This window comes from Pezoporus wallicus, unplaced genomic scaffold (genome assembly GCF_028554395.1).
Source record: "Pezoporus wallicus isolate ANWC-B61680 ecotype Strahan unplaced genomic scaffold, APGP_CSIRO_Pwel_v1 contig_4901, whole genome shotgun sequence".
Taxonomy (NCBI): domain Eukaryota; kingdom Metazoa; phylum Chordata; class Aves; order Psittaciformes; family Psittacidae; genus Pezoporus; species Pezoporus wallicus.
The window spans coordinates 4,410,035-4,554,213 of NW_026640354.1; positions in this window are offsets into that span (position 1 = coordinate 4,410,035).

A 144,179-nucleotide genomic window follows, 5' to 3' on the forward strand; every position below is an offset into this window, starting at 1 on the left:
AAGAATCAAGAGGTTAGAGAAAGTAATCATAAAGAATGTGAAGCCTATCCATAGGACTCTTTGTCAAGATAAGAGGGTCTTGTTTTCTATTGCCCAGATTATTTACATATTTGTATTAAACAATCACCATAGAAAAGTTAGAAATAATTGCAGACCTGAGTCGCCTACTCACAGATGGTGTGACCTAGCCATTGCCATCATTCATTTCTGTTTTTTTTTCATCTTGCTCTTGGAAACTCATTTTCTTCTGTACAGATGAACAGATCACACAAAGCAGCTTTAGTCTTTCATCATGAAAGCTGTAGCTTTGAATACTGTGAGATCAAACCTGGATTTCCTACTTGATATAGAACACTAGCAACTAGCTCTGTACAAAGAAGGAGTGAGAAACCTCCCAATAGGTAATTCTGTAAGCACTTCTATATGCTTGTCTTTTACTGAAAGTGGTACCAAGCAAACAAAACAGGCCTTGGACAGAACTGGAAGACTAAGCAAAAAACCAAAGCCATAAGCCAAGAACAACCCGTTACATCTGGAGCTACTAGATACTCCCCTGACCTTATGAATGGGATTGATATAATTTTATTTTAATCTTTAAACAGTTACACATTTTTCTCAGCTAGTCACCAAGTCACCTTCTTCAAAGACAGGTATCTAAGACTCTAAGGGAAGTCTAGATGATTTCTTTTAAGACTCCTTGTCTAAATTTTAGGTGACTGAAGTTAGATCAAAGAGATTTACTTTATGGAATTAGTATTTCATGCCTTTCGTATTCTGGGATTTTTCTGCATAGCTTAAGGCCATCCAAATTGCATGCAGTCTAGTACCTACCTTACAATTGCTTGTGATTTGGGTTGAAGCACAAAGGGATTTGAAGTGCTCTATTTGCTGTGTGTGTGCTCAAAGCATGCCTAATGAAAGTAATAGTATACATTTTCTTACAATAGAAGCTTCTTTTTAGAAAACAAGGCAGGCAGAAGAAAAGCTGTGGCTTCTATTGTGTATTATTTCAAATAAAGCAGATTAGAGGCTAAAACACCCAGGCAGTAAAAGATTTAGATTTAATTCCCTCTCGGGCCTGAAGGGGAGCTTTAGAGTGCCAAAATGAATAATAGTATTATGACCTAATTTCTAGTTTATAAGAACAGGATCAGAAAGTAGAAGAAAATGGTAGTGGAGTGCTATAGAAAATGTTGAAAAATAAAATTGTAATAATACATATGTCCTGGGTTCAGCAGTAGCAGTCATATTTCTCCTTCTTGGTAGCTGGTGCAGTGCTTTTGGCTTGGGAAGAAAGCTGATAACAATGATGTTTTGGTTTGGCCAAGGACTTTCTGAGCCTCATGCTCTGCCAGGGAGGAGGGGAAGCTGGGAGGAAGCAGAGACAGGACACCTGACTGTCCTGGGTTCAGCAGTAGCAGTCATGTTTCTCCTTCGTGGTAGCTGGTGCAGTGCTGTGTTTTGACTTCCAGCCGGGGAACAGTGTTCGTGAAACCGATGTTTTCAGTTGTTGCTAAGTGATGTTTACCCTGACCAAGGACTTTGTGAGGCTCATGCTCACCGGGAGTGAGTGAACAAGTTGCCTGACTGGGTTTAAACCATGACAGTTCTTTTTGGCACCCAACGTGGCGCATGAGGGGTTGAGATAAAGATGGATCTGTCTGGTTTAATAGTGACTCGTCACAATGCTGATTTATTGGCTCTCAGGGTTGTTCCTCTTGATCTCACAGTTTCAGTATATCGTATCTTACTTCCATCCGGTATTTGCTGTGTTCGTGTTTTTCAAGTGTGGGGCTTGGGCTAAGGTTTTTGTCTCATTGTACTTTATGGTAATGACTTGTAATACAATAGAATCATTGATCATGAAACTGATCTGGCTTATGTTCCCAGTGTGGTCACCACCTTTATACTTTGGGAGGTATATAATAGAAGTTCTTAGCAATTACACACCTTTTTTCTCCTTCTCAGGTGCTCAACCTGTGAAGGAGACATCCTTTTACCCTCCCAGTCCTCCCCCAGACCATTTACATTTGAGAGTTTTGAAGTTTTTGAATGGCCTTTTAATGCTGTTGAGACTTGTTTGCTGATCGTGATGGGGATCACCATGTTGGCAGGCATACAGAGTGTGTTTTGCCCACGACTGATTTCAGGAGTTAAGCAGAGTCAGGTTTGGGTCTTGTCTGGGGTCAAACGATGATATAGGAGGACCAAGAGATTTTCCCTGAGGCTGGAGAGCCATGAGTGGCAGGGTGTGTGGGATAGTATGGGTAAGTATCTAGGTCAGTGGGCCCCTCCAGTACTTTGGAATTTCACTACTGAACAACTGCAAAATCCAGAAGAATTAGTAAAACACTGAAATGAGGTGTGTGGTTATTCTGGCCATACCAGGGATGGACAAATCATGGCAACGTGCTGGGGCTTGGTCTATGCTTACAGGGCCTTGTTCAACACTATCCAGCACCTTCAAAAGGAAAAGAATGTCAGTGGATCTGAGGGCAAAGCAACAGTCAGCGCAGCTACTCCAGCTCCAGGCACAGCAGCTTCACCACCCCCAGCAACAAGTACAGTCGCTACTCAAACCACAGTGATAGTCACTGCAGCCAAACCAGAGGACCAATTCGTACCAATATCGGTTGCCCCTGTACGCAAGAGGACAAGCAAAAAAGAGGCAAAAAGGGTGAAGCGAGATGAAGAAAGAATGTATTCACCACCCATTCTAGCATCTGATCAGGAGTCATTATCACATGACGAAGAAGAAGGAGAAGAGGTAACTTCTCAACCTCGGACCTTAACCAAGCTACGGAGTATGCAAAAAGATTTTACCCATCAACCAGGGGAGCACATCATCAGATGAAGTTGAACGTACATGACCCATGTGGCGAAAACTTACACGGAATGCTTCGTCATCATGTGCCCATTCATTGGCGACAGTAACCTGGAATGACATAGTACCACTAACAGTGGATGAAATGGTTCCTAAACTCCGAGTGTTCGAAGACAATCTCACCCCTTCCATCATCTCAGCTGTGGAAAAACTGTCCCAGGACCTCAAACAATTGAGGGATGATCTATCTGATTTATCCAGCTCCTCACGTGTACCAACACACGTCTCAGCTATTAACAAAAGGAGTCCTATTGTTCCAGAGAGGAGATAGAGGAGGTGTACGCCACAGGGTACCCTATGGTTTTACCTGAGGGATCACGGAGAAGACATGACAAAGTGGGATGGAAAACCTCCTTCAGCTGTGGAGGAACGGGTGAGTGAACTGAAGAGGGGAGCAAGGGCCAAGACTGATCGTCCCATGAGAGCTACGGCTTCAGTCTCTGGTGATCAGTTTCCCAGATGGAGTGGAAGAGGTGATTTTACTCCAGTTCCTGTGATAAAGAATAATCCCTTTTACCACAACTTAAGTGTCCAACGCTGCGATGACCATTAGAGGGGCCCTGCCTCCAGCCAGGTGGGGGTAGAGGACAATCGGATTTACTGGACTGTGTGGATCAGATGGCCTGGCACAGAAGTATAAGGCTCTAGTAGATACCGGTGCACAGTGTACCCTGATGCCATCAAGCTGTCAAGGGGTGGAACCCATTTCTGGAGTGACAGGAGAATCCCAAGAGTTGACTGTGCTGGAGGCTGAAATCAGCCTGACTGGGAGAGAATGGCAAAAGCACCCTATTGTGACTGGTCCAGAGGCTCCATGCATCCTTGGCGTAGACTACCTCAAGAGAGGGTACTTCAAAGACCCAAAAGGGTACCGGTGGGATTTTGGTATTGCTGCTTTGGAGACTGAGGAAATTGAGTAGCTGTCCACCTTGCCTGGTCTCTCAGAAGATCCTTCTGCTGTGGGGTTGCTGAAAGTCGAAGAACAGGAAGTGCCAATTGCGACCACAACAGTGCACCGTTGGCACCGGGTGGGACTCGTTTCTTGGCTGGTGGTATTGTATTCTCTTCACTTGTTATTTTCTCTTATCATTGTTGTCGTTGGTAGTAGCGGTGGTGATTTGTGTTGTACATTGGTTGCTGGACTGTTCTTGTCTCAACCCGTGGGAGTTGCACTCCTTCGATCCTCCTCCCCCTTCCTCTGGGAGTGGGGAAGGGGAGAGCCTTGGGGGGGGAGGGGGTGGTGGTGGTGGTGGTGTTTAAACCACGACAACAACTAATAACCAGTGATACAGAACAGTGTTGTTGAATGGAAAATTTAAAATTTTCCATTATTTCCTTTAGTGATTTATCCACCTGTTAAGAGAAAAAATGTATACTGTCCATGATTTTTTTTGGTGAATGTGACAGGTTCCTTGCCAAGTACAGAAAAAATTCTAAAATGAAATTGTCTCTCTTATAGTCTTCTTCCTCTACTCTGTATCATATGTTTTATACCCTGTATGCTTTCTATATGCCATTCACTATCTCACTTACTGATGCTATATTCACACCAACTGAAGCAGTTAAAGAACGGACACACAAAAATATAGAGAATTGGAAAGTAGTCTAAAAAATGCTTTGTGCGCTGTACTTTCCTTAGTAATCACAGAAAAATCTCTGTTCCTAAATTAGGGCAATACTTTTCCCAGTCTTCCTTTATTGCCCCTGAAGAGACACTTAATCCTCCAGAAAGACTTCTGGGGCATCTACATTACATTTCTCTTAAGCCCTCCAGAGATAGCTGCTTTTCAAGACACTCTACAGTGAAGCTGTTTTCCTAATTTAGACATCTAAGTTGATGCTTCTCAGAATTACAGAATCATTTAGAAAGAATTTCTGGAAGTCATCTAGTTCAAGACCTGACTTCAAGCAGCACTTACTAGATCAAGTTACTAGAAGGCTTGGCCAGTAGATTTTAAAATCTCTTCAGGGATAGAGAGCACACCCCAATCTCTCAGGAAGCCTGTGACAGTTTTTTAACATTTTAGTGGTAGAAAACTGTATCCTATCTATCATATCAAGTTTAGTTGCCCTAGTATCAGAGTTTCTCTTGTGGTTTGCATCCAGAGCTTATTGTCCACAACTGTTCACCTCCAAGAAGAGTCTGTCTCTGTTCTCTGCATAAAACTTCATTAATATCTCTCCTAAGCCTTATCTTCTTAACACTGAATAAACTCAGGTTTCTCAGTCTCTTAAACATTTTGTGATCCATCCTTCTAATCATTGTGGTGTTTTCCTGATATACTTATTTCAGTACATCAATGTCTTTCTTGCACCGGGAAAAAAAACTGGACACAGTACTCCAAATGCACCCTCACAGCCACTGAATAGCAGGGAATAATCACTTCCCTTGACCAACTGGCAGTGCTTTTGCTGGCACAGACCAGAATGAATTTAACCACCTTTACCACAAGGCCATAACATTTGCTGTGCACCAACTTTCAGGTCCCTTTCTGACATTGTACATAGTGCCTAGTATCATTAGACGATATAAATACAACCTTAAATGAGCACAAGGAGACATCTTGAAGACAATGTATGAAAATGGGGAGTGGCAATTAGTGTTTATCTGCAGGAAGGTGACAGTAGGTGATCTCAGTTATAGCATGTGGTATTTAAAATTAATAACACATACTGGTATTAACATCGCCAGTATGCTTTTAATTATTTCATCTCCAAGTTATCTCTATTATTTCATTAGAGCACATATCACCAGCTTGCTTTGGTTTAGTATTTTATCTTCAGTTATTCAAGAAAAGTGCTTGACTGTAGGCTATTTCTATGATAAACAGAGGGTTTGTCAGCTGCAGCGCTCACTTTGGGAAAGTATTCAAGTAGAACAAATTTCTCACTAATTTATTGAATTATAGGGTATGTTGAGTACTGGCTTTGTGTACCTGTTCAATGCTCCTAAATATGACATATTTAACTCTGTTTCACAGATTTCAATGTTTCTACAAATTATTTTTTTTTTTAAGTTAGATGAGAAGGTGTCCTGGGTTCAGCAGTAGCAGTCATTTTTCTCCTTCTTGGTAGCTGGTGCAGTGCTGTGTTTTGACTTTCGGTCTGGGAACAGAACTGATAGCGATGTTTTGGTTTGGCCAAGGACTTTGTGAGCCTCATGCTCTGCCAGGGAAGAGGGGAAGCCAGGAGGAAGCAGAGACAGGACACCTGACCCAAACTAACCAAAGAGGTATTCCATACCACGGCACGTCATGCCCAGGAGGTAACTGGGAGTTAGCCGGAAGGGCTGGGAGACTGCAGGGTTGGAGGAGGTATCGGTCGGAGCTTGGTCGGGCTTGGGGGCCGAGTTATTGGTCAGCTGGTGCTGAGGTGTTGTATTCTCTTCCCTTGTTATTTCCTTTATCATTATTATCATTGGTGGTAGCAGTAGTGATTTGTGTTATACCTTAGTTACTAAACTGTTCTTATCTCAACCCGTGGGAGTTGCATTCTTTTCGATTCTCCTCTCCGTCCCTCTGGGAGTAGGGGGAGGGAAAGAAGGGGGGGGGGGGGGGGGGGTGAGTGAACGAGTTACCTGACTGGGTTTAAACCACGACAGTTCGTTTTGGCGCCCAACGTGGGGCCCGAAGAGTTGAGATAACGACAGATCTGACTGGATTAATAGTCACTCGTCACAATGCTGATTTATTGGCTCTCAGAGTTGTTGATCTCACAGCTTCAGAATGTTGAAACTTACTTAGAGCCGGTATTCGCTGTGTTAGTGTTTATCAAGTGTGGGGCCTGGGCTAAGGTTCTTGTCTCACTGTGCTTTATGGCAATGGCTTGTAATACGGGCGGGCTCCAGCAGCAGGGCGGGACGGACGTGGCCGTGGACTTGTACCTGGCCGTCCGGCTGCTCTTCACCGTCCTGGCCCTGACCCTACTCTCCATCTTCGTGAGGCTGCGGGGAGCTGAGGGGGAGCGGCCCCGGGAGCCGGCGGCGGCTGAAGCGGCCCAGGAGAGCGGCCCCGGGGACGAAGCGGCGGCGGGAGCGGGGCCGGAGGCCGCGAGGGGACGGCTGCTGTGGGAGGAGGTCGGGGCGGTCGAGGAGCAGAAGGAGGCGGCTGCCGAGCAGAGGGAGAAGGCGGCGGAGGAGCCGAGCCCCGCGGCCGAGCCCAGCCCCGCGGAGAAGCCCAGCTCCGCGACGGCCGAGAGCATTCCCCAGCAGCCGCCCGCCGAGCCCCAGGAGGATGCAGGAGACCCCGCAGCATTTCCCAGCAAGGCAGAGGAGGAAGAGCTGGACTCAGGAAAAGAGAAGGTCGTTGTGGGAGAGCCGGCAAGCACAGCAGCTACACCAGCCCCAGTGACAAGTACAGCAGCATCAACTGAGAGTTCTGAAGGCTCTGAATGGCCTTTGGGTATCCTTGGGACCTGCCTGCTGATTGTCATGGGGATCAGCATGTTGGCACACACACAGACTGTGTTCTACCCACCACCATTTTGTCTGATCTCAAAAGTTTAGCAGAGTCAGGTTTGGGTCTTGTCTGGGGTTAGACGAGGATATAGGGGGACCAAGAGGTTTTCCCCAAGGCTGGACAGTCATGAGTGGCAGGGTGTGTGGGACAGTATGGGCAAGTATCTAGTCCACTGGGCCCCTCCAGTGCTTTGGAAGCATCGGAGATGGAAGGCAGCTGCATGGAGTCCCCAACAACAAGCTGCAGAAATTGTTTAAGGGGACAGTGAATTATTTTAAGCCTGGTGGGCCCATGGCACTTCAGGCCATCAGAGCAGAGATGCAACATACAGATGGACTCATGATCAAGGGGTGGACTTGGCAATGGACACTATTGCCCAGGTTATTCACAAGTGTGAACACTGCACACAGTCTCTCCTGCTCTGGAAGACTGTTACAAGAGATGGAGCCTGACATGGACCAGATGGATGCAGCAGCTTTATAGCTACTGGTCCATGCACTTAGATAAGACTGCACCGAGATAAGAGTGATGGTATATTGAAAATGTGGGATCTGAGCATGACGTGAATGGTATGGAATAAGGGGTGGATAATGTCCTGGGTTCAGCAGTAGCAGTCATTTTTCTCCTTCTTGGTAGCTGGTGCAGTGCTGTGTTTTGACTTTCGGTCTGGGAACAGAACTGATAGCGATGTTTTGGTTTGGCCAAGGACTTTGTGAGCCTCATGCTCTGCCAGGGAGGAGGGGAAGCTGGGAGGAAGCAGAGACAGGACACCTGACCCAAACTAACCAAAGAGGTATTCCATACCACGGCACGTCATGCCCAGGAGGTAACTGGGAGTTAGCCGGAAGGGCTGGGAGACTGCAGGGTTGGAGGAGGTATCGGTCGGAGCTTGGTCGGGCTTGGGGGCTGAGTTATCGGTCAGCTGGTGCTGAGGTGTTGTATTCTCTTCCCTTGTTATTTCCTTTATCATTATTATCATTGGTGGTAGCAGTAGTGATTTGTGTTATACCTTAGTTACTAAACTGTTCTTATCTCAACCCGTGGGAGTTGCATTCTTTTCGATTCTCCTCTCCGTCCCTCCGGGAGTAGGGGGAGGGAAAGAAGGGGGGGGGGGGTGAGTGAACGAGTTACCTGACTGGGTTTAAACCACGACAGAAGGAATCTGTACTTTAGAAGCAATAAAACTCAAACTGGTCTTCTGATGTAATTTTTAAAGTTTATATTGAAAATGTGAAGCATATTCTCTTTTTAAACCACTTGTCTCCTATGAGTTTCACTTTTATATGTGTATATATACAAATATATCAAAGAAGCATAGAATCATAGAATGGTTCTATGGTCCCATGGAAGGGACCCTAAAGATCATCTAGTTCCAATCTCCCTGCCACTAGACGAGGTTGCGCAAAGACCCATCTAAAGTGGCCAAGATTGCATCGGATTACATATGTGGATCAGATTATAGAGATTCTGATATAGTGAGGAATTTATATAAACCATTCAGGATTATCACAGGTTTTTTCATCAAGTGCAAAGAAATCAGAGAACTAAATATACTAGTGTGGCATTCTTTTTTTACCTATGTCTCTTCATTTTTTTCATCCCCCCAAAATTTTTTTTTTTGTAAGATGAATTCAGAGGGTATACAAAAAGGTAGTGATGTGCTGCCAATATTTTTGAAAGGGTTTTCCTCAAAAATTCCCTCTTATCCTGTGGTTACACATCTACCTCAATGTTATAGTAATTTTCAGATAAACAAGAAATAAGAAAATTCTTTCTGAAAACTCTAAAAAAAGAAATGCATTTTTAAAAAGAGGAAAATAAAGGCGCTTATTTTAAATGTTTTCTTTTTTTATTTGCTTTTTTTCCCAGAAATTATACTCTATGGTAACAATAATTTCCTGTTGGCAATTCTGTTTTTTTGAACAGCAACTTGGAGAGTTTTTATGCCTTTGAGTGGCATGTGTTATATAATTTATGTTGAAGGATAAAAAATGGATTTGCGGTAAAAATGCACTTAATTTTAAATCTTCTGTTCTTCTGAGAAGCGACTTTCTTTATTAGAAGAAAACATAGTGAAGGAGCAAATATATAAAGAGCAATACATTTTATCTACTCTATTTTTTCCATCACTCTTATTTCCAAGCCCCTCCTTTGTATGCTCTCCTGCTAGCTATTTCAAAACTATTTCTCCTGAAAAAAAAAAATAAATGGGTCAGCGCTTGTTTTACACAGAAGCTGTAACCATGCTTTAGGTTGCCTATAGTCATCAAACCATACTATAAAAATACCTGCAAGCATAGGTTCCTTCATTGTAGCGGAGGTCAATTTTTGTGTGCCTTGAAGGTCATCATATTTGACATTTTCTCCACAATTAAACATTCCCAGTAAAATGCCATGCAGGACTAGTATGTCAGAAACAAACACAAACATCTGGTGCATAACTGTCTTAATAACCTTGCTATTATATCCAATAAGAAAGGTAAGGCTGCCAGATAAAGTCAGATCTAGCTGATCCATCAAGGTCTGAAACTTTAGGACATTTTCACATAGAACTGCCAAACTCTTTTTCTTACTGCCTTTGATTGCCTTCTTACTTTTCATACCTTTTCACAGGCTCTCAACAGAAGAAGCTAAGAGGGTCAGGCAGGAGAAAGAAACTAATACAGTGAAGCAGTACCCTGCCCTGCCAAGGGCTTCTTTCCCAGAGCAGCAGGTTTTCCATTCACTATGCCAATATGGCCAGAACAGACAATTAAATCTTTTATCTTTGATAGGCCAGCAGACTGACTGGGGCTTTATTAATTTCTATGGGAAAAAAAATCAGTCTTGGAAAGAAAGCAAGTCTCCTGTCATGAAAATCTCATTCATTATTGTTCTTCTTCAGTCAATGAAATATTAATAAAATGAAAACATTCCTATTCCTATAGCATGAAGTGTACAGAAATTGCTTTAACTTCCAATTATTTCACTGCTGGCTTAAGCAGCCTGTGGACAATTTATTGCCTATTAAGTCTTCATGAGTCCTTAGTGGTGTCTACTTCATGTTTTGAAAAAAGTGCTTAGAATCATAGAATGGTTTGGGTTGGAAGGGACCTTCAAAGGTCATCTAGTCCAATGCCCTTGCAGTAAGCAGAGACATCTTTAACTAGATCAGGTGCCCAGAACCACATCCAGCCTGGCCTTGAATGTCTCCAGGGATGGCACATCTACCACCTCACTGGGCAACGTTCCAGTTTTTTACCATCCTCATAGTAATAAATCTTTTCCTCACATCAGGACTGAATCTCCCCTCTTTTAGTTTTAAAATCATTACCCCTCATAGCAAAAAACTCAGTTGATACAACCAAGTTGCTACAAATCAACTTACATTACATATTTAAAACTAATTTATTGTGGAAATAAACTGTAGTCCATAATGTAACCTAAGCATTTTAATCTGATCATTTCAGCCTCTTTTTATAGTGAATAGAGAATTAAACAACTCTCACATAGTATTTTGAAGGAATTGTTTATTTTAAGTATAGATATTAGTTAACCAAACAACGTTTAGTGAAACAATTCTAAAGCATAATATAGAATTAAGTCTTCATAAGATTGTTCAATCATCTTCAGAGTCTTCTCTGTATACTGAGAAAACACTGGTTTTGTATTTCTTCATACAGTAATTTTGGTTGGTTCAAGTTTCAACTTCACTTGAAAGATTTGAGTTCATTATTTCATCCCTGAGGAAGAAAGGGAAGTGAAATGATCAGAATCACAGAATCCTGAGGGTTGGAAGGGACCTCAAAAGATCATCTAGTCCAACCCTCCTGCAAGAGCAGGGTAACCTAAAGTACATCACACAGGAACTTGTCCAGGCAGGCCTTGAATATCTCCAACGTAGGAGACTCCACAACCCCCCTGGGCAACCTGTTCCAGTGTTCCGTCACTCTCACAGTAAAGAAATTTTTCCCGATGTTCACATGGAACCTCCTATGCTCCAGTTTACACCCATTGCCGCTTGTCCCACCACTGGACATCACTGAAAAAAACCTAGCTCCATCATCCTGACACCCACCCTTTACATATTTGTAAACATTGATGAGGTCACCCCTCAGTCTCCTCCAAGCTAAAGAGTCCCAGCTCCCTCAGCCTCTCCTCATAAGAGAGATGTTCCATTCCCTTAATCATCTTTGTAGCTCTGCGCTGGACTCTTTCAAGCAATTCCCTGTCCTTCTTGAACTGTGGGGCCCAGAACTGGACACAATATTCCAGATGCGGCCTCACCAAGGCAGAGTACAGGGGGAGGAGAACCACTCTTGACCTACTAACCACACCCTTTCTAATGCACCCTAGGATGCCATTGGCCTTGTTGGCCACAAGGGCACATTGTTGGCTCATGGTCATCCTCCTATCCACCAGGACCCCCAGGTCCCTTTCCCCTTCACTACTGTCCAGCAGGTCAGCCCCCAACCTGCACTCATACATGGGGTTGTTCTTCCCCAGATGCAAGACTCTACACTTGACCTTGTTGAATTTCATCAAGTTCCTCTCCGTCCAACTCTCCAGCCTGTCCAGGTCTCGCTGAATGGCAACACAGCCCTCTGGTGTGTCAGCCACTCCTTCCAGTTTAGTATCATCAGCAAACTTGCTGAGGGTACATTCAGTTCCCTCATCCAGGTCGTTGATGAAAATATTAAACAGCACTGGTCCCAGCACCCACCCCTGAGGGACTCCACTAGTCACAGGCCTCCAGCTAGATTCTGCCCTATTGACCACAACTCTCTGCCTTCTTCCTTCCAACCAGTTCTTGATCCACCTCACTACCTGATCATCAAGCCCACACTTCCTTAGCTTATCTATGAGGATGCTGTGGGAGACAGTATCAAATACTTTACTGAAATCAAGAAAAAACACATCTACTGCTCTACCATCATCCATCCACATAGTTACTTGCTCATAGAAGGCTATAAGGTTGGTCAAACATGACTTCCCCTTGGTAAAGCCATGTTGGCTGCTCTTAATGACCCCCCTCATCCTTGATATGCCTAGAGATGGTGTCAAGAATAAGTTGTTCTATCACCTTTCCAGGGATGAAGGTAAGGCTGACCAGTCTATAATTACCCGGGTCCTCCTTCTTGCCCTTCTTATAGACTGGCATGACATTTGCCATCCTCCAATCCTCAGGCACCTCACCTGTTTCCCACGACTTACCAAAGATGATGGAGAGTGACTCAACAATGACCTCTGCCAGATCCCTCAGCACCCGCGGGTGTATTCCATCCCGACCCATCGATTTATAGATGTCCAGATCACTTAACTGATCCCTAACCCAATCCTCATCTACTAGAGCACACTCCTCCTTTATCCTGACTCCTTCTGGGGCTATAGGAATCTGGGTCCCCCGGGGAGAGTCTGCAGGAGTAAAGACAGAGGCAAAGAAGGCATTCAACACCTCTGCCTTCTTTATATCCTCTGTCTCCAGGGCACCCACTTCATTCAGCAGTGGGCCTATACTGCTTCTTGTGTTAGTTTTATTCGCTATGTATTTGAAGAAGCCCTTTCTATTGTCCTTGACCCAACTTGCCAGATTACGTTCCAAGGAGGCCTTAGCTTCCCTACATCCTCTAACAGCTGTCCTGTATTCCTCCTAAGTGGCCAGCAGCTCCTTCCATAATCCATAGATTCTCTTTTTCCATACGAGTTTGCCCAGCAGTTCCTTGTTTAACCATGCTGGTCTCCTGGCTCCCCTACTTTGACTTCCTACTCATTGGGACACTGATCCTGAGCTTTGAAGAAGTGGTTCTTGAATGCTGACCAACTATCTTGAGCCCCTTTACCACCTAGTACCCTTTGCCATGATACTTCCCTTAGCAATTGATTGAAGAGGCCAAAGTTTGCCCTTCGGAAATCCAGAAATGCGGCCTTGCTAGGTATTCTATTCCTCCCACACAAGATCCTAAACTCCACCATTTCATGGTCACTGCAGCCCAGGCTGCCATTGACCGTCACTACTTCAACCAGACCCTCCTTGTTGCTGAGTACCAGATCCAGCAGCGCTCCTCTCCTGGTTGGTTTGTCCACCATTTGCATTAAGAAGTTATCATCAATGCACTGGAGGAACCTCCTAGACTGTGAATGACTGGCTGTCCCAGACACTAACTGTAATTAATTACTATTTTGAAAACCATACTTCATCTTTAATGAAATAGTTCATGTATAGTAAATTTTCTTCTTATTATTTACATTGGAACAATTTAGCATTTATAGGGCAGACAGCATGAAAGCACTCATTAAAAAAGAGCAAACACAGTGTGTAAAGCATGTTTTGCCTAGGATCATTACAGTATAGTCAGTGATAAGAGAACTGCCAGCAGACTCTGTGATGGCAGTCAGAAATCCACACAGTCAGACTTGGCAGCAAGAAAACAGCTAAACACAGAGACCCTTCAGGAGGAAATCATCAGTGACAGGAAAACTTTGTAAAAAAACTATCAGAGGGAAAAAAAAGAAAAAAAAAAGAAAAAAAAAGTGAATTCAACAGGAAAAAAACACATAAACTGGATTGTTATTAATTCTGTAGAGGGAGAAATAAGCATGAGTGTGTACATGTTTGAACATAGAGTGTACATAGAAAATATATTTAAAGCATCAAAGAAACAAGTGAGCTTTACAATAGATTTGGGTATGGCATGGATGTATGGCATCAAAAGTCTATATAACTGAAAACATTGCTTGCAATTTTTCATAAAGATTTTTTGTAAAAATTTGGTTTGAAGAAACCAGTGTATTAGAGATTTCAGGATACGTACATGGAATTTGAATTTGAAAGAACAGCTGGCAATTATATTCATTTCATTTGAACTAGAAGAAAAATACTCTCATGACAGGCAGATCTAATTTTGTTATTTCACTTGAATTAAAGAAAAGGAATAATTATGAAAACAATGGAATTATTGGGCTGAGTGTGTTTTTTGACTATTTAACATGAAATAGAATGCCAAGCTGTCCTGGGTTCAGCAGTAGCAGTCATTTTTTCTCCTTCTTGGTAGCTGGTGCAGTGCAGTGTTTTGACTTTCAGCTCGGGAACAGAGCTGATAACAAGGATGTTTTGGTTTGGCCAAGGACTTTGTGAGCCTCATGCTCTGCCAGGGAGGAGGGGAAGCCAGGAGGAAGCAGAGACAGGACACCTGACCCAAACTGACCAAAGAGCTATTCCATACCACAGCACGTCATGCCCAGGATGTAACTGGGAGTTAGCCGGAAGGGCTGGGAGACTGCAGGGTTGGAGGAGGTATCGGTCGGTGCTTGGTCGGGGCTGGGGGGGCAAGTTATCGGTCGGCTGGTGCTGAGGTGTTGTATTCTCTTCCCTTGTTATTTCCTTTATCATTATTATCATTGGTGGTAGCAGTAGTGATTTCTGTTATACCTTAGTTACTAAACTGTTCTTATCTCAACCCGTGGGAGTTGCATTCTTTTCAATTCTCCTCTCTGTCCCTCCGGGAGCAGGGGGAGGGCAAGAAAGGGGGGGAAGTGAGTGAACGAGTTACCTGACTGGGTTTAAACCACAACAGTTCTTTTTGGTGCCCAACGTGGGGCACGAAGGGTTGAGATAACGACAGATTTGACTGGATTAATAGTCACTCGTCACAATGCTGATTTATTGGCTCTCAGAGTTGTTCTTGTTGATCTCACAGCTTCAGACCGTTGTAACTTACTTAGAGCCGGTATTCGCTGTGTTAGTGTTTATCAAGTGTGGGGTCTGGGCTAAGGTTCTTGTCTCACTGTGCTTTATGGGAATGGGTTGTAATACGGGTGGGCTCCAGCAGCAGGGCGGGACGGACGTGGCCGTGGACTTGTACCTGGCCGTCCGGCTGCTCTTCACCGTCCTGGCCCTCACCCTACTCTCCATCTTCGTGAGGCTGCGGGGAGCCGAGGGGGAGCGGCCCCGGGAGCCGGCGGCAGCCGAAGCGGCCCGGGAGAGCGGCCCCGGGGACCAAGCGGTGGCGGGAGCGGGGCCGGAGGCCGCGGGGGGACGGCTGCCGGTGGAGGAGGCCGGGGCGGTCGAGGAGCGGAAGGAGGCGGCTCCCGAGCAGCGGGAGAAGGCGGCGGAGGAGCCGAGCCCCGCGGAGGAGCCGAGCCCCACGGCCGAGCCGAGCCCCGCGGAGGAGCCCAGCTCCGCGACGGCCGAGAGCATTCCCCGGAAGCCGCCCGCCGAGCCCCAGGAGGATGCAGGAGACCCCGCAGCATTTCCCAGCAAGGCAGAGGAGGAAGAGCTGGACTCAGGAAAAGAGAAGCTGGCGGTGGGAGAGCCGGCAAGCACAGCAGCTACACCAGCCCCAGTGACAAGTACAGCAGCATCAACTGAGAGTTCTGAAGGTTTTGAATGGCCTTTGGGTACCCTTGGGACCTGCCTGCTGATTGTGATGGGGATCGGCATGTTGGCACACACACAGACTGTGTTCTACCCACATCCATTTTGTCTGATCTCAAAAGTTAAGCAGAGTCAGGTTTGGGTCTTGTCTGGGGTTAGACGACAATATAGGGAGACCAAGAGATTTTCCCCAAGGCTGGAGAGTCATGAGTGGCAGGGTGTGTGGGACAGTATGGGCAAGTATCTAGTCCACTGGGCCCCTCCAGTGCTTTGGAAGTGTCAGAGATGGAAGGCAGCTGTACGGAGTCCCCAGCCACAAGCTGCAGAAACTGCTGAAGAGAACAGTGAATTATTTTAAGCCTGGTGGGCCCATGGCACTTCAGGCCATCAGAGCAGAGATGCAACACAGGGATGGACTCATGATCGAGGGGTGGACTTAACAATGGACACTATTGCCCAGGTTATTCACAAGTGTGAACACTGCACACAGTCTCTCCTGCTCTGGAAGACTGTTACAAGAGATGGAGCCTGACATGGACCAGATGGACGCAGCAGCTTTATAGGGACTGGTCCATGCACTAAGATAAGAGTGCACCGAGATAAGAGTGATGGTATATTGAAAATGTGGGAACTGAGCATGACGTGAATGGTATGGAATAAGGGGTGGATAATGTCCTGGGTTCAGCAGTAGCAGTCATTTTTCCTCCTTCTTGGTAGCTGGTGCAGTGCAGTGTTTTGACTTTCAGCTCGGGAACAGAGCTGATAACAAGGATGTTTTGGTTTGGCCAAGGACTTTGTGAGCCTCATGCTCTGCCAGGGAGGAGGGGAAGCCGGGAGGAAGCAGAGACAGGACACCTGACCCAAACTGACCAAAGAGCTATTCCATACCACAGCACGTCATGCCCAGGATGTAACTGGGAGTTAGCCGGAAGGGCTGGGAGACTGCAGGGTTGGAGGAGGTATCAGTCGGTGCTTGGTCGGGGCTGGGGGGGGCAAGTTATCGGTCGGCTGGTGCTGAGGTGTTGTATTCTCTTCCCTTGTTATTTCCTTTATCATTATTATCATTGGTGGTAGCAGTAGTGATTTGTGTTATACCTTAGTTACTAAACTGTTCTTATCTCAACCCGTGGGAGTTGCATTCTTTTCGATTCTCCTCTCTGTCCCTCCGGGAGCAGGGGGAGGGCAAGAAAGGGGGGGAAGTGAGTGAACGAGTTACCTGACTGGGTTTAAACCACAACACAAGCAAAGCTTAAATCAGCTGCATTACAAATTTCAAGACAGGTAAATGAGATGAATTACATTGAAAATGAGTGGGGGCACAGAATGTTAGAGATATTAATATGCAGCCAAAATAGGAAGTCTTGATAGTGAGCCTTCACATCCCTGCAACCTGACAAACTAAGATACACCTTGCTTGCTCTTTTCTCATTGTCGTGGTTTAAACCCAGCCAGACAGCTTGTTCACTCACTCCTCCCCTTCTTTCCCTCCCCCTACTCCCAGAGGGATGGAGAATCGAAAAGAATGCAACTCCTACGGGTTGAGATAAGAACAGTTTAGTAACTAAGGTAATAACAATGATAAAGGAAATAACAAGGGAAGAGAATATGACATCTCACCACCAGCCAACCGATAACTCGCCCCCCCCCCCCGCCCCAGCCCGACCAAGCTCTGACCGATATCTCCTCCAACCCCGCAGTCTCACCAGCCCTTCCGGGTAACTCAGTTACATCCTGGGCATGAGGTGCTGTGGTATGGAATACTTCTTTGGCTAGCTTGGGTCAGGTGTCCTGTCTCTGCTTCCTCCCAGCTTCCCCTCCTCCCTGGCAGAGCATGAGGCTCAGAAAGTCCTTGGCCAAACCAAAACATCAGTGTTATCAGCTCTGTTCCCAAGCTGAAAGTCAAAACACAGCACTGCACCAGCTACCAAGAAGGAGAAAAATGACTGCTACTGCTGAACCTAGGACACTCATGAGTTAGTAATTTAGCTGCCATGGTCCTGCAGCCTTTTATCATATCTATGGAATACTCCATGAAATATACCAACTATTCAACTAGGCTCAGCAACAGCAAGCTAGGCTAGGTTTTAAAAGAATCTAACTCTCAATGGAATTTTATAAAAAAATAGCTGCATTTTCAGGCAAACTTATCATACTGGATGTAATAAACTCAATTTTTCTGTATAAAGCCTGTTCTAAGCCACTTAGAAAACTTAATAGCAAATGTTAACCTTTCTACAGGGTCCCACAGAACAGCTAAAGATTTCCTATATGATGGTGCCATCAGCGAAAGTGAGCCCTGATGTATTTAAAATGGAAGAGTAAACATTTTCTGTTTACCTAATAGTGGTTACAATCACTTCTTTCACCACTTTTCCTTAGAAATCAATACATCTGTAAACCCACTCTGTATTTTTAACAGATCCAGTTTGATTTCTGTGTAACTTTTTCATGTCTTGCATCAGGAAATTCCTGTCTGAAATGAATGCATTTATTTCCTCTTAAGGAAGAGCTAGAGGAAGCAGTCATGGCCTACACTACTTCGACAAAAATGGATTGAAAACTGTTTACTGTTGAGATGTGGTTTTAATTTTCTTATTTAAAACCAAATTTATCAGTCTTGCCAGTAGATAAGTAGGTCACAATTCCTGTAAATACATAGAGTATTTCTTTTATTCTTCCCTCTGCTTTTTACCCCTGCTGAAGCTACTGCTTAAGGGTGTCATGGTTTAAACCCAGTCAGGTAACTTGTTCACTCACTCCCAGTGAGTGGTGCCGAGCTGACAACAATCGAGGTCCGTCCCCCCCCCCCCCACACCGGGGCTCTCCCCTTCCCCGCTCCCGGAGGAATGGGGAGGAGGATCGAAAGAGTGCAACTCCTACGGGTTGAGACAAGAACAGTCCAGCAACCAGTCCAGCAACCAGTGTACAACACAAATCACCACCGCTACTATCAACTGCAACAATGATAAGGGAAAATAACAAGGGAAGAGAATACCATACCACCGGCCAAGAAAACGAGTCCCACCCGGAAGCCCGTGTCCTTCCGGGTAACTCCCAGTTACCCCCCACCCCGGCCATGACGTGCTGTGGTATGGAATACCTCCCTGGCTAGCCCGGGTCAGGCGCCCCATCTCTGCTTCCTCACAGCTTCCCCTCCTCCCTGGCAGAGCATGAGCCTCACAAAGTCCTTGGTCAGGGTAAACATCACTTAGCAACAACTGAAAACATCGGCTTCACCAACACTGTTCTCAGGCTGGAAGTCAAAACACAGCACTGCACCAGCTACCACAAAGGAAAAAACATGACTGCTACTGCTGAACCCAGGACAAAGGGCCATGTTCCTTTTCAGCTAAGGCCCATGTTTTGCGAAATAAAACTATGTCATGAAAGGTCTTCTAACACCTAGCATAAACATACATCACAACAATAGAAGAGATAACCAAAATGGCAAACAGATTAAAAAGAGTAGATGTCAGTACACTGCCATCCTTGTCTATCTTGTGCTACTCTGTGTACTTGCAGCTTTCCTTTACTTCCAAGGTCACTTGAGCATGTAATAAGTAGATTTTTCAATGCATTAGTTGACGTTTTGCATTAGCTGATGTTTTGACATGTTTTTCTACAGCAGTGCAATAGGGGATTTTCTGCCTTTTCAAAGTGGGCTACAGTGATAAAGTAAAAGCAGATTATTTCTGCAAGTACAAAAATATCTTCTGGGCTTGTTCATCCTGTACTTTCATATGTTTTCACATATCATCTGGTATTTCCAAACATACCTGTTTTATGCTTCTGAACTGCCAGAACATGCCATCAATTACACTATAACACTAAAACATGTTATAATTATCGAGTTTTAATCACTGGTTGATTTTATCAGTGTAAGAGGCAGTTCAAAAGCAGTAAAAGAATATCACCAATTCTATCAAAATTTTGCTCTACAGTTGTTTCTCAAGAGGGAATTTCTCATAACTGTAAGGCTCTAACATAACTCAAGAAACCTCATAACTGTGGTATCCCAAGCCTAGATTCACAACAGGCCTAAGAAATAGCAGTACTACTCCAGTTGCAACCTAAAGCACAAGTGATTAAAGTATATGTACAACATATGAAGATTGAGTACTAAAACCTTCTTCAGTCTTTTGGATTTCAAGCCTTCATCTTTAATTTCTGAAAACACTAGCGGAATTAAATTCTATGCTGTTACGAGGTTGGGACTAATATTTCCTATTCTCTGTCTAAATCATTTTCCCTTGGCAAAATAAGAATAAGAAAATCTGAATAAAAAATAAGAATAAAAAATAATAAGGAAAAGGAATAAAAAAAATAGGCAAAAGAAGAGGATGTGAAGCAACTAAGGCATTCACTCGAGAGAGGAGACCTTGGTTCCATTAAGTGCTTAAGGGGTTATTTTATATTAAAAGTTAGTGAACAAAACACATGAATGGCTCTTGTGAACAAGGTTCAGAACTTAGTTTTGGCCTATTCCAATAATTTGTTTCATCAACCACCTATTTCCTTTGAGCTGGAGACAGTGAGTGATCATTCATGTAGACAATCTGCATCTGAGGGCAAATCAAAATTGCAGTCATAATGTCTATGGATCTTTTTATTTACCAGGGAAGAAAGCCCTATTAGGGACAGTTCTAGTAAATGACAAAGTGGACAGTATTGTAGAAGAATATATAATCAAAAGTAGAAGTGTGGTAAAAATGAATGCTTTAAGACTCTTATTGTTAGTAATAGGTCAAACAGCTAATAAGAATGATCTCTAAGAAGCCAGAAAATGATTAAGGCTCAGGAATTTTCTGGCAAATCAGCTAATCTAGGAGAGAGACACCTGGTCCTCTTACCATTAGGCTCCATGTGGTCTCAGTATAAATCTAAACTGGAGGGAGAATCAGTATTCCAGATGGATATATTAAAAAAAAAAATAAAAAATCACAGTTGCAAATCACCAAACATAGTTGCCCGAAATAAACTGTTATTTCCTATAGATACTGTTCTATCAAAGACACTCAGGTCCTTCTGATGTAATAGTTTAATTAGGGAAATAGAACTTATACTGATAGAAATATCTTTTGAATATAGAAGACAAATAATGTCAGGGAGAGGGATTTTCTGAAGCTTTCCAGGATGCGTAAAGCCTATATGCCAGTATTTACTAGCTATTCTAATAAACAGAAACAAATGTCCCCCCCCCAAAATCAAACCAGAACCGGAAAGCTATTATTCTAGTCAGTATAAATAAGGAGACTAGACTACATCTTACATTTTGCTGTTTTCACAATTCAATCATTCAATTATCCTAGCATCAGAACAAAAAGGCATAGGCAAAGAAGGGTATTATTAAGGAATAATAACCATTGGTATGTCCCTCCAGGAATCCCAAGAAGGGAGTATGTACTGGTAGAAAGTGCTTAAAATCAGCTTTCCCTTCAGTATATCTTATCTTTACCCCTTCCTAGAGGCCAGTAGGAAAAGTGAGCCAAAATCAGCAGGAATCTGTACTCCTTTCAGTCTATTTGAAGCTCTTTTCTCCTCTCTTTTCCCTGCTGTGGTAGAAGTGGGTTGCCACACAGAACCTCTAGCATCTCTTAACAGCAACATGGAATTTTGCCTCTGCTGCTGCTATCAGTGCTATAAACTAGCTCCAACTGGCATTATGTAGCATTTCATACTGACTTAGAACTCTTTTTAATGGAAATTCCACTGCATTTTTGAATCCTCTCTGATTATTAGGAGTTAAGTGTTATGCCAGCATTCTATTACTTCTTGAGGATTTTTTTTTTAACTAAAGAAGTCAAAATGTAATAAAACTCTGAATAAGAATAAAAGAAATTTCCATCTGTCAGCTAAATAGTTCTTTTTGTCTGAAGCAACACAGAGGACTGGAAGAGCCAGCCAGCTTAAGGGCATGCTTTTGGAGGCTTACATTCACAGATACTTCAGACTTCATTTTAAAAGTAAACATCCTGTTCCTACACTTTTTATAAGCAGGTATCACACTAAGCTTCACAAAGGCTAGTTTCACTTTCCTGAAAGTGAGCATGACAAAAGGCACTGAATAGTTTCCAGACTCCTAATCAAGGTGTTTTTAGAGCACAATCTGATAACTATAGATGAGTAATTTCTCCCCCTCCCTAAGAAAGACTCAGGACTGCTCCTTGAGATGACTTAAATGAAAATGTTTCTAAGCACTGAATATTTGCTTCATTTCCTTAAACTAGAATTCCTTCTTCTGAAACAAATTCATAATTCTAATTTCTATTTTGTTTTTATATTTTTACAATGTGATTCACAGTTTGTAAGTCACATCTTCCTCCGTATCTTTTGCTTCTTAATTATTTTCAAGAAGACTATCTATTCTTTCTCTGAATGCCTATTTCCATGGCTTTTCACTTCATATTATCATGTTTTAAACTAATTCTACTATTTTAACCTTAAAATCATCACATAATGTCCTGGGTTCAGCAGTAGCAGTCATTTTTCTCCTTCTTGGTAGCTGGCGCGGTGCTATGTTTTGACTTTCAGCTTGGGAACAGAGCTGATAACAATGATGTTTTGGTTTGGCCAAGGACTTTCTGAGCCTTATGCTCTGCCAGGGAGGAGGGGAAGCTGGGAGGAAGCAGAGACAGGACACCTGACCCAAGCTAGCCAAAGAAGTATTCCATACCACAGCACCTCATGCCCAGGATGTAACTGAGTTACCCGGAAGGGCTGGTGAGACTGCGGGGTTGGAGGAGATAAGATATCAGTCAGAGCTTGGTCGGGGCTGGGGCGGGGGGGGGGGGGGGGCGAGTTATCGGTTGGCTGGTGGTGAGATGTCATATTCTCTTCCCTTGTTATTTCCTTTATCATTGTTATTATTGGTGGTAGCAGTAGTGATTTGTGTTATACCTTAGTTACTAAACTGTTCTTATCTCAACCCGTAGGAGTTGCATTCTTTTCGATTCTCCATCCCTCTGGGAGTAGGGGGAGGGAAAGAAGGGGAGGAGTGAGTGAACGAGTTGCCTGACTGGGTTTAAACCAGTCTACATGTTCTACATTATAACAGAGGGAGTTGGCATTGATAACACTTTGTCTTTAAATTTCATTCATTCATTCTTCATTAAATTAGTGAAAATGTCTAACGAAATTTGTTCTTAAATATTTCTTGAAGCATTGCTGTGTTAACTTCCTTCCATTCTGATGGCTTCCTAGGCAAAATTCAGTAATGAATATGGATTTATTATGCTTCTGAGGTTCACTAAGCAATAATACTTTCCATGTCTCATTCTTATTCTGCTTATGCTACTCTATGGTCTATAACATGCTCCTGTCCTTTTAGCCCTTACTAACTTCATGCATAGCAGCTACACTACTTTTCCCACTGTATGTGTATTACTAACCATATTAATTTTATTTCTATTGCTTTTATTTTCATCTTCAAAAAAAAAAAAATAATTCAGTTTGACTTTTAAGAGTTTTATGAAATCTTCCTGATTTTCCTTGTGCTTATTACAGGTTTCTGACTACTCTTAGTATTCAAGTAGTTCTAATGTTCAAGTTTTATTTCTTGAAGACACAAACAGTTCAAATTTCAGTTTAAAAGAAAAACCTTAAGTCTTTGTATTTATTTGACTAAGATTTTAGTACAGCTGACCTCATTTATTAGTTCATTTAATCTATCAATTTTCTCTATTTAAAAACAGAAGCTCAGCCACAACCCTCACTTCTGCAGAAATTTGTGGAATGAGTTTCTTCATGCTTGTGAAGTACTCTGTTGCTATAGTGATGACTGTGATAGAAAAAGCTATGAGAAAAGCAGTAGCACTGTCTCGAGGACATGGTTTCAATAAAGTCTAATAAATGAAATATACGGCTGTAGAGTAAAAATAAAAAGATAAGACAAAATATTGAATACTGTTTTTTTTTTCCGTCTTATACACTTCATGAGATAGTCCTGGAGGGAGGACAGCATACAATTGCACAATTTATATATAGCTGCAAATTTACAAGGAGGTGCAGCCTTGAAAAACAACCTTACTTCAAGAATTTCCTAGATTATTAGGTTTACAGATATTTTAATTCAACAAAGTGTCACTGTCCTTCAGGCCCTTCCCTGGATATGCAGGGGACATAACCTCAGTTCTGTGATAATTGAAATACTGCTCTGTAATTTTCTGTATAGAAGATCAGTGCTTTTTCTGCTACACCCTTTTTCTCTTTTGTCTTCAGTCAGAAAAAAAAAATCCTACCTCTACTGTACACAATCCAGGAAGCCCTGCCTGATTTACAATACACACTTTAATAGCCCCAACTATTTTTGGGTTATCTGTCTCCACTATCACACATACAACACTGCTTACATCACTGTCAGATGGAGCCCAGAGGTGGCTATCTTAAATTGTTTATGATGATTTAAAACTGATAAAGTCCAATGCAAGTTTCAAAAAAAAAATAAACAGGCAAAGTTTGTTGGAACAAAACATAAGGTGAAATCTAAAGCAAAATGTCTCTCAGGTAAAATGCCACTGTTTTCTGAAGGTATTAGTGATATGATCCCTAGCTATATTCTTGGATTAGGCAATGTAAGTATCTGAATACACATAACACTGTTTTTAAATACACATAGAAAATGTGGTGACTTTTTTCTGCACACAGGTCATGGGCAGAGTATAGAATGTTTAATACCTTTTTAAAATACAGCATATTTACTAAAATGAGGACTTTTTCTAATTCCAAATGAAATGAAATGAAATGAAGTGAGGTAACTGAGCTGGAGCAATCATATTCTGGAACAATTTCTGCTGTCCAGGTTGCTGAATCATTCTTATCAATCATGCGTACTTAATTTATGCATGTACTTATATATAGATATTGCTTAGCTTATTTAAATTTTTTAAAAATAAAACTGAGTTATTTTTCATACCAACATTCCATTCTTGACCTAGATGTGATTTTCTCCAAACATTATAGAAAGTAAAGAATTAGTATGACAGTAGGGCAATATGAGAGATTACACCAACCTGAAAAATTACATTTTTTTTTAATTTTGTAAAGTAACCAGTGTGGATCCAAGAATATGATAAAACAGCATAATAACAATTAAATAAGCTGCACTATCATTTAACTGGGTAAATTTTTTTTTAGATAAAAATTATTTTGTAATATTTAAAGAATTTGTCAGTAAAGAAATGCAATTCTTCAACTATGTAAGTATCACAAATGTAGTACTGTTACACACTAGAAAATGTATTGAATGAAAAAAAAATAATTATTTTATCTGCTTCCTACCTGAAAAAGGAGAATTCCAGAGGAAATTTATAGACTCAGGTGAGGTAGATGTCATAGCTGACCATTCTGAGTTTTCCTTTAGGAAAAGATACATGAATGGCAGAAATGTCTGATTTCAGCCTGGAGAAGAGAAGGCTCTGGTGAGACCACATAACAGTCCTCCAGTACCTAAAGGGGACTTACAAGAAAGCTGGAGAGGGACTTTTTACAAGGGGAAATGGCTTTAACTGAAAGAGGGTAGATTTTGATTAGATTTTAGAAAGAAATTCTTTACTGTGAGGGTGTGTCCTGGGTTCAGCAGTAGCAGTCATGTTTTTTCCTTTGTGGTAGCTGGTGCAGTGCTGTGTTTTGACTTCCAGCCTGAGAACAGTGTTGGTGAAGCCGATGTTTTCAGTTGTTGCTAAGTGATGTTTACCCTGACCAAGGACTCTGTGAGGCTCATGCTCTGCCAGGGAGGAGGGGAAGCTGTGAGGAAGCAGAGATGGGGCACCTGACCCGGGCTAGCCAGGGAGGTATTCCATACCACAGCACGTCATGCCCGGGGTGGGGGGTAACTGGGAGTTACCCGGAAGGACACGGGCTTCCGGGTGGAACTCGTTTCTTGGCTGGTGGTATGGTATTCTCTTCCCTTGTTATTTTCCCTTATCATTGTTGCAGTTGATAGTAGCGGTGGTGATTTGTGTTGTACACTGGTTGCTGGACTGGTTGCTGGACTGTTCTTGTCTCAACCCGTAGGAGTTGCACTCTTTCGATCCTCCTCCCCATTCCTCCGGGAGTGGGGAAGGGGAGAGCCCCGGTGCGGGGGGGGGGGGGAACGGACCTCGATTGTTGTCAGCTCGGCACCACTCACTGGGAGTGAGTGAACAAGTTACCTGACTGGGTTTAAACCACGACAGGGTGGTCCCTGGAAGTGTTTAAGGCCAGGTTGGATGGGGTTTTGAGCAACCTAATCTCGTGGAAGTTTCCAACTATGTGACACAAGTGCTAAAATAAGTAGTAGCTGGCAGACTTGGTTTTATTTCAGACATTTTAAGAAAATTCAGTAAAATCCATGAAGGTGGGACCTCTTACTTCCTTGAAGCTTCCTAAAGAAAAACTTTCTTACATGTTCCTGTCTTCACTTTTATCATTCACATTTCAGACTAATGATGTACACATTTTCTTTTATGAGAAATTTTATATTCATTTAAAGTAAAAAACTATCCCTTCTGAAAAACATAAACTTCCTGTGCCTTAACTCCTTCATGAAGTACAGTATATTTCAGGTCCAGAAAATTAGGTCATCTTCATGTTTACACTTGCATACATTCAAACACAAATACTTAAACTTTTAGCAAGAAGGCCCTAATTCCCACTGTTTCCTACACTCTTCTGGACATGTCACCACATGAATTTGTAATTGGAATCAACCTAGAAGGTTTTTATAAAAAAATACTTTAAAAATAAAATTAATCAAACCCAAATGCTCCTTGGGAACATACGTCAGAAACTTCTCATGAACTGTAGGGGTTAGGATGCCATCCCAAAATCCATGTGACAGAGTCTTCTCATCCGCTAGTGCTCTTCTGAAAACTAAAAGAACCTCTCAGGTTGATCTACATTGGCCTTACTGTTGTAATATGAAAAAAAACAAACAAAACAAAACCAGAAACAAAAAAAAACAAACCAAACCCAAGGAAAGAAAATGTGGCTTATCAAAGATTTGGAACAACACAGTTTAGAGTTTGCACAGTTGTCATAGTCCCAGTATGTTCATTGTTTATTTGCCAGACTGTTGTACAAAGACAAAGTTATTAGCAATCTGTTACCTTGATAGCCTCAAAAAAAAAAAAGCTTATTAGTGGTAGAAGGGACATAGATATTGATATGAAATACCATATGCTAATTAAACATTTGCAGTAATATTGAATTTAAGATTATGACCTCCTAACGTTTTTACTAAAAGATAGTGTAACATCTGCTTTCAATATTTTTCCTTTTTTTAAAAAAATTATGAGGGTTTTTTTTTTCTCAATACTAGAAAAAAAATTGATTAGAAAAGTCCTGTATCCTAATACAGGATGTAGAAAGCACATGTTCCCATCTTACAGTTGATGCTATTTTTAGTCTCTGGTAACAACGAACAAGAACTAGCTCCAAATGATTAATCTCAACCCCTCATATTTGAGTTGGTTTTCAAGAAAATGGATTGTATATTTTTCAAACAAGGATGTTAACCTTAATTTTACTTAGTTGTTCTAACTTCCATGCTATTGAATCCTTTCTTTCTCAAGTACTAAGTATTTAATTATTCATACCTAGTGAAACAGCTTCATCAGCAAAGACAGGCATAATTCCATTGAGTTCACTAACCTGGAGAGAAGAGAACATTGGCATATAGAAGGCACACTTTCATCAGTTTCATTACATCCAAGTAAACGAAACAGGAACTCACACTTGTATTTCTCTTATCCTTTAATACCCAGTATGTTTATTTCAGATATTCTGAATACGGCACACGTGTCCTTCAGATTCTGAAAAGACCTCCTTATTTTTGCAATAAAAAGGGAGAGGTTTTTTTAAAACTCAGAATTGTCTGGTGGACAGAAAAACTTCATGTCTGTCTTATCCTTGCTTGTAACCAAGTTCTCGTTTATTCTGTAGAGCACTGTAGTGAAATGAGTGATGTAGGGTCACACAAGGAATGAACATTAAAGCGTTTTAATATCAAGAATACCTTTAAAATGAATTTATAAAGCACGACTTAAAAGAATTTGATGGCAAGGTTCACTCTATTGCTTATTCCGTGGATGAAGCATATAAAGAAAAACTGAAGTAAAAATGAGTTAAAAATTATTGATATAGAGACCAAAGGCACAAAGCATAAGGGAAACCTTCCCATTGAAGTATAAGGGTCAGAACAGACCCCCTTGGTTTCTAAACTCCTGAAGGAGTCTATGTGAGGCTAGGTCTAGTCTTAGTCTCACACTTGGTCAATGGTCTATATCTAAAGAGTTACAAGTGTACCAGTTTACCACAGGTGGGATTTTTACATGGCTTTCACCTAGCAACAGCCTGAAGTTGTAAGATGGATCTTAACATTTATAAATGGGTTAATAGAATTTACTACACTTGCTACAGCAATTTATGCACATATGTGCATGCACACATACATAAAGACATATCAAGGCATGTCTTGATAAAAATTCCCCTCCAGTTCTGTGAAATATTCATCTCAAATGTCTTGGCATTTCTCAATGAGTGAGGATAGAGCCTTAAGGAGCGGGGATTCTTTGGCACAGGCCCCATTGCGAGCTTTGGGAGATGATTCTTCAGTTACCACTAATTCTCAAGTTTGTAAGCTCAGAGAGCTGTCCCACTCAGATGGAGATGCTGTGGTCCAGGAGAGGTCGAAGGACCTCACTTAGGAGCACTAATTTATAGGGTCACAACATGATTGGCTTTGGTCATCAGTAAATTTCCATCCTGGCCACAATCCAAGTAGGCAATTACAAGAAATTTTTCAAAACTCCAGTAACAATGGTACTGTTCCACTCAGGCTACGATCAAGGGAAGTAATGTTCTGAGTCTGTCAGGGGATGACTGATTATCTCTGTTCTTGCTCCCCATCTTAGCCAGGGAACAGGAGTCTCTGGTATGATCAGTACCTCACTTCTTAGTCATTAAAGAGTTCCTGGTGCAGTCAAGGGATGCTTCACCAACCAACTCATTACACGAAAGCAAGGCCTGACCGGAATTCTTTGGATCTTAGAGCAGCCCATAGGACGGATTTGGGGATGCACCACCACAAAGACAGAGATGAGACTAAATGGGCTATAATATTTCCATTAAAAATTTGGAGTGGCACACATACTGCAGATTATATGATATAGTTGCAAGTCCACAGTCATCACAAATTTTCATGCAGATGGACTAAGCCTTTCTACTTAACTTCACAAACATTAAAAAGAAGTGGCATTCATGTTGTTAATGACTGCTACAGATTGAGCTAATGGACCCATATCATTATCAGATTATGGGAGCATAAGTTAGACTGAGACATTTTAGAAGAATTGTCCACTCAGTATTCTGTTTTTAAAGCTCTTCTCAGAGTTGTGAATAATGATAGGATCATAGAATTGTCAGTTACCAGGTTGGTAGTAATCACAAGGATCGTCTAGTCCAACCTTTCTTGACAAAAGCACAGGCTAGACAAGATGTTCCAGCACCCTGCAAAACTGAATCTTAAAAGTGTCTTGTGCTGGGGAATCCACCACTTCCCTAGGAAGATTATTCCAATGGCTGATTGTTCTCATTGTGAAAAATTTTCCTCTTTTTGCAATTGGAATTTCCCCAGGGGTTTCTTGTATGCATTACCCCTCATCTTTTCCATGTGAGTTCTTGTAAAACTGTGATTTTCATTTCTTTGTAGCCACCCTTTAAATACTGTAACATAATGATAAGGCCTTCCCTCAGCCTTCTTTTCTCATGGCTAAACAAACCAAGTCCTCTCAGCTTTCCTCCTATGGCAGGCTTCCCAGTCCTTTGATCATCTCTGTGGCCCTTCTCTGGACCCTCTCCAGCCTGTTTTGTATAGCAAGGACCAAAACTGATCACAGTATTCCAGGTATGGCCTGAAAAGTGCTGAGTAGAGTGGGGTAATGACATCTCTATCTCTGCTAGTGATGTTTCTGTTGATGAAACCCAACATCCTGTTGCCTTTCTCTGCCACAGTTGCACAATGCTCACCCATATTGAGATTGCTGTCCACAGGACTTCCAGGTCCCTTTCCACCGTGCTTCTCCCCAGCTGGGTAGATCTGAGGCTCTAATGCACTACTGGATTATGTCCTTGTTGAACTTCATGAGGTTCTTATAACTAATCCAGGTTTTCCTGCAGGGTATATCTCCCGTCCACAAGTGTCCATTTCTCCACATTTTCATATCATTGGAAAACTTCAACAGGATATATTTGATCCCATCTTCTAGTTCATTACTTACAAAGACATTGAACAGTACTGGGCCCAATATCAATCCCTGAGGAACCCTACTTGTGACAGGTTGCCAGTTTGAAAACAAGTTATTTGCCACCACCCTCTGGCTGCAGTCTGTCAGCCAGTTTCCCCACACACAGACCACTTGTCGAATTGTTGACTCTAATGTCTCAGTTTCTCTAGAAGGAGACTGTGGAACTGTAACAAAAGCCTTTGAGAAATCCAGGTAGACAATGCCCACTACTCACCCTACATCAGCCGAGCAGATTAGTTTGTTGTAGAAGGTGATTGAGTTTGACAAGCACAATTTGTCCTTGGTGAATCCATGCTGTATTTTCCCAATCACATCTGATTTGACTGCTGATAGCCCCCATTAGTATTAGCTCCATTATCTTCCCAGGGATTGAAGTAAGACAAATGGTTTTATAATTTCCTGGATCTTCCTTTAAGCCCTTCTTGTAGATAGGGGTGACATTTGCCTTCTTTCAGACTTCCAGGATGTCCCCTGACCTCCACAGCTTCTCAAAAATTATGGAGAGCAGTCTCACAATAATGTCAGCCAGCTGAAACCCTTGGATGGATACTGTCAGTGCCCTTTGGATTGTAAAGGCCAAAATCCTGTAATAGTTCACATATCAACTCTTCCCTCACCGATGGTGGGTCTGCGTATGTATCAACTTGGATTTTTATTCCGAAGGACTAGGGCTCAACAGTGATGGTAAAGAAACTGTTGAGAAAATCTGCCTTTTCAGTGCTGTTGTTGACTAATTTGCCTCTCCTGCCTAATAGCAGGCCAGTATTCCCCTTCTGCTTCTTGTTTTGCTTTTCAAACTGCACCTCTGCACTGCCTGGCAATGCCCTTAGAGCTCTCAACGGATATTAGTCCACTTTCCCATCTCTAGAAGGCTTTTTGATTTTGAGCAGACTCAGAAGCTCACAGTTAAGCCAATGGGGTCTATTTCTCTGACTGCTTCCCTTATATCTAAGGGGGATGAACTTCTTTTGTGCTCCTAGGAAAGTGTTGTTGAAAGACTCCCTGCACTCGCTAGCTACTTTATCTCTCGCAGCTGAGATTTGAGCCAGCTAAAGTTTGCTCTTCTAAAATTTAAAACCTTATTACTAACCTTCAGCATGCTTAGCTGGATCCCAAACTCTACAATATTGTGATCACATAACCAAGGCTGTCACTCACCAAGGTATTACAAAGTATATTTTCCCAGTTTGTGAGTAAGAAGTCCAGCAGAACCTCATTCCTGGTTGGCACATCTCACATTTGTATGAGAAAGCAGTCGTCTACTCATTCCAGGAACTTGATGGATGACATATGAGATGACGCATTGTTCTTCCAACAGTTGTCAAAGTACTTTAAGTCATCCATACGAACCAGGTTCCATTGACCTGAAGTTTGCTTAAGTTACCCAAATATTGTTTCATGGACCTTATCATCTTGGTTTGGAGGTCAGTAGCAGACATCTACTGTAAGTTCCCCTCTGATCTTGACCCAAAGACATTCAATAGTGTTTCTACAGTTGTTGTCGTTGACTTGTATACATTCAAGGCTCTCTTCAACATAGAGCATGACTCCTCCTCCTCTTCATCCCTACTTGTCCATAAGAAACAGCCTATGGCCATCCATCGTGATCCTTCAGTGAGGTAGCCCACAATGTTTCAGTTATTCCTATTCAGTTATTCCTGGGTAGGCATGGAGCTCCAGTTTCTCTTACTTGTTCCCCAGGATGTGTGTATTGGCACACATACACTTGATGTGATTGGTCTTCTGGTTCTTATCTTGAGAGGTAGCTAAGGAACATTTGTCGCTGCTCTGGTTAGCCTGGCATATTCGCCAGTTGGTTACAATTGGTGTAACCAGCTGGGGTGGCCTTCAGTTGATAGCCTGCCTCACCAAGTTGGCCAATCTGCTGCCAAAGATTCCCTTGCATCTTCTAGACAGGTCCCATCACTACCTACCAGGTTATAGTCATCAAAGAATGTCCCATTGTCATAAAAGCCAAAACCCTCACAATGGCACCATCAAAGAAGCCAGAAGTGAATTTGTATTATATGTCTACTTTTGGCTGCACTCTTTCCTCTAAATGGTAAAACAGAAAAACAGGTAACTTAGGTGCATATAGTTTTTGGTTGCACCCCAGGGCCTTATAGCGTTCCTTGATTATGCCCAGGTTCTGGCTTGCAGTCATTTGTGCCCACATGAAAATGCAGCAGCGAATATTAGTCTGTGCTCCTGACAAGTTGTGACACCCTCTTGGCATCTCTGACCTTAGGTCCTGCAAGGAAGCATAGCTCTCATGACTCCCTGTCAGGCCAGCAGGTGCTTGTCTCAATGCCCCATAACAGTCACCCACCATGAGTACTCAACATTTCTTTTTGTGGTATCCACTGTATGCTACTGGTACTGTTTCTCCTTACAGACCTTGCTCACGGGTGTCTGCAGCTTTTAAAGTTTCTTATCTGGTTTTGGGTTGTAATGTTGGATGGTGTGGACTGAAACAGAGTCCTGCTTTCATGGGTCTCCTGGGTCCAAGATGCCTCATTCTGTATGGTGTCCAAGTCAGGAACATGGTTCTGAAACCACGTATTTGCTTATTTATCTCCATCTTGGCCACTCTAATACTGTTTCCAGTAACTCAGCGATCTCATGCAGCATATCATCAACCTGTGTATATCTTTAGCAGGTACTTACCTTTCCTTCAGGAGAAGGGTCTGGGCACTCATTGCAATTGTATTGCCATCTGTAATGAAGTCTCCGTCCTTACCAGTACATTCTGGGTGGAAGCATTCAAGATGTCAGGGGCTTTCTCTGTAGAAACACTGGGTTTAACTCCAATATGTTAGTCCACCATTATGGTAGAGACCTAGAGCGCTTCCCTGTGCTGTGTGCCTACAAGCAGTGTGCACAGCCCTTTTCACATGCCCTTCTGTGTGAGCTGTGCACACTGCACTCTCATGAAAACTGCCAGCTCCTGATGGTCCTCTCTGCTCTTCCTTGGATCTCTCTGGTTCCAGGAACCCCCTGTACACCTCAACTCAGTGCTCAGTCATAGAACTTACTGTTGTCATAGCTGCACACCTTGACAACTAATATGGATAAAGATAAAATAGAGTGGAAAAACATGACACACAATAAAGTGGAGGAGATAACTACAGAGAATACCAGATTATTTATTGCCACCTGCTCATCATGCCTGAATCATTCTTCATTGTAGAGTTGTGGGTTTCAGATTTTTGCTTTTAATTTCTGTGTGACAAAGGTTGCCTTAATAAGGTACTAGCCATATCATGCAAAATCGCAGTAAGAATTTGAGAGAAGGCTCAGCTGCACCACTAGTACAGAGGTGAATGAAAGAATGGCAAATACAAAATACAAAGTACAAAACAGGTCTGAAGTCTAGAGTGAAAGAATTTAAGACCCTGCCCACACTTCTATCAGTGCTTTGAAGTGCAATGGAAGGATTACTATGTTGCAGCGATAGCAATCACAGGGATGTTATTTTCTGCTAATTCTTCAGCAGTGCAAATAATAAGGATGTCATGGCAACGATCTGTTATACCACCAAAACGATTTTTCAAACGTACAACAATGTAGTGGAAAAAGACAAAGTAAGAGAAGGCAGGGTTCAGTCTCAAGCAGCATAATCTTCAACAGTGCACTCTCTGACTTTATATGTGTTCACAGGCTGAACTTGTCTAAAATTTTCCTGCTAAATATTTAGCAGATGGAAAAGAAGTGTGTATACATCCATCTCCAAGACTTCAAAGAGCCCATGGAAGATTTATAGTTTTACAAATACTGTGTGGTTGATTCTTCATTCTAGAGGTGAAAAATGTGAGAAAATTCACAAGTCTGTTCTTAGTTTTGAAAATCAAATTTGAATGATCTTGGTTTTGCTGGAGCTTGGAGGCATCTTTCTGAACCATGCTGGATGATTGGCTGCTGCTCTGACAAATTCTTCTTGCTATTTTAAGGTTGACTGCATATGCACATCACAGTTTCCCCGCTATAACTGTTGCTACATAAAGCACACTCTGACTTTGTTATTTCTTTAACAATAATCAAAAGGAAAAGCTACTATCAAATTTAAAGGGTGGATTGCTATGACTTTTACAGTCACTATCTTTTCACACTGAATTGTGTTTCAGTAGAGGTCAGCAGCTCAGAAAATCATGTCTTTTTCTTAACATTTCTAATTGTTAGAGAATTAATGACATTTATAAGCTGTAATAAATACTGATATACCATAATTATCATTCAGGAGAGAAACTGTGTGTAGCCCAAAAGAAGAAAAAGGGGTCAGGAAATCACAAACCCTTCTGATAGAAGGCTGATACAACATTTTTATTGTCATAATTTTCACTGGCTTGTTACTTAGATCAAAATGACCTCAATGTGAATCAGGCCAAGGAGCTTCCTATGGAGAATCGTGCCCTGTGGTAATGTAGCCACACAGTGGGGAAATTGTGTTTGGTGAGAACTTTGCACTGGGCAACCTACGTTCTCTCACCAGGGCTCAGCCTTCAGACCTTGTAAAATTATGTAGAAAAATATTGTAGTGTGTAATAGCAAGTCAGTAAGTTTCGATGTGGCCTGAAACAATCAGCAGTTGTGGCATATGCGTAATAAGAACAATTAATAAAGAACCTGTTAATTTTAGGACCCAGAAAACTTTTATCTTATTTCTTAGTAAACATTATTTAAGCTACAGCAGAAATGTTATTCTTAGTTAAGCCCAGTGCAAAAGAATACAGTAGGCAAATAAATCATCTCTTAGAACAAAGAACTCGGTCAAACTTGGAGGATAGGGAATGCTGAATTATCATTCTAAAAAAAAAAAAAAACCAACCAAACAAAAAGGCTTGCATAAGCATAGAAGCACTGTCAGGAAAAAAAATGAGTTTCACAGAACTGATGAATGGGAGAAATAGGAAAAATAGTCAAAACTTTATTGTTATTTGCTCCGGAAAAAAAAAAAAAAAGCACAAAAGTGAACAAGAAGTTATTTTCATGGAGGGTTGAAAGCTTCTTAAAGTTTGAAATGTGGAACAGCTTAGGCTCTGTAATGGGATGGGCTTCTACTTACAAAGAATTATTAATCAGCCTCAAGTCCTGTTTTCCGTGTTAAGAGTGTATGAAGGAAAGTAACATTACATAGTTTAATGTAGGCTATGAGGTTTGAAACTGAGATAGCAAAACTCCTCCATTACATGAGGCACTTCTTTCTGAAAAATCCTCCTTCAGACATTGAAACAGTTGATGGAAGTATTTTGATACATTTTGTGAGTCACAGCAGAAAGATACTTCAGATGTAAACCTTTTTGGAGGTTTTTGTATGTTTTTAAATGTGGCATCAAAGATAGTAGAAGAGAAGATTAGAAGAGAGAACAGATGCTTATGTTACAGTGCTTACAACCATATGTAACATTAAAATACTGAAGAAATTCTAATGTGCAAATTTGAGATGTCTGTTTTATTTCTCAAAAACCAGGAAAAAATATTCCCTAAACCAATGAATTGTTCTGGGAAAGTATGAAAACAATGGGTACTACAGAATGCACGTGCAAGCTGAAGCTAGAGCAAAAGAGGCAATAACACAAAGCTGATTAAGCTGTGCCCAATGCATCATAAAACAGTGCTTGTGAATACTGCACTAATATCATATACAGAAGTACTCAGAAAAAGGACATAAGTGTGAAGGTTCTGAAAAAGAAAGAATATTCACAAGTTGAAATACAACTTGAGGATGGAAATGTTTAAATAGAAAGTATGATTGTCACTGTGCCTCTAATTGATCCTTTACTAAACAAATATGCTTTGCAGAAGGCAGCTGCCAGCCAACTAGCACCTATATCTGCAACCAAGCTACAATTTGCAAACAGTAAACCAGTGACCTTCTTGACTTAAGTTTCTCTTCAAGGCCAGTTCTGAGTAATCCTAACGTTAATTTATGAAAATATAAAATAACTCGTGACTGAAATAGCTAAACATAAATGCAAAAAAATCCATTCTACTAGGAAAATTACAGAAGCCTGCATGCTTGGAGTTTACAAGAGCTGTCAAAAGGACAGACCATGCTCTACTGGAGGCCAGTCTACAGAGGTGATTGAAGCAGAAGATTCACATGGGCATGAGATCAAGTGACAGTTACCATGACCTCTTATTGACAGACTGAAACATGTGACATATTTCAAGCAGATGGACAATACATGGCAAGTTGAAGTTAAACAAACACTGACACTAATTCTGGGATGTATATGGTTACCTACAGATGGCCGATTAAGTTTCCCCACTCTGTGACTATTAATCAGAGACCTGTAAATCTTTTACAGGGCAAATGCATTTTATGTAAAAGGCCAATCATCCAAGAATTAATATATGAAAAAGCAGATACCTGTTTCAGCTTCAGCTGAAAAGCCCTTAAATCATGCTGCTGAGAAGAACCCTGACCCTGACCTGTGAGCTGAAAGCCTTGGCCTGTCCTGTTTCCCACAGCCATGCCCAGCAACTCCAGGGCTGTGTCTAATCCTGGTTCCACCTGATCCTGGACCCCACCTGTGAGCCTGTGTCTCAGCCCAACCTTGGCCCATCCCTATCCCAGGGATGTGCACAATCCCCAGGGTTGGGCTGGGCTGCCACAGGGCCCTACCTGCCCGCCCATGGCTGGGGCCATAGGCTTCCAGACCCTGCCCTGGTGACCCTTGGGGAGCCCCTCCCACTCCTGGCCCTCAACCTCAGAGAGCCAATGGCCCCAGCTATGCCCTGACAATGTCGGCTGCAGACAGGTGCATCCTAGAGGGTGACGTAAGCTATATTTTCTACTGGAGGATCTGCATGAACTCATCTAACGGCATCGAGACAGATCATTAGAGATAGTCTCCTACCTCTCATTTCCTCTTGTTTCTTCCTACAAATGGGAGGACATAAGATTCCTCACGCTTGCTTTTCAAAGAACCTGACAGAGGTACTGATTAAAAATTAATTTAAATATTAAAAATATAATAAAATATATTAAATTTAGAAATGTTATTTTTAGGAACACACATGAAAATAATATCTAGATTAATGTTTTTCTTTCTGTAGTTATACCTCTGTTTTTTCTGAAGGCATGGGTCAGATAGAAATTGACTATTTACAATTTTAATGTCAAGTTATTATTCAATTAATTGAACAACACACAGGATATGAAATTGCCTTTTTTGATCTTTAATAATTTTAGGATCAGTTGCTATTTCTGCATAGTTCAGTTGATTGCATTGTTATCTGTGATGGATGTACTTGACCCCTCAACCAAACTAGCAGTATTTTGGTACAGCTTTATAGAGTAGTGTGAGCTTCCTCAAGAGACTATCAGATGATTGGACCTCAAATCAGGCAAAATAAATCTGCACATCACAAAGTACACTACAAAATCTAAATTAATCTGCATCACCCAGAAAGAGAGATGAAATTTCAAATCCAGTTAAGTGGGCTAATCAGGTTTCTACAGCTGTAGAAGAATACGCAGGTCAGCTGATGAGGATACTAATTCCAGCTAGTTCAGCTCCTTACACAGAGATGATGGGGGCTGGGTACATGATCTTGAAAATGTCCAGAATAATTAAGAGCTCATTTCTATAAAATGAAATGAATTACTTTATATCTCTCTTTGGTATACTTTGGCCTTTCTCTATAGTATATTACTATGGAAGTACAGCAGTTCTGAAAGCATAGAGTTAACCAATGAACTGGAAATTGCTTCTATTATTTAAGTTCTTTGACATAATTTGATTAAACGTAGATATCTCTAAATTCTAATATGTAATTTTATATCTGTATTCAAGAACATTTAATTAATTAAACATTTGTTAAACTGTAATGAGAAAGCACTTTCTGGCCAACCACAACTGAATGTCCATTATTCCCTCTAGATTTATTCTCAATTTCTCTTTTTTCTGCCAAAATTGTTGAGGTGAATAATACAGATGTTTTCATTACATGATGTTTTAATGTATAGCTCATTTCCGATCCTTCCACACATAGCTATTAAGAGCTATTGACACTTCCAGGTGTTGTAACCAAAATTAGATTCCTTGCAGTTATGAGTGAAGTGACTGATGCCCAGAACAATTTGGAGCCTGTATTTAGCTAATGGAATCAAGCTACCCTACACTGAAAGAAATAGCTGTCCTGGAAAGATGATCAGAAAAAATCAGCAGTAGGAGTAATGCATAACTACTCAACAGGAAAAAAGATGAGCATTAAATGCTGGTCTTTCCAGGGCCCCAGTGCCTGAATTAAGAATTGAAGAAAGTGTCTTCTTCCTAGAGGGGTAAGGTGCCAGTAAGTATGTTTTTTTAAATACTGACTTATTTTCTAAATTTGCTGAATTACGATGCTAACTATACTCAGAATACATCCCATGAATTTCAAGGTTTAATTTAACTAAAATTTAATCCCTACAACAGAAACGCCCATCTGCTTTGTGAGAAAGGCTAAAATGAAGCAGTTAGTATTCAGCTGAAATTTCAGAAATAAGCAAAAGATTTTTGAGCACAAAGTAGTATACATAAAAAAAGGAAGATACACTTTTGACTTAGTAGCTTTGATTTAGTTTTTTTTTTTTTTATTCAGGGATTTAATTGTGAAATGTATAAAAAAAAGTATAGAGGGCCAGACCAGTCCTCCCTTATCCTACGTAACAAGCTGATAAGTAAAATTATAATTCTGATTGCTCTATATTAAAAGTCAGCTGTTACCTGTGCTCTTATCAATTTCACAACAAATGCATTCCTTCCAAAGGTTTCTGTTTAATAGCTATGGTATTGGAACTCCTAAATTTATAGATTATTTTTCAAATAATTTAAAATTCCTGATAAGGAAATGTCCATCATTAAAGCTCTAAGCTTAGAGCCACCAAAATATACTTTTTTTTTTTTTTTCTTTTTTCAATTGTTAAATTGTCATGTTTTTTTTTTTTTACATGAGAAGCCAGAAGGAAAGGACCTCTTAGTTGTAAATTCTGTCAGAATAATTTCCTAGTATCTTACAAGGTAGTTTTTGAAATATATTATGATATATATTTTCAATACAAGGAGATGGCAGTGGCACAGCTCTATGGGATTTTTCTTGTATAAGGCACATTTTAACATCTAAGTGCATGTTTCTAAATGTAACACACATTTTGAAAATATGTTCTAACATATTAAAGTATTAACAGTTGAAAGTAATTTTTAAAAGTTTTTCAGAAATCAGTTTCCTTTTTTTTTCCTTTACTTTCAAAATCTGTTTCCTTCAAAATGTTTAAACTTAATTGTAAAACACAGATGTGCAGGTTTACAGGTCATTTAAAACATCTAACAATCGAAAAAAAACACAGTGCGGTATATGCATATTCAAGATTTCTGCCAGTAAACTAGAATAATAATTAGCATTACTATTCTAGCACATTTGCTCTCATATTCTATCCTTAATAGGACAGATCAGTAAAGGCTATATCTTCTTGAAGCAGCATATGAAATTTGCTTAATTAAACTGGTATTTAGGCAAGTTGACAGTAATGTCAGGAAGAATCAAACCCACATCATCTATGAAGTATCTCAACAATACTTAGGGAAAACAAAACAAAGCAAAAAATCCAGGAGGAAACAGAGTAGGTGAATTGTGAGTCTGAACTCTGAAAAGAATAAAATATTTCAGGAGCCTTAAATAAAATACCAAATAGCATTTTGACATCTAAAAAACACTCTAGGCAAAGTGAGTCTCTAAAATCAGAAGACTAATTCAACAGACTTTAATTTAGCCAAATTCTGCATCTAAATAATTAAATATTTCTAGCAAAAGTATTTTGACTTATCTAAAATGGGTGGTTACAAAGAAGATACTCCCTTTTTACAAGGAGTCACATGAAACAGATGATTGTTAATGGGTACAAGTTATTCCAGGGAAATTTGGGGCCAGAGGAAAATTTTTTGCGATGGGATCAGTCATTGCAACAATCTCCACAGGGAAGCTGTGAATTCCCCAACATTGGAAACGTTCAATATTCAGCTGGACAAGGTGCTGGGCCATCTTGTCAAGATGGTATTGAGGTCCTTTGGTCAAATGGTGTTGTCATTTGCCAAGACAGTTTGGACCAGATGGTCTTGAGGTCAGTTCCATCCTGTTATTCTATGATTTTTTGATGAAAATTTTACAGCCTTTCAGACTAGCTTGTGGCTGTTTTATATTGACATCTATTACCTCTTATATGTACTTTGAGGGCTAGAGGTAACTGTCATAGAAGATTGATTCTCTGGATTTGCTAATGTCTGACCACACAGACAGAGTATTGGGTTCATGTCAAAACACAGCTAGCGTTAACAGAAGTACTCACTGCTGTTTGCAAAATACTATAACTCAGAAAATGGATGGAGACTGATGAGAGACTTCACATGAGCTGGCAGTGTGCACTCACAGTCCAGAAAGCCAACCGTATTCTGGGCTGCATCAAAAGAAGCGTGATCAGCAGGTCAAAGGAGGTGATCCTGCCTTTCTAACACTGCTCTCATGAGACCTCACTTGGAGTATCATGTGCAGTTCTGGTGTCCTCAACATAAAAAGGACATGGAACTGTTGGAACAAGTCCAGAGGAGGGCCACAAGGATGATCAGGGGACTGGAGCACCTTCCATATGAAGATAGGCTGAGAAAGTTGGGCTGCTCAGCCTGGAGAAAAGAAGGCTGCATGGAGACCTCACAGCAGTCTTCCAGTATCTGAAGGGGGCCTATAAGGATGCTGGGGAGGGACTCTTCATTAGGGACTGTAGTGATAGGACAAGGGGTAATGGGTTAAAACTTAAACAGGAGAAGTTTAGATTGGATATGAGGAAGACATTCTTTACTATGAGGGTGGTGAGGCACTGGAATGGGTTGCCCAGGGAAGTTTTGAATGCTCCATCCTTGGTGGTGTTCAAGGCCAGTTTGGACAAAGCCTCAGGTGTCATGGTTTAGTGTGAGGTGTCCCTGCCCGTTGGCAGGGGAGTTGGAACTAAATGACCTTAAGGTCCTTTCCAACCCTAACTATTCTAGCAGGGAGGCCTGCTTGGGGACTGGTTTGCCATCGGTTGGTTGGGGATGAACAATTGTCTTCATTTGCATCACTTGTCTTTCTTTGGGGTTATTTCTCTGTTATTTTCCTTTTCATTACAATGTATTATTGTCATTAATATTATTAGCAATAATTTTCAATCATTAAACCATTCTTATCTCAAACCATGAATTTTCTCACCTTTACCCTTTCAATTCTCTTCCCCCCAATTCTGCTAGAAGGGGAGGAGTGAGCGAGTGGCTGCGTGGTACTTAGTTGCCAAGCTGGATTTCAACCATGACATAAACAAAGGTGTGTTAAAGTAACTTTAAATAGGATGCATAAAAATCCTGGAGAGATAATACATGACCCGGTGGAGATTTATCCAGCTCTATTTGAAACCCTCTTCAGAAGCTTAGTTGTGTGGCAACCCAGAGCAGGAATTTAACAATATAAATGGGCAGCAATAGGACAATATAGCACATGAGCTGCAAGTGACCTGAGTTGCTCTCGTGGTGTACCTGAGGTAATTCTAAGTTTGAATAGCTCTGTTTATCATGAAACCTCTTACAGAGAACTTGAGATGGTGGTCTTGGGCATAATGCTATAAGTACTATCTTGAGAAGTCTCTAGAACAAACCATGAAGGGATGTGCTCAGAGCTTTTTAGTTCTCTAGACAGATTGTATTAAATAGGACTACTATTTGACTTTATTTCTTAAGTATTCTTTTGGGGGTAGCTATAAAAGGTTTCTATTTTACATTGATTCTTGACAGTTCTTATACTCAGGACCTACCTATTCCTTTACTTCCACCTGTCTAGTAGGTCAAAGTTAGTTTTCCACTTATCTGACTCTATTTGCTTCCAGTATTTAGGCATTCCTGGTTAAAAACAGGCTTAATTTAAACAGCAAGAGTGGGAGTACTGAAATCCTGCATATCATTTATCCTTATAGTTAGGCAAAGACTCCTGGAATAAGTGCTGGAGATGAGAAAAATCTCAGATTGAGGCATCTTATTTCTTAGGCAATCAATTGGATAATGATTTTATTATGCATAAGCTTCTATTCATTGTAATTGCTATTTTTAATCAGCCTAGTGAAATTAATCAAAATCTGTCTTTAAGTGATTCTTGTAGGTTTCACCAAAGAGGAAGCAGGTACCTCTTCATATGCACCAGAACTGCGTCAAGCATATGAGGTAGAACTTTGATCCAATTATATTAATATACTCAAAATGAAGAGAACTGAAAATATTGCACTTTTTTCTTTTTTTTTTTGGGTGGGGGAGGGTGTATTTTTTAACTCTAAAGTAGCTGTGGTGATCACTACATTCACCTCCTCTCTCTGCATGTGCAACTCCAACAACAGTAAATGCTAAGTCAATTTATGATAAACATCCATTTTACTGCTAAGCACTAGTAAAATGATTTAGAAGGAAGTGTGGGAAGGGTGAGATGTAGGATGAAGACTATAAACCTGAAAATATATGTGCCTAATTTTACAAAAAGATGAATATAACAGTAAAGCTAAAACCAATAAAAAAGTGCTATGATGGAAACAGCAAGTCAGCTTTAAGTACAGCATAGAAACTCTGCTGGGTGCTGCCATACAGGATGATTAAAATAAATTACAAAGAGTGAATGGAGAAAAGATTCTGGCTAGAGCCATTTCTATCCTGAGGATAACCTTATTTTGATTTGTTGCATTTATGCATGCTCATCCTTTTTTTATTGAATATATTTTACAGTGCATTGACTGCACCATACTTTGAGTTTCAAACAAATTATGAATTTGGATATGAGTGGCTAGGTGTAGGTTATTTTATCACATATTTGAAATTGGTAGGTAGATATAGCAAAAGTTATATTACTGTATCTATGCCTATATGCATGCTAAAACTCAATTCTGTTATAAAAGGTTCTCAGGATATTTTAGTAGATATTAGATTGTGTATGCAGTCCTATTCTACAGGTTGCCATCTAACAATTTTTCCTCAGAAATGCTTATCAATACATAATTTTAATTAATTTTAAATACGATGGTCCATTTTGAGGAATTCTAGTTAAACTTATCTATATTTATTTTTCCTTCAAAATGGTCTTAAAGCTTGGCATATTGTTAATATTGTATTAACATAATCGGACTTACCTAGTGTCCTGGGTTCAGCAGTAGCAGTCATGTTTTTCCTCCTTGGTAGCTGGTGCAGTGCAGTGTTTTGACTTTCGGCTTGGGAACAGAGCTGATAGCGATGTTTTGGTTTGGCCAAGGACTTTGTGAGCCTCATGCTCTGCCAGGGGGGAGGGGAAGCCAGGAGGAAGCAGAGACAGGACACCTGACCCAAACTGACCAAAGAGCTATTCCATACCACAGCACGTCATGCCCAGGATGTAACTGGGAGTTAGCCGGAAGGGCTGGGAGACTGCAGGGTTGGAGGAGGTATCGGTCGGTGCTTGGTCGGGCTGAGGGGGGGCAAGTTATCGGTCTGCTGGTGCTGAGGTCTTGTATTCTGTTCCCTTGTTATTTCCTTTATCATTATTATCATTGGTGGTAGCAGTAGTGATTTGTGTTATACCTTAGTTACTAAACTGTTCTTATCTCAACCCGTGGGAGTTGCATTCTTTTGATTCTCTTCTCCGTCCCTCCGAGAGCAGGGGGAGGGCAAGAAAGGGGGGGAAGTGAGTGAACGAATTACCTGACTGGGTTTAAACCACGACACCTAGATCACAGTTTTTTATCTTATAAACATAAGTGCATATTTTCCATTCACATCATGAATAGTCTAGGAAAATGGTACCTATAAAATAATTTGCTTCATTTCTGCGATTCAAGTTACTTGTGAAAGGGGGGGCACAGTTTATTACCTATCTCATCTGAATTAACATTTTTCTCATTAAATGTAACAAGCTCTCCTTCCATGTACTTATTTCCTTTAGTGTCCAGACAAGAGTAATTTGCATTACTCTCCCTAAAACCCTCAAGCTAGTTCTGGTTATTGTTCACCTCTAGTCCATTTTTTCTGATGAGATATTTCTATTTCATTTTCATTTATAGGTCTAGAAGACATTTAACTGTATTTTATGTGTTTTATAAGATCTCTCAGATTGACTATTTTTAGACTTCTCTTTACTTTTCTTGAATTGGCTGCAGGTGCTTGTCATGGTTGTTTTTTTGTTTGTATGTTTTAGTTTGTTTGTTTGTTGCAGGTACTTTTCTTACTTGTTGTTTTCTTTCTGAGTTTATATATACCATCAGCTCAAGAACCCTTCTTTGTACTGCCTTCAACCTGCTAGATAGGTGAGTAGAACGGGTAGATTTTGAGTACAAGAAGAGTCAAGGTAAAACAACAACTACACCAGAAAGAATATCTAAGAAATGACATCAAATAGTATCGTACTTAACTCTGTACATCTAGAGAACTAAACCAAGAACATCCCCTCATGTTCTGTTCTGGAAAATTCTCAAGCTGCAGGCGGGTCAAGAAAAGCTCAAGCAGAATAAGCCTGATGAGACTCAGTCCTAAGGGCTTGCAAGTTCAGCACAAGGCTTATGGCAATACACTAAAAAAGTTGGATAATTTGCCAGGAGACGACCATCTTGTTTACACTTGCACTTCATTTGCTGCCTTTATTCTGTGATCATGTCCAGAGTTATAAATATTAACAGGTTTATACCATAATACAACAATTTCAACTTCTTTACAAATACTTGCAATAAATATAAGGAAGATATACTTCAATTTTGTTCCATTTATCTTCACAGCCTTTGAGGATGAAATATTCATAGAATTATGAATGTTACAGTGCACAAGAAATAAATTCGTTTGATGTCTTCACAATAGTATTTGCATATTACTTTACAATGGTATTCTGCTTTCATTTGATTCAGCTGCAGTTTGCTTACATATTTGAGAAGAGACAATTTGCATTGTGTTTGTAGCACTTCATGCTTTTTATATTACATATTCCTATGGACTGTGGGAAGGTTTAATGAAAATATTTTTCAACTATTCATAGATGTGGTGCTTAGGAACATGGTTTAGTCGCAGATTTGTCTGTGTTAGGTTTACAGTTGGACTTGGTGATTTTAAAAGGTCTTTTCCAACACAGATGATTCTATTCTGCAATAAACAAACTTGGTTTTAAGTAGAGATACTATGTGGCAAATATGGACTTCAGATTATTATTAAAGGTCAGTACCACTGTTGAACAGTTGAGTAGAATTCGTAATATGAACTGAAATATCATCCTCCATCTCTAATTTTCATCAAAAGAAATAATCCATAAAAATGGATAAGTAGCACAAATACATAAAAGTAAAAATTGTTTGGAAAAGAGAAAAAGAGAAATTGCTGTTGGCCAAATTTCCAAGGCTATATTTCAGTGGCATATTATAGCGCTTGCCTCATTATAAAGATGTAAAAAGGTAGCACTTACTTGTCTAAGATTCACATTTCAGAATTTTTCAGCCAACGAACTCATGCAGTAGCTGCAAACTAGCTTATAGTACTTATCTAGACCACTCTGCTTAAAATGTCCTGTCATTCTCAGCAATGTTTCAGGATCACTACCTTATGCTTTATCACCTTTTCATTACTAATTTGGGTAAGATTCTTTCTGAAGAAAAATCTCCAATTAACTTCAGAACATATATTTTTTGAAATTTATTGATGAGTAGAATGTAGACAAAGACTCTTTGGAAAAAGTTTCTTATTTAAAATCTTATTTAAAATTAGAAAAAAATTTTTTTTTTTCCTAATAATGTTTTAAAAGCAAATAAAAATATTTGTTTTAATTACAGGATCTTCTTTACCATAGCGTCCTATAGCTAGTGTTCAGCCTTCTGTTACCAGCACAGTTTAAATCCTTGGGTATCCAAAATAATTTCTATTAGCTACCTCTTCCTGGAGTGTAAATCACTATGGTCAGAACCGAGTTCAACATTAAGCACATAGAAACATAAAATTATGTGAAATGACTTTGCATATACTGTCACTCCCAGATGCAAAACAGTATGGATTTCCTACGGCTCTTGTATCCTACCTGTCAGCCTGATGCTGGTGCATCAGACATCATAAAGCACCTAAAATATCACCACATTCTATTTAGGCAACAAAAGTCACCATCAGTACAATCCTAGACAGCAGTTCATCTGACTAACCAGTTGGTGTCATCCATGCAATGAGCTCAGTCACTCCTCGGGCTCCACTAACTAAAAGGACTAGGAGTGGAATTCAACTGCTTACATAAATGGGAACTCAGTGTCAAATGAGATGGCCTATATTCAAAATGTTTCTGCAGGGTGTCATATATGTCACAGGGCTTACAGGAGATCTGTACTTTTCTAAAGTAAAATCTAGTAGCCAGAAAGGAGGTACTGCCTCAACCAAAAGGATGATAGCTGTCTACATTTAAGCAAAGAAATCCAATCTTATATCTTCACTGATTCTAATATGAACTTAAAAGCTTGTTCAAATGTAAGCATTTATAAGTAAGTGTCTTAAAGTACGGTGAAATCCCATGCTGAACACGTAAAACTTAATTTAGCTGCTGACATAGACAACTGAGTGCCATTTGAATTGTCCTAGTGTACCCTGGTTGAACTCCACCTGTCATTCAGACATAACATGAGTGGTCATCTGCAGGTCTTGTGTCATGCCTGCCAACCCTGTCCACAAATTTTGGATACCACACAATACCAGAGTTGCTGTTAGATGCCCATGTAAGGCAACAGAATTAAGCCCAAATAAGGTATGAACATGCTGTATATGCACATACACACATGCAAACCACACATCCTTGATGTCAGGTACTATGTCAGGATGTAAAAGAAGGTGGGCATGGGTAAAACAAGGTGGGAATTATTATAGCAGGTATTAGTAAGGTTTTCACTGCTGGAAAGCTATAGCCAGGAATGGCTAAAACAAAGGCAAGTCAATGTTCTTGGGTGGCTCAGGCATCAGAGGTAGGGTAGACTGCAGCAAGGAATAACTTTCATCAGCTCTCCACAGCTATTCTGAGCTATGTCCCACTCATCAACCCAACTACTCAGATGTATGAATATCATACCTTCAGTATTCAGCTTTCCCACCTGCTTTGCAATTTTCATTCCTCTGCAGGGGTATACAAAATGTAAAGCAGCATGTTGCGCCATTCCATTGCAGTTTTCAAGTGAAAGTATTAAAGCGGGCAACAATTCTGGGACACCTCTTACAGTCTCAATTCAAACTGCTGCGGTTCAGAAGTTATTAGATGAACTCCTGAGCTAATTTTACACTGTGCAAGGTTAAAGTATGAAATTAATGAAAAAAAAAATGAGGGGTAGCAAGCAATCACAGCCATCCTGTAGAATGTCACGCTCACTAATATGTCAGAACCCTAAACTTCATTACTTTAATCTGGCTGCAGCCATTTGCTTACTAAAGTGACTAAATGACAGCTGAGTTCATTGGTTATAGCTTTTGGTGTCTGACCCACAAAAAAAATGGAAGCTACATGGTCTTTACAAAAGGAAGTGTATGCAACTATACAATGTCCATAGCACAATATGGCACGATTACAATGAAATTATCAGCTAATGCGTACAAGTATCCTCCACATAAAAAAGCCACTTACTAATAAGATAAATAGATGTGGAGGGAGAACAGGGATGAGTTGAACCCTTAGGGGGAAGAGTTGAACCATTAGAAATTTTGTTTCACTGGAAACGTGTGAAGAAACAGCTCAAGAAAGATTACTGTGCAGAAGAAATTATGACAATAGTAAGTGGGACTAAGTAGGTCAGTGGATAAAAGCATTCCTAATTTGCAATAAATGAAAGTCAGTGCTCTGTGCATTTCTGTGTAAAATGATGTGATAGCTAAACTTCTTACTTATAGAAGAAAAGCATTCCTATGAGAGGAAAAAAAAAAAAAAGATATCATTCTGTCATTCTCCCACTTTTCATTATTCATTCATCTTTCATTATTCACCTAAGGGCTGAATGGTCAAGCAACTGACTTACCATATAGATATTCAGGGCCTTTAAGGATGTAGTTATGAAGAGAAGGGCTTCATTCATGTAATGAAAAAAAAAAAAAAAGAAATCATTATAATCGTGATTCAGTTTACTTCTTTGCCAAGTAAGGATGCACCCCATTACACAAGAGTGTTTACAAATTGGTATGCAGGTCCATGATGCTTCCCCTTAAAAGAACAAAAAATATTGCTCTTACCTAAAAAAATGAATTTTCTCTGATGCAGAAATGATATTTATGAGTCTGTATCAGGCTGCACTGTATGTTTCTCCAGGTATAAGGTGGAACCCAGGCTTTTTATCATAGCATTTTGCATGCATATCAATGACTTTTCAAAATGAAGAAATGGTCTGTGAAAACAGAAGCAATAGTCCACAGCATTGTTCATGGTTGTTGTTGTGGGTTTTTTTTCCTCTTTTAGATATTTTCATCATTGTTTTAAGATTGTAACTGTGTAACATATGCTAGTGCAACGTCATCCCTGCTATTCTTTTCTTCCCATACTTGGTTATTTATGTCCTGTAAATACTGTAATTAAACTTGGCATTACAGAAAAAATAGCAAGAAGTACTGCGTATTCATTTAGAGACTAATCACATTGTTATTTAATATTATTAAGCAGATTTTGCTTTGAAAACTGTGATACTTCATTTGCTCCATTAATATTTCACGTATTTTAAGGGGAACAATAAGTAAACTTCCTTTGACAATTTCCCCATGACATTGCAGAAAAAGTGAACTTTTATTTTTTCAATCTGGAAAAAAATAACTTATTTACATATGGAAATAAAGCTCTGCTGATGTTTGAGGGAAGAAATGGTATGAAAGTATATGCCCCACTTTACGGGATTACATTAGATATATTCAACTGTTTGTAGAAAGCAATGAAAATCATAGTTATTATGTGAAGGTGTGACAACTAAATGCAGAGAAAGAGCCTTTGGTTTTGTGTGGGTGCATATGCTTCAATACACTCATGTTTCAGAGATTTATCTCTAAATACTCTGAATATTTTACATGATGAGATAGAGTAGATGCACAATCACTGTGCATCTGTATGATGAAAGCGCTATCTGTGAACTGTTGATGAGCTTGTTATCAGATGGGGTCCATTAGAATATTCAGACACATCTGGGAGGGGAATTGCAAGGTCACTGGTATAATAGAGTTGAAATCCTGGTGCATTTCTTGATCTTTTTAGATCTTTTGTTAATAAACTGAAAACTTGAAAACATTATTGTTAATTCAGATCTGAAGGAAGATTCATGACAGCGAGAAAAAGGATACCTTTTTGATGTTTTTTTTTTTTTTCTGAAATGACTGTGCTGATTGGCAACAGCAGATGCTGTATATTAAGCACATACCACAGTAAATCAACAATTCTCTTTGTTTTGGCACTTTTTCTTCCCCTAGTTCTTTTGGTACTACTCATCAAAAGCTTCCTGACATTAATACTTTTCAAATAAATACATCTTTTTCTCTTCTGTCAAGCTGCTTAGGATATTTTTTTTCATATAGGGAATATATTTAGACTAATTCTCTATTACCCATCACGTCTTAATATGACACCAATGTCTTCATTATTTACTCCCTCTATCTGAAAAGATTGAACCTTCCCTGTGATTGAGTGAGGACTGCAGACAATGGCAATTAAGATTCTGAGCACACAATTTCCTTGGCTTGTTTGACTTAGCATCTTGAATTCCTTCATTATTTACCTAGAAGGAATATCTCCTGTATTTCAGCTCACTAACTGCCAGGTCTTGCTAGGCTTGCAGAGGCTTTTTTTGGCTGAAGGATAATATTCAATGAAAAGAAACAAACTGGAGGAGAAAATAATAGACGTTGCTGTAACAAGCATTGTTTAATTTGGCTCTCTGGGGCTGACTACAAACCCTCTTCATTCTTTGTTGGTGTAGAAATTACCAGTCTGGAAACAAATTGGTGAAGAAAAGAAATTTCATTTCTTACTATTTACCTTTTATCACAAAGTATGACAATCACTTTTCTAAGTATCTGCCCTTCCTTGTTTAGGTTGCTGTTAAATTGGTGGCTTTTTCTAAGCCTCTTTGATATAAAGACCTCATAATTCTGATAGTATTAAGAACATCTGTAAAGACGATATATTTATTAATTTGAACAGCAACAGAGAATAAAAAAAAGACAACAGTAATGCCTGAAATCATAGGAGAAATAAAATTATCTAATGACCATTTATTATAGACAAATTGCAACTCTTGCTCTTATATCAAAGAAAGAAAATAAACCTTTCAAGCCCTAAGAACCTAAGAAAGTAGTCAAGTATTTTTACCCTGGCCTTTCTGGATGAACTCAATATTGTTTTGCCCTGAGTCCAAAAGATTTTAACTCATCATCATGTGAAACATACCTTATGACACATTATGCTTAATCTTCAAAATTGTTACTTCATCTAAGTGTGCCAGTACAGTTTCTGATGGTGTCTGGAATAAAGACTTGGCCCTAAAACTCAGATTCTTGTTCAATTTAATATATAAAAGTTATTCAAGAAGGCTTTATTTTTATTAATCCCTGCCAGGACAAAATGTTACAAAAGAACATTACAAGACATTATAGCTTACTAACTACATGAGAAATGTGACCTAAATCTGTGTGTGCTGAACATACCTATAATTTGAATCTGAAATTGTTGAAAAAAGTCCTGTCACTGTTAGAAAAGGTTTTTTTTTCTTGGTGTTCATTCCTTTTCTTTTTGATTTTAGACAAAAACAGTTTAATAAAATAGTTTGCACAGAAGTCCAGATGCATGAAGAAAATGAAATTAAGTGATCCTATACTTTGCTTATTCTAGTAATAAAGTTTATATTGACCGTTTTTACAACAATTTATATATTTTTTCTTTACATGCTTTGCTTTGAACTAAGTGAAATACAAAGAAATATAACATTCTTACAATACCAGCAAATTAGCTCAGTCCTGGAAAATACTGTTAATGAAATGTTTAGTGCAGACCTTAATGCTAAAATTGAATGCTAAAACCCAAAGTAAGATTTGTTAACACTAAAATTGAGGAAACAAAGGAACAACAGAGGAAGAAGGATGGAAAAGAGTGAGAAACAGCAGAAGCAACACCATGGTCAGAGCAGGAGGAGAAGCTCTCTGTGCCAGAGCAGATAGCCACACTGCAGAGCACAGACAATGTAACACCAGAGCAGATGGACGTTTCCTGAAAGAACTATAGCCTGTAGAGAAAACCCATGCTGGAGCAGATATTTTTTAGCCTGAAGGGAGTGCAACTAGAGGAGAGGGCCACTACTGAAGCAGGGGAAAGGTGTGAGAGGAGAGAGAGAAAAGAAACAGCAGTGTACTAACCATGCCCCCTAGTCGCTATGCTGCTCAGCGAGGACTAGGTAAGCTGGGAGTCCAGGACTGAAGTTGAACTCTGGAGAGTCAGAAGGAAAAGTGTTGTTTTAACATTTTTCTTTGGTTCTCACTACCCAAATCTATTTTAATTGGCAATAATTGGGCATGGAACTGTTGGAACAAGTCCAGACAAGGGCCATGAGGATGATAATGGGGCTGGAGCACCTCTCACATGAAGGCAGGCAAGAAAATTGAGGCTGTTCAGCCTGGAGAAGAGAAGGCTGCGTGGAGACCTCATAGCAGTCTTCCAGTATCTGACGGGGGCCTACAAGGATAGCAGAGAGGGACTATTCACCACGGACTGTAGCAACAGGACAAGGAGTAATAGGTTCAAACTTAAACAGCAGAGATTTAGGTTAGCTATGAAGAAGAAATTCCTTACTGTGAGAGTGGTAAGGCAGACAGAGGGGTAAGTGGAACAGACTGCCCAAGGAAGTAGTGAATGCTCCATCCCTGGCAGTGTTCAAGGCCAGGTTGAACCAGACTTTGAGCAACCTGATCTAGTGGGAGGTGTCCCTGCCCGTGGCAAAGGGGCTGGAACTAGATGATTTTAAGGTCCTTTGCAACACTAACCATTCTATGATTTTATGATTCTAAAAATTAGATTCATTTTCCCCAATTTTAGTCTCTCTTGCCCCTCACAGTAACTGACAACTGATCACCCTGTCTTTACTTGGACCCATGAATTTTCCCAATCTGTTTTCTTCCACTTTCCTGCTGTGGAGAAGAAATTAGAATGGAGCAGTTTGCGGGTTTGGCCCTGATCTAAAATCAAGGGGGGGGGGTTATTTGTCATGAAGTTGTTGACAGACGTTTAGTCTGTACTTCATAAATATCAATATTAGAACACTTCTCCACTTCTGAATTTGCAGTATTTGCTGAATCATATTTATTTCCTATGAATTAATTTATCTTAAGGGTTATTGAAGCTGCATACCATAGAAAGGAAATAAAGCTCCTATTTTCAGAAATTAAGACTGACAGTTCAAAGATTATCTATCTCAAGAGACACATTAATCTGAGCACTTTGTTAAAATGATCAGAACAGGGAAAGAATTTTCTTCCTCTTGAAACCTGCAGAATGACTAAGATTTTTGTGCCTTTATCTATATTGTGAAGCATGTTTTGCTTCCAAGGATCATCTGGGCATATGTTCCTCTTATTCTGGGTTTTAAAGCACTGGATGAACTTTTGATCTCTTCAGAAAGCTTTTGTGCTGTTTCGTTTTTCTGTCCTGTGGACTACAATACGTAGTTCACAGCTTGTAGGATTCTGGGGTTGACTAGTTCAGTGTTTAATGCATATGTGCTCACAAGTGCAGTAGACACATTCAGTGACCAAACTGACATTCATATTTTCTTCAGTATGAAACATATCATTGCTCTTTTATGCATGGATAATTTAATATAATAAATCAGCAAAATTTTAGCATTAAACAATTTAGAGTGTTCCGTTTTCACAGATTAGGAGCTGCAATTTCTTTTGTTTTGGTTTGTTCTGTTTTTTTTTGTTGGGTTGGCTTTGATTTTTGTTTTTGGTGTTTTTTTTTTCTTTTGTTGTTGTTGTTTTTTAGTATATATAGATTATTTATGCAAATCTAGACAGTTGTTTTGATTGAGTTATTGTTGAGTACAGTCTTTTTCCACAACTTTTGTTTTTGGTGGTTTTTTTTTTCTTTTGTTGTTGTTGTTTTTTAGTATATAGAGATTATTTATGCAAACCTAGACAGTTGTTTTGATTGAGTTGAGTGCAGTTTTTTTTCCACAACTTAGGACCAAGTTCCTCAAATTAAACTCTCTTAAAATAGGAAATATGTGGAAAATGTGGCAGTTGATCAGATTCACCTGTGGATTAGTTCTGGTGATGTTAGTTACTCCACAAACGAAGTTTTAGGAATCTGTTCCCCTGTTGCTACAATAAGCTAATTACATATTCTCTACCTAAGCTATGTTGAAAATTATGTATTTCAAAATATGTTTCACAAAAGCTACTTTATAAATAGGAACTAAGAAAATGTACTTTTCAGAATATTTTTTTTCATAAATACAGAAAAGTAATTTCTTCATTCTGAACTTAGCACTCCTGCAGACAAGGATTTCTTTCTGGGAGATCCACATTTTTTAAATACTAAGATCATCAACTACTTTATTTAAATGTATAACATTTAAATGGGTTCTGTGACTTACCCATTCAAAAGTAGGACATGAGAATTAAAGGATCTTTGGCTTCTGTTTTCTTCTCTACTTGAAAGTGTCTAAAATCTTGATTCAAGTCCTGTTTCTATCTAGGGTATCTTAATTTGAAGGCTGTAGAGGGTTCATGTGGATGGAATAATCAGTTTAAACCTTTTTCTCAACTTATTTTTAGTCTATACTAATGAGTTAATTTATACCAAGTCTAGCAACAGATTTGAGTAGTTTTATCTTCCGATATATGAAGAGCCACTGAGAAAAAGCTGAGCTCTGGAATTCACATCTTCTTAGTTCCCAGTAGGTCTCATCAGCAGTCTTGAAAACTAAGGATCTTCCACAAAGATAAACACCACTGAACTGAAGAAATTATTCTCAGACATGTTTATCCTTTCAGCTGTTTTCTAGTCGTGTTGAAGCTCATATTCCCAATATTTTATCTAAATTTCTTTTAGTTGTACTAAATTCTGGGGAAGGCACTAAGATTAGCTCTATTTTATCTGTACTATTAATAAGAACATAGATATAATGCTAATTTGGGTAATATTCCAAGAGTTTTTTTCTTGTAACTTCAAAATAGTTTGAAATGCTCACATTTTTATTAATAAAGTCCTTTTTTCAACAGTGTTATGGGTAGAATGAGTTTAAATTATTTTGTGGAAACAGTTAATATAAAATAATATTTAAAATAAATATTTATTGTAATATATTGGATTTACCTTGCATATTATGACAAGGTAATTTTGTCACAAAAAATTACAAAGAACTAATATTTTACTGGGTTAAATTTTGTCAAATATTTTTGACTTGGATTTCAGCAAGAGCACATCATAGGACATTCTGGTTCAGCTGGGTGTTGTCAACCTGGATATTTTTTAGATCACTAGAATATTTTGATTTCTACATACTATATAAAAATTTGCAAATTTAGGCTTGTGTACAGATAAACCTGTAGAGTACTTTCTCAGTTTGGTTCAGATTTCTGTCGAACTCTTACAGCACTAGTTATAAACCAGGTTTCAATTTTCATAGCAAAAATTTGGAAGATGACAGGGAAAATTTAATTCCATTCTCTTATCTCTAAAATACTGAAGCCTTGACCTGAAGCTTCATGTTGCTTTACTGTTACTGTAGCAGTACTCTGTGTTATCACGAAGGGGATTTGATTTGGAGTCCTATGCTCAAAGGTGTAATTCCTTGATAGAGTGACAAAGGTGCCACTTAACAACTTCACTACAGGGAAGATTCTGAGTTTCTGAAATAGTTCTTATTACTGACCTGAGTTCCATTCAGATAACAACTTTTTCCTAAATCAGAGAAGGCAAGGAAGCCTGGTAACAGATATATAAGTCCTTGGAGATCTTATAGTTTTAGTTCACTTTTACTTCATATTAGATTTGACAGTTCAAGGATTGATATTTTCTCTGTTTATGCACATATGTTTTAATAATTTCTTTTTGTTCTCAGGATTATTTAACACTGTGCCTGGCACCTAAAATAAAATCAATTTCTTCTCCATAGAAACCATTAATTTTAGATTTACCAAACATAGTCAATGAAAGTAGGAAACAAGTAACAGGGAAAAAAAAAAAAAAACAACAAACCACATATGACATGTCTTGATCTTCTGGAATGGGAAGAAGTATTTGCTGAAATTAGGAATATATAGCAAGGTTCCATGTGGCAGATAAGTACTTCTTGACATGCACAGGGATATTAAAATTTGCAACTAGATGAGTTTCTGTTATTAAACGGAACACACTTGCAAAAGAAACAATGTATCTTTCACTTTTTTGATTTTGTTAAACAGCAAAAAAGAAAAGGTAATCTCCGTATTACTTATTCCTTATTTCTTTACTTCTTCTAACATTTACATTTGATTATAAATGTCAGAAGAAATCTTATTTCCTTGAATTCACACACTAGCCATTAAAATATGAATCAAAAAAAGGAAGTAATAAAAAGATCACATACAATAAAACTTTACTCAGCACTCTGTAAAATGACTAACACTTCACTAAAAAATCACATTTTTCATTTAACATAGTATTTTTCTGTCTCTAAATTTAACTTCCATTGCAATTTTATTCTTTATAAACTGTCCTTTTTTTGCTTCTTCATTATATGCAAAAACCTTTTTAATTTTATCAGAGACAATGATTTTGATATTTGATATTTTCAGGCACAGTAAGTAAATTACATTTGTGTACACCAGGTCTTTTCTTTTGGGAGTCCTTCAGCTTCACTACATGGCCTTATCAGCAGGTTTTGTGTAGGTGGATGCATATGAACAGTCATATTTAGCAGGTAGTGTCCCCAAAATTTCTCATATAGTGTTTATTAACAGTTAGAGATGTAGCGGTCTCCTCAGAAACACACTAAAGGTAAGAAAACATTTTCATTCCAGAACTCAAATGTCTATCACACCCTTTTCATGCTCAGTAATAGCAGAATGGAAAAATTACTCTTTATTTGAAAACTGTGTATCAATATGTCGTGGTTTAAACCCAGTCAGGCAACTTGTTCACTCACTCCCAGTGAGTGGTGCCGAGCTGACAACAATTGAGCCCCCCCCCCTCCCCCCCACCGGGGCTCTCCCCTTCCCTGCTCCCAGAGGAACAGGGAGGAGGATAGAAAGAGTGCAACTCCTACGGGTTGAGACAAGAACAGTCCAGCAACCAATGTACAACACAAATCACCACCGCTACCACCAATAACAACAATGATAAGAGAAAATAACAAGGGAAGAGAATACGATACCACCAGCCAAGAAACGAGTCCCACCCGGAAGCCCCTGTCCTTCCGGGTAACTCCCAGTTACCCCCCACCCCGGCCATGATGTGCTGTGGTATGGAATACCTCCCTGGCTAGCCCAGGTCAGGTGCCCCATCTCTGCTTCCTCACAGCTTCCCCTCCTCCCTGGCAGAGCATGAGCCTCACAAAGTCCTTGGTCAGGGTAAACATCACTTAGCAACAACCGAAAACATCAGTTTCACCAGCACTGTTCCCAGGCTGGAAGTCAAAACACAGCACTGCACGAGCTACCATAAAGCAAAAACATGACTGCTACTGCTGAACCCAGGACATAATATTAGCATGCTACTTACAAGGCATTACAAGTATTCAAGCATTTTTTTTTTCTTGTCAAAAAGAAATTTTAAATGGGCTTGTGAATTTTGTTTTTACTCCTTAGAGAGCAAATAATTACACTAAAAAATCATTTTGGGGAGAGAGGAATTTGATAGAAGCGTGACAACTGCAGCCTCTCAGTATCTTCTACTTGGGCATCAGAACTAGCTTCTCTGTTTTTAAAAAATAAAATAAATGTATCACAATGTTAGCCTTCTTTCATTTCAAAATACACAGCAGCACAGAACCTATTTCTAGGTAAATGCATATTCTCTAACATAAATGTTATATCTTTCAATTAACTCGTTAAATAATTAATTAAGTCATAACCCATGACTTTGGAAAAGAGTATTGGAATAAACCTAATTTTTCCTGTCTTATTATTAGCCTCTGGGGATGACATAATATCTGAGGAACTGTAACACAAGTACACAAGTTATGTAAAATCTACACTATTTACTGCTCTGCAGAAGTGGAACATCTTTTCTGGAGTGATTTATAGCTATTCTCTCACTTTGAAATTACTAAATGGAGAAATACTTATGGAAAATTTGCAGCTTTTCAAAAGCACAGAATGTAGGTAGAACTTGAGGAAGTAATTCTTTTTTTTTCTTTCTTTCATTTCTTTTCTATTGTCACCTTCTACCTGGGGAAGCAAATTCTGCAAGCAAGCAAATGATAATTCAAAACAAATTTGTTGGGTTTTTTTTCAGATTGGGGATTTTTTTAATATATTATGTTGTCTACGGATTAAGCAAGTTATTTTTGTGATACCAATTATTATCCAGATAAACTTTAGCAGTAGAAAATCTATTGGTAAAAAAGATACTTGACTTTGGTAACTTTACCTGACATGTTTAAATTGGCCAAAACTGTTAGAAACTCAGTGTTACTGAACTGTTACTGGCAGGTTTAAACTATGACACCCTGCCCTATCTCTTCTACCAGGTGGTGGTAATATTTGCCTTAATTAATCCTGTTCTATAAAACAAATTCTATTCTGTGCTTGCATCAGTTCTGACTCTTCCTATCTTACAGGTGTATACTTTTCTCAGTTTATCTCTATCTTTTGTCTGAAATTATTAAGTGACAGATTTCAGATGAAGAAAGGCATTGAAGATGGGTACTTGTGCGACCAGCTGTTAATCTGGATGTTATGATCTTTCTGATGTAATTCTTCTATCACAGAGGAGATATAGAGAAATAGAATGTATTGATCTCCCAAGTCTAATAAACCTTTTAAATTTTGCTTACACAACATGTATACAGTGCTTGGTATTGTTTAAAAATGAGAAAAGCTTACTTTTATGGCTTATCTCAAGAGAACAGTATATATTGTTTTAATCTCCAAAAGTTAAGGAAAGATGAAAGGATACCACCAAGAGACAAATATTATTCAAGGTTCCAATCTTAGTATTGATTTCAGGAAAATGACTCCCCAGAAAAAAAGATAAACCCAGATATAAATCACTATGAGAACAGAAGTTGATGTGTTTTTCCTACAGAACTAAAGCTGTAGACCTTGTCATGAAGAAATATATCTAAAAAAAATCTGGAATCTGTGCTTCATTCACTGTCTTGCAATGTCCTGAATTATGAAGCAAACACCTTATGTGTGAAAAGCTCTGTACAATTACCCTTATTTTACAGAGATAACTGTGGAAGATTATACAAGCCATTCACACAAGACAGGCAGCAGAACTGACAAAGGATGTGAACTCCTGTGTTCAGCTCAGATCACTGGATCAGATTCTCTTTTTCCTTGTTTGTTGGTTGGTTGGTTTGGTTCGGGTGGTTTGTTTTTTTTTTTTTTTCCTTTGTTTTCTTGTTGGTTTTGTTTGTGTGTTTTGGGGGGTTTGGTTTGGTTTGATGTTTTCCTTTTCCATCTGGTTGTTTTAATTTTAAGACAAGTAACACTAGAGTGAATTTTCTAATACATCTTTGAAAAAAGTAATAACCAAAAAACTTTAGTCAACCCCTAAGTGTGGACGAAAAATACAAAAAAAAAAAAAATTGTGCAAGTTAGGCTATCAAAATAAAAATAAAACAAGGATATCATAAGCAAAAAATATTAAAAAATACAGTTAACGTCTAATTAAGTTTCAATATTTTAATTATGTTAGCATGAATAGTCAATAAAATTTGAAACTGATAGAACAGGAAAACAGATTTCTTTGTTTTCTTCAACTGAAAGCACTTTTGCCAAAAATAATGATTGTGATAAATACCTTTGCTACGGCTGCAGGAATGCTAAATTACTACGTAAGGCTGTGCCATGTCAAGAATGTTAAGGGAAACATATATTTTATAATCATTTGATACTCTGTTCTTCTTTTTGCAGAATGTCAAAAGAATGTGTGTGCCACAGTCTGAAAGAATTTAGAATACTGAATATTTAATTTTTAGTTGGTATCAAAATATGCTAGGTTTAATTTGACATTTATGTTATTGATATTGGAGAGATGGTGCAGTGACCAATATCCTAGACAGCTATGCTCTATCCTGGTTTGAAGAAAGGTGCATAGAAAACCATATGAGTAAATGTTTTCTCTAGTGCTGTAGCTGGTAATGCAATTGGTGTGCCAAAAAAGAAATAACTCCTGGATTATGCATAATGTTTGAATGTGGAAGCTCTAAAATATGAATACTTAGCCTTGTAGCAGCAAGGTGGACTGGAAATTCTATTTTATAAAGAATACATCCTGGAAATGCTTGAAAATATTTTTGGCAATGAACATTGTTACAGAAAAAAAAAGCCAGCTATTTCATATATTTCATATTCCAGTACACATGAAAATATCAAACATTAAACCAGAAAATTATATGTATATTAGGGAAGCAGTGAAGTAAAAACAATCTGAAACAAGTCAGTACATAAGAGTTATATGTTTAAAAAGAAGCAAGTTGAACAATGGGTAATGTTAAAGATTTTTAGGAAGGATCTTTCATTTTTGAATATGAACGCTGAGCAATTCAGACTAGTATCCTCAAGTCATGCAAGTTAAACATAAAATGCTCCAGTAACAGTATTTAGTTCATGTTGAAGGAAGAACAGAACACCAAAATGAGTTTTGATTTTTTTTAATTCTGTACATACATTTCATGTTGAAGATGAAAATATTTTTAATGACAATTTTGCTAAATCAAGTGCAAGATTTTAAAGCTGATATTCTACAGTAGTCAGTCTTGAGATGGGTTTCCTTTTTGATGCATTTTCTCTCTCTCTCCCATGCTCTTACTGCCCCTTTAAATACTAAACTTTTTCTCCTACAGACAGAAATGAAAAGCTGTGACAGAATCAAAAGACTCTGGCTGTGGTGTTCCCTGAACCTGTTAGAGAAACAAATCCTTTAATACCAGTGTCCAATTCACATATGCATAGATCAGTCAGCTGATCGGAGCTAGCCTAGCAAGAGCCGCAGCCGGCACTCTTCAGCGACCGGGAGGGTCAACGGAGATTAGGAAAATCAGAGGGGATAGCGCAGAAACATCGCGATTCCCGACAACTCCCGATCCCCGAAGCCCCAGCAGCCCTTGCGAGAGAGAGGCTGACGTGGCGGGGGGCGTTCCCACGGTGACGGTGACCACTCCCCTGCCGCTTGCCGTGAAAGAGCCTCTGAGAGGGCAGCGATGCCGCTGCCCACCAGGCGCAGGGAGGAACAAGCAGGTCGTGTTGCTGACCCTGTTGCTGGTGTCCCAAACTGCGGAATAATATGGTTGCCTCCAGAAAGAGAGCTTGCAGTAAGGTGACTGCAGCAACTCAGAGACCCCGTCCCAAACCGTGGCTGTTCAGGTCTCTGGATGCAGGGAGTGCCAGAGCCTGCTGCTGCCGGGGAAGGGGGGACAGCATTCCACCTGCGTGAGGTGTGAGCAGGTAGAAGATCTGCTTAGCCTGGTGGCAAGACTTAAGGAGAGGTTGAGACGCTGAGGACCATCAGGGAGTGTGAAAGGGAGATCGACTGGTGGAGTAACTCCCTGGTGTGCCAGTCGGAATGGTTCCAGGGAGATACCCCCAAAAGGGGAAGGACCCCCTGCCTTCTCACACAGAGGGGGATGGCCCGAGACAGCCCCTGCCCTGTAGCTGTTGCGCAGAGGTAGGGCACCAAAAAGACGACGAGGGTTGGAAGCGAGTTCCAGTTCGGCGTCGTGGGAAACCCTCCTCCCTTCCTGCCCTGCTTCCCCAGGTGTCCCTCCGTAATAGGTTCGAGGTCCTGGATCTTGAAGGAGAGGTAGGTGAGAATGTGGTGCAAGGCCAGCCTACAAGGCCACATAGGAAAAGGGGGTCGACTTTGCACCTCAAGACTGCCTCTGATAAGAAAGAAAGAAGGGTCATTGTAGTAGGCGATTCCCTTCTGAGAGGAACAGAGGGCCCGATATGCAGTGTTGACCCTCATCATAGGGAAGTGTGTAGTCTGCCTGGAGCCCGGATCAGGGATATCACTAGGGCGCTCCCCAACCTGGTGCACCCAACAGACTACTACCCGCTGCTGGTCTTCCAGATAGGTGGGGGGGAAGCTGCTTCCCGCAGTCTGAGGGGGATGAAGAAAGACTACAGGGCCTTGGGGCGGATGGTGAAAGAGTCTGGGGCTCAAGTGATCTTCTCCTCACTCCTTCCATCTCCCACTGATGATGTGGGAAGGAATGGGAAGATTCAGTTCATAAACGATTGGCTTCGAGACTGGTGCTACAGGCAGGGCTTTGGATTCTTTGATAACAGCTGTTATTCTTTGATAACAGACTGAGCACCAGTCTGGACAATGACAAGTGGGAAAGGTTTATCTCACAGAGGCAAAAGGATGCTGGGGCACAAATTAGCAGGGCTCATTTGGAGAGCTTTAAACTAGATTCGAAGGGGGATGGGGTTGTAGCTGGGCTTGCCCCAGTGGGGCAGCACTCCAGAATTGATGAAGACTGGGAGGCCTCCTATAATCCTAGGGTGAAATCGGTGTGCTCAGCTCGCTCCCTGGAATGTCTGTACACCAATGCGCGCAGCATGGAAAATAAGCAGGAGGAGTTGGAAACCTGTGTTAAGTCAGGAGACTATGATCTGGTGGCAGTTACAGAGACGTGGTGGGACAGCTCACATGACTGGAATATAGTCATGGAGGGCTATGTCCTTTTCAGGAAAGACAGGCCAGCCAGGCGGGGTGGTGGGGTTGCTCTTTATGTGCGGGAGCAACTACAATGCACCGAGTTCTGTCCAGGGACAGGTGACGAGCGAGTTGAGAGTCTGTGGGTGAGAATTAAGGGGCAGGCTGGCAGGGGCGATACTGTTGTGGGTGTCTGTTACAGACCACCAGATCAGGGTGAGGAAGTTGACGAGGCCTTCTACAGGCAGCTGAGAGCGGCCTCACAGTCACAGGCCGTGGTCGTTGTGGGGGATTTTAACTTCCCTGATGTTTGCTGGAAGGACCACTCAGCAACCCAGCCACAGTCCAGGAGGTTCCTCCAGTGTATGGATGACAACTTCCTCCTGCAAATGGTGGATGAGCCGACCAGGACAGGAGCGCTGCTGGATCTCATCCTCACTAACAAGGAGGATCTGATTGAAGCAGTAAGGGTTGAGGGCTGCCTTGGTTGCAGCAATCACGAGATGGTGGAATTCAGGATCTTGTGTGGTAGGACTAGTAGAATACCAAGTAGAATTGCAACCCTGGACTTTAGCAGGGCAAACTTTGGCCTTTTCAAGCAATTGCTAGGGGAAATCCCATGGGCAAGGCTGCTTGAAGGTAAAGGGGCCCAAGATAGTTGGTTGACATTCAAGGATTGTTTTTTCCGAGCTCAAGATCGGAGCATCCCGACACGTAGGAAGTCAAGGAAGAGGGCCAAGAGACCTGCGTGGCTAAATAGGGAATTGCTGGGTATGCTCAAGTGGAAGAGGAGAGTTTACAGGTCATGGAAGGAGGGGCTGGCCACTTGGGAGGAATATAAGGCTGCTAGAGGATGTAGGAAGGCAGCTAGGAGGACTAAGGCCTCCTTAGAATTAAACCTGGCAAGAAGGGTCAAGGACAGCAAAAAGAGCTTTTTCAAATACATGGCAGATAAAACTAACACCAGAGGCAACGTAGGCCCACTGATGAAAGGGATGGGTGCCCTGGTGACAGAAGATACAGAGATGGCAGAGTTACTGAATGCCTTCTTTGTCTCTGTCTACTCTGCTGCAGGCAGTCCTGAAGAGCCCTGTACCCCTGAGACCTTAGATGACGTCAGGTCAACGGAGCGGTTTGCCTTAGTCAGTGAGGAATGGGTTAGAGACCAGTTGAGCAATCTGGACATCCATAAATCCATGGGTCCAGATGGGATGCACCCGCGGGTGCTGAGGGAACTGGCGGAAGTCATTGCTAGACCACTCTCCATCATCTTTACCAAGTCTTGGGAAACGGGAGAGGTGCCTGAGGACTGGAGGAAAGCAAATGTCACTCCAGTCTTCAAAAAGGGCAAGAAGGGCGACCCGGGTAAGTATAGACCGGTCAGCCTCACCTCCATCCCTGGGAAAGTGATGGAACACCTTATCCTTAGTGCCATCTTAAGGCATGTCAAGGATAAGAGGGTTATGAGGGGCAGTCAACATGGCTTCACCAAGGGGAAATCATGCTTGACCAATCTCTTAGCCTTTTATGAGGAAATAACACCGTGGATGGATGATGGCAGAGCGGTGGATGTGGTCTACCTTGACTTCAGCAAAGCATTTGACACAGTCTCCCACAGCATCCTCACAGCTAAATTGAGGAAGTGTGGTCTGGATGATCAGGTAGTGAGGTGGACTGTGAACTGGCTGAAGGAGAGAAGCCAGAGAGTTGTAGTTCATGGGGCGGAGTCTAGTTGGAGGCCTGTAACTAGTGAAGTGCCTCAAGGGTCAGTACTGGGACCAGTATTATTTAATATATTCATCAATGATTTAGATGAGGGAATTGAGTGTGCTATCAGCAAGTTTGCTGATGACGCTAAGCTGGGAGGAGTGGCTGACACGCCAGAAGGCTGTGCTGCCATCCAGCGAGACCTGGACAGGCTGGAGAGTTGGGCAGGGAATAACTTGATGAATAAGGGAAAGTGTAGAGTCCTGCATCTGGGCAGGAGCAACCCCAGGTTCCAGTATAGGTTGGGGAACGACCTGTTAGAGAGCAGTGTAGGGGAGAGGGACCTGGGGGTCCTAGTGGACGACAGGATGACCATGAGCCAACACTGTGCCCTTGTGGCCAAGAAGGCCAATGGCATCCTGGGGTGTATTAGAAGGCGGGTGGTTAGTAGGTCGAGAGAGGTCCTCCTTCCCCTCTACTCTGCCCTGGTGAGACCGCATCTGGAATATTGTGTCAGTTCTGGGCCCCTCAGTTCAAGGACAGGGACCTGCTGGAGAGAGTCCAGGGCAAGGCAACTAAGATGATTAAGGGAGTGGAGCATCTCCCTTATGAGGAAAGACTGAGGAGCTGGGTCTCTATAGTTTGGAGGAGACTGAGGGGTGACCTTATAAGTGTCTATAAATATATAAAGGAGGAGTGTCACGAGGACGGAGCCAGGCTCTACTCAGTGGCAAACAATGATAGGACAAGGGGTAATGGGTACAAACTGGAACTCAAGAGGTTCCACTTAAACTTGAGAAGCAACTTCTTCTCAGTGAGGGTGACGGAACACTGGAACAGGCTGCCCAGGGAGGTTGTGGAGTCTCCTTCCCTGGAGACATTCAAAACGCGCCTGGACACATTCCTGTGTAACATTATCTAGGTGTTCCTGCTCCGGCAGGGGGATTGGACTAGATGATCTTTTGAGGTCCCTTCCAATCTCTAGCATACTGTGATACTGTGATAAGAAATGAACATAGAGCATTGATATCCATAAATGTTGTGTGATATCCATAAATGGTGTGAATCATATTCATGCGCTTATATTTTTGGATTCAGAACTGTTCACATTCTGAAGTTACAGGAGCTTTTCTTGAATGAAAAGACAAAAATTCTGGTGATTTTCAATGAAATTGCAATATTTTAATTTTTTTCATGTCTTTATAAGGACTTGTTGTCCATTCAGAAAAGATGTAATTTAGAAAATTTTACATTATTTCTTGCAGCTTATAACTCTCTGGTCCTTGTATTATATTGATTCTAACTGGCAATAGTCTACCTGTGTAGAGAATTTTTATTAATTGGGTGGATTTATTAAACATTTTTATGTTTACATTTTTACACATGGTCACTAAACTTCACTTATCTGGCAGATCTGTGTAAACTTACACAAGCTTTTATTTTTTGGCTTTTTCATAACCCCAAAAAGTGCTTAGATTCTGTTTTATTCATATTTTCACCATTTCCATTTCTTTGTAATCCCAAGAAAACAGATCTCATTGGCAATGATAGGGTTTTGGCTGCCCAGCTGGTAGAATTGAAAAAAAACAGTAGAATGTTAGAGAAAAGTGAAAATATAATCCTAAATAAAGCCATTTATAGATATATTATCCAAATGTGTATAATTAAAAAAAAAAAAAAGAAAGAAAGAAACAAGCCGTTAAGTACTGTTCCAGAGTTAGAAGATTCCAGGTGAGAGAAAATGAGAGACAAATAGAGAACTCTCAACTAGTTTATTAATATAGGAAAATTTAGAGGTAACAAAAGATACAGTAAAGGATACTTCTGATGTTTGGTTATCTTACCAACCCCAAGGACCCTGTGAAGACAATCAGGAAACCAGCACCAAGAATCATCATCTCAGTGTGAGGTGGCAGGCTCAACCTTAGCGGGCCTCCTCATGGAGGCCACATTGACCTGGTTAGTATGAGGTTCTGTCTCCCCCGCATCACATGAGGCTTGGGCTTTCATACTGACAAAAATGCACACTCATTCCGAAGCAGGGGGCCAGCCTATGTTGGAAGAAATGGCCAACAATATCTAGAAAGATCTCCAAGGGTCAAGACTTTTCTGGGGAGTTCTAAAGAAAAACTTTCTGCGTAGGAACCAAAACTGGACTGTCTGGGGAGCAGCCAAAGCAGACCTCTCCAGGGAGGAGCCAAAGCAGGCAAACAGTACTTTTCTGTCCTTGTGTGTTTCACCATGGACCATTATCTATCGTCACTGACACAGGTACTTATTTCTCAAGCTATACAACAGAAAAGAAAGTTAATTATTATGTGTGCAATTCAGTTACATTCAGTTATTTCTAGGCTTTGTAATTTTATCAGTTAATAATGAAGCATCACATCAAATTTTGATAGATCATGACTAGTCGACTTGTCTGCTTATTAGAAGAGCAATACATTCTTCCAAGAAGATTGAGCAGAATCAAGACTTTTTTTTTTTCTAGAAAACTTTAAGTATGGAATGTAAAATTGAAATAAATAGTCCTTATAGATAGCCTTGCCTTTGCACCCCAAACACTCTTGATATATATTCTGAGCAGATGATACACTTGAGTGTCAATTTGAGATTCAGAGTGAGCACAGAGTGCCTACAGGCATGTAAAAAATTTAAGAGATTATATGCAATGAACTCACTTCATCATAACTTTGTTCCTTAAACACCAGTGTACTGAAATTTCAGAACAAAGTGAGTATTTACTGACGATAGTATTTCCATAGGCTCTGTAAACTAATAACATAAAAATAGCTAATCCAAAACAGATGCTTTATTTAAGAAATAAATGATATACCCTAAAGCTCATGCCTCCCACATTTAACAGGATAAGACCGAGCATTTCTTATAGATTTTTAAAGGAGTCCAAAATTAACTGTAAATCAGATTTTTTTGGTTGCTTAACATGTCCTCATATCAGACTACCCAAAAGTTTTAATTAAACTAGGTAGCTGAAGTACTGAGATAAATGCAGCTTCTGAAATGGTTTCTTTTTTCATTAGATAAACTGATGGTGGAAGTCACACTCCAAATATGTATATATTGATTCAGGTGCCAATTTTAAGTTTGATCTAAGAATTTGCTGTGTTATTACATTTGCCTGTAGAACACTATTTGATTCATGCCACAAAAACTGAAAGTCAAAACTCACTTGTAAAGAACCACATATTTCTAATAGAGCTAATAGAAATTTTTGCAGTTAAATATTTTTCCTTTGAGAATGCTGATTTAATGGAAAAAGACTTCCTCATACAAATGAGTCAAAGTTGTTGAAAAATAAATTTACTATCGACTGTTTCTATATCCATTTTTTAATCTGGATTCCCTGCTTTCTAAATAAATCAATGGTATCTTGTATAACAGAAAAAAAAAAAAAAAAAGAGTTTCCACAGAAAGCAAATTTTCCTCTTCTGACCTTTTTGATTGTCTTAAAACTTTGATAACAAATTTTGGAGAATTAAATAGCATAAATGACATTCTATAATACTTTAATAATTTCAACCATTTGTTTTCTTCTAAATGAAAATATTGGGAAGGGAAAAAGACCACATCTAAATTTCATTTAAATATTTTTGCCCAGATACACGTGCTCAATGATGAATATTCCCATAAAAATTGTGATGTGCTATATTTTTTATTTTGCTAATTATACACTGTCATCTGTCTGGAACAATTAATAATATAATAATACTGTCACTTACAGGCCACAGTCAGGAATATATTAATGCTTGTCTTTCAAGAGCAATACAAGTTATAATTTTCCCACATTGGAGTTAAATGTGGACACAATGAAATCCATGATCATTCTGAGACACGTAGGTTACTGTAGCAACCTGCATTACTGCTGTAATATTAATATATTAAAATATTTTCATTTTCAGTACCACCAGAGAAATGTCCTATTCTCAAGCTACTGCTGCACAGGGTCTCATGTTCATAGTCTCATGGAGAAAGCAGAATGGCTATTATGATATTGGATCACTTTTCTTTCAAACCCTTGTGATGATTGAGATATTTTTGGTCTATCTTTTTCAGTTGGATAGACTTTAAATAATGTCAGAGATATGTTACAGCTTTCTATTTTGGTATTTCTATTTTGGTATTTCTGTTTTGTTAAGAATATACATCACATATGACAGAGCAGTCGCATAAGGATGTACTTGGAGGTGAAAGTACTTCTGAGATAACTTTGGTAGATTATGAAGCAGAAGTAGCCACTACTGGCACAGCTGATTCAGTGATATAAACAGAGCATTGACTGAGGAGGAACAGAAATCTCAGAACTGTGCTTGGGTATTATACATCTTCTTGGATAGATCTATTTGGCTGACTACAAAAGAGAGCTAAAAGTAAAATTATATACCTGCAGCATGGATGATATACTGGGGAATCAGCACATGGAAGTAATCTGGGAGCCAAGATTTTTGCCAGAATTAAGTGGTTTAACTTCTGTTAAACTGAAAGCTAAAGCACACTGCTTCCAGTGCTGAAGAACTCTGTAGCTTGCTAATATAGAATCTGCAGTTATCTTTAAATGTGTGTGATATATAGTATTATGTACATTATAAAGTTTCTTTTTATAGAGACACAATCTACTTTGGGACCATGTATCATTGGTGATTACTGTTATATATATAGGAGAATATTTTAACCTAATTACATTTTTCTCTAGCTCTGTAGGTCAGAAAATATAATAATGCCATTGCTGGTAATGAACCATGAGCTTTGTAAGAAACCTCCAAGGACTCAGATATATAACTTACCAGACTTGCTTTTCCTTGACTTGGTTTGGCTTTTCTGAATCTATGTTTCAGTTTGTTTAGCAGTAACAGTAATTGCTTAACTACAAGGTTATTGGTGTCATTTGCTTAGCTTTCTATGATTGTGCAATGTAATCCATTGTAACATAACACTAGTCTACAAAGTAGTTCTGTAACAATTTCAGTGTAGTTCAGTAACTGATGGAAAACCGAAGTAATTTTCTGGTGTGGAATTAATTATTTAGTGCTTTGGAATAAAAAAGTATTACAGAGGTATTCAGTTGTGGATGACAGCAGGGACCTTGAAAGTTTGGTGGGACCTTGAAAGTTTCATTGCACAGGTCTGTAAGTAAATCTGTAAGGAACAATTACTGATCATTGAAAGAATGGCATTTTGTGAGCTGGGGAAAAAAAAAAGGTTTATACATTTTAACGGGAAAATAGAAAAAGGCTCAGCGTCCAGCTGGAGACAAGTGATGAGTGGTGTACCTCAGGGATGGGTGCTGGGACCGGTCTTGTTCAACATCTTTGTCACTGACATGGACAGTGGGCTTGAGTGCTCCCTCAGCAAGTTTGCTGATGACACCAAGCTGTGTGGTTCTGTTAATATGCCAGAGGGAAGGAATGCCATCCAGGGGGACCTTGACATGCTTGTGAGGTGGGCTGATTCCAACCTTTTGAAGTTTAACCATGCCACGTGCAAGGTCCTACCCCTGGGCCAGAGCAATCCCAGGCACGGCTACAGGCTGGGCAGAGAAGAGATTCAGAGCAGCCCCATGGAGAAGGACTTGGGGGTTTTGGTCGATGAGAAACTAAAAATGAGCTGGCAGTGTGCGCTTGCAGCCCAGAAAGCCAACCATATCCTGGGCTGCATCAAAAGGAGCATTACCAGCAGATCAAAGGAGGTGATAAAAAGGACATAGAACTGTTGGAACAAGTCCAGAGGAGGGGCACGAGGATGATCAGAGGACTGGAGAACATCCTGTATGAAGACAGGCTGAGGAAGCTGGGGCTGTTCAGCCTGGAGAAAAGAAGGCTGCGTGGAGACCTCATAGCAGCCTTCCAGTATCTGAAGGGGGGCTATAGGGATGCTGGGTATGGGCTACTCATTCGGGACTATAGCGACAGGACAAGGGGTAATGGGCTAAAACCTAAACAGGAGAAGTTTAGATTGGAAATAAGGAAGAAGTTCTTTACTGTAAGGGTGGTGAGGCACTGGAATGGGTTGCCAAGTAAGTTGTGAATGCTCCATCCTTGGTGGTGTTCAAGGCCAGGTTGGACAGAGCCTTGGGTGGCATGGTTTAGTGTGAGGTGTCCCTGCCCATGGCAGGGGGGGTGGAACTAGATGATCTTCAGGTCCTTTCCAACCCTAACTATTCTATGATTCTATGATCTCCATAATTAAGAAGTTGGAGTGCTGACAAGTTACTGCAGCCTGCGTTTAGCCTCATCTTCTTAAAGAAAATTGTCATTAAACTGAAGATGCAGAGGGGCAGTGAAAGACTGAGAATAACATCATTTGTATAGCAATGCAAACTGCATAACTGGTGAGGCTTTTTCTTTAAGAATCAGATAACTTGGACTATCAGTATTAGTATCATTGTAGCTGCAATAATATTAAGCTAATAAGAGAGCAATGAATTCTTTAATTTGCATATAAAGGTGTGTGTTTTTAACCCAGGAAAACTGAACAGCCTTTAATTTTAAGCCTTAGTTTAAAGAGACCTCATTCAAAAACTCCATGACAATAGAAGGAACTGCAATCCAGGAAGATATTTATCCCACATACTTAACTTAAAATTGATACCATTTTACTAACTTTGGTAAGTTTAACGTGCTTGAAATTAGGCGCATATTGCCTTGAAGAATTAGGAATGTGAATAAGGACAGGTCAAATTTCTGGAAGCTTAATTCAAAAGAATTTTAGAGGATGAGGCCTTAATCATTGAGACCTACATGTGGTGGTTTAAAGCCCAGCTGCCACGCAGGCCTCTTGCTCATTCTCCCACTTCTCCTCCTCTTTGCTCCCGGAGGGATGGGGAGAAGAATCTGAAGAATGTTGGGATAAGAACAGCCCAGTAACTAAGGTATAACACAGACCACTGCTGTTACCACCAATAATAATAGTGATAAGGGAAATAACAAGGGAAGAGAATACAACCACTCACCACCCGCCAACTGATACCCAGCCTGACCCGAGCAGTGAGCTAGCCCTTCCGGGTAAGTCCGCCAGTTCTACACCCTGGGCATGACATGCTGTGGTATGGAATACTTCTTTGGTTAGTTGGGTCAGGTGTCCTGTCTCTGCTTCCTCCCAGCTTCCCCTCCTCCCTGGCAGAGCATGAGACTCGGAAAGTCCTTGGTCAGACTAAGCATTACTGAGCAGCAACTAAAACCATCGGTGTTATCAGTGCTGTTCCCAAGCTGAAAGTCAAAAACACAGCACTGCACCAACTACTAAGAAGGAGTAACATGACTGCTACTGCCCAACCCAGGACACTACGTTTTTTTCTTATGTTTATAAACATAGAATCATAGAATTGTTAGGGTTGGAAAGGACCTTAAGATCATCTAGTTCCAACCCCCTGCCGTGGGCAGGGACACCTTACGCTAAATTATATCACCCAAGGCCTCGTCCAACCTGGCCTTGAACACTGCCAGGGATGGAGCCTTCACAACCTCCCTGGGCAACCCATTCCAGTGCTTCACCACCCTAACAGGAAAGAATTTCCTTATATCCAACCTAAACTTCCCCTGTTTAAGTTTTAACCAGTTACCCCTTGTCCTGTTACTACAGTCTCTAATGAAGAGTCCCTCCTCAGCATCCCTATAGGCCCCCTTCAGATACTTATTTTAGTAATGTACAATGCTGAGTTATTAAACATCTGCACTGGTAATAATATATTATTTATATACTGGTAATATGTTTACCAGTATATAAATATATACTGGTATATATATATATATACTGGTATATATATAATATACCATATATTTAAATATACTAGTAATAATGCATCTGTATGTTTAAAACACCTTCAAATACATAATTTCTTCAACGGTACATTTAAAACAAGAGAGATATGTGTGAGTCACTTAAGGTTTCACATTAGTGAAAATAGAACAGAAGAAAATATGAGGTTTAGTATATTTGGTATTCTGTGCCTGATTAATTTAAAATATTTTCCTGATTACTACATATGATTACTACCGCATATCTCAGCTGGACTTCTGATACTGTAAGGATGAAAAATCACAGTTCCTTAGGAAAAAAAGGATTAGTATAATTAGGAGAAATCAAGAGATGACAATAATTTTCAAACAGTTGCTCTCTTAGTAAAGAAAGTGTTCTTACCCTATGGAGCAGTTCTTATTTTTGTTGACTTGCTTTTCACATAATCTTTAATTTTGTAATAATAAAGTTTGAGAGTAGCAGACAACTAGGGAATAATATAGCCCTAAGGAAAATGTATCATACTGAAGCAAGGATTAATACAACATGTGGTTTCAAGCACTGTGCATCAAATGAACTGGGGATTCACACACACAAAGGAAACAAAAAAAAAATCTGGGCATGTTATCAGTTACTAGTGCCATGACTAAATCAAAGCCATGAAAACACAAATGATCTTAGGGTGCTATTAAGCCCAAGAAAAACAGAAGTACAGTGCCATTTTACAAGGCTGTGATCACTCTGAAATGTACAAAACTATCCTGATTTCCACTGGGATAGAGTTATTTTTCTTCCTAGAAGCTGGTACACTGCTGTGTTTTTGCTTTAGTCAGCATACTGACAAGATTATGGTCCTGTGCCAGACATGCTAGAAATTCAATAAGAAATGGAGTCAAAGGCAGCCAAGTGGTATGCCACAATTGATATTGCCAATGTATTTTTCTCAATTCCTTTGGCAGCAGAGTTCACTTTGGCAGCACAGTTCACTTTTACTTGGAGCAGTGTCCAGTACACTTGGAATGGACTGCCTCAGGGGTGGAAAGACAGTCCTGCTATCTGCCATGGACTGATCCAGACTGCACTGGAACAGTGGCAAGCTCCAGAACACCTGCAATATATCAATGACTTTATCGTGTGTAGTGGGCTATACAGTGGAAGTTTTTGAGAAAGGGAGGAAAATAACCCAAATCCTGCTGAAAGCTGGTTTGCCATAAAACAGAGTAAGGTCAAGTGACCTTCACAGGAGATTCAATTTTGAGGAATAAAATGGCAAGATGAACTTCACCAGATCCCCACAGATGTGATCAACAAGATATCAGCAATGTCTCCACCAACTAATAAGAAAGAAACGCAAGCTTTCTTGGGTGTTACGGGGTTCTGAAGAATACACATCCAAAATTACAGTTCAATTGTAAGCCCTCTCTATCATGTGACCCAAAAGAAGAATGATTTTAAATGGGGCCCTGAGCAGCATCAAGCTTTTGAGCAAATTAAACATGAGATAGTTCATGCAGTGGCCCTTGGACCAGTCTGGACTGGGCCAGATTGTACACTGCAGCTGGGGAGAATGGTCCTACCTGGAGCCTCTGGCAGAAAGCTCCAGGGGAGACTCAAGGTTGACCCCTCAGCTTTTGGAGTTGGGAATACAAAGGACCTGAGGCCAGGTATACCCCAACTAAGAGATACTGGCAGCCTATGAAGGGGTGCTTCAGAAGTGATTGGCACTGAAGCACAGCTCTTCCTGGCACCCCAGTTGCCTGTGATGGGCTGGATGTTCAAAGGCAGGGTCTCCTCTACACATCATGCAACTGATGCTACATGGAGTAAATGGGCTGCACTAATTACGCAAGGAGCTCAAATAGGAAGTCCCAGTCATCCAGGCATTCTAGAAGTCATCATGGACTGGCCAGAGGGCAAAGATTTCGGAAAGTCACCAGTGGAGGAGGTGATGTGTGCTGAAGAGACCCCACTGTATAAAAAACTGTCAGAAAGTGAAAAGCAGTATGCCTTGTTTACTGATGGGTCCTGCCGTATTGTGGGAAAGCATCGGAGATGGAAGGCAGCTGTATGGAGTCCTGGACGACAAGTTGCAGAAACTGCTGAAGGAGAGTGTGAATCAAGTCAGTTTGTCGAGGTGAAAGCCATCCAGCTGGCCCTCGACATTGCTGAACGAGAAAAGTGGCCAGTACTTTACCTCTGTACTGACTCATGGATGGTGGCAAATGCCCTGTGGGGGTGGTTGAAGCAATGGAAGCAGAGCAACTGTCAACACAGAGGTAAACCCATCTGGGCTGCTGCACTGTGGAAAGATACTGCTGCCCGGGTGCAGAACCTGGTGGTGAAGGTATGTCATGTAGATGCCCATGTACCCAAGAGTCGGGCCATTGAGAAACACCAGAACAACTAACAAGTGGATAAAGCGTCTAAGATTGAAGTGGCTTAGATAGACTTAGATTGGCAACGTAAGGATGAATTATTTTTGGCGCGGTGGGCCCATGGCACCTCAGGCCATCAGGGCAGAGATGCAACATATAGATGGGCCTGTGATCAAGGGGTGGGCTTAACAATGGATACTATTGCCTGGTTATTCATGAGTGTGAAACATGTGCTGCAATTAAACAAGCCAAGCGGTTAAAGCCTCTTTGGTATGGAGGACGATGGTTGAAGTATAAATATGGGGAGGCCTGGCAGATTGACTATATCACACTCCCACCAACCCATCAAGGTAAGCGCCATGTGCTTACCATGGTGGAAGCAACCACCAGATGGCTGGAAACATACGCTGTGCCCCGTGCCACTGCCCGGAACACTATCCTGGGCCTTAAGAAAGAGATTTTGTGGCAACACGGCACCCCAGAGAGAACTGAGTCAGACAGTGGGACTCATTTCTGGAATAACCTTATAGACACCTGGGCCAAAGAGCATGGCATTGAGTGGGTATATCACATCCCCTACCATGCACCAGCCTCTGGGAAAATTGAATGGTACAATGGGCTGTTAAAAGCTACACTGAGGACAGTGGATGGGGGGTCTTACAAGCATTGGGACACACATGTAGCAAAAGCCTCCTGGTTAGCCAACAGAGGAAGATCTGCCAACGGGTACACCCCAGCCCAACCAGTACTTTCACTTACTCTATAAGGGGATAAAGTTCTTGAGGTACACATAAAGAATTTGCTGGGGAAAACAGTCTCTGTTATTCCTGCTTCAGGCACAGGCAAACCCGTCCATGGAATCGCTTTTTCTCAAGGGTATGGGTGTACTTGGCAGGTAATGTCTGAAGGTGGAGAAATCCAGTATATACCTTGGATGAAAGCAGTCAATGATTCCATTTATATGCTGTTGAGTGCTTTATAACAATTCTATCACCGCACCGGGCATCTTTCAGTGCCTATCTCTGCCACTCTCAATGTCAGGGCCTGAACCCAGCTCCCTTTTGAGCCCCACAGCAGCCTACAAGGATGCTAGAGAGGGACTATTTATTAGGGACTGTAGTGGTAGGACAAGGGGTAAACAGGGGAAGTTTAGATTGGATATAAGGAAGAAGTTCTTTATTAGAGTAAAGGTAGTGAGGCACGGGAACAGGTTGCCCAAGGAAGTTGTGAATGCTCCATCCCTGCAGTGTTCAAGGCCAGGTTGGATTGAGTCTTGGGTGACATGGTTTTGTATGTGATGTTCCTGCCCAGAACAGGGGGTTGGAACTAAATGTTCTTAAAGTCCTTTTCTACCCTAACTGTTCTACGGTTCTATGATCATACTAGCAAAGAATGAACTTTGGTGAAACTGGAAAAGCACTGCAGTGATATAATCAGAACTGGCTTCAGCCTGCAACAATCCCAACACCTCACACCATCCTTCCCGCCTGTCCTTGGTTCAGCAGTGGCAGTCATGTTTCTCCTTCATAGTGGCAGGTGCAGCGCTGTGTTTTGACTTCTGGCCTGGGAACAGTGTTGGTGAAACCAATGTTTTCGGTTGTTGCTAAGTGATGTTTACCCTGACCAAGGACTTTGTGGGGCTCGTGCTTTGCCAGGGAGGGAGGAGGGGAAGCCGTGAGGAAGCAGAGACAGGGCGCTTGACCAGCCAAGGAGGTATTCCATACCACAGCACATCATGCCCGGGGTGGGGGGTAACTGGGAGTTACCCAGAAGGACACGGGCTTCTGGGTGGGACTCGTTTCTTGGCCGGTGGTATTGTATTCTCTTCCCTTGTTATTTTCTCTTATCATTGTTGTCGTTGGTAGTAGCGGTGGTGATTTGTGTTGTACATTGGTTGATGGACTGTTCATGTCTCAACCCGTAGGAGTTGCACCCTTTCGATCCTCCTCTCTGTTCCTCCGGGAGTGGGGAAGGGGAGAGCCCCGGTGGCGGGGGGGGCGGAGGGAGGGCCTTGATTGTTGTCAGCCCGGCACCACTCACTGGGAGTGAGTGAACAAGTTGCCTGACTGGATTTAAACCATGACACTGCCCTGAAAGACTCTTATGACAGATGGAGCCCAGTCATGGACTAAATGAAATCAATGAACTTTTATAGGGATGGTCCTTAGAGTAAGGAATGATATCTGTATGTGCCTATATTTATACATGTATCCAGAGACAGCAAGGGTGATGGTATATTGCGTGTGATCTGAGCATGACACAAATGGTATGGAATAAGGAGTGGACTGGTATCCTGCTTTCAGCTGGTGTAAAGTTAATTTTCTTCCTAGGTGCAGTGCTGTGTTTTGCCTTTTGTCTGAGAACAATGCTGATAACACATCAGTGTTTTAGATATTGCCAAGTAGCACTCACCCCGATCAAGCACTTTTCAGTCTCTCATGCTCTGTCAGTGAGGAGGGGCACAAGAAGCCAGGACAGAGTACAGATAGGACACCTGACCCAAACTAGCCAAAGTTCCATATCACAGCACATCATGCCCAGTATATGAACTGGGGGGGGGGAGTTACCTGGAAGGGGCTGATCACTGCTTGGGTTGGGCTGGGTTTTGGTCAGTGGGTGGTGAGCAATTGCTTATCACTTGTGTTTTCTGAATTTTAATTTCTCCTTTTTTGTTGTTTCCTATTATTATGATTATCTGTATTGTTATTGGTATTTTTTCTATTATCATTAAATTTTACTTAATTTCAATTGTTAAACTGTTCTTATCTCAACCTGTGGATTCTACATTCTTCCTATTCTCCTCCCCATCCTTCCTGGAGTCAGAGGGGGGGACAGGGATAGGGGGAGTGAGCAAGCAGCTGCATGATACTTAGTTGGGCTTACACCATGACAAAAAGCTAAAAAAAAAATTAAAAAATTAAAAAAATCAAACTAAAACAAGTAATCAGGTAATCTACTGAACAGGTCTGAAGACTGTTCATTAAGAGAGCAGTCTAAAAAAAAAGAAAAATTGACTGTTCAGCCAAAAAAAAAAAGCATGATGATTGTCCCTAAATCATGAAGGTGACAAATACTGAAGAGGAAAACCTATTTAAACTGGCAGACAAATGATGTAATGAGCGAAATGGTTATAACATAAACATGAATTAATTCAGTTTGGAAATTTGAACTCATTATGATAACAACTTTTATTAGGATAAGAATGGTCTTGGAACTATCTTCTACAAGGGTAGTTTTTCTAATAGATTTGCCACAGCCAAGGACCAGACTACATGACCTCAAAGACCACTTTAAATTTTATGTTCTTATGAAAGATACCACAATTTCTTTGATGTATTGCTACTGTAGCTATTATTTTCCAGCTTTGCTACCAGCACATTTCAATTTCGGTACGTTAGACTGTGATGCTGAAAAGTCAACTGTTATGATTTTAGTCTGTTCTTTTGAAGCATTTCCTGCAGTGATATAATTTTGCTACGTATTATTGTATCAGTATTATTTGCCATTTTAATATTGTTTAAAAATAAGTAAATTAATATTTGTGCTTAATTTTTTTGAAATGGCTGATTTTCCAGGGATATTTGAGAAACAGAATGTTTACAAATTTATGTTTAGGAGAAAATAGAAAACTGAGAAGACCCTAATAAACCTACCAGCATACTGACAAGATTATGAAGAAAAATATTAGGCATAAAAAGGTACTGTAAAAAAGTGCAGACATTTTTGTTCTCCTAAAATAATTAAAAATGTGTGTTCAGAAAGTAGGTGATTTTGCTGAGTCTGGAATTCTTAAGAGCAAAATGGTTTTGTAAAATATATATATATATATATATATATATATATATATATATAAAGCTCAGTTTCTGTAATACTTCTTGCACTTATTTAGACTCAAACCTGAAACTGTCATCTGGCCCACAGTGATGCAACAGTCAGTTCAGAGCAGAAGCATATTTTTATTCAAAAAATATTTTTCTTTTATTTAAATAAACTTGCCTAAATGCATTTTTATTTTGGTTCTTACTGAATTGCAAGTAAAAACACAGCTAGAAAAAAAAATCATCTCTAAAGAAAAATGGACTGTTTTCTTGGACAGTTATAACGATGATGATAGCTGATATTTCACTGCTACAGTGTAACGCAGGTTTAAACTATTTCTAGTGCTATCACATGTTGTAATTAGTTGTCATATTCAAAGAATCACAAGTTTTTCAGTGCCCAGTAAAATCAATAGCAACACAATTCTTTCAGAAAGCTTTGGGATTATGTCCTGATGCATTTGTTGGTTTTCATAAAACCACTAAAGTTGTTACTACACTTGAAGCCCAGATGACAACAGCTGTTTTGGCATTAATGTCATTTTGGTGTAACTGCTCCTGTCGTACCATATAGCAAATTTAAATTCCATTGCATCTATTCACTTTTTCATTGTTGATTAAAGAAATGATTCCAGAAATATTTTTTTCTGAAAAAGTGGGCCCGTATGGACTTGTCTGAAGCTATCAAATTTATTGACATAACAGATCATTAATAATTTAAAACAGTATTTCATCCTGAGAATATAATGATTTTGAAATAGATTCCACATGCAGATCTGGGAAGACTTCCAAATCTAGGCAGGTCTTAGTTTAATTTGATTCATGTCCTGTATCTGTGATAGAGAATTCCATCATAAAAGAGCATTTTAATAAGTTTTCAGTGGTCTGAGAACAACTCCTGGGATTGGGCTTGTTTTCATAGCTGTGGTCTCAATATATCATCATCTGGACTCACAAAATTCAGAAATAGATTGCGATGGGCTGACCATGGCTGGCTGTTTTCTCACCCCCTTTCTGCAACAGGACATGGAGGGGAAATAGGATGAAAAACCTCTTGGGATGAGATAAAGACAGGGAGATCACTTGCTAGTTATCACAGGCAAAACGGACTTGACTTGAGGAACATTAATTTAATTTCTTGCCAATTAAAATAGAGTAATATGCTGAGAAATTAAGACAAAACTAAAGATATCCTTTTCCTACCACCTCTTCTTCCTAGTCTCAAGTTCACTCCTTCATTCCAGATTCCACTACCTCTACCCTGAGCAGCTCAGGGGAGTGTGGAATGGGGTGCTGTGATCAGTTAATAACAATTTGTCTTTGCTATTCCTTCCTCCTCACACTTTTATCTGGGTCCTCTCCAGAAGATGTAATCCTATAGTCCTGCTCCTGCATGGGCCCTTCACAGGCCAGAGCTCCTTTAGGAAATACTCACCTGTGCCAGTGTGGTGCCCTCCATGGGTGCAGGGGAATCTCTATTTCGGTGCCTGGGTATTTTTTTTAGTTTACACTGAAAAGTAGTAATGCCAGTTTTCTAGCAAGAATTACAGACTGAGTGACCTCCACTGGCTGCCTCACTGCATGAACTGAAAAATAAGAAGTGTGATATAGATGTTTTAATAAAACAAAAAGAAAAAAAGAATGTGAATATTTATCAAGAGATATTTGATTTGTACGAGTAGTTATAATCCATTTGAGTACAGTTTGAGTGTCTCAGTGTGCCTTGGCTTTGTAGCTCAATCAGAAAGACATGACCTTGCTGAATGATTTTCTTTGCATGTAACACCAGCTTTGACCTTTGTAAGTAAAGAATTTCAATAGTAATAAATTCTTGAAGGTGGTTTTGTGAATCATGCAGATGTTTCCCAGGGACTAAGCAGAGATTATCAAACTCATTTCTCTTTTGACCCAAAGTAGATCTCTTAACCTAGTTCTTCAGAGTCCAAAGTCTTGTGCATTAATCCTCTACTCATCCTAGTCTCACAAATTACTGAAAGTCTATTTTATAAAATCTCAAACTGAAGATCTGTTGGAAAGACTGACCTCCAGGCAGCCTAGATAGTGAAATGTATTAACCTAATAATTAAATTTCTCACCATTTTAACTTTTTACTGGTTTGTTTTGCTTTGAGAAACAGAATTGTTGATTCATCTGAGATTTATTTTTTTCACAGAAACACTCTGTATTTCTAACATTTTGAGTAGGTTTTTTTTTTTTTTTTTTTATTGAGCAACCCTACAATGTGGTATTGAAGGAATAGCTTCTGCATCACAGTGGCTTTTCACTTCCTCCTACTTCCTGCTACTGCAGAGTATCATGAAAAAAGCTACACAGATTTTAAAGCTATAGTGTCCAATGTGGTTTCTATTTAAGTAAAACCTGCTTGTTCAACGCTCTTTTTAATTTATCTACCCTTACATTGTAAACTCCTCATAAGGCAGAAAATATTATTTTAGGACATAGGTGTAAGTGCTAAGTCTTAGCATATTATATAAAGATATGAATTCTTCAAAAATTGATGTGAATATTTTCATTTGCCAATTTATAAAATCAGGTTTATATATAATGTACAGAGAGATTATCGTGTAAATATATTGTCTCTGGAAAGGATTTGAAAGATTGAAATTGCAATAAAATGGTTATTCAATTAAATTCTTGAGAGGAAAGTGAAAGCTGGGGGCCTTCCCATTTACCAGTTTGAATGTCGCAAACTTTCACTTCTTTCAGCATCTTTATATTTTGCCAATTTAAATGGATAAATAGCTGCAGCCTGCTCAGTTGACAAATAGAAAATATATAAGAACAAAGACAAGCACGCTTCTACTTCTTTGCCCTTTGCCAAAAAAAAAATCACATATGTAAAAAAATAATATCAACACTAGCTTGAAGCTTTCTTCAGAACTGCCAGTTTCTAGCAGAAGCTAATGTGACTTGTACTGGCATAGTGAAACTTATCCAAAATCTCATTAGATTTCTTTATAAAATTCCATACATTGTACTTATTTTGCTTCTTATAGAGAATGTGCATACTCTAGAATACTAAGGAAAATTTTTTGATGGAAAAAATGTATATTTAGATATACATTTAATATATATGTAACTTGTCTCATGTATAACTTAATAGGTATATTTATCAATGTAAGTACACACTTGCGTCCACCGATAATTTTGGTAAATTGTTGGCCATATAGGGGGGAAAAGTCATTTTTGAACACTGTAATATATATTGAAGCTACATATTGAATTCAACACGCATTTACACCTAAACAATAAAAAAAGTGTGGTTGCCATTACAGTGCCAAAATCTATTTTTCATTATCACTTCAAAGAAGAAGCTACCTCTGCTATTCGAGGTTGAATTCACAAAGAAATACAAGGTACTCCGCCTGTGACACCACCACTGGACACACTGACCTGAGCAGCCTCATTTAAATTAATGACCCTCAAGTCAAGATTTTTTCTGCCCATGCTGGTAATAGGTAAGTGATCTCACTGTCTTTATCTTGCCCCACAAGCTTTTTCATCTTACTTTCTCCTCCTGTCCTGTTGAGGAAGAGGGGTGAGAGAATAGTGGGATGGGGCCTGGCAGCCAGCCATGGTCAACCCAACATGGTATTTAATTTTTTTTGTTTTTGTAGGATGTCAAAATTTGAGTAATTTGGCTACTTTAGACTCATACTAAAATGTCTCAGCAATAAAACAACAGGATGCAACTTTACACATACCTCATATTACAGAAAAATAGATTACATATGTAAAATGCCTATCTGTAGGCCAAAACTATGGGACCAAACAGGCTAGAAATTATCTGCCACACTCAGAAATCCACACTGGTTTTCCTGAACTATAAAAATTTCCTGCCTCTCATCTAAAGGTTACCAGGCTTCTAGCTCCAAAGCTTTATTCCATGTATTTTATTTATTATCCTAGGACCTTAAAAAAGGCTAGGAGGATTAGCCAGCTTAATAAATGGTTAGAAGGGTGGTGCCATAGTCAGGGGTTTGGGTGTCTAGAGCATGGGACTCAATTTAGTAGGCCAGGTCTACTGGGGGCTGGTGGAACTGGTCACAACAAAGGGGAAGAGTGGTTTTGGTAGGAGAGTTGCTGGGCTGCTCAAGGAAGCTTTAAACTAGATGTGTTGGGGAGGGGGACATCATTCCATTCCAACACACCCACTCAGTTGCCAGCACCTATAAGTGCTCAGAGCAACGTAGAGATATTCCAGCTGCTCCAGCCAATGAGCCAGCTTCATTTGGAGCTAGGCTCAGATACCTCTATACAAACACACGTAGCATGGGGAACAAACAAGAGGAATAGAGATGTGTGCACATCTACACGGGTATGATATAAAAGGCATCACAGAACTGTGGTGAGATGGCTCCTATGACTGGAGTGTTGGAATGGAAGGTTACAGGCTCTTTAGAAAAGACAAACCTGGCAGGCAGGGAAGGGGAGTTGCTATTTATATTAGCGATAGGCTGGAGAGTATGGAATTCTGTCTGGGGACAGGTGGTCAGTCAACAGAGAGTTTGTGGGTCAGAGTTAAAGGGAGAACAACAATGTGAGACGTTACTGTGGGGAGTTACTGTGGGGATCTGTAACAGACTGTCTGACCAAGAGGAATCTGTGGATGAAGCACTCTACAGACAGGTGGGAACAGCCTCACGCTCACAGGCCTTTGTTCTCATGGGGGACTTCAACCACCCTGATATCTGTTGGAGGGATGGCATGGCCCAGCACAAGCAATCCAGGAGGTTCCTCGATTGTGTGGAAGACAACTTCCTTCTGCAAGTAATAGAGGAGTTGACAAGGAGAGGTACCATGCTTGACCTTGTATTCACCAACAGGGAAGGGCTGGCTGGAAATACGATGCTCCAGGGCAGCCTTGGATGCAGCAATAATGAGATGGTCAAATCTGAGGTCCTCAGGACAGTGAGAAGAGCATGCAGCAAGCTCACTGCCCTGGACTTCAAGAGGGAAGACTTTGGCCTCTTCAGGAACCTGCTTAGTAAGGTTCCATGGGATATAGCCCTAGAGGGCAGGGGAGCCCAAGACTCTTGGTTGATATTCAAGGATCACCTACTGCAAGCTCAGGAGTGTTACATCCCAACTAGATGGAAGTGCAGCAGGAGGGCCAGGAGACCTCCTTGGATGGATAAGGAGCTGCTGAAGAAAATTCAAAGGAAAAAAGAGGCTTATAATAAGTGGAAGCAAGGACAGGTGGCCTGGGAAGAGTACAGGAGTGTTGTCTGGGAAGCTAGGGACCAGGTTAGGAAAGCTAAGGCCCAGTTAGAATTAAACTTGGCTAGGGATGTTAAAGATAAGAGGAGGCGATTCTAAAGGTACGTAGAGAATAAAATACAGACTAGGGACAAAGTAGCCCTCCTCTGGAAGCTATCGGGAGACTGGCTAACCTGGATTTGGAGAAGGCTGAGGTCCTTAATGACTTCTTTGCCTCGGTCTTCACTGGCAAAAGCTCTGACCACACCACCTAAGTCTTGGAAGGCAGACGCAGTGACTGTGAGAATGAAGACCTTGGGCCCACTGTAAGAGAGGATCTGGCTCGAGACCATCTTAAAAATCTGAATGTGCACAAGCCCATGGGTCCTGATGAGATCCATCTGCGGGTCCTGAAGGAGCTGGCAAATGAAGTTGCTAAGCCACTCTCCAGCATATTTGAAAAATCATGGCAGTCAGGTGAAGTTCCCGACGACCTGAAAAAGGGAAATATAACCCCCATTTTCAAGAAGGGGAAAATGGATGACACAGGGAATTACAGCCCAGTCAGTCTCACCTCTGTGCCTTTCAAAATCTTGGAACAGATTCTCCTGGAAGGCATGCTAAGGCACATGAAAACCAACAAGGTCCTTGGTGACTGCCAGCATGGCTTCACTAAGGGGAAATCCTGCCTGACCAATTTGGTGGCCTTCTCTGATGGGGCTACGGAACTGATGGACACAGGTAGAGCAGTTGATGTCATCTACCTGGACTTGTGCAAAGCATTCGACACTGTCTTGCATGACATCCTTGTCTCTAAATTGGAGAGACATCAATTTGATAGGTGGACCACTCAGTGGATAAAGAACTGGCTGAATGGCTGCTCACAGAGTTGTGGTTAATGGCTCAATGTCCAGCTGGTGACCACTAATGAGTGGTGTCCCTCAGGGATCGGTGTTGGGACCAGTCTTGTTCAACATCTTTGTTGGTGACATGGACAGTGGGATTGAGTGTGTCCTCAGCAAGTTGGCCAATGACACCAAGCTGTGTGGTTCTGTTGATAAGCTGGAGGGAAGGAATGCCATCCAGGGGGGCCTTGACATGCTTGTGAGGTGGGCTGATGCCAACCTCATGAAGTTTAACCATGCCAAGTGCAAGGTCCTACACCTAGGTCGGAGCAATCCCAGGCACAGCTACAGGTTGGGCAGAGAAGAGATTCAGAGCAGCCCTGCGGAGAAGGACTTGGGGGTGTTGCTCCATGAGAAACTTAACATGAGCTGGCAGTGTATGCTCGCAGCCCAGAAAGCCAACCGTATCCTGGGCTGCATCAAAAGGAGCATTACCAGCAGAACAAAGGAATTGATCCTGCCCCTCTACTTTGCTCTTGTGAGACCTCACTCGGAGTATTGTGTGCAGTTCTGGTGTCCTGGTGCCTGGTGTTCCAAGCTCTCATTAAAGGAACTTTTTTCCCTGTCTACCTGTGTAACAGACTATTCACTCAGTAATTTCTTCCTCAAGTTCATAACTTCTGGACAAGCTGCAACGCATTTTTCAGAAAGAACTAACACATTTTATTGCTTGAAATGTCAGCTTGGAATTCATGCCATACTATTTTATACTGCTGTCGTGGTTTAAACCCAGTCAGGTAATTCGTTCACTCACTTCCCCCCCCCTTTCTTGCCCTCCCCCTGCTCCCGGAGGGTATGGAATACCTCTTTGGTCAGTTTGGGTCAGGTGTCCTGTCTCTTCTTCCTCCTGGCTTCCCCTCCTCCCTGGCAGAGCATGAGGCTCACAAAGTCCTTGGCCAAACCAAAACATTACTATCAGCTCTGTTCCCAGGCCGAAAGTCAAAACGCTGCACTGCACCAGCTACCAAGAAGGGGAAAAATGACTGCTACTGCTGAACCCAGGACATTATCCACCCCTTATTCCATACCATTCATGTCATGCTCAGATCCCACATTTTCAATATACCATCACTCTTATCTTAGTGCACAGACCAGTCCCTATAAAGCTGCTGTGTCCATCTGGTCCATGATGTCAGGCTCCATCTCTTGTAACAGTCTTCCAGAATAGGAGAGACTGTGTGCAGTGTTCACACTCATGAATAACTAGGGCAATAGTGTCCATTGCTAAGTCCACCCCTTAATCATGAGTCCATCTCTATGTTGCATCTCTGCTCTGATGGCCTGAAGTGCCATGGGCCCACCAGGCTCAAAATAATTCACTCTCTCCTTCAGCAGTTTCTGCAGCTTGTTGCTGGGGACTCCATGCAGCTGCCTTCCATCTCTGATGCTTCCAAAGCACTGGAGGGGCCCAGTGGACTAGATACTTGCCCATACTGTCCCACACACCCTGCCACTCATGACTGTCCAGCCTTGGAGAAAATCTCTTGGTCCCCCTGCATCGTCGTCTAACCTCAGACAAGACCCAAACCTGACACTGCTTAACTTCTGAGGTCAGACAAAATGGTGGTGGGTAGCACACAGCCTGTGTGTGTGCCAACATGCTGATCCCCATCACAATCAGCAGGCAGGTCCCAAGGATACCCAAAGGCCATTCAAAACCTTCAGAACTCTCAAACGATGCTGCTGTACTTGTCACTGGGGCTGGTGTAGCTGCTGTGCTTGTCACTGGGGCTGGTGTAGCTGCTGTGCTTGCCGGCTCTCCCACCGCCAGCTTCTCTTTTTCTGAGTCCAGCTCTTCCTCCTCTGCCTTGCTGGGAAACGCTGCGTGGTCTCCTGCATCCTCCTGGGGCTCGGCGGGCGGCTGCCGGGGAATGCTCTCGGCCGTCGCGGGGCTCGGCTCTTCCGCGGGGCTCGGCTCCTCCGCGGGGCTCGGCTCCTCCGCCGCCTTATCCCGCTGCTCGGCAGCCGCCTCCTTCTGCTCCTCGACCGCCCCGACCTCCTCCACCGGCAGCCGTCCCCTCGCGGCCTCCCTCCCCGCTCCCGCCGCCGCTTGGTCCCTGGGGCCGCTCTCCCGGGCCGGTTCGGCTGCCGCCGGCTCCCGGGGCCGCTCCCCCTCGGCTCCCCGCAGCCTCACGAAGATGGAGAGTAGGGTGAGGGCCAGGACGGTGAAGAGCAGCCGGACGGCCAGGTACAAGTCCACGGCCACGTCCATCTCGCCCTGCTGCTGGAGCCCGCCCGTATTACAAGCCATTGCCATAAAGCACAGTGAGACAAGAACCTTAGCCCAGGCCCCACACTTGATAAACACTAACACAGCGAATACCGGCTCTACGTAAGTTACAACATTCTGAAGCTGTGAGATCAACAAGAACAACTCTGAGAGCCAATAAATCAGCATTGTGACGAGTGACTATTAAACCAGTCAGATCTGTCATTATCTCAACCCCTCGTGCCCCACGTTGGGCACCAAAAAGAACTGTCATGGTTTAAACCCAGTCAGGTAATTCGTTCCCTCACTTCCCCCCCTTTCTTGCCCTCCCCCTGCTCTCGGAGGGACGGAGAGGAGAATCGAAAAGAATGCAACTCCCACGGGTTGAGGTAAGAACAGTTTAGTAACTAAGGTATAACACAGATCACTACTGCTACCATCAATGATAATAATGATAAAGGAAATAACAAGGGAAGAGAATACAACACCTCAGCACCAGCTGACCGATAACTCACCCCCCAAGCCCGACCAAGCTCCGACCGATACCTCCTCCAACCCTGCAGTCTCCCAGCCCTTCCGGCTCACTCCCAGTTACATCCTGGGCATGACGAGCTGTGGTATGGAATACCTCTTAGGTCAGTTTGGGTCAGGTGTCCTGTCTCTTCTTCCTCCTGGCTTCCCCTCCTCCCTGGCAGAGCATGAGGCTCACAAAGTCCTTGGCCAAACCAAAACATTACTATCAGCTCTGTTCCCAGGCCGAAAGCCAAAACGCTGCACTGCACCAGCTACCAAGAAGGGGAAAAATGACTGCTACTGCTGAACCCAGGGCAACTGCAAAAACCTACAATATTCTAGTCAACAAATAACGTAAGGTGTTATTATTGGTAGTATTTGGCTGGAGAGGGGGAGGGAGGGAGGATCTTTCTTGGAATACTTTCCAATAGCAACTTCTGCAATTTCATCTGGTCACCTTCACCAGTATTTTCAGCATACTAAAAACTATATTTGGACCAGGCAATAAAACCTTCACTCTCTTATTCAGTTCTTCCTACTTAGAAATTGAATAAATTCCATTCCATCTTCTGAAGATTAACCATTAATCAGTATTTAAATAGTGTGATATCATATTGAGAAGTTCAAGTTTATTGTAACTCTGGAGTTACCTCAGATTCACAAAGCAATTTTCCAATAATGTAAAGAAGTTATGGCTAATTGAACTAATGCTTAATGAACCCTACTAAAGCTGTTAGGATTCATGAGCCCAGTGAGATTTTGTGCAAGAACACACATAAAAGTTAGGGTCCCCATCTCATTTTGGGACATTGATCATTATCATAAATGATAGGGTTTCTTTCTAACGATACAAAAAAAGAGGTTTTTTTCCTTTTTTTAAAAATTTATTAAAGGATTAAGGGTGTGTAGTAGCACATGGTTTTTATGTCAAAGAAAATAGTCTCTTGTGGGAATCCATCCTTTCAAAATAGGTAAAGAAGACACATATTTCAATGTCACAATTTCTGCAACCAGCTATGTGCATTCCTGTCTTGGTATTCTTAAATTTCAGTAACTTCTATCTCTGCTGATGTATCTCATTAATGTGCTGTTTTGTTTTATTATTATGTTTCATCAGTTTCTTGAATGAATCATTGGGATTCATTGAAAAGATATTACATTAAGATAAGATTAAAGATATTATAATAAAACTAAACAAATATGTATAGTAGAGGGGAAATTTCACCAAAAATACTGAAAGTTAAGAAAAAAAATGGCATATACGCAGCAGTTTGAATATTATAAAGGACAAAAAACTTTCTGAATTGGCTTTATTTTTCATTAATGAACTGTTGTGTGCTTTTACAAGCTGTTCTACTTTTCCACACAGCTCAGGTGACTGAATAGATTTTCTTCAGAAAACTCAGCATGACACTGTGTGTATTTCATTTGCTTTCAAGCTTACAAATTCAGGCAATGCATCAGACAGTACAATGAAAAGGAACAATAATAAAAAAAAAAGCTTGCATAATGTCGTGGTTTAAGCCCAGTCAGCAGCCCAGAAAAACCACATAGCTGTTCGCTCACTCCCCCCCATCTCCTTCCTTCCCCCACTCCTGGAGGGATGGGGAGAAGGATCGAAAGAATGTAACTCCCATGGGTTGAGATAAGAACAGCCCAGTAACTAAAGTATAACACAAACCCACTGCTGCTACCACCAGTAATAATAATCATAAGGGAAATAACAAGGGAAGAGAATACAACCACTCACCACCCGCCAACTGATACCCAGCCTGACTGAGCAGTGAACCAGCCCTTCCAAGTAACTCTCAGTTTACATCCTGGGCATGACGTGCTGTGGTATGGAATACCTCTTTGGCTAGTTTGGGTCAGGTGTCCTGTTTCTGCTTCCTCCCGACTTTCCATCCTCCCTGGCAGAGCATGAGACTCAGAAAGTCCTTGGTCAGACTAAACATTTGAGCAGTAACTAAAACCATTGGTGTTATCAGAACCGTTCCCAGGCCAAAAATCAAAAACACAGTGCACCAGCTACTAAGAAGGAGAAAAAATGACTGTTACTGCTGAACCCAGAACACATAAAAAAAAATATATATTCCACACTGCATACATACATACCTACTCAGACATGAAGAATATCTTCCCTAAAATAAAGACTTCCATCTAGTAGATATATTTGATAAAATTATGAACTACTTAGTTTGGAAATTTGGTAAAAATTTGAAATAGTACTTCTATGAAGGAAAGTAACAAAATTTCTTTTCACTTTAGCAAGCAATATCAGTGATTTGCTTTTGGGACTCAGTATAATGGTGCAATGGACAATTTATGCAGGGAAAAAGAATACCTAAGTGATTCTGTGATTAACTGTGTACCTACATGTGATGAAATGAGTTTAAGAAAACAAAATTCTCACAGAAATGCATGCGAATTTAACTGAAAAAAATATTACACTTATTATTTCCCTTTTTAGTTTTGTGTGTATATATATATGGGTTGTGAAATCTTCTACTAATGTTAATCAAGGGAAAAAGTGTTTTCTTTCTTCACAGTATTATATCAGTGTCGTGGTTTAAACCCAGTCAGGTAACTTGTTCACTCACTCCCAGTGAGTGGTGCCGAGCTGACAACAATCAAGGTCCGTGTTCGTCTCCCCCCCTCCCTGCACCGGGGCTCTCCCCTTCCCCGCTCCCGGAGGAACGGGGAGGAGGATCGAGAGAGTGCAACTCCTACGGGTTGAGACAAGAACAGTCCAGCAACAAATCACCACCGCTACTATCAGCTAAAACAATGATAAGGGAAAATAACAAGGGAAGAGAATACGATACCACCGGCCAAGAAAACGAGTTCCACCCGGAAGCTCCTGTCCTTCCGGGTAACTCCCAGTTACCCCCCACCCCGGGCATGACGTGCTGTGGTATGGAATACCTCCCCGGCTAGCCCGGGTCAGGCGCCCCGTCTCTGCTTCCTCACAGCTTCCCCTCCTCCCTGGCAGAGCATGAGCCTCACAGAGTCCTTGGTCAGGGTAAACATCACTTAGCAACAACCGACAACATCGGCTTCACCAACGCTGTTCTCAAAACTAGAAGTCAAAACACAGCACTGCACCAGTTAGCACAAAGGAAAAAACATGACTGCTACTGCTGAACCCAGGACAATCAGACTTATCAGGCATAATATCAGACTGATTATATCAGGACACTCTTTTATGAAATCCAGTCTTCAAAACATATATGTTATATACTGTCGTGGTTTAAACCCAGTCAGGTAACTCGTTCACTCACTCTCCCCCTTTCTTTTCCTCCCCCTACTCCTGGAGGGACGGAGAGGAGAATCGAAAAGAATGCAACTCCCACGGGTTGAGATAAGAACTCAAGTTTAGTAACTAAGGTATAACACAAATCACTACTGCTACCACCGATGATAATAATGATAAAGGAAATAACAAGGGAAGAGAATACAACGCCTCACCACCAGCCAACTGATAACTCGGCCCCCAAGCCCCGACCAAGCTCTGACCCATACCTCCTCCAACCCTGCAGTCTCCCAGCCCTTCCGGCTAACTCCCAGTTACATCCTGGGCATGACGTGCTGTGGTATGGAATACCTCTTTGGTCAGTTTGGGTCAGGTGTCCTGTCTCTGCTTCCTCCTGGCTTCCCCTCCTCCCTGGCAGAGCATGAGGCTCACAAAGTCCTTGGCCAAACCAAAACATTACTATCAGCACTGTTCCCAGGCCGAAAGTCAAAACACTGCACTGCACCAGCTACCAAGAAGGAGAAACATGACTGCTACTGCTGAACCCAGGACATATACAAATTCAAATTTTTAATTTTTTTCATGTAATTTACTAACCAATAGGGTTCAAACCTCATATGATTTGTAGAAAACTTCTCATTCATATTATACAGAAAGAAACTACTTTGATTCCTTTCTTCAGAAGTTAAAAAAAAAAATGTGCACCTAACTAATAAAACTGAAAGAATGGACAAAGTAGACAATAGTAGTTGTTGAACTCTAAATGTAACAAAATTGGCTCCAATGAAAGCTTCATATAAAGTATTGTACTCATTTATCACATAAAAAAGTAAATATCACCATTTTTGTACAATAGGAAAACAGCAGGAATATTCTAATTCATTTATTACTGTAAGAAAGGACATGTTAATAGAAGAAACAGCCTCAAAATAAATTTGACCATTATAGCAGGGACACAGCAGCACTGTAAACCCTTACTTTCTCCCCAAACAGAAATTGCATGACTTCATGCTGTAAAACTATCATATGCAAATTAAAGAAGATACTATATTAAACAAACTATTATTAGGGATTTATTTTTGCATAAGTTACTGGAAAAAATATAAAATTTTAAAACATCTATTATTACCTGTTCACAAACTATTTCTAGGTTAAATAATGTGATCAGTGTATTTCAGTGTTCATTATATTTTAAAATTTTTTCTTTTTTTTTTGTTTGTTTGTTTGCTTGTGGCTTCCTGTAATTACACAGGGCTATTATCCATTTTAAAGAAATGATAGGATTTTATGTTTTGCAACAACCAATCGTGTGTATATAAGCACTCCAACATTTAAGTAGAAATTTACTCAGGTGACAGCAAAGATTGTAGACACAGACAGGGAGAGAGAAGAAAACACAGACGATGTATGGAATAGAAAAAGTGGCAGCAGGAAATGAGAATTAATAATTGTCCGTAAAGAGGATTTCAGAAGGGAAAACCAACTTACAGATATCTTACCCCAGGACAAAATTAAATTATAAATCAGTGGAGGGTGATATTTTTATAATATTAGATCTAGTCATCACACTTTAATAAATACTTAAATTTAGATGGGAAGTATTTGGATATCAGAACATAATTGGAAAGAATCTTCTGTTTCTTCTAATTAATCAAAATAGGTGCTATCTGTTTTTGTATTTCCTCTTGCCCGCCCTCCCTTTCGTCTCACACAGTAATAAATGCAGCTTTCTTTTTTATAATACTGTCATTGCAAAAAAAAAACAACAAGACAAACCCCAAAACAAAAAAACACCCCCCCCAAAAAAAAAGCAACAACAAAAAAAACTAAAACCCCACCATATTGGTGTATAGCTATAGCCCTGAATATTTAATTATGAAAGTGAACAAGGTCTTTAGAATTTGGACTACTGCAGATATGGGAAAACTACATTTGAATATACCATTAACATTTCTTTCAGATGGCATTTGAAGGTAACAGATTCTAAATTTATTAGCAAATCAAACTTCCCTGTTTGAAAATTGAGTTCTGGAAGATTTTAAAAGTTGTTATACATCTCAGAAGAAATAATCCACAAGCTCACCAAGATAATATTCATTTACTGAATCTGTTTTCCTCAAAGTGAAGCACCTTATCAGGTCCAAATTGAGGAAAGAATGGAACTATTCAATTCTTCAGCCCTAGAAAACCATCTTACTAACTTGAGTTGATGCAGAAAATGTGTTGGCTTATATTAAAAAGCAGAAGTTACAAAAAGATAAGCAAATGGAATTTACTTTTCAGAGAAATGGAAATACTCCAGAGACATAGAACTTCAGTGTTTGTCCTTAAAACTTTCACTTGTCTGCTATAGCTAGATGCGTCTCTGATCATTATTGGTGTCTTGTTAATACTTGTTATATTAACTTGGGGAAGCATGCAATAAAGTGTTGTAAGCTTCATCTAAGCAAATTTAGAAAAGCTTTTCTGCCACATCTGTACATGAACTCAATATCACAGTATCAAAGCTTATCAACCTATGGTTCAGCTTTCTGTAAATTATTATATGAAATTCAAAGTAATAGAAGAAACACTCATGTGAATGAGTTGATTTTGGAGCAATACATATTTTTTAGGTGTTGACATTGTAATAACCTGATATAAATATTATTACTTCTTATTATTACCTTAGAAGTGCCATTGTTGAGAATATTTGTAAGAAAACAGGAAATGTTATGATTTTTTGAGAAATGCATAAAATAGTTGGGTCTTCTGCTCTGTAAATTTGAAAAAAAAAAGACAACTTACAACTATACAACTTACTAATTACAGCTATAGACTTCATTCTTTCTAATTTCAGATAAAAATTCGAGCCACTTATATCACATGAAAAAAAGCAAACAAACAAAAACCAGGGAAAAAAAAGACCTCAGAGAAACTCTTACTCTGGAGTTATTTAAAATAAAAGTTAATTGATTTCATTTTGGAGCTTAAACACTAAGAGAGATATTGGGCTTACATTCCTGTTTGTTGAAGAGAGAAGCAGCTGCTGTGTTGGTCAACTTGGTTTCAAAATACTGGAATTTGGATAATTGTCATTTTTTAGTATAAATTATTTAGGAGATGTTCTAGACATGCTCTAAAATTTTGATAAGTTTAGATGGTTTTGCACCAAAATTCCAACTGTGAAATAGGTACTGTTACAGTAAAACATGTATTTTCTCCAGTGATAATCATATGCAGTTTCAACTTCGCATGCATCAGTGAATACCTAACACAGAAAGCCATTTACACTGGTGACTGGTGACTTAATGATCAAAAGTGTCCAGTGTATTCTTTTTTTTCTACAGATAACAAATTATCGACTCCAGACAAATTAAACTCCTTTGTTTACTGTAGTTCACATTTGCTTTTGCTGTAACAGAAACTACATTAATGCATATCTTTCCTTCTGGTAATTATTACATATGTTCAGAATGCTACCCTTGAATAACTTCCATATTGACAATACCAATTGTAGTCTGACAGCTTGTTTAACTAAACACAATTGGAGTTCAGCTGGAAATCTCATTTGTAAATGGCACTGTAATGAGACATTTGCAGGGCAGCCTTTGGGTTATTTTGCTTTAGGTTTAATTTTGAAATGACTGATTGAAGATGAGGATTTGTATATCCCTTAATCAAAACTAATGTGATGAACACTTCTATTTCTCTTTTTCTACTTTACAATGGCATGGATTTTTTTTTTTTTTTTAATGATCATTTGGAGTAAAATCTGCATAAGTAACTGATTCAGGAATAAATGGTTCATATTTTTATTTATCTGATAAATTGTTTTCTGGTAGGCAAATAGAATATTTGTTTGCATGAGAACACAAGGGATTAATTTTTTTCAACATAATTTTTTTATGTCAAATTCAAAATAGTTGAATTAATTGAAAGATACTGCTTGGTTGATCTATTCTAGGGGAAAATAAAATAACAATAAAATAAAATAAAATGCAATAAAATAAAATACAAAATAAAATAAAGTAAAATTAAAATAAAATAAAAACAACCAAATATGAACACTTCTTTCTGTGTAGAAAACCCTTTCAGTGCCCCCACTTTTATGCTTCACACCAAGCTATGTTCTTTTTCACAAGATGTTCTACCAAGGTCAATGGATTTTTACAAGGCAATATTACAATCTTTTCCCTTTATGACTCAGTCGTGATAAACTGTTCCAGGAAAGTGTAAAGAGAAAAGACAGTACAAGAAGTCTTATTCATCTCTACTTCCCACTACACTGCTCAAATAATCTAGAACAATATTATAGAGCTAATGTAAGTAACAGGATGGCTGGACTAACTCTGCACTCCATATACATACAGGACTAAGGATTTAATAATCTTAGCACTAAACATTATTTTTTAAGAGTTCAGTTACTTTAATGATGCAGCCATCTTTTGGCTATGTCAATTCAACATATAATTTTGTTTGTGGTGTTTTTCCTTTCCCAGGATCAGTAAGTCTTTCACGTACTGCAGATCTTCTTTACTGCTGCCTCTGCAGACAAGTGAGAAGTGTTTTTCCACAACACTTAAAATATAAACTACCATGTGAATCAAAAAGTATTTGTTAATTTTGTTTGCAGCCAGCTATGACTTCAGAAAGGTGGATCTATTTATTACAGAATATATGTTTGTAATAATTATAAATACTATTTTCTACATACTTATGTATTTATAATTATTTATAATGCTCCCATGGCCTGTTAACTGATGATTGCTAAAAAGTTAAAGTGTAAAATTTGATCATGTTGGACTAACAAATGTGGAAAGAATCCTGAAGAATGTCTGAAGCAAGCACTGATTTTCTGTATGTCTCTCACTAAGAAAATAAATGTTTTCATTTAACTGTGAGAAGTTTATTTCCAGATTAAGCAGATAAAATAGAATTTTAACTTAAATATAACGTGACCTTCTTTAGACTTTTTATCTTTTTCTTATGCATTGAGCCAGCATAGCCAGAGCGATTTTGAGAAGACCTTGAGCAAAATTCAGATATATCAATGCAATCAATGTCACTACTTTTCATGAGTGTCGTGGTTTAAACCCAGTCAGGTAACTTGTTCACTCACTCCCAGTAAGTGGTGCCAAGCTGACAACAATCGAGGTCCGTGTCCGTCTCCCCCCCCCCCCCCCCTTGCCTCACCGGGGCTCTCCCCTTCCCCGCTCCCGGAGGAACGGGGAGGAGGATCGAGGGAGTGCAACTCCTACGGGTTGAGACAAGAACAGTCCAGCAACAAATCACCACTGCTACTATCAGCTAAAACAATGATAAGGGAAAATTACAAGAGAAGAGAATACGATACCACCGGCCAAGAAAACGAGTTCCACCCGGAAGCCCCTGTCCTTCCGGGTAACTCCCAGTTACCCCCCACCCCGGCCATGACGTGCTGTGGTATGGAATACCTCCCCGGCTAGCCCGGGTCAGGCGCCCCGTCTCTGCTTCCTCACAGCTTCCCCTCCTCCCTGGCAGAGCATGAGCCTCACAGAGTCCTTGGTCAGGGTAAACATCACTTAGCAACAACCGAAAACATCGGCTTCACCAACACTGTTCTCAAACTAGAAGTCAAAACACAGCACTGCACCAGTTAACACAAAGGAAAAAACATGACTGCTACTGCTGAACCCAGGACAATGAGTCAAACTTCCCTTTCATGAGCAAAGTGATACAACAACTTTAACAACTTTTTGTTTGTGTATTGATTGTCACTTACAGGCTGCTGAATCACTGACAGCAGCATGAGAGGCCTCCTTGAGCCATAGGATACTTATTCAACAGGAATGGAGCCCCGCTATGAGACTGGCCAGCTGGCGCTCCTAACAGTAGTGCCTGACGCAGCAGCAAACGACTCTGTGCGTTGCTTCAGAGTCCCTGAAATTAGGCTGCATGGAAGACAAGGTGCTAAGAACCACATTTCTGGAAAACAGGGAAGACTAGTTAATACTAAGTAATAGAGGTTTTACAGAGGGTCCCAGATCATATTAAAGTTTAGCTCATATTTATAGCTAAATCATACACAAATAGCTAATGTGATTTACTCTCAAGTTGGTAGCAGGAGAATGTCACAGAACACAAAAGATCAATATATTACTTTGATCATTGCCTGTAAGTATCCTACCTAAATTATTCTAAAGGATCTATAGCCATTTGTGCCCCATGATACTGACACATTTGCTACTAACAATTAACTATATTATTATAAGCTACATATAACAGAAATACAGTAGAAGTTATAATTGAAATGTAGAAAGAAGAAAATCAACAAGCACTGTAAAGATTTTAAAGCATTTTAAAAGGTAGAACTATAAGGACATTGCAAATTTAACTTTACATCGTGACCAGGAATTCACTTATTTTTTATACCTGTAAATGTCTTACTTTATTTTAGCCTAAATAGTAAAATACGCACTATCCTTACTATGTACAGTTGTCTAAATACTCAATAATCTAACTCTTTTTTTGAAAAGCATTAATGAAAAGTAAAATAAAAATATTTCTGTATTAACACACTGTTTTCTTCTGGTCCGCTGAAGGATTAAGTTCATAAAAGGAGCTTCCACTCTTCTCTAGTGAAGGGCTCCATTAATGTAATACTTTTACAGACATCCAACATATAATGTCAGCAGTTAGGAAACATTTTGAAAATACAGATTCCTTTACTGCATACTGTCACGATTTAAACTCACTCAGCCACGCAGCCACTCCCTCACTCACCCCCCTTCCCCCATGCTCCCGGAGGGATGGGGAGGAGAACTGAAAGAATGTAACTCCCATGGGTTGAGATAAGAACAGTCCAGCAACTAAGGTATAACACAAACCCACTACTGCTACCAGCAATAATAATCATAAGGGAAATAACGAGGGAAGAGAATACAACCACCACCCACCAACTGATACCCAGCCCAACCCAAGCAGTGATCTAACCCTTCCAGGTAACTGCCCCCAGTTTATATACTGGGCATGACGTGCTGTGGTATGGAATACCTCTTTGGCTAGTTTGGGTCAGGTGTCCTGTCTCTGCTTCCTCGCAGCTTCCCCTCCTCCCTGGCAGAGCATGAGACTCAGAAAGTCCTTGGTCAGACTAAATGTTACTGAGCAACAACTAAAACCATGGATGTTATCAGCGCTGGTCCCAGGCTGAAAGTCAAAAACACAGCACTGCACTAGCTACTAAGAAGGAGAAAAATGACTGCTACTGCTCAACTCGGGACACATACCTCTGTAAAATATGAACTAAACTCCTTAAACCATTTCCATGAGCAGTGAAATTTTGAAAAAGGGTTAAAATGTTAATGTAACTCTTTTATTCAAAATTCTGCTACACGGGATATTAAATAACAACTAAAGACCCAAGCTAAAGGTTCAGGTTTAAAAGTTGTATTTAACAGCATAAACTACAAAGGAGACAGATAAGTACACAGTAGACCTGGAAAAGATTTTACCTTAGTTTTGCTTCTGATCTGGGAAAAGTAACCTGTGAGATCAGTTTCTTCCCTCAGGGAAAGTGACTATTCATAGTATGGTTCTTTATGCAGTCCTCATCACCATATTATTTGGTTAATTCATCTGAAAAAAGGTCAAAGCTTTTCTTTGCCTAGACAAGTAAAAGTTTTAGTGTATTTCTCAAGCACAGAAATAATGTCACGATCTCAGATGCTAAATATGGCATTTTTCCTCCCACAAGAAAAATGTCTTGAAAAGGTGCACCTTTTTGAGACAGAATTCAACAGTAACCCTTTGTTGCTTATATTAAAATGCCAAGATTCTAAATTTCCTTTATAAAACAGGATGCAGAAATATAGCATTATCATTCACTGCTGAGTACTTGGTCTTATATTTCACTTATCTTCTGTTAAAGGTTTCCTGCATTACTATGAGTAGGAGAAAGGAAATACCACTTATTATAAGAGAAAAACACTTTCCCATTTTCCTTGCACCCTTGCATAGGAATGAATTTCACACAGAATAAACAGAGATTCTGAATGGAAAAAAAAATATTCCAATATCAATTTAAAATATTAAATTATTGGCAGATGCTTTTCTTAATTTAGAAAATTGAATTTTTAAACCAACGTTTTTTGATAGTTTTCTGTTTGGGATATCTATTTTTATCTCCTGGACCACAGCTGTGAAATTTTGGATTTCTTTTTTCTCTCCATATACTTTATGAAAATCAGTTATTTAATTCATACATTTTGATTAGTAATCATTCCACTCACTCAATAACAAAGCCAACAACACCTTAAAGATTCCAGTCCTTGAAAATAACTTCTACCAACCACATTCATTCTCAGTCTATGTAGCTTGGCACATCCCATTGGTTAGCACTGTTATAGATAAGCATCATTCATAATTAGCATGTTTGCAACATAAATGATGGAAAACAAAAGGCTCACAAAATATGACAAGCAGGTTTTTAATGGTATCAGATCTATACCTCTTCATCTGCTTGAATGATTCTGATGGATCAACATGTTCATAAAAAACTCTAGTGAGGAGAGTCCATACAGCAATCTATCACAGTTTTTAAAAAAGTATGTAACTAAAGTCTCATTTAATGCAATTTATATCCATTACTTCCTGTTCACTTCACTGTAGGCATGCACAACAGTTTATGTTTGGTCTTTGCAAACATAATTTTGTGTATTTTGTGTCTGAATGTTTTCAGACTGCTCTTGTTAATCGCATTTTTCTACCCTGACTGCTGCCATCTGATCTATATTAATAGTTAGAGTATACACTACAATTTAACATGTTAAAGTACAGAGGAGACATTACCTTTACAGACACCACGTTAAGGGTACACCCAACATAATTTTTGTCTTTTTCAGAATAGCAGGCTAGTTCAACAGTAGTTCACTATAGCTTACTTTGTATCATAATCCCAAAAATCATACTCTGGAGAATGGCAGTATACCCTCACACTATTCTTCCAGTTTGTGAAATCATTAGTTCCCATGGACAGTGGGATTGAGAGTGCCCTCAGCAAGTTTGCTGATGACACCAAGCTGTGTGGTTCTGTTGATAAGCTGGAAGGAAGGAATGCCATCCAGGGGGGCCTTGACATGCTTGTGAGGTGGGCTGATGCCAACCTCATGAAGTTTAACCATGCCAAGTGCAAGGTCCTACACCTGGGTCGGAGCAATCCCAGGCACAGCTACAGGTTGGGCAGAGAAGAGATTCAGAGCAGCCCTGCGGAGAAGGACTTGGGGGTGTTGCTCCATGAGAAACTTAACATGAGCTGGCAGTATGCGCTTGCAGCCCAGAAAGCCAACCGTATCCTGGGCTGCATCAAAAGGAGCGTGACCAGCAGGCCGAAGGAGGTCATCCTGCCCCCGTGCTCTGCTCATGTGAGACCTCACTTGGAGTACTGTGTACAGTTCTGGTGTCCTCAACATAAAAAGTACATGGAACTGTTGGAACAAGTCCAGAGGAGGGCCACGAGGATGATCAGGGGACTGGAGCACCTCCCGTATGAAGACAGGCTGAGGAAGTTGGGGCTGTTCAGCCTGGAGAAAAGAAGGCTGCATGGAGACCTCATACCAGCCTTCCAGTATCAGAAGGGAGCCTATAGGCATGCTGGGGAGGGACTCTTCATTAAGGACTGTAGTGACAGGACAAGGGGTAACAGGTTCAAGCATAAACAGGGGAAGTTTAGATTGGATATAAGGAGGAAGTTCTTTACTGTAAGCGTGGTGAGGCATTGGAATGGGTTGCCAAGGAAGTTGTGAATGCCCCATCCCTTGCAGTGTTCAAGGGCAGGTTGGACAGAGTCTTGGGTGGCATGATTTAGTGTGAGGTGTTCCTGCCCATGGCAGGGGGATTGGAACTAGATGATCTTAAGGTCTTTTCCAACCCTAACTATTCTATGATTCTAAGTGTAGATTTATGTCTTTGACTTCATTAAACACTGTTTCTTTTTTATATACCAGTTTCTCAAAATCACTGGAATTCTAATTCAGTTCTCTTGCAATTGCAGTTCCCCCTATGTGGTACTATATATGGATGTAATAAATCTTAAATTTCTGTTCCAACATCCAATATACTCTGAAGAATATTGATTAGCATTGATTAGTACCAAATAGAAAACAGCGGAAGAGAATCTCAGTATGTTTCCAGTTTGAAAGTGATCAGTTGATGATATTTTCTGAGTACAGTTTTGAATCTATCAGGTCTAGATTAGTTACATAATATTTCAAGAATTAATTCTGGGAAATTTTTAAGGTGCTATGATATGAATAAAATTAAGCATAAAGTTTTGTTGGGCCATTGGTACTCTTATGAATTTTTTTTTTTAATCTCTGTGTATTTTTTCATACTGTATGATTGGAGATTGGATTAGATAATTTTGCAGGTCCCTTCCAACCCAAACTATTTTATGATTCTATGATTCTAAGATGGGTTGTGGTTTTGGCTTTGAAATGATAATGTTCTGAATTGAGGAAATTTCTTATTTGCATGTGGTATAAGAGTATGAACATATTCCATGGTCATGGAGACTATTTTTCTAGTTAAATATCCATATTTCTATAGATTAAATATGATCTCTTTTACAAACTTCTGGGCAAAATTATGGAACACCAGCAAGTTTTTTAAATTATTCCTCAACACTGGAATTACTGCACCTTCAATACTTTAAGTAATGAAAGATAAAGCAGCTACTTACACATTCCTCTCAACCTATTACTGAAAATTATACAAATGAAAAAGTAACTTCACTGCCTTAGGAACATGGTTCCTAATAAAATAAGAACCTTTGGAATCATTGTAGCAACTAAAGGGCTGGGTGGAGAAAAAGGGGTAATAAATAGTTATCTAACATAAAGTGAATTACACAGTGGCATTCTGTAACTGAAATATCATGTCAGAGTGCCAACTTTAATTAAGACCTACTTAGGTAGCAGTCATCATAGCCAAAAAAAAAAGTACACAGCAAATATTTATAATCCATATTTCACTGTGACACAGAACTAAATTAGAGAAAATGTAATTATCATGAAACTTAAATTTAAAAGAAATATTAATTCAGGAGTATGTACTACCTTATCTTTTAATTTTCACAGAATCACAGATCAATGAATGGTTTGTACTGGAAGAAACTGTAAAGATCTTTTAGTTCCGTCCCCCTGCCACCGGCAGGGACACCTTCCACTAGATCATGTTGCTCAAAGCCCTACCCAGCCTGCCCCTGTGTGATTCATGTATGATATGGATGGCGATGTATGATTCATGTATGCCTGACTTTCTTTGGCCATGAGGCTGAAGATGTCTCAGACATGCTTTTTTATTTTTTTCCCTTGTCTTTTCTTATCACCAGAATTTTAGTTTCCACAGTATTTTGCTCAAACAAGAAAACAACGAGTTTCTGTGACTAAAAAAAAAATATGTCAAAAAATGCCTTGAAGTTTAAATTGAGAAATCAGCAAAAATATATCTATATACTATATAAATTACAGTATACTTTCATTGCATGCATCCAAAATATATGGAAAGTTTCAAAGGAAACGTCCTCTGTCAGTAGAGGTAGCAGCTGTGAGAGAAACCATGAAGGAAAGATAACAGCAGAAGGATCTTCTTCTCTTGGTGACCACAAGTCAACAGCCTTAGTTTAACCCAGCTTCTTTGACAAGAGAACTTCACTCTGTTTTCACATCCTGCACTCAGTGCAGCCATCAGACAGCTTAGTGATTGACAGAGCTCAGTTAATGAACTGAAGTGGGCAGCTGTTCTCCATTTATTCTCTGTTTTCATGGATATGCACTTTTACACATTTTCCATTTTCAATAAATAGTCTTGATTGCAAAGTATCTTACGCTGTGGAACAGAAAAACAGAAAAGCAGTTTTAAAAATATTTCTACAGATTTGAACAGTTTTGAGCAGTCTTTCAGTCATGTAAATTAATATTAAAGTAGGGGGCACATGTGTCAATTACACCACCATTTAACAGCATGTCTTATATCAATGGGATTGTTCAAGGTCAGGTTTGATGGGGTTTTGAGAAACCTGACCTATGGAAAGATGCCCCTGTCCATGTAAGGAAGGGTTGGATTAGGTGAACCTACAATGACTTTTAAAGAGCTCTTCCAACCCAGACCCTTCTATGATCCTACTATGACCTCTAAACCCTCTAAGATTTTAATGCGACATATCCTCACGTGCAGCCGTATATAAATCACTGCATGCTTTTGAAGACTCCCTTCATGCATGCTTCCATATAACTCTTTAGTGTTCAAGATACTTCTTTTCTTTTTGTTGCCCATGCCCAAATCTCTCATAATAGGCAATATACTATCATGCATTAAGATGCACAACTGAAGCATCTAAAATCCACATGTAACTTCTTGAACATTTCTTTGGAAGTAAGCACACCTTATTACAGCAGTAGTGAGTATACTGACGTCTAAAAGATTATGGAAGCAGTATCCCTTGTCTGCTACCTGTCGCCACAGTCTGCTATGACTCTTTATCTTCTAAATTAATTAATCTTCCAACAATATCTGCACAGTCAGGATATAGTTTCTTGTACGGTGGAGGACTGTTAGAATTCTAAAGATTGTGACTGAGGAATAAAGAGAGGTTCAACCATCTTACACTTGGTACTGTCTTCCCAATGCACACATATAAGAACCAGTATTTTGCCTCTAATATTACTTTAGCTGACTGAGCTTAGAATCATCTTAGAAATAACATCACGTTCTGTGTTCAGTGAAAAATGTGTTTTCAGTAGTATACATTTTTAACAATTTAATATATCTCAACTTCTTGGACCTCAATCACCAAAAGACTATTCTTTTTGAATTCTTTTTTGCTCTATCTTGTGAAATATTCTTGTTCTTAAAATGGACTTGACAATATTCATAGGAATTACCAGCCTGTGTGTGTCAAAGTTAGAATTTTTGGAGGTTAGACTTCATAGAGCGAAAGCAGGTTTAAGGAAAACTAACTTATTTTGCAATAACTTTTCTTATCAAGCCCATCCCCCCCCCCCCCTTCTGGCAAGCACAGGGATGCTTCATAGTCAGCTTGCTGAATTCTACGCTCTGATGTTCTGGAGTCATAGAAAAATGAGCAGAAACTGATGAGCAGAAAACCGAGCAGAAACAGTTTTTAATAAGACATAATAATCAGATTAAACATAGTAGACATCTCTAACTAGCTCTGAGAATGACTTTTTTATGCATGTTTTATATTTTTTTTAACAAAATTTTGGGGAAAACTTTCTTGAGAAAAGTTAATTTTATATCACATTTAGACTTAGGAGGCATTGCAAAGATGAGTTATACGTAATGGAGCTTCAAGTTACATGCTTAGGAAATTACTTGTCGTGAGTTCTGCTGCCAGCAGAATAATTTTCTGTGCCTATAGGTCATCACAGTTATATCCCCTTTTTTATCATATTGTTAATCAGCATAATTTAACATATAATTTAAATAATATTTTTCCCATATATATATGTACTTTATTTCTAGCATGCGTAGCTTGTTTATGCAACAAATTATGCTGGGCACCCTCTATGTATCCTTTATGTCCCCAAGCTGCTGTAGCACTAACTGCTGTGGGTATGATGCTAAGCCCTTTAGACAACTAACTATGTGTTCTAATTCATTAAATCTCTGTTTTCTGAATATTGTTATATCTCTCATCTGTAGAAATCATTATGATTAGCAAATGCCAAGAATGTTTTACTAATATCAGCTAAAACTTTTGGGGGTTGTTTTTGGTTTGGTTTGGTTTGTTGTTGTTGGTTGGTTGATTCTGGGGTTGGGGGGGGGTATGTTACATTTTATAAATTTTTATTCTTTCAAATAATTTTCTGGTCATCTATAACCATGTGCTTTGAAAATTTCTGCTACCTATACAAGCAAAATAAAACCTTGGTGTTATTCTTGCACTTTTTTTCAACACACCTTATACCATTTCCTTAAGAAAAACTTCCGCAGTTATTCTTTCATGATATTTCTTCAAAGATACAATATAATTTTATTATACGTGTTTTCCACTTAGTGATAAAAAAAATAAAATTGCTTTTTATCTTCACTTGGTTTTCTAACAGACTGTTTTGCTGAAGAATATAGAGAGAAATCCTAAACAATGAAATATCAATTACAATATCCTTGAAGAAAATCTTCATGTGTAGGTTTAAAATTTAAACACATGTAATAAATTTTCTGTGATCCTTTGAGTTTCACTTCCGAAATATTCCACTTGTCAGTGGTCAAACTTCTAATGGATGATAGGAAAGCAGACTGGAATTTAGAAAAGATGCAGTTAGCAGCAGCACCGTATCTACGTAGTAATGACCTCTACGTAAATTCTAGGATCTGTGTTAAGAAAACACAGTTGTAGCTGCAGAAATCTGTCATGAGTAACAAATTCCCTTTTACAAATAACGAAAGTGTTATTTTAATTCATAAAATGAAATTAAATAGTAGAATCTCTTTATGAGCCACTAATTTGTAACCCGTATTGCTGGGGACTGAGGGGGGTGCAGAATGCCTGAGAGAGGCATATGGCTACAGAAAGGTATTCCTACTGTCAGGGATTGTGGTTTATGGATTGTATTGCTGATGTTGATCCTGAATGTACAGTTCACTGATTGCCAGTTAATTATGTGTAATTTATAAATCTCTATACCTCTCTGATCTTGATTTAATTTAAACTATGTGAGTTGAACAATTTTTCTCTATGACAACAATAAGGTAGTTTTGTGGGTGGTTATAGGAGCTTGGAGTGGGAGAAAGTGCAGAGGAGTTGGTTTATAAATTTAACCAGTGGCTAATAAATGTTGATATGAGCCATACAGATGTAGGAGTTGACCTTTCATCACTTTGTGACAGATTATGGGTAAAAAGAGGGACCATGAAAGTAAACAAAAATAACTTATACTCTGTATGATAACAGAATGAAAGCCAGTCGAGAGATACATAGAAGTTAAATATTTCAGGCTTATGAAAGCTACTTCTTCAAATATTATAGCACTTGAATAGAAAATTGAAACCACTAAAATTAACATTTTTCACTTTCATTTAATTTTTTCATTTATTGAAAGCTGTGTTTTTCTGACAAGAAAGTATTTAGTTGAAGAGTATCTAACTGGCTCTAATATTGTCAGAATTGGTTTGTTACTGGTTTAACAGATTTCATGTGTATAGTAGATTTTTTTTTTTTTCTTTTTGGGTTTGCCAGTAAAGCATTCAAACCCAGCAGCTTTTCCCCTAAGTTTTAACACTATATTAATTAGTTCTAAAAATTCGCTAGCTACTGGTACCTGAAATTTATGCTGAGATTATTCCCAAAGGTTCTAAAATTCTAATATTATAACAGTTTCAATTTTCTAGTTTAGGTTTCGCTTGATATATTGAAATGCATTCTCTTTTCCTCCATCGTTGTTTTTGTAGCCCACACTGAGGACTATTAAAATTTAGGTTCCAGTAAAGCCATTTTGCTTTGCACAAATCACAGAACTATATTCTAAATTTCAGAACTATATTCCTAAATCTAGACTTACTTGAAGTTCCCTAAAGATGACTTTCAATTAATAATTATCCTGCAGTTATCTCTAATTTTGGCTGACTATCAATCATGCTGATAATAAGCAGTTTAGGTAAATTATCTCATATGATTCTTCTGTTGGCTTCAGTCACACCCAAATGTTTAGGGCTCTATTTTATGAGGGATAAATTTTCCTTTGGATTCATTTATTTATCCATTCATCAAGTTGAGAACTGCTAAAAATGTTCTGAACATCTTCTCAAGATGAAACTATAGCTAAGATTTTGATTTCATGGCAGTCACCATCCAGATATCAAATTTGTACATCACGCTTCAGTTTTCTCATAAATTAGAACCTGTGAATGTTGTCTTGCCTGTGTTATTTGTTGAATTTCTACAGTGATCACTAGCTTCCTTCTTGATGTCAGATTTGTGCCATACACAACATAGACCTTTATCCAGTATAATTAGAAAGAGATCTAAGAGCATCTTCCACATAATAAAAAACAAACCATAACTAAACCCCCTGTAATATCACAGAGGTCGTCAAAGTTGCTCATTAATAATCTGTCTTATTATACACAGGTTACAGTACTAGGGAATCCTTGTGTTCTGGCACAGCATGTCTGACTTTACTGTCATGTGCCATACAGCTATGTTTTAAGTCCTGATGGTTACCAGATTCATTTAAAATAGTGTCAATAGCAGTATCATTACTTGTGAAATAGAGAACAAGGATCTTTAACCAATTTGTACCCCATTTTAGCTGCTTCTCTTAATTCCTTTGTCTTCGGGACACTCCTTCTCAAACTCTAAAATATAATTATAGTGCATTTACATTCTAACCAGTGAAATTGATAGAGAAGATAAATTTTAGGGAAAAATTTTATATGGAACAGAGTCCATGAAACCATATCTTTCCATAGAAGGCGATAACTTTGTTGGTACATTTTATATTGTAAAACATGTTCCTTGGTAACATGTAAAAACAGCATTGCATTGTTAAGCTTAGTTTATGTTACATATTCTTAAAGCAACTGACTAGAAGAAATATTGGGAACAATCAAAAGTGAATTCAATGGCAAGCTTCTATGAAAATTTGGAATCTCAGATATTTACTCAAATCTGGCCTTCCAATGTCTAGACAATTTCAAACTCATTTTGATTGGGTGAGTGATGATCTAGGTGAGTGATGGTCTAGTGTGAGGTGTCCCTGCCCATGGCAGGGGGTTTGGAACTAGATGACCTTAAAGTCCTTTCCAACCCTAACCAGTCTATGATTCTATGATTCTACATTTTATTACGTGAGCTGTTTGACTATATCTCTTATACCTCTTGGTAAACAGTGTATGAATAATTCATAAATTGATCTCTGAAAGTCACAAGAAGGATGCAAATTGTAGTGTATTTCCTTAGGAGATACTGATGTGACCTTTAAATCTAACATACTGATTTGATTACTCAGTTGAAAGGAGAGGAAAAAAAACCCAAACACTTTTATGTTAAATATGTCCACTTGCTTCAGTCTAACATGTTTAAATTCTTTTTGACCTTTAGTCTCATTTATATTATGCGATTCTCACAGAATTTCTGTAATGATACTATGGTTGAATCAGCTAAAATTGGCCACTTGACATCAATGACATTGATGTTAAATAGAAGTCTTTTAGAAAAAGTACTTAGATACATTTTATTATACATATCACATATTACACATGACTTATACACATTTTATTTTCCCTTGGTTGTTACCAGTGTAAAAAATATCCCTGTAGCATTACTGTAATGGATTATATTTTGCACCTGAGCTTCACAGATTTTCAATCTGAAATATTTAGAAAGATTTTTAAACTTAGGGAGTTTTGGTTGCTTTTGGTTTGCTTTGTTTTTTTCCTGTTTCTGCCCTTCCTTCTCTCTTCCACCCCTCCAAGACAGGTGCAAAGTACTCTACATTTCTAGACTATGGACATCAAATATTCTTATTTCTTGATCTAATCAAAGTTTCAAATATTGTGAATACAGTCTGCTCTACAACCTCATGTTTGCATACACTGTGTCTCAGAAACTGCTGGCTAATGAAGTACCACTTTCGCAGTACTGTCGGTACCTCCAGGTTCTCTGAGGCCCACTGCTGTTCATTATGGTTAACTCCCAAACTGCCCATTTCCCTCTCTCCTTCTTCAGTAAGTTGCATTATTCTCTTCCACCACTCTAGTGGACATGTTGTAGTCAAGATCAAGCAGAGGGTGGTGTTTCTTTATTTTATATTATTTATGAAATATTTTATATTTCATGGTGATTTAGATGTAAATAATTCATTCTAAATTTTGATCAGGTTGTATTACTGGGACCAATACTAACAGTAGGTTCACTTATTGCAGGCTACAGGCTAATGCTTAGACTTCCTGCATGTGTTTACTGCCTCTGCCTGTCTCGATTTTTTGCCTGCTCTTGCCCCTCTGTAAACATAACAACTGAAATATGTGTTTGTCCTCTTGAAGTTTATATACACTGTTATCCTATTTTGCTGTTAGGGAAACTGAGATATAAAATATGTGAGTAATTTTCCTAAGGTCACACAGGTCAAACAAGAAGTCTGTCAGCTGTTTAGGACCTCTTTTTTTATGTGCCAGGGTCTATACTCAATCTCAACTATGTACACATGAATGTCAGAGTAGCCACTATTGGTAGAGATCAATTTAAGCATTAAATTCATTATTTGTTCCTTAGTAGGGACAAATAGTAGTACTACACAGTAGTATTACATAGTAGGATTACAGAAGAAATCCAATAAAAGGGCTGTAATTGCATGTGTTTACTGCATTTGTCTACAATGACAGTTGAAAAAATAGGGACAGTGCTTAAGATACTTTTATTGTCTTTGAAAACATTAGGAATTTTTTATTACATTATTTAAAGTATTTTTATTCAAACACTTTTTTTAAATTAGAAAATCATTCATCTGTGAGATTTGTTTTAAATACTGGAACTTTAATGTTTCTTTGCTTCAGGAAAATAAGGGTTACAAAAAGTCCCAAACCCACATGGCTACATGAAAATGGATACAGGTATATTACATGTTTTTGTAAAATATATTTTTATATATATCTTAGATCAAATGACAAGTATTAATCTATTTTAAAGCACAAACACATATCATTTTTCTGGAAGAAATAAAAAAATTGAAGTAAAGCAGAGAAAATAGTGCAGTTTGGAATGAATAACAAATGAGTGGGGAAAACAGGTAACTGCGAGTTGGTTCAAGTGACTGGCAGAGTTTGTTCTTTCCACTCCTGAGTTCAGATTTTAACTGTATCTTAAATTACCTTAGCCATTAGGTGACACTGAAGGAGTGGAGTCTTTCGGTACTTGCCAAGGAGAATCAGTAACCAGTGTCAGGTATGAAAGGAAAAGCACACTGTGTGAGTCTTTTGTTTGGCTCACAAAATTCCTCCTGTTTTTTTTAACAAAAAGTATCTTTGAAATCTGATCCTCATTCATAAATGTTTGAGTCATAAAGTCTCGATTAAAAAAATAATAAAATCTGTTCAATGTAGATCCCTTGAACTTTTTTGTGAGGTTAAATGTTTCGCCTCTCGAGGCGTGAAATTGATTTTCTAAAACGGAAGTAATTTTATTTTGCTTGAGAGGACAAAAAAAGAATAGAGGGAAACAGTAGAAGTTCTTTCTTCAGTTTTAGAAAGTGTGAAAAGACCAGATATCTGAAGAAAAAGCTAATACCAGCTTTATTTAATCTAGAAAAAAAAAAAACAGAAAAGAAACATAAAAATGAAAATGTTTTCCAGTTTTATGAGCTGAAGTAAAAGAAAGCTGCTTTGCATTTATTTATTTTTTACTTTTAATCCACTGTGCATAAGACAAAACAAGAAATCATGTGTTAGATACATTAAATATATAGCTAAGGTTTGTTAACACGCATACTGGTTTTGGACAGGATAGAGATACTGTTCTTAATAGCAGCTTGTGTAGTACTTTGTTTTGGATTTATGACCAAGTGACCATTTGTGCATGTTTTAGTTATTGTTGAACAGTGCTGTTTGGGGCTTAGCTGCCTACTGGGATTAAACTGCAACAGTAAGAACTTTTTCTAACAAGGATAATTGGGCTGTAAAGTACTTTACTAAAGAGGTTGTCTACTTTTTGACATTATATTTTTTAAAGATAAGACATAAAAATTCAGGAGGACTTACAAGAGTACAGAAAGTGCAAACCTATTTTGGGCTACATGGTGTCTTAAGGTCTTCAGTTTTCTCTTCCATGATCACAGCTGATAGGTTCAATCATCCAAGCAGCAGTTTATAATGCAGTATTTATTCTATCAAATTCAAACAGTGCTTGGCGACTTCAACTTCTTGGCAAATTCATAAAGCTTTTCTACATGTGACATGAGAGGGTATTTTAATCCACACTTGGCTTCTGTGAAATGCTGAGGTTCAGATCTGAAGCTGAAGAATGAAGACCCTGCAACCTCCTGTCCTTATTTTTGACACTAGAAAAATTCAGAACACTATATTTTAGTCTAGAAATAAAACAGTTTTTATGGGGAAACATAAATTCTTGTCTTTAGGAGCTGCTAAATGCAATTGAGCCATATCAGGAAAAAAAAATCTAGGAATTTGCTTCTGATTTGAGCCCCACGTCACATAAAGAGTTTTACCCATGATAATCAACCTCAAAAACCCCTGTCTTTCTGTGGTGGAAAGAACTGACCACAAGATGTATTGCAGATACAGGAAGAATCTAACAAATTTTTAGCTAAGCAAGATTGTTCATTTTCTGACAAGTTGCTGCAGACAGAAAAAAAAAAACCCAAAACCAACAACCATAAGTAAAATGAAAATGTTCCACTGAGGATTCACTCACAATTTTACTAAATCAAGAGTTTGGTGTCCTTGCAAATGACTCTGTGATACTGTATGGTCCCAGATTTAATACCATGAAGATTAACATTTTTTTCATAGTTAAAACACTGAGTAACTGCAATTTTCTGATCATTTGCTTTAGGAAATATTTTTCATAGCATATCACAAATGCACTAATTTTGCTCCTTTTGAATTGCTTAAAAATATCACTGTCCTGGGTTCAGCAGTAGCAGTCATTTTCCTCCTTCTTAGTAGCTGGTGCAGTGCTGTGTTTTTGACTTTCAGCCTGGGAACAGCGCTGATAACATTTTTAGTTGTTGCTAAGTCATGTTTACTCTGACCAAAGACTTTCCGAGTCTCATGCTCTGCCAGGGAGGAGGGGAAGCCGAGAGGAAGCAGAGACAGGACACCTGACCCAAACTAGCCAAAGAGGTATTCCATACCAGAGCACGTCATGCCCAGTATATAAACTGGGGGCAGTTACCTGGAAGGGATAGATCACTGCTTGGTCAGGCTGGGTATCGGTCGGCGGGTGGTGAGCGGTTTTATTCTCTTCCCTTGTTACTTCCTTTTTCATTGTTATTATTGGTGGTAGCAGTGTGGTTTTGTGTTATACCTTAGTTACTGGACTGTTCTTAACCCATGGGAGTTACATTCTTTTGATTCTACTCCCCATCCCTCCAGGAGCAGGGGGAGGAAGCAGGAGGGAGGGGAGTGAAAGAGTGGCTGTGTGGTTCTGGGTTGCCAGCTAGGCTTAAACCACAACAATCTCTCATTAATGTTTGTGCAACATTAGCAGCTCAGAATAGCTCATATCTACTCTTAAATACTTGAACCTAATGCAAATGAATGAAGTTGATATTCTGGTATCAGCTCTGGTTGTTTCAAGATGGCACAGCAGCTGAGCTTGGATCCAAAATGGCAGAGAGAAGTTAACGCTGTAGGTTTTGAATCTGGGAAACATTTTGTACGAAGCTGATGTCTCAACTGAGCACTCTAATGTCTATTACTAACTCAATGACAGTGATTCAAGTTCCAGATGTAGCTTGTTCCAAGCAAGGTCAAGAAGTACTTCTTGGGCTGCATTCTGTGTTATATCCTTTTTTTACAACCCTTAAACTATAGTCTTAAGTTCCAGATGACATACAGTATATTTAAAGGCTATAAACAAATTACTACAGATAAAAGCCAAGCAGGACCAAGCAATAAAAGCACAAATTATGTGGATTTACGTGCATATGTCTAACAGAGGAGTCAAGAAAAACCTTCCAAAAAAGGTAAGCAGCACTCAGGATACATAAGCGTTTACATGAAAACTTATCTAAAACTTTGAAATTTTGCTACTGTGTATGCCCTGAAGTCTCATTGTCTGAGATGAGTTGAACATCAGATGCTGAGCCCGTTAATCAGCTTTGTAGAGAGGCAAGATACATGAGCTTGAGGTTATACAGTTTTATGGCTTCCTGGTCACAGCTGCATCAAATCTGGACAACTCTGGTCTGACTGTGACTACCTGCTAAGTCAAAATACTAGGCAAATATTCAAGTTGAGTCACAGAGGAGTATCAACATGTATCTGTCCCCTCATTCTAGTTCAGGTATATTATATTTTATATTCTATATATATAATGTATTATATATTATATAGTCTATATTATATATTAAATTATAGATTATAGATTACAGAGTCATGTATTGCATGATTACTTTTCAGTTCTATTTTTCCATTCTCTTTTCTGTTTTAGGCTTTAGAGAATGTGTTCTCCATAGCCATCTGAATGTTTCAGTCATAATTTTTATTTCCTTTAGGAGTCAGCAAGCAGAGACTGAGGAAATGGATCTCATATACAGTGCTTCAAACCATTGTGGGATTCCTGTCCTTCCTGACACAGACTGCAAGTACAGGGACACTGAGTTTCTCACCATCATCCTGAGACCAGCCCCATTCCCTCATTCCTTCTGGCCAGCTGATGCCTCCCACATCCAGGATGCAGTTCTAGCACCACACATTTCCTTGGGTCAGTATGTGGCCAGCATACATGCCCTACACATTCCCTGAAGAACAAGAGATTCTCTAGTGTAATGCTATGTGTGTGATAAATGCCAGCAGACTGTCAGGGTGATGGGGGCCTGTCAGTTCCTCCATAAATCCTTACTTACTGTGAATCCCTTTTGACCCACTTTTGTCCTCTGCAGTGGTTCTGTGCTGACAGCCCCCTCTGTTTAAGGGACCATAACCATTTTTAAAGAATATTAACCATAGATTTCCAGATTTTCCATAGCTACTCTTGATTCCCAATCAGTTCCCTAAAGTCTGTGCTGCTGGCTTTCTTATATTTTCTGCATTTCTGTTCAAATCACAGCTATACAAGTACTAAAGCCAGCAAACACACAGCTGTGAGCAGGGAGGAGCAAGGCTGTTCTGCACTTCGAAATCTGTTCCTGCAATTGCTGTGGCTGCAATTCCAATTTTGTTAGAAACTAAAGCTTTAGAAAGGCACATCATAAGCAAGAAAGCCAGCATGAATCCAAACTTAATAACATTTCTAAACCCATACCCTCTGTGAGCCACCTTTCTCAACTCACTCATGAAAACAGTCTAATTAACTCTAGTGTGCCTTAGGTAGCTGAACAGAAGACAAGACTGAAAAAATTACGACTTACCCTTTCCCCTTTTCCCTCTCATCTTTTGACAGTGAAATACTGTGCTGATACATAGTTTGTTTTGACTTCATATTTTGCTTTTCCAAATAATACTCTAATACATCTTCTGGAAAAGCAGCATACCAAAGAAAAAATATGCTCCCATCCCCATCCTTGATGCCAAGTCTGAGGGAAAGGAAGGGGACATTTTGTCTTCTTCTGACATATGTCTAATGACACATATTATGTTATATATTAGATTTACTACAGTTATTTACAGTCACTTGGGTCCTATTTGCCTTATCTTGCTTGCAGGTCTGACTGGTCACCAAATTTGGACCATTGCTCCCTACAGCTTCCTGAGGAGGGGAACTGGAGAAGGAGATGCTGATCTCCTCTCTTGTATCTAGTGACAGGACAAACAGGAATGCTTCAAAGCTGCATAAGGGGAGGTTCAGACTTGACATAAGGAAGCATTCTGTTACTGAGAGGGTGGCCAAACACTGGAACACCTTTCCTAGAGAAGTGGTTGAGGTCCTGTGCCTGTCATTGTCCAAGTGCCATAAGGACAATGCTCTCAGTAGTATGCTTTAACTTTTGATCAGACCTGATATGGTCAAGCAGTTGGACTAAATGATTGTTGTAGATCCTGTTCTGTACCATTCCATTCTGTTTGGTTCCATTCCATTCCATTCCATTCCATTCCATTCCATTCCATTAAAATCCTTCAAGGTAACTATTTATAGTTTTTATCAGTACTTTGTGAACTATTTGATAAAATGTTTGTTTTCTCTAAATGTGTCGCGGTTTAAACACAGTCAGGCAATTTGTTCACTCACTTCCCCCCTTCTTTCCCTTCCCCTACTCCTGGAGGGACGGAGAGGAGAATCGAAAAGAATGCAATTCCCACGGGTTGAGATAAGAACAGTTTAGTAACTAAGGTATAACACAAATCACTACTGCTACCACCAATAATAACAATGATAAAGGAAATAACAAGGGAAGAGAATACAACATCTCACCACCTTGCCAACTGATAACTCGGCCCCCCAGCCCGACCAAGCTCTGATCGATACCTTCTCCAACCCCGCAGTCCCCCAGCCCTTCCGGCTAACTCCCAGTTACATCCTGGGCATGACGTGCTGTGGTATGGAATACGTCTTTGGCTAGCTTGGGTCAGGTGTCCTGTCTCTGCTTCCTCCTGGCTTCCCCTCCTCCCTGGCAGAGCATGAGGCTCAGACAGTCCTTGGCCAAACCAAAACATCATTGTTATCAGCTCTGTTCCTGAGCTGAAAGTCAAAACACTGCACTGCACCAGCTACCAAGAAGGAGAAACATGACTGCTACTGCTGAACCCAGGACAAAATGCCATTACAATCCCAAGTAAATCAAGACAAGTGATATCGTTAGACCACTATATATTATTCTGCATTCATCTTGTAGCATCAGAGTGAAAGCAGTGTAAACTGCAGTAATAAGAACATGTTTCGGTATTTTGTTCACATGTTCATGAATTATATTTCTTACATTTCAAGGCTGCAGTTAACCCAGCAAAGGTATTACTCAGTGAACAGCAGGATGAATCATAAAACTTCTGAATGCTATAACTCTTTAAATTTCTGTCTTACCATACTCACAAGTAAGTTAATACCTAAGTGACACTGGAATTGTTTTGACATTGAAATGTATTGCTTAAATTAAAAACATGTACACTTTGCAAATAATTAGTGAGTTGGGAGGCAGACATTCTGAATGAGTTATTGGCTTCATGTAATTTTTTGAGCAGAGGATAGTAATTTAATTGTGAGCTACAGAATTATTGGCTAGATAGTCGGCACTTGTAACTTTATGCAGATTATGAAACTGTGATAATACTCTCAGCCCAAAAAGTTCACTTTAAGAAACTATAGGCAATGACTGTATTAGATTTCAGCAGAGCTGAGTGAGAGATATTTTCTCTTTCTGTGCATAGATTCTAAATACTTTTCTGGGAGGAAACCAAGATTTCAGAATTCTTCTGTGAAAAACCATTCCAAGAAATACTTTTTAGAATATCTCAATATCTACAGAATTTATTCGCTTTATGGAAGAGCAAGGACTACATTATGTATTATAACAACTTTTTGATTATCTATTCAAATGGAATCTAATAGAAGAGCTTTTGAAAATTGAATTAGTGATTAATTTGAAAACTTATATGGTATTTATGTAACTCAGTCAGTATTCTTTGAATGTTTCTTCTCTATGCCAAATAAGAATCTAGATACATGGCAGCCCTAAAATCAGTCTGGGCTTGATCTTAAATTTTATTCTGCTCCTAGGAGACACTCTAAAAATGTTTTCTATCAATCAGAATTTTCACAGCACTTTTCAGTATGCTCTGATTTTCACAGAGGATCTATATAGCAACTTTTATTCTAAAATAGAGTTGTTAAGGTTTGCAAACCTGATGTTGACAATTTGTCCAAATTATTTGACTGCAGCAATCAACATAGGCTGAAAAAGTACCATGCATTCTAAATGGGTACTGTTCTGATTCCTTGTTTTCCCCTTCTTGATAAGGTAATCCTATTGAATCATTTTCAGACAAAGATGTAAACCTCATCTTTCCTGATTTCTGATAGCCCTTGGTGTCTCAAATGAGAGATAAGTATCCAAGTTTTCTAAATAATTTCTAAATAATATGACTCTTAAACTTTGGGTAATCTTTAGTAATCATAGTAACAATCTTAGAATTGAAGGACATGATGTCAGTTTTGGTCTTTGAGCTTTGAACAAGATAGCCTGAGGCAGACTGTGAACTTCTTTTGGTTAGTTTATAGAAAAAAATGGTCACAAGCATGGTTTCTCAGCTGCTTACCACTCAACAGTTTTTTCATAAGTCTTACTTTCCGACAGTTATGTTTCTGCTCCTCTTAATCCCCTCCACACATATTAGAACAAAATTTACAAAGATCTAACTCAAAGTTTATTAATAAACCAAACAACAGAAACTCCATAGCACCTTTGAAGGAAAGGATGGATGCATTAAAACATATGAAAGATTTGGGTGTTTGCAGTTACACTTTGGAGATTTATGAAAGACACTATTTTCTCACAAAGATATATGCATACACTCATGTTCCTCACAGATTCATAGAGAGATGAAAGCATAAAAACTTTTCCTAAAACTCAGAGGCAGAGAATGAGTTCTGACTTTTCTCAGGTTATTTCTTGTCTTTATAGTGATGGCTGCAACTGGACTGGAATTGCTGCAAATCTCAAACTGAGTGTGATCTCTCAGGTAACAGAGTGATATGTATGAAGAAGAAAGACTTCTAATTATCGTTTCTCCTAATGAATTGTCCAGGATAGAAAGCGGCATTTAACTTCAGACATTTCTACAGCCCAAGTCAGCGCACTTATTTTCTGTGTGGTCTTGGACTTTATAGATTTTACTGTGCATATATTTCAATATATATATAGTGAATTTAGATCTGGATTTTCTCCCATATTGGAAGATCACAGCAGCAATGTACTGAGTGGGAGGGACATCTGTGTCAGGCAAAAAATAGCTGAAACTGCACTGTGGCCTCAGAGGACTATCTCGGTGCTACTGTGAAATTAAGATTTTAGATTCTAATCCTAGATTCCATAAATTAACTAGGATCCTAAATTTAGAAGAATTAATAAGTTTTCAAAAAAAAATCAGAAATCACTTATCAAGCTCAGAGATTTCAGACAATCTAAATATCTGAAGTGCTTTTAGCGCGTGATTGCTAATTTACACTTCAGTTCAGTAATTACTAAGACAGTTTGCTTATACTGAGTTTGGACACATCAGTCTTTCAGTCCTCATTTATAATTTTAGCAGTGAAGTGGAGAGCAGAAACGCTTTGCTTATTCCATAATTTAGTAGCCTGGAAATGTGTCTGGGATTTGAGAAATGATTTAGGTTTGTGAATCACACTGTCACACTGAAGTGGCTTATAGTTTGCTTCAACAACTACATTGGCAAATGCTGTTTAGTATGGGATGACAAATGCCCTTGAGAGATAGGTCCCAGGAAGTTATTTCAGTGACACCAGGGATTATAGCTAGAAAGATTTTGCCTGAAATCTTAGATGCCAATTGACCAAAGGCAGTTTAGCAGGGCTAGGGGTACATGGAAGGGGAGCAGCAATGGAACAGTATTACAACGAATGGCTGAAGTTTCCTTTCTAAATGCCTGGACATTTAACAAAGAACAAAGAAGCGGGGGAGATGGGAAGGGAACAAAAGAACACAAAAATTAAAAAAACACCTTCATTGCAAGTTACCATATCACGAATATGTATTGCATAGTGTCCAAGAATATACTTCAGAAACTGTGTAAGAAACCTAATTTTATGCGTGCCAAGGGATCGACTCTCAGCATCTTTACAGATAACTACAGATAACGTTACCTATACATCCATTCTCATTGACATAGTCCTTCATTAAATCATTAGGGTTAATTCCATGCCCAAGGTTTGAAAATTTGGAAAGTAATTGTGAGGCTACTTTCCGGACAAAAGTTTAAGAAATAGATCAGTGTCTTGCATACAAAAATCTGGTTTCACACCTGTATTGGAATATGTTCATTAGTTTGTTTGAATACAGGAGTAGGTGTGAGCTCACACTTTCCATGAAGGTCTTTCTCTTGCTTAGTGGAATTAGATGAGGGGAGTCTTGGAATGAGGGTCTCAGAAACGTAACTAAAAAAAAAATCTCAGTGTCTTTAATTCTGAGTGTGAATAACTATTTATATATAAGACACAGCCTCCACCATCCAAGGTGGCAGAATTTTTGGTGAAAGTTTTAAAATAAGTTTTTTTAAGCTTGTTCATTTTTTTTCCTACATAACTTGCCAAATCAGACTTTTAATGTGAAAACGTTAATCTATAAATGTAGATAAATATTTTCAGGAAAATAAAACTATAGAAGTGCTGCTATTCCACAAACTTTTCTCCCAGAAAATTTACAAACCTCTAACGCACAGGAGCTGATAATTTTTTTCTCCAAATTTGTACACTTGCAAATATAGTCCATTTTACATGTGTGGTTTTGAAAGAATAATTTTATAATAAACCCTGAATTTCACTATGTATGGGCCATTTTATTCATAACAAGGGATGAATTTCAAAGGGGCAGAGTCCTGACTCTTCTTTACTCCTTCTCCTCATCGATGCTCAAGCTCAGGCTCCTCTGTGGAATTCAGCGACAGTACAGTCACAAACGTAATGAGGTAGACTCTTGAGGAAAGGATTTCTACAGGAGTCCAAGGCACTCCACATATTGATATTTTCCCCAAAGTGCATTGCTTGAAGAGAATGATTCTTTGTATCTGCATTGCCTCAAGGCCTTTAACAGGATAATGAGACCAGTCATTCATTTCCTAAGGCTAACTGGGTCTGTGGACTGCCAGTGAACCATGGATCACTTGATCACTTGCTATTGTCCCATGGAGAGCTGTCTGTCATGCTTTCCTTCTTGTTTCCAGCTGTTACATTGCACTAAAGACAGCTAGAAATACATTAAATACTTCCATAAGATTACTTTTGGTTGTAAGCAATTGCTGATGTTGCAGGGAATCTTAAGGATTCTGAAATCAGAGAAACAGTCCAACATAGTTATAAAGAGTTGTAGAGGTTACTGAGACAATTTCTCCATTAACAAGAATTTTAATAACAATACAAAAAGCAGATTGCTAATTTAGGCACAAAAACATAGCTAAAAATACATCCATAGAAACAGCTTTGTATTATTATAATCTATTAATTAGGGAGTAGTAACTTAGTATTAATTCATACTATATTGGAGAAGCATGGGTTTGATGGGTGGACTGCTCAGTAGATAAGGAATTGGCTGGATGGTTGCACTCAAAGAGTTGTGAACAATGGTTCAATGTCCAAGTGGAGATCTGATGGGCTCATCTGGTCATGAATTCCCCAGCTATTTTTTTTTTTTTTTTAATTCTCTGTAAGAAATTTTAAAAAACTGCTGAAAGAGTTTAACTCAAATGAAGCAACTGCAATTAATAAAATAAGTTTATTAAAAGGGTAACTGCAATTTATACTCATGTTAAGCAAAACCCAAAAAAAAAAAAGAAAAAGAATTTAAAAAGACGTATATTTTCTAGTGAAAATTTTTGTTTAAAAAAGCTATGCATGTGCTTTCATAGTTGTTCAGAAAATATGCAATGATTATATGCCTGTATTATCATTGCTTTCTCAAGAATCCTAGGTGGTCTAAGCCACTATCCTGGGTTCATCAGTAGCAGTCATTTTTCTCCTTCTTAGTAGCTGGTGCAGTGCTGTGCTTTTGACTTTCAGCCTGGGAGCAGCACTGATAACACTGATGATTTTAGTTGTTGATAAGTAATGTTAACTCTGACCAAGGACTTTCCGAGTCTCATGCTCTGCCAGGGAGGAGGGGAAGCTGGGAGGAGGTAGAGACAGGACACCTGACTCAAACTAGCCAAAGGGGTATTGTATACCACAGCACCTCATGCCCAGGATGTAAACTGAGAGTTACCAGGAAGGGCTAGATTGTTGCTCAGGTCAGGCTGGGTATTGGTCGGCTGGTGGTGAGCATTTGTATTCTCTTCCCTTGTTATTTCCTTTATCATTATTATTATTGGTAGTAGCAGTACTGATTTGTGTTATACCTTAGTTGCTGGACTGTTCTTATCTCAGCCTGTGGGAGTTACATTCTTTCGATTCTCCTCCCCATCCCTCCAGGAACGGGAAGGGGTGGGGAAGGGGGGGAGCGAGAGAGCGGCTGCATGGTTCTGGGTTGCTGGCTGGGCTTAAACCACGACAGCCACGAAACCACTGAGAGCACCTATCCCTATGGCTGCCCTGTAACCCTTACTTGTGCTTCTGTACAGAAAAAGGATCCTTTTAATGGTCACATAAAATGACCACAATTAAGCTAATGTAAGCCTCAGCTGCATATACTTTTCCCCAGAGCACTTCAAGATTTGGACCACAAAGGCACTAGTCTGCTAGCTTGCAACAGAAACTACAAAATTCATTATTCTCACCAATTCAAGGTAAAAGAAAAAGGGAGAAAAAACAGACCTAGGGAATAAAGAATTGTGCCTAGATAACAAGTCCTTGAAGAAAAGCAAGTAAGTTTGACACTGTCCCATTTGCTATCAGTGAGTTATGTTGAAATGTAGATCTAAGACATATTGTGTGGCTTGGTTTTGTGTTTTTTTTTTCTTTTAAGTACATTTGAATATAATTTCCATATGTCTTTATGTATGCAGCTGTGTGTTATGTGTTTTTAAAACTTTTTGACTAAGCAAAACATAAAGAACCAATAGTTCTTTATTTTAATTTATTACTCTGTGCTGGTTTACCTATTGGGCTGTCTTTATCTCAGCCTGTGAGTTTTCTCACTTCTATTGTTCTGATTCTCTCCCATTCCACCGGGGAAGGTGAGGGAGCAGCTGTGTGGTCACCTGGGGTTAAACCACAACAGTAATTTCTGGTGCCCAATGTGGGGCTCAAAGTGCTCAAAATAGCAATAAATTTTATTAGAACGTGCTAGATTGATTTCATAGCTTTTACTGCTGTTTAGCTATTAACTGGAGGGCTCACGTGCTTGACATGGAGCTTGCTTGCCTTACTGAAAATTAGAGTCAAGTGCACATTAGTGGCTGCTTTTTGCTTTTGCTGTCTGCTGTACTGGTGTATGGCTTATCATCTTCTGATGTCCCCAGGAACATTTTGATTACTGCAGTGGTGACGCATCTGGGTTTGCAGATGGCCAGGTCATGGATAAATAAGCCCATGCCAGAGCAGGTATATCTCAGAGTGTCTGTGGCCTCGGTTATGTCTGTGCCACAGCAGGTATACCTCTGAAGTGATTGTGGCCCAAGAATAAGTCCAAATATAAGATGCATCTCTAAGCATCTTTGGCTGTGGGTAAGTCCATGCCGCAGCATGTACACCTTGAAGCATCAGTGGCTGTGCATGAGGTTATGCTGGAGAGCCATGAAGCTTGTGAACATAGATAAGACTACAACAGAGCAGAACACCCCTGGAGGGACTGCAGCTACAGGTAAGGCCACCTGAAGCAGGTATGTCTCTGAAGGCACTGTGGACTATGGATAAGGTCATGCCAGAACAGGAAAACCTCAAAGCAACTGCAACTGTGGATAAGTCTAGGATGCAGCAGGTATATCCCTGATGAGACTGTTACTCACAAACAAGGCTCTACTCAGAGCAAACACAACCCTAGGGGACTGCAGTCTGTGGGTAAGTCCAAGCCAGAGCAGGGGCAAGGGGAGGAATTCATTGAAAAGCTAAACCTGATGGTCTAGTCCAAAGGAACCGGGGTGGAGAGTGCAGTGGAAATACCTTTTAACTGCTGTAACCCATGATGTAAGATTTATGTTATATGAATTACTACAGCAGGAACCACCTGGACTAGCGTAGGAGAAGGCTTACAAGAAGCAGTGCAAGTACAGTAGTGACCTGACCTAGCTGGCTTTGGTGCCCAGTAACTCCACACAACACACTACCTCTCCTGTCCTGAACGACCATCATATCAGATGGACCCCAAATTCACAGACTAAATAGATTCAGTGGACATTTTCTGGACACTTGTGGATATTTTATAGACATATTACAAGGGTGGTCCATAAACTAGGGAAATGGTATCTGCGTATTATATCAAAGGATGTGAATGGGAGTGGTGGTTAATGAGGATGTATTTGATAGTCTGGAATCTGAGCATGAAGTAAATGGTACGGAATAAGGGGTAACAAATGTGTTGGGTTTGGCTGGTATGCAGTTAATTTTCTTCATTGTAGCTAGTATACGGCTATGTTTTGGAGTTGCGCTGAAAGAGTGTTGATCATTCAGGGATGTTTTAGCTATTGCTGAGCAGTGCTTACACAGAGTCAGGGCCTTTTCTGCTCCTCACCCTATCCCACGAGCAAGTAGGCTCAGAGTGAATAACAATTTAGGAGGGTATACAACCAGGACCATTGACCCCAACTGACGAAAGGGCTATTCTATACCATACGAGATCATGCTCAGCATATAAATCTGGGGAAGAAGAACGAAGGGGAAAACATTTGGAGCTATGGTGTTTTGTCTTCCCAAGTAATGATTAAACCTGATGGAGCCGTTTTCTTGGAGGTGGCTGAACACCTGCTTGCTGATGGGAAGTGGTGAATGAATTCCTCGTTTTGTTTTGCTTGCATGCACAGCCTTTTCTTTACTTATTAAACTTACATTATCTTACCCCACAAATTTTCTCACTTTTACTATTTCAGTTCTTTCCTCCATTCTACTAGGGGAGAGTGAGCAAGTGGCTGTGTGAGGTTTAGTTGCAGGCTGGGATTAAACCATGACAACTCTAATAACTTTATGTTACATACACAAACAGGAACAGAATAAACAAGACTTCAAACTTAGTGTAGTGAAGTGGAATAATGGTAAAAGCTGGAAGCTTTAAATACAATATATTAATATCAAATATGAAAATATCAGAAATTTTTAAGACCTCTGCTTTTAACACTTTCTTCGAAATAAAATTGTAACAGCATATTAAACCTTTTAAAAATGAAATTATCTTCTAAGGGCAAAAGAACTAATATTAAATAAGCAATCAAAATGACACAGAAAATACACTGTCTTCCTTAGTGTTCTTCTGGGGGAGTTAGGGGATATATAGGTTATTTTTTTCCCTTTAATTCTGTTTTCAATGAAAGCTAAAAGATTATATATATTTATTTTTTTTTTAATGTACATTTCCTCTTCAATGAATTTAATCTTCCTGGTAGTGTTATAAATGATTTTCAAACAGGTCCAGGAGAAAGGGGTTTTATACGACTGCAAAACTTCAGCTTGCACAGTCCTAAACACTCAGAGTTTATGCAGCAGATCTCTGAATGTCTTAATCTCATATAGACACTCGTATAGTCCTGGTACCTAAGAAGAGTACTTCATAGGTGCTCTCATCAGTTGTTAAGGAGACTATATGATTTAAAACATACACTTAAACTCTGCAACCTACTTAATGCTAAATTGCTTGATTACTTTAAAGTTAAGTGAGTGTAGTTTTAACATAGTGAAAATATTTTTCTTTAATGACAGAATATGAAAACCTACATTTAGTTTTGCTAATATATTTGCTTTTTTTTTTAATGTTTGTAAATGAACCTTTTGTTCTCCATTCACTTGTAAGAATTTCCAATAGAGTAACTTTGCAGTAACTGTTACGGGTTAAATTCTAGGGTTGTGTAAGCTTTCCAAGATCATCCTCACCAGTAAGTGAAATAACCATATACTTTTATTTGTTCATTGTCACCTCTCAGGCAAGATTGATATTTGAAGTATTCCTAGATATAAAAGATTTCGATTTCTTGTTGGGTTGTTCTTTTTTTTCAGATACCTTAAAAGCTAATTTAATTAAAACCCCCATAAAACTAGGAAGTTACAGGTTGGATGGGTCGGAAACTGGCTCACAGGTCACACTCAAAGTTTACTTAGAGTGGCAGTTTGTCACAAGGGGGGTACATGAGGGACAGATAGTGGGCCCCACGCTGTTCAACATCTTCATAAATTACCTGGATGATGGGACTGAAAGCCGCTTCACTGTGTCTGCTGATGACACTAAACTAGGTAGTGATGTGGACATGTCCCAAGGAAAGCCATCTGACAGAGAGACCTGGACAGCTGGTAAAAGAGTATGAAATTTAAAAGAGATTAAAAACTTGAGATGACAAATCCAGACTTGAGACGACAAAACCAAAGATGCTAGTACAAGATAGGATCTGTGTGGCTGGGAAGCAGCCCTGATGAAAGAGACATGGGCGTCCTGGTGGGTGACAAAGTGAACATAGGTCAGCAATGCAGTGCTGCAGCAAGTCGCAAAAACAAATCAGATCCTGGGGTGCAACTGCATCTGACTACAAGCAGAGCTAGAGATGTGATTATCCCACTCTACTCAGTGCTGGTTGGGCTGCACCTGTGGTAATGTGCCCAGTTCTGGTCCCCATAATTCAAGAAAGACACAAAAAGTCTGGAGAGGGTCCAAAGGGAGGCCATGAAGATGGCAAAAGTGCTGGAGAATTAGGAAATTGCCGCCCAATCAGGAAAGACTGAAGGAGTTAGATCTTTTCTCCATGGAGAAGGCTGAAGGGGTACCTTACAACAGTATGCTAGTAAAGGGCAGCTAAAAAGAGAATGAAGGCTCTCTCTTCATAAGGAGCCACACAGAGAAGACAAGGGGCAATAGGTACAAGTTGCACTTGGAGAGGTTTCATCTTGAAAGGAAAAAAAATTTATATTGAGAACAATTATTTGCTGGAACAACCTCTTCAGGGAAATGGTGGAGTACCCACCACCAGAGGTGTTCAAGGTATGATTGCATACTGTCCTAGGTTCAGCTGCAACAGTTATTTTTCTCCTTCTTAGTAGCTGGTAAAGTGCTGTTGTGCTTAAACCATGACAGACGCGCTGCTAGATAATTTCTTTTTCCCACAGAAGTTTGAACCAGATGATCTTTTAAGGTCCCTTCAAACCTGGGCTGTTTTATGATTCTATGAGACAGACAAACAAACACGTAATTAAAAAAATCCCCAAAACAACAACTGTCCCCAAAGTTCTATCACTCTAAAAAAAGTTTAGAGGCCAAAATATTTTTATATCAAACCTTGGCAAGTCTTTTTCTCTTATTGCCAGATTGTGTCTATATTAAAGAATAACACAAAGGTTCTCTGAGGCGAGGCAAGGCAAGGAGTTTTGAGGAAACAGGTTTTGTTGCTACCACACAGTCACTAAAGCAGTTAAGCTACTTAAGACTGAATGGAAATTGAAATTTTATTGACGATGATGTATTTTACAGAGACATAACAGTTTCAACAAGAATTGTAAACAGGATGATTTCTTAGGAAAAGTGTCAATTCCCTAGTATTTCTCTAGAGAGTACAAAACAAGAATGCAAAATCAACAGACAGACCAAAATAAATTGAATTTAAAAGGCAATATTTTCAGCGTGAAAATAGTTATTCTGACAAAACTGATTCTCAGTTGCACTCAAAGTATTTCTTGTTGTTCCAATGTAAAAATAAATATTTTGAAACCTAATTTTGTGAAATTATTTGAAGATGAAATACTCGGTCTCTCAGAAGGTCTAATACTTTATTAAAACTGTCAACTTAGTACCGAACAGATAATGCAAGACAAGTAGTATCTGCTCTCAACATTGCTGTATCTTCTACCCTTATGAGGACCTGTCATAGCCTGAGATTTTCTGTTGGAGGGGAAGGAGTAGTGGGGAAGTTGTTTCTGCTTTGATTTTTTTTTGCTTAAAATTAGCCTGTTAATATGTATTTCTATATAGAAGAAAGATTTTAAAAATATAATTGTTGTCATTTGGCTGTTGCCATTAAAGGGGACTATCTCATGTTAGCTAAACTAGGGGATACATGTCTTGCTCAGCTCACAGCTTCTGTACAAGTACTTTCATATATAACAGACTAGGAGTCTGAAAAAAGGGACATCGTCAAATCTAATATGCATGTGACATCAAGTTTAGATTATTTCATTCAGTGTGGCTAGAAAACTGTTAGGACATTTCTTTGATTTCAGAAAACATCCATTTATTCACTGTCTTGACTCAAGGACAATGCTGACCTTAATCTTCTGGACCATTATGGACCTGGCTTACACAACCCCACAATACATTGTCAGTTCTGGCTTCTGCAGGATGGCAGCTTGCCCCATTATCCACATTTCCTGGAAATCATGACATTGCCAGCCTCAAGGGTGATCTAAACTCAAAGATTTTGTGCAGCATTATTTCATAGTCAAGCCTACATTCATAAAATGGTAAAGAAACTGAAGAAAGAGACACCTGCTATAAGTGTTCTTTCCACCCTCAAAATCAATCAACTAAAGAGGATGTAAGCAGTGGTTTCTCAAAAGGTCAAGAAGAGGTAACAGATTCATTTTGAGTAATATTGATTTCTTTCCTACAGATTTTCCTTCTGGGTGGTGTTCAGGCATCAGTGTGAATTGTTTACCAGCCCATTTTTCACTGCTTGCCATAGGAAATGTACCTTGTACTGCAGATCTAAATATACCTCCTTTGATGATGCAGTTTGTGTGATCCAGGCAGTTCGATTCATCTCTCTGATAGTAAAACATTATAACGTATCTTGATTGATACCCTGGAAACAAACATCCTTGGAAAAATGCAAAACTCTTGAATCTGTTAATTTCAGCTAAGGCTTTATGTAGTCAAATAAAACAATTAAACTGCAGTTAAGGGTCATAAAATCAACTGATGATGCCATGAGTTTTTGTGATATTATTTGCAGGTGTCATGAACCATATGCTTTGCACAGTTGGTAGTCTGGATAGACCGAATGAAAGATAAGAGAAGTTAATGTTTTCAGGATAGGAGTAATATCACTGAATACAACTATACATAGAATTGTACTATGCTGGGAAAGTAAAGGATAAATATGAATTATTTTGATAACTGCACTATGCATGGCAAAATCAGTTATGTGCATCACAGTCTTATAGGCAGGGCAATAGTATTTTCTATTAACAAGGTTACTTAATATTTTCCATGATAAGACTCACTTTAGTTGCTTATACACTTTCCAAAATTCAATGAATCAGATGTAATGAAATTTGCCCCTTTGATATCTGCCTCAAATCAACTATTTTCAAGCATTTTTCAAAAACAAGGACAGTGAGCATGTTTCAGCAATGCTCTGACAATATTCCTGTAATGAAAGTCATTGTGTGTAATACCCAATTGTGTGAGTAGGTGCTGTAGTTACTATGCAAAAAGAATACAGTTTTTACTCTTGTGAATTGCAGGATCAGCATGTTGCTCAGGGAGCAGCTTGGGCAATTCCTCCATTACGTATTATTTGCATGATGCAAATTTCACTTGATTTGAAAAAGGGACCTGCGTCATTCACTTCAATGGGACATTGCTTGAAAGCAATGATATACCCAAATGTTGCACATCCAAATGGTCAGAGACACAGAGCAATCTGCTTTGTGCCCAGCTGTGCAGTTATCGCATTACTACTATGCAGGCTAGAATTCATTTTCTGCCTAACTTAACATGTCTACATAAAGCAAAATCATATACTTCTCTTAAAAAAAAAGCAAGCAAACACACCACCATTCCAGCCCTGATTTTTCTTTAGAATAAAATAATAATTAGCAGATGATAAATCTGAATAGTTTTGACAGCAAGATATTTGATACTTCCAAACTAGATGAAGGTATATGTAGGCCAAAGAAACTGAAAGCCATTGACACTAACAAACTAGAAGAGAGCTGAAATGAGCAAAAATAAATGGGATAAGTACTTCATAATGGAACATTTAAAATCCTACTGAACAGTTAAATAGAGGGAAAATCTACAGTGTTAATTGTATTTAATTAATTAAATTTAACAAGATGTCATGCAATCAGTACAAGTTGTTCTCATGGTACTTGTAGATAAGCAGATAAATTATAGTTTTAATAGTTATAGTTAGTTATAATAAAAATTAATAGATATTTTCAGATGTCTTCTGAAAATTGTACATTAACCTGTTGCCCAGTACTTAAAGAAATTAAAGCCTTTTTTTTTTTTTTTTTTAACTAAGGATTCTCTTGGCTTCAGTTAGCACTTTATTTTACTAAGCTACACTAGACATTATTTTGACCAGATTAAACAAACATATTGTACATGTAATAATTATTTCATTTAATAATTATATGTGCACATACATATATACATAACTTAAAAATATTTTGTGGTGAAGTTATGTCTGAATTAAGAAAACATATACATATTATGGTTTAAGATAGTCTCAGAAGGAGATGACAGAAAGCTTGTTAAGTTCTATGCATCCACTTGCATTTAATCAAAAAGAAAAGAATGGAGTAGATGATGAAAGGTGATGTATTGTATGTGTGAAATAAAATACAATTCACTTCAGCTTTGCACCAAAAGTAAGTCAGCAAAAATCACAACCTGCCATAGACATCAACTGATGTCAACACAGTACAACAGTGTACATGACAAGTAGTCAATGGAATCCCTTCTTTTAAACAGCTTGTTGACACACTTGCTGGTGCAATGTTTTGGCTTCTTGGAAATTAAGAAAAGGAAGAAAAGTAATGAAAAAAGGACAAACTTCTTCCTTTTCTTTGTTAAAATGCACAGGCTAACTAGAACAAAGACATATTTAGAGCAGCTTTATGACGCAACACTTAGGTGCTACCTACTGAAGTTTTCCAGTAAGAAACAGGCTTTACAAACTGGAGAGTAGCAAGAATTCTCACAGAAAAAAAAAAAAAAGAGAGAAGAAAAATAATGGATGAAAGAGAAAGAAAAAGAAAGAACAATGTCACAAATGCATTAACCAGCAAAAGGCATACTAGAAAATAACTTCTCTACATGAAAAAAATCTGAGCTTACTTTAGTCCAGACTTTAACAGCCAGTCCAGAGAAAACATTAGATGAAGGAAAGCTTTCTCAATAGACTGTAAAAGCAATTGAACTTTCAATTTTACTCCATCTTTCCTGAACAACAATATCCAGTTGATAAAGAATTCCTATGAAAAACCCTACTGGATTATGTATGATCTCTTGCAGTTAAGTCAGAAAAGCAGCCTTCATGCAGTGTACCTTAACACATTCTCTTGTTAGCTGACTCACCGTTTCACAGTGGGGAACAACATTTTCTGCAACAATAAGTAAATCCACCTTCATGCCTTTTCTCACTGAAGTCAATTTGGTTTTCTGCCATAATTTTTTCTTCTTTATGATTTAAGAACCCAAGAATGTTGCCTAATTAATTTCATTAACTATTCACACCTGTTAGGTTAATTAAGAAAAAACACCATAATATTCTGTTGGGATATGTAACACCTTTGTTAGCTCTCAGTATTTCGTACCAGCCCTGTGTAGTGTTTGAATAAATAAGCATTCTATAAAGATTTCTACTTTGTCATGTACATTTCGCTTCTTTCCAAAATTCTACTGTATCTAAACAAGAATAATTTTGGTTTGGTTTGGAGTTTTAAATGGGGGTGCAGGGGGGTGTCTGCTGTTCTTCATTCATTTTAGTCTGTTTCAGACAGATTCCATTTCCCATTGGTCTGTTCAGTTTTTTTAATACAAATTTAACAGATGAGTTCAATTACTTGGCTGAAATTAAATGAACACTTTGTCTTCACACTTCTGAGTCTGAATACCACTGGAACCTAGCATTTTGAGACCTGCTTATATCCTATTTAGTTCAGCCATTTGTGAATGAAGAACTGTCATCTATGCCTTTAGAAAAGATCTAGAAAAATAATTCTTCCTTCAATTCTTCTATGTTACATTATTTACATTTTAGGAAAGCAAAATTTATCTGATTTTAACAATTCTTTCCATAGTCAGCAGGGATAACTATGATTCCTTTACATTTCAGTGCAATAGCCATTAAGGTCACTAGCTCTTAATGAAAGTTTATGAAGAGTGAAAACTTTCTTAATTATCATATTTTTTCATTTAGGGTACTTGAAGCCATTCAAAGGCATTTCACCATTTTTTTACCCCATCCATTGCTCCTTAATGAGTTAACTTCTGCAAGTCTGATTAATACCCTTCCAATAAGGAATGCTGCCTAGAATGCAATTCCCTCTGATTTTCAGCTCATAACATACACTGCAATAACACTTTCAAAACATGCCTACCAAATGACAGGTAAATTTTGATGTGAAAAAAAATGCTTAGAGGTTTTGGGTTGTTTCTCTTTTTTTTATTTCTCATCTAATCCCAGGGTTCATATTTATGAATGTGTTCATTTTGGATATCCCTTTCTTTTTTTTTTGGCATTTACTATGTCAGTATGCACTTCACCTCCCATATTTCCTCGTCTTCCAATCTTTCTCCTCTTTCCTTATAGTAATAAATTTGGGTTTGTTTGGGGTTGCTTTTTTGTTGATTTTTTTTTAATATATATATATTTTTAAAAGGTGATAATTAGATTGCAGAAACATCTGTCTTCTATGACATATTTTTATTATGATTTACACTGTTGGGGTGCCAGCCCAACTTTCAAGCAAATTGCATGTGCCTAGGTTGAAGGTTTCCTCAGCAAGCACAATATCATCTGACAAGGAAACACAGACATGGTCTGATAGTAACATCTGTCCTGAATAGAAAATTATAATAATAATAAAGCTTTGTACTCCAACATGGACATTGTGAGTTCCTGTATTTTAGTTTCCATTTTTTAATGTAAACACAGAGAGAGACATTTAAAAAGTACTGTTTCTTAAATATGAAGCATGAGAGAAGACAGCTGAATACTGCCTCATTACATGTAAGAAAAGCAACTATCATAGGATATATTCTGGGAAGATACAGGATATAGGAAGAGGACAGTGACCAGCATAGGAGTCACACATATTTGGCCTCCTTGGGAAGGAGCCATAAAATCTGTATCTAGTTATAATTGAAGATATAGTGAAAGAAGAATAAAGTGTTTTTTTGAGTGACGTAAGAACAACCTAATACCAAGAAAAGAATACAGTGAATGCTTGGTTTTGCATATCACTAGATCGACTGTATATCAAGAGGATTTATATTTCTTCTAATAAATAGTTTCTGCATGTTCCTGGTGTTTATCACTGAGTAAGCCAGTGATTAAGCCACAGCTGAAGAAAAAAACTGTAAGCTAAACACAGAAAATAATTAAAATTTAGCATTGCAGTATCTAACTTGAATGCCTGATGTTTCAGTACATCATAGGCTATTAACATGCCTTTTAACATCTTGGCTCCCTGAAGAATAAGAGGGAACACACCTGTGTAAAGCACTCATAAAAAGTATCATGTAGAAAGAGGAAGACTTAGTATAGCCAGGAAACCTCAAAGGCCAGAGTTTTGCTTTACAGGAACTCATGAAGCAAATCTGGAACAAAGGAAGCCTCTTGTCTCTGCTAGGATTTACTGCCATTGTCTCTGAATTAGTCATGAAAGTCACATCAGCCTTCTCTCGCACAAAGAGGATAGTATCCTTTGCAGTCCTCCTATTCCCTCTTATGTGATAGATGTCAATGTATGTTCTAAAAAAATCTGGCATGATATTAAAGAAAAATGTCATCAGCATGATTTTCAAACTCCAGCAGCTGGTAAAGAAGAAGATAAAAAGGTATCTCTCTAGTATGCCAGAATTTCAAAATTAAATATTAGAAATCTCAAAACATACTAAGAAACAAAGAGAAAAAAAAAATTGTACTACATTGAAAAGTGGTGAATGCTGTGTTCCTGCTGACATCAGAAGGTAAAAATGGCAGATTCTTTACAATTATGAGGATTGGGAGCCATATTTTTCCCCATGACCCACTTGCCAATGACACCATGATGATGTGTTTGGCCTTTTGATCAAATGCATTAACCCTGAGACACTGCAGGCATAAGAGTGCCAGTATGAATAGGTTAACCAGACAGTAATTCTTGCAAAGCTGGTGGTTTTTTTTACAGGAAATCAAAACTTTTTTTCTTCCTCCTTCCCCTTGTTATGTGACTAAACAAGTTGCATGAAATTAAATAAATGTTCTTGACAAGGTGGTCCCTTGAGACACCCAACATATAATTTAGTAAATGTTACAATGTATCACTTTCAAGTCAAAACATGGGAAAAAATACTAGCAATAAAAACTGAGTTTTAAAACACAACAAAATAGAAACCTCAGTGTAAGTGAATGCTCTGGTTACCATGGAAACATGTAGAACATGAGCTTTGAAAATAAGGTTCCTTTTTTTCAATTATTAGTCAAGCCACAAGTCATAAAATCTCTGCTTGACATCCCTACCCAGCTCTTTTGGAATCTGCATAAGGAAGAGCATTTAAAACACTTATGTGGAACACCAGTTCCTTTCATGATAACTTACTTATCTTCAACTTGACCTGCTTGTGGACAAAGAAAAACATGCAGACGTCATACATATGAGCTTGCTGGCATTAGAGACCTGTATATGTCTTGGGAAAACAGAGAATTAGAAGGATTTAGATATTCATCTGGGGATGTTTCTATGAAGAACCCCCATGTCTGTCATCCTCCAGATCTTTGATATTTTGTATGGTATCACTGACATCTGCTAAACCCACTTACAGTACTTAGTACCTAACCTTATCAGTAGTAGCGTTAGCGTTGAGACAAACACATAACCACCGGAATGGTTATATGAGGTGCTTTATTGAGGCGTTGGGAACCAGGGGTACGCACCCAAATCTGGTTCCAACCCTGTCACATCGCGTTCGCAATTTATGCATAAAAGTTTCGCAATTAATGCATATTCAACATGCGTTGCTACATTAACTAATACGTATGCATCAAGGATTACTTCATTAGGCCATTAGGACATCAGCCTCTTCTGCGCTTGTGCAGCGCCCTCTGGTGGTCGTCCCGATGAAGTAAGGAGTCTTCAGATGAAGTAAGAAGTCTTCCTCCACTTGTTCTTTTCACCTATCCGTTCTTTGGACAGGCCTCAACCATTATGTGGACGCCAGCATTCTCACTTCCTCACTTGGTTTGTCCTTTTATGTTGCAATGATTTCGCAAAACTACCAATACTGCAGAGATGAAATTTTCTGCTGCTTAAGATACATGGTTTCTATTTCTAAACAAAGCTTCCTTTTAAGCAATACAAAAATTATGAACGTCTGTATTATCAAGACACACAGTTCCTTGTTCTAAACCACAAAGTCTTAGGCCAGACAACCTGTGTTCTTCTTGTGGTTATGTTAGTTTCTACTGCTAAGGCTACCATTGTGGTGTTTGGTTATAAAGTAACTAAGATACAGAACAGCAAAGTTACAACATTCTTCTAATATACAGAAGTCTACTATTGATTCAAAAACTTTTCAAATATAGTAATTTCTATTGCTCTATATAATTATTTTAACGTAAAATTTCACTTTTTCTAACAGTAGGGTGTGTTTAGATGTACCCTGTACACCCTGGTACTGGAGGAAGTTTGAATACAAATGTCTCATGAGCTAAATATATAAGGAACAAAATAACAGTAAGAAATAATCAGAAAAATGCTTACTGCAATCAGTTTGTTTAGGTATTTTTGAAGGTCCTAGCAAATTAAAAATGCCTTGGAATTTAGGAGGGTTCTAAACGTTTTTTCCTAAAAAAAAATTAGGAAAAATGTCTTGTAAAGATAGTTTCTATGGATGAAAAATTAGGAAAAATCTTATTTATTTAATAGGAACATCTGTGCGATTTCAACTACACAGAAAAATGTAAGCTTTCATCTTTGGCTTCTGTATTTTTTTCCTGGTATGATATTGCCTTCTCACTTAGAAGGTACTTTTAATCACCAAAGAGAGAATTTATTCTTTCCAAAAGACCAGAATTAAGATTTTGCACTGCATTTGCTTTAGCTAAATATTGTAAATACAAATGTTACCACCTCATTTTCACTCTCAATTTTTTGTCCTACATTTCTCCACAGTGAAGAAACTTTCTCACACTGGGAGAAAGAGTATCTTTAACTGTTGTCCTAAAATTTGCTTGAAAACTATCTTAACTGGTAAAAAAAAAAAAAGGAAAGAAAAGAAAAACAAGGATAAACTAGAAAAGAATGGAAATAGCTAGAGCCTTCACAGGCTTTAAGATGAGATACCTAAAATCTTAATACAATCATTCCTGCATTCTTAATATTTAAGGACAAATGCAAAATTCATGTATACCTTAGGTAATCTGAAACAATACAGATAAAAAAAGAGAGCAAACTGATACCTTAGAATCACAGAATCATAGAATAGTTAAGGTTGGAAAGGACCTTAAGATCATCTAGTTCCAGCCCCCCTGCCATGGGTACTGACACTTCACACTAAACCATGTCACCCAAGGCTCTCTTCAAACTGGCTTTGAACACTGCCACAGATGTAGCATTCACAACTTCCCTGGGCAACCCATTCCAGTGCCTCACCACCCTTACAGGAAAGAACTAATCTAAACTTCCTCTCTTTAAGTTTTAACCCATTACCCCTTGTCCTGTCACTACAGTCCCTAATGAAGAGTCCCTTCCCAGCACCCTTATAAGCCCCTTCAGATACTGGAAGGCTGCTATGAGGTCTCCACACAGCCTTCTCTTCTCCAGGCTGAACAGCCCCAACTTTCTAAGCCTGTCTTCATACGGAAGGTGCTCCAGTCTCCAGATCAGACTCATGGCCCTCCTCTGGGCTTGTTCCAACAGTTCCATGTCCTTTTTATGTTGAGGACACCAGAACTGAATTTTGCATTCTGAATAGTGATCCTATTGAGAAGTGACACAGCAACTACATTCAAGTAGGCATAGATGTTTCTATTCATTTTGACCACATTTTCATACCAGCATATGTTGATACTTTGCATTTTTCATTATTTATTTTGATTTTATTGGGGTTCTCTTTAGTATAGATATATGAACTGCAGTTTGATAGCAGTGGATGTAATACTAAATTCTAGATTTACATTCTAAAATTGTGTCATCAAGAAAATTGAGGAAAAAAAAATAAAAGAAAATAGAAGTTATTCGCAATGTTTTTTTTTTATTTTATTTTATTTTTTTTTGGTGGAGAAAGATTAATAATGGTGCCAAGTGACAGAAAGTTAAATAATCAAGTTAGGAGCTAGACATCATTATCATTTAAAAATGCAAGCAGACAGGCATAAAGGAAATACCCCATAGTAGTCATACCATATAAGAGTGGAAGACTTGTGGTTAAGTCACCCCTCTCTTTGTGATAATGGAAAATTAAATTTCTAATATTCATTTCCCTTCTTTTGCCTGATGTGTTAAGCAGAAGCACTGCAGTATAAATTCTTGAATATCTGAATATGTGGATCTGACTCTTTTTGTACCTGAAGAACACGCAGTATCGCATGTATGTCAGAAATTCTGTCCTAAAATGAATACTGTGAAAGTGTGGTAATACTTACTGGAAAAAAAAAAAAAAGTTTTAATTTGAATATTACTGTGAAAGAAGAGATCACTGTAAGCAGAGGTAAGTGAAACACAGCATAATATGGATGCAGACATAATTTTTTTGCTGGTCACTGGTTTCCTAAGGAAAAAAAACACTGTCTCTTTCAAACATAAAGCATGAAATGAAATTTCAGGATGGCAAGGTGTTTTTTTCTGTATCACTATAGAATGATTGTAATACATAGAGATTATTTTATGAGATTCGTGAAGGAAGAAAGGCACAGGCTAAATTTCATATCAGTTACATTATATTTTGAAAGATAAAGTCTGGAAAAACATAAGTAAAACAAATCTTAATAAACTATTTGCAGTGCAATGGAAGGCAGAGCAACTTAATATTATACTGTTCTGAAGCGAAAAGTTTAGTGTGGTATAATTCATCTACACCAAGCAATCACCTAGGAACAGAAATATATTGCATTCCAATATATGTTTCTTCTTAATTAACAATAACCCTGAAAACAGTGACCTGAAGAACTTAAACCAGAGTACTCTCTTAATCAGGAGATTCCAATGCTATATTATTAGTGAATCTCAAACTAAGTTTCTCTAGTTCAAAAGGAGTAGCAAGTCTATCATATGCTGCCCAGAACATACTCATGGGAGACATGAATTTTAACTTTCTGAGGCAGAAAAAGGAATTTTCCCTGTATCTCCAAGGAAAGCTTGTCTGAAATTGTGTATCACTAAAAAACTGCTGTTTCAACTTCCACCACATGCATTGTCTCACAAAACATGCCAAATAGTTTTGTTCTTTCATGCTCCAGATGAATTATCATGTCATTACTGCTGAGATTGTGAAATGTTTTAAGTATTATCTCCATATGAATGCAGATCAACCTGTGATTTAGTCATACACATACACTGCATTATCCAGTGGGGTCTTTTTTCAGTGTCCAGAAGAGATGGGTGACATTCAATAAAACAATCTTTAGTTCAGCACATATAAGACGTCTGGATGTCTGAATCAAAACTGTGAAACTGCAAGTTATTTAAGATATATTCCTGAGTTTCACCACTGACTGCTGATACCATTCTTAATGAAATCCATGACAGTCAACATCTGATTTATTGATGAAATACATATCAAATTACACGATGTTCTGCTAAAACACAAAATTATAACATTGTTGTTTGCAGTACTTTGGATATACATGACAGTCATTGACTTACCTTAGAATATCAGACTAACATTGGTGATGTTTTTGTTGAAATAAAACAAATTTTTTGAATTCTAGTTCTATTACTGTTATGAACTGTATGGGTTAATATTCTCATAATTTTTTATGCATAAAAGATGTAAACTGCCTTTTTTTACTCAGCATCACTGCAAATCCCACAGTAATCAAAAGCTTTATTTTAGTTTTTTCTAACTATGCTTGTGGATTTCAATATCAGATGGCAAAATTCATGTAACAGATATCTATGAAGAAATAAAAAGTCCTTTCAGTTAACAGTACAAAGAACATCAAAGTAATTTTGAGTAATATTGAAAAAAATAAGACCATTCTTCCATAACATAAAGAATATTCAGCGTGGCAAAACCACATGAAATGTTTGAACTAAAAATCAATATATTTTCAGCATTTATTCCTATGCCCTGATCTCTATTAAAAAATACACCTGAAAGATAAAAACAACCTGACATACTTCATGCACATTTCACTTCTATACAAGTGTTTGTACAGGACTGTTTTGTACCCGACTAGCAGGTGCTTATTCACAATAATTCATCACAGTTAGAAGCAATTCTCTCACCTTCAAGGTATAAGTAGCTGCTAGCTGCAATCACCCTTTGATGGCCACAAATTCATACTAATATTTTGTCTGTTGTAGTCTGTCTGTGGATTGAGCATGTGTGTCAATAATAAATAAGAATAAATCTGTGTTGGGATATGTATGTTTTCTTAACAAAATACTTGAAAAGAATAGCTCAATATTAGTAACATTCATACTTCTTAACATCCGATCAAGTTCTTTAAATAAGGGTTTATGTATTACACCTCATTTTCCTTAATTCCTGTGTGACTTAAATGGAGCTTTACTGTTCCATTATTATGTGAAAGCTTCATTATTGGTGATATTAGGTTTATGTATCTGGATGAGAAACTACAAGGAAGAAAACAGGAGTTAGGCATAACATCAGACTAACCACTCTTTGAAGATATATTTTGTATATTAAAACACACACACACAAAAAATTCAATCTGTTGCCTTTAAAGTCTTTTTTTTCTTCTTGAAGTCTAGCAAATCAGAAATTTACACTAGTTTTGTCATGCAGCCCTGTTTTTTACAAGAACAAGGGATTTCTAGTAGGAAAAAAATACATTTTTTTTCCACAAAAAAATGAGGAGAGATCTCATTATGTTTTGTTCTCATAGCTTTGGCTAAGATAACAAAAAAAAAGTAGGTCTTTCTAGGTGACACTACACTGTGAGAAAAAATAAGCATGCATATAAATGATAATTTTTCAGCACTGAAAACATGATATAATAGGAAGTTTCAATAGAAGATTATTTGGTAGAAATTTGAAAACATAGTTGAGAGCTGCAGGAAATATAATAAACGGCCTTTAGAGCAAACTTTCTGATACAACAGAAATGCATGTTTACATGAGAATAATAAATATTATGAAGAGCACATACTGGCACAGTTGGGTTTCACAGAAAAGGAGGTTCACTCTTGCTTCAAGCACACTGTGCGCTATGACAAACAAACGACATGAAAATACCTACATCCAGAAATTATGAAAATGACTGATATACAGGATAAAATACATGTGGAAAAATGAGGACCAGCTTCTCCTACTTTGTTTGTTGAGAAGAAAGAGTTACCAGAGAGCTCAAGATCAGGACTGAAATCTGAGTTAAGAAACCTGTAGTTAGGCATAGAGGTCCTGTAGAGAGACAGTATTTTGAATCTACTTATATTTCATTTCATTACATTTTATATGATTAGCCGAGACAGTTCCTCCTCAGCATAGTGGTTTTGGACTTGCCATTTTAGGAATGCATTCTTCAAGCATTTTATGGGGAGCCTACCCACATACCAGCGTATTTTGAATTCCACTCTTGGATGAAAGACCTACATGGCTGTCTTAATACTGTAAATTTTTAGTTACTTTGCCATCCGTGGAAATTAAATGCAAAACCAATTATAATACCTTTTTAAACAACATACTGGTTCAAAACCAGTTGCCTGGACATTGTCAAGCAGATAAATGCCCTGTTCTGAAAAGTGTTTCTATGTATAACTGCTGTCTTTCCATAATTTATAAGCAGTCTGAAATCAGGCTGCTATCTGAAATAGTTGATGAAAAACATACATCCAGTAGAAGAAGAGTCAAAGAGAATAGAGAGTTGTAACTTATTCTTTGCAGTTAGCACAGCTGATGCTAACACTGAAGCCCACCAGCACAGCAAAAATTATTCTATTAAACTGTATTCCCATCTAAAAAAGAATGGATGCATACAAATCACTTATTCTGAATAGTACCTACACCATTGGTATGCTTATAACAAAGCTAAGTTTAGAAGTTGGTGGATTAGGGACCAGCATTCTTAGTACTACTAGTCTAGCAAAGAAAACTGACACATTTCTGCTGCCCAGGATCACTCCCTGCTTAGTTTTTCTGTACTAAGATTACACAGCAATGGGAAATTTAGTAACATGTTTTATTACTCTAAACAAATCCTTTATTTCTAACAGATCAGTCTCCCAAGAACTCTTCTAAGGATAATGATCACCAAAAGCAGCAGTACACCTGTGCAGGTAAAGGGATTCTCATGGGAGAGGGAAACAGAGCTCTGGAATTAGCAGTAAGATTTAACAGATTGTTAGAACAACAGGAAAACACTTAGGAGAGGCAAACAGTAGGTTGACACACTACCAAGAGGCTTAAAGCACTAAGCAAGGCATTTAAGATACAATATATATGTTTTCTTGGGTTTACTAACAAACAATCTCTGATATAGCAGAACAAAATACAACAGGATAACACATTAACACAGGTATTAGATACAGTTTTTTTCTCCCTAGTTAGCTGGCTATCAGTGGCAATGCAATGAATCCTTGAGAGTTCACTTAGGGAACATCCAAATAAATAGGGCAACTGGCACTGAAATTACTCTAATGCAAAGATTTGCTGAATGCATAATAAGATAGGAGAAAAATAAATAAAAAACCAAGAAAAGTAAAAATGAGAAAAATAAAAAATAAAGCCTCTTTCTCTGAGTATAGTTTGTTTGTAAGTCTTATGAGGAATACCTGAGGAAATGGGGTTGTTTAGTCTGAAGGAGAAGGCTCAAGGGGTACCTTATCAGTCTGTACAGATACCTGAAAGGAGGATAGTGAGAGGAGATGGCTGGTCTCTTTCCCAGGTAACAAGTGATAGATAGGGTAAGAGGTAATGGCCTCAAGCTGTGCCAGGGGAGGTTTAGACTGGACATTAGGAAACATTTTTTCACTGAAAGGATGATCAGGTATTGGAACAGCCTGCCCAGGGAAGTAGTGGAATCACCATCCCAAAAGTGCTCAAAAACTGTGTAGACAAGGTCCTCAGTGAAATGCTGGACGTCGAAGTCCTGGGGTAAAGGCGGGACTTAATGATCTTAAAGGTCTTTTCCAAGCTAGTTGCTTCTCTGATTCTACGATTCTGTCAGCTGGATGCCTGTTGGTGTTTTGGTGTACCTCTACTCTTTACACCGGATGGGAAGCCTGATCTCATTTGGGATAGTTTAATGGCACCTGTCAGCTGTTCAGTAATGTATCAATCATAGAATAGTTAGAGCTGGAAAGGACCTTAAGATCATCTAGTTCCAACCTCTCTGCCATGGGCAGGGACACTTCATACTAAACCATGACACCTGAGGCTCTGTTCATCCTGGCCCTGAACACCGCCATGGATGGAGCATTCACAACTTTCTTGGGCAACCCATTCCAGTGCCTCACCACCCTAACAGAAAAGAATTTTTTCCTTATATCCAATCTAAACTTCCCCTGTTTAAGTTTTAACCTGTTACCCCTTGTCCTATCACTACAGTCCCTAATGAATAGTCCATCCCCAGCATCCCTATAGCCCCACTGGAAGGCTGCTATGAGGTCTCCACACAGCCTTCTCTTCTCCAGGCTGAACAGCCCCAAATTCCTTAACCTATCTTCATATGGGATGTGCTCTAGTCCCCTGATCATCCTCATGGCCCTCCTCTGGACTTCTTCCAACAGCTCCATGTGCTTTTTCATGTTGAGGACACAAGAACTGTGCACAATACTCCACGTGAGGTCTCATGAGAACAAAGTAGAGGGGCAGGACCACTTCCTTCGCCCTGCTGATTGACCTGTATGAGTGGCATAACATTCTCCATTTCCTTGACAATGCTTATCTGGAGATAGATCAAGACTTGGATGCTGATGACCTCACCTTAATCCATACAGGTGATACAGAAAATCTTACACAACTGTTAATTTTCAAAGATTACTTCTGGAATTGCAGATGCTTAGTGGAAAAAAATGTGAGGTATTTAAAACGCAATCCAATGAGATGGAAGTTCTCAAAACAATCAGGTTATCTTCACTAGAAGATTTGGATTGCAGGAGAGAAGTGCCAAATTACCAGGATAGGCACCAAGATGCTAGAAGGGACATCATTTGTTGTGCTGTAGATGAGTATCTCTCCTCACTAATTCCCAAAGACATTATTTCCTTTTGGCTACATCAGCATCCTTTCTAGATCCCTCTGTCGTTAATTTACTGATATTTATTTATTAATGTATTTGTTCATTTATTTATTTTCCTTTCTGAAACTGTTGAGTAGCTTGGATCACAGCAGTATTTCTCCACATCCCTTGCAAATATCAGCACCCTGGGCTTTCTTCAGAGTCTTCTAAAACTGGGAGGGTTTCACCTCTGAAAAAAATGTTTTAAAAGTTTAATAGATTTTTTAAAATCCACCCTTTTTTTTCTTTAAGATTTTTTCTTTTTCTTTTAACTGAAATGTTTTCAAGTTGCTGAAATATATCTGATGGAAATTTGTAGCCTAGATATAAAATTCTGGTTAAGTGGTTACTGACATGCTTTTACTAGTTTTATGTCACATTTACTGACATAAATGAACTGATGTATTGATAAGTCAGGGTTTCACTATTTTTTTCTCTTAAAGGTATGTGGAAATCTTGTTTCTAGTAGAAATTATGAATATTACATCCCAAGCGTAATTGGAAAATCTGCTTTGTGATGAATAAACACTGATTAAGAGTTTTCATTCAGCAAATCAGAGAACCAAAATAATCTGGTGGGAAGTTGCCTTTAGTTGCTATGAGTACAGTTTCTAGTCTTAAATAAATAAAAAATACATGACTTTACCACAGATCTAGCTTTCTGCACTTTCAGCATTTTAAGAAAGAGATAATTAAGATACTTTCAGACACTGATTTTATTGCTAATCATGAATACCAGTGCCTATCAGGTCAGATATATAGTCCTGTTACATGATTGCTCTCATTGCAGCATGACACTCAAAATATGAAAAAGTACCCATGTATTTCAATTGACAAGGAGAGATCAGTAAGTTATAAACAGAAATCTACATAAAATATGCATAAAAATGAGTGAAACAAATCCAACCTGTTTGTCTTATTACTCTGAAGAGATGCGAGGATTCCAAAGATGATCATCCTAGATGCAAAGGTCTGGAGGTGACAATAACCACTGGCATGTTCTGAAGTAAATTCAGAAGCTCAAGATACACTTCTGAGTTCATTGCAAGAGTGTCACCTTGCTGCCCCATTCTGAAAGTCAGCCTGATCTAGATCATAGCAATATCTGCAACTACATGTGTTCTTTTAACTCAAAAACGACTCAGTCAGTGCAGTTCTTTTCAGACAGCATGTGGTCTCTAAATTAATAAGTACTTTCTAGTGTTATTTGCAGTTCAGAATGCAGAATGAATCTTCTTGAGATTCTTCAGTACTCCCGTGGCTTTGGTAGCTAGTAGAGAAACTGACATTACTAACAGCACTAGATGAACAGCTGTCAGTTTTATGGTCACTTTAGTTAACACCATACCTTGCAGCACTTCAAGTTTGCAATTTCTTTAGATTTCTCATACTTTCCCTCAATGGTCAGGGTATTTTAGTCTTAGTACCATCTAATCTTGCAGTAAGGACAGTATCAAGTTTTCGAATATACTGATTTAGACAACATTCATAAAATAAAATACTGTGCTGATATTTCTGCAGCCACCTGCCAGGTCCTAGTTTCAGGGCACAGATATGTAAACGATTATCTCACACTGAATAAGGGTGCTAATTTACAATGTTTTAGCTATTCCATAATAATTTTCCTGTGACTCTGTAACTAGGAAAAATTAGAGGTTTATTGTTTGTTTTCACTGAAAGAATGAGCAAACTATTTTTTCACAATGGGATATGCATGTATGACTAGAAATAAGCTGTCTGAGTCTTTCCTAGCAAACTGTTTGAAGTTTTACCTTATGCAAATGTGTTGTTTGCACATCTGAATACTTATGATGCACCCACAGCAATTTGCCTATTTTTAGAAGGACCAAGAGAGACAGAGTCAGAATTTTTGTTTTCCTGAGTTTAGTATTCTGTGTAGAGAATTTTCTACAGCAGACACTCCAGGTCTGTGACATTAGTTCAGTCAAGCTTTAACCTTTTTGTATAAAATAGAACACTTCTAGAGGGAGGCAATGATAGCAAAGATACTCATGAAATAACAACTGCTGGGAAGCCAGGCTACTGCCTGGAAGCATGGAAATTTGATACTCAGATGATTCACTAGAAACAGCAGGAACAAAGACTCTGAAGCCATCTTTCAACCCTAGATGAGTTCTCTAATTCCTTATTGACCACAAATTATTATACTTAACAGGCCACTAATGTCAGAAAGTTAACCAGTGATCCTAACAGTCAGATTGGAGACTGTGTTGATGCATGAAAGATTCATTTGGGGTTCAAAAGTACAAAAGAAGTAGGAGAGGGAAAGGTGTGGAGTAGCATATATAATATAAAAAAAAACACCAAACAACTGTCCCATTGCTTTCTGTCTTTGCAGCATGCTTTACTTACAAAATACAGAAAATAGGTGTTGAAGATTTCAATCTGTAGACTGAAGTGTAGCAGTCTTCACAATATTTCAATTTTTATATGAATAGACTATGCTCAAACTAAAATCTATTAGCATTCATCAAATATACTATATATATTATATATTTTATGAATAATTATTCATGTATGAATACATACAGCTTTCTTCTATGTTCAAACCTATGTGTCTTTGTTGCACATAGGTTGCACATATAACAATTAATCTTTATTATTTAGTAACATCTGTTTATGTACTCCTGTACACCTATGTCTTCCAATGGACCAAGCCATTGAAGATACTCTTTTCATACTATAAGAAATTAAGCTGAAAGGAGCAAAAATAAAAGAAAAGATGCAGTAAAATATAGTATTTTTAAATGTACCTTCAGCAATGAAAATAATTATTTCCATTCTTTTTGTTAACTGTTAGCAGTATGCTTAAATTATAGTCTGTATTAAGTCTTCTGAAATCCATTTGTATGTTAGGGAAACTAACAATGACTTTGTGATTCAGTTGTGAATTTGGTTATTGTATAGCCTGTCCTCACCATTTTGATACTTTTTGTTTCTTCAGATTAAGAAAACAGATGAGCAAAAAATAATTTGTATTTATTCAAACTACATTTAACAGTACATTCTAATCAAAATATATAATGTTATCTTAAATAAGACATTACTTTTTTTACAAACTGCACAATATTCTTACTTTGTAGTAACAAGTTAGTAACTAGTTAACAATAGCAATAATTGACTAGCAACAGCAATAATCAGGTAGTAAATAGATTCCACCTAGCTTGAATACACAAATCTGTTTTAGCAGATTCTCCTCGAACATGATCAGAGATATGCCCTAGAAGTCATCAATACAAGTTCTATTATACTGTTAGAAAAGACTTTTTTATTCTGTATTTACTTAGAATTGTACTTGTCTTTAAAAAAAAACAAAAACAAAAACAAAAACAAACAAACAAACAAAACAAACAAACCAAAGCAAAAAAACACCCCACCAGGTTCTGGCATTCAAGTTTTATCTCTGTTTCAAGCATTACACGCAGCATCCCAAAATAAGATAGCAATAATAAAGAAACTTGGATTCATTCCCTAAATCCAGCTTCTACTCCATAAATCTCAACCTTAATCCTAGGTAGAGAATGAATTGGAGCTACCATCTTCTGCAGAAAATCTATTATACTCTTAAATCCTTTTGTAACTCTGTTCTGCCTTCATATTAAAGTAGACTTTGGTTGGACACATTATCTCAAGGTACATGACCTTTGTATTTCAGAATGTCTCATAAAAAAGGTTATTTGATTCAAGATGAAACTCTTCTTATTGAAGTTAGAATTTCAAGGGAAACCAACACAAATCTGCATGCAAAATGTAGCAGAAAAAGAAAGAAGGAAAACTTTCATTCTTTGTTTTTACAACTTA